Source organism: Malus domestica, chromosome 15 (genome assembly GCF_042453785.1).
Source record: "Malus domestica chromosome 15, GDT2T_hap1".
Classification (NCBI taxonomy): Eukaryota; Viridiplantae; Streptophyta; class Magnoliopsida; order Rosales; family Rosaceae; genus Malus; species Malus domestica.
The window spans coordinates 18,142,227-18,280,152 of NC_091675.1; the positions used below are offsets into that span (position 1 = coordinate 18,142,227).

The window sequence follows — 137,926 nt, forward strand, 5'->3', positions numbered from 1 at the left end:
AAAATTGTATGGCCATTATGCCCAAATGGCTATATGGCTCTGTGCTTGGAGCTAAGCATCCCAAACTCACGGTGAAACAGGGCAGCTAACAACCAGTTCAGATAGTCGTTTCTTATTCAACTCAGAGTTTTCTGAGAGAAACTAAACCAAACTAAACTAGCGTATATCTGTGTACTTTTGTATACTTGGTTGCCTGACATCATAGTGGACATTGGCATTTTGAAGTATTTCGTGATGAGTGAAGTGATCAGAATTCCATAATTTGTTTTGAGATTTCACATCAACTATTTTCATCCTTCATCCTTTCTGCCCTTTTTGGTTGTTTATTCGTCTAACTACTTAATCAGTTCTTTTCTTGGTGTACAGGAAAGATTTCAGTCGTTGGTAATGACTATGATGGAGAGGATAAGTCCTTGAAGCCTGATGTTGGGATTTTGAAGAAGGAAACTAAAAGGGAGATTTTGCCACCACCCCCTCCACCCCCTCCCAGGAAAAATCACATAGATTCAAAAGCACAACAAGGCCCAACTGTTGCCAGAGTAGATGAGGATGACATTTTTGTTGGGGATGGCGTTGACTATGTTGTTCCTGGTAAAGACTTGAGTCAAAGCCCGCTCTCTGAGGACATGGAAGAGTCTCCTCGGAACAAGGAAAGAGTTTCTTATTTTGATGAACCTGCTTATGGTCCCGTCCAACCCGTCCAATCCTATGGGGTGCCTCAGGAATGGCAAGATATGGTACATTTATCCTTTTCATTTTCATTCTGAAAATTGTAGTACAACTGTGTTTCTAAACAAAACTTGACTTGCATTTCACCTTGGATGGGTATTTTATGTTACATTTTGGGTTCAGAACGGATACAATGCGGTGCAAACACAAACAATGGATGGTGCCTACCAGGGAGAGTGGCCAGAATACCAATATGCTGAGCAAATGGCTTATCCTGAACAATACCTCCAGGCAAATATGGAGGGTTATGATGAACAAACAGGCTTAAACATGCAGGATCCACGCTTTATGACTCAAGAGGAGAAGGATCGAGGTTTAGGATCTGTGTTTAAGCGGGATGACCAAAGACTACAACAATTGAGGGAGAAGGATGCCCGAGAAAAGGATCCAAACTTCATCTCGGAGAGTTATTCTGAATGTTACCCTGGTTATCAAGAATATAATCGCGAGGTGGTTGACAGTGACGATGAAGATGACTTGTCAAAAATGGATATGGGTGGACGAGTAAGTTTTTGATAAAACATAACGAAAATATGCTTGATTCGTTCTAAAATTTGTTGCAATCATTGCTTATGTTATTGTCAATATATTTCCCTGACAGGCTAAGGGTCGTCTTCACCGGTGGGACTTCGAGACTGAAGAAGAATGGGCAACATACAATGAGCAAAAGGAAGCTATGCCCAAGGCAGCTTTTCAGTTTGGTGTGAAGATGCAAGATGGTCGTAAGACACGAAAGCAAAACAAGGACCAGAAGATCACTAATGACCTGCACAAGATCAACAAGATACTTGCTAGAAAGAAGATGGAGAAGGATATGGACGGTGACGGTGGTGGCCATTATGACGATGATGAACAGCCTGGCAAGAAGATTCGGGTTTGAAACTAGTTTAGTTAGGTTAACAGATTGTAATATTTAGTGGGAATAATTTGATTGCACCTAAATTTAATAGAAACGAATGTAATTAAAGATTATAAATTAATATCAAGTATTTCAAGCACTTTGTTCAGAGTCCCTTACTCCGACGGCATCTAGGGTTCCTCGAACAATGTGATATCTCACACCGGTAAATCCTTAACCCTTCCCCCTCTTACCAAGACTACAGAATGTTCTCAAAGGGGCGTGGAAACACATAAGAACTCTTGAATGGAAATGGAAAAGAGATGCAGCTCCAATTCCGAAAATAGCCCACTTGTGTATCGAAAAGAGATGGGAAACATGCTCAATATCATTTGATTGAATAGTTGACTTACCTCCTTGTTAATACAACAAGGGGTAGATCTATAGGACATACACAAACGCATACTTCACAAGCAATACATTTATGGATTTGACCGCGGAAAGTTCAAACTAAATATATTAAGCATAACAAACATTTTGTTCTTGAGGATAATTGTATTTTATTTATTTTGATTGAGTTTTTGTGATTTTTATGGTATAAAGAAGGATTTTCATTTCAGTCGATTTTATTCAACAGATTACCGGAGAAGCCAACAAACTTGAACACTAAAAGATGTTTATGTCGTTAACAATATTTGAAATAGTTTTTTCACATTCATCTTATTGTGGAGTTTAAATAGAAAATATTTTAAAAGGAATCAACTTCTTCTCGCCTGTACTGCTCGAATCAACTACCTCTAGCATGTATCGACCAAAATATATAAAAACAAGGGATATAATGCAAGCCAAACTCCCATTCATCTACTTTACAAAACCTTACTCTTTCCATGATGGCCAAACCAAAACTTGGCAACGCAGGTATACATGAATTCGGAGAAGTACCTTTTTGCTACGAGTACAATTGTAACATCTCGTGTCAATAAAATTGGACACTGTTTTTACGTTTTGCAATTATAAACGAAAAAACAAAAACTAGATGAGATTGGATTGGATAAATCTTGGAGATCCATGTCTAAATGCTCATTGGTTTGCTATCAAAAGCAATATATATCTTTATTTTATATTGGAAACAACCAGTGAACCTCAATACCGAAAAGAAAGAAGGGTAAACAAAGAGGATCAAGAACCATCCCCAAACGCAATAATCAACACTGCAATTTTAATAGTTCGAAAAAGAAAACATAAACTAGCATGCAGAGAAACAAACCAGGAAGAGAGTTGCCACAACGAGAGATCACTTTACAAGCGGATTGAGCACGTGACCACTGAACAAAACTGTTTCAGTCATTTCCTCTCTGATAAAAAGCATAAAAGTGGCTGTCTTGGTCTCGAGTTAGCCACTTTAAAGCTATTTTCCAGCCAAATCACGGCAATTTATCCATCTAAAAAGGTAACATTCTATTCGTCTCGTCGAGAAGTATGATTTTAGTTTTTGAATCACTTGATTTCGTTGAGTATTGGAGAAGTTATAAACGTTTAAAGTTTACCTAGTTTCCGGCATGTTTTTCAGTTTTCCCTCGGACCAGTCAACTTTGAGGCTATTTTCCGGCTATCGCTGGCAGTCATTGGGCTTCCAAATAGGTATAATCTTATTCTACACTTTCCTATCTTCATTTTGATATATTACGAGTCAAATTTGGTTAAGAAACGATTGAGTTACGAAACTTTGAAAATTGCCCAAACTTCCGGCCAAGAGCTCCAGGACACTTAACGGAGTTTTTAACGGAAAGACCAAAATGATGGATGGTGAACAATCTCAGGGACCACTTTTATCGATTTGAAATGTTAGGGATCAAAGTGATGAGTTATGCAAATCTCAGGGATCATTTTGGCTATTTAGCCCTTTTAGTCTAAAGATTATCTTATTAGAGTTGTAATCCTATTGGGTAAAGAATTTACCTTCCTAATACTATCTATAAATAAAGGCGCAATGGTGTGGAATAACACGCATCACCATTACACATCTCTCTATTCTCTGTTTGTGTTGTCGTCCCCCTTCTCTGTCCTGTATAATTGTTCAGTAAATTAGGTCTACAACATTTATTTGTTTTTATTTTTAATACATCATAAAGAACAATACTTGGCTACTCATAAATTAGGCCTACAACATTTATTTGTTTTTATTTTTAATACATCATAAAGAACAATAGTTGGCTACTCATAAATTAACTCCTGCTCAAAACTCTTAGTATTTTAATCACAGAGTTTTGTACTTATAATCATAACCGTTCATACTATGAATCACAATGTAAATATCATCTCTGCAAAAAATAAATTAAAACTAATGTCGTTTAGTCCATCTATTGTAGCAAATACATAGATGGTTCGTAATGCTTTTACCAATATCGTTCATTTGTTTTTAAATAGTTTGATTACTAAAACGATCTTAATTTTAATTGATTTTTGGCAGAGATAATCTTTATAGGGTGATTTATAACATGAACGGTTTTGATTATAAACACGAAGTTCTATAAATTGCCAACAAACAATTTTAAGAAATTTTGAGTAGGAGTTTCTACTCATCTTTCAGTAGCCAAGTATTGTTCCATCATAAAAGTCTTGGTAGATAACTATCATCGCCTCTTGAAAATTTTCATGGTGTTAACTATAGCTTAATAATTGTTTTCACTTAGTATTAGGGTCTAGTTGTATTAATTACCACTTATAACTAGGAAGCTTTAGTGAGTAACAAAATCATTATAACTTTTGGTCGACCATTTTCTGGCTTAGATCAAAAGGCCAAAAATCACACTTGATAATAATAAAACCATGTGTAAACACGAAAATCTTGTAGCAAATAACAAGAAAAACACATGTACAAAGAATATTTGTATTAATGTAATTTAGGGTTACAATCTCTTTACAACTTGATTCTCTGATTTAATCTCCTAAATGTGTAGATGTGTGATGTTGGGGTTGTTGATCTAAGGGTCGCGATGACTCGAACTTGAATGAATGATTGACTCAAGGATTTGGCTTGTGACGAGGGAAGAACCAGCATGTGTGGTAGTGCTTGATGATTCTTCAAGGGTTTTGGTGAGAACGTAGAGGGCTTTCTGAATTCTTTAGAGTGTTTGAGAGTGTTTGGGAATTTGGATGCTTGATAGCTTTAGAATTTCAAAACTTCAGCTTCTGGGCATGAAATGATTTTTGAACCGTTTTCTTTGTCTTAGAGCCTCGTATTTATACACTCTTAAAGCCTTGCCTACGGTTGGATTTAAGCTTGATTGTGCGTGGGCTTGATTAATTGACAAAAGAACATGGACTCGATTTGTGGGCCGGTTCGTAATTTGACTCCATCAATTAACATTTGATTTAATTTAATTAAAATCAAATCATTCTTTTCCGTCAGGTGTTGACACGTGTCCTTTTTGATGACTTGTCCGATTTTGATAAGTCACATCTATGTGTACGATTTGTGTGACGCATGGCGCATGCCATGTGTGCCCCGACATGTCTAAACTTTAATGTATTGACGAACATTTACTTCACCAAAGTTTCGATGTCTACACCATGGTTACACAAACGCAATGAGATGCTTTTTTGGCTGACAAAGCACTCTTAGCCGTTTCATAATTAAACAATTGTTATCTACAGAGCACTTCATTTGATGACAATCTAAATGAGATATAGTTACAGGTTGCTTCAAATGTACGCCATAACGCCCATCGTATTAATAGTCTCGGTCTACTGGTCGATTATTTTCTGTAAATTGTCATAACATGTACAGTTAGGATTATCTACCTAGTACTGATGTTGTAGAACCATAAACTCTAGTTAAAGGCTAAGGGTTGAGTTTAAGGAGGCAGATTCTCTGCCCTCCTACTTTCCGTGTCCTTCCATGCTTTTATGTTTTGTGTGGTCACGATTAAGCCACGTCAACATTTGATATTTTTTTTATAGAGATAACAAGACAAAAAAATAGTAATATAAAATATTGACGTGGTTTAACTATGACCACACAAACAGAAAAGCACGGAAGGGCACGAGAAGTGGGAGGGCAGAGAGTCTGCCTCCTGAGTTTAAAGGTCAACATATTTTTATCATACTTTTGTTGCAATCATTGCTTATGTTATTGTCAATTATATATATTTTCGACAGGCTAAGAGTAGTATTCAGCGGTGGGACTTCGAGACAGAAGAATATGGGCAACATACATTGAGCTCAAGGAAGCTTTCCAATTTGGTGTAAAGATGCAAGGTGGTCCTAACTCCTAAGACACAAAAGCAAAACAAAGACCAGAATATCACCGATGCCTGAACAAGATCAACAAGATACTTCAGAGAGAAGATGGAGAAGGATATGGACGGTGAGGATGGCGGCCATTATGACGATGATGAACAGCCTGGCAAGAAGTTTCGAGTTTGAAGCTAGTTTAGTTAGGTTAACAAACTTTAATATGTAGTGGGAAACTTTTGATGTCACTTCAATACTGCGTGGATGGAGGTAAGTGAATGAAAAATATCATTTTCGTTGTTTGGAAGTTCAATAGAAACGAATGTAAAGATTATACACTAACATCAATAATTTGGAGCGCTTTGATCTATTAAATATATACAGAGCTTCTAAATGAAGAGACTTCATTTTCTTCAAAAAAAAACAAATATGGATTAGTTGTGGGGGCCACTTCACATAGAACTTTAACGACGTGCATGTCTATTTTTCAAGTTGCACCTCATATATCATTCTTACAAAATATTAGCCAAACTAAAATTGACGGACATTATATTCTAAAAAATATTAAAATTTTATTGTGACAATTAAATAGACAAATAATTTTGGATTGAATTGAATTTTTGTAAAAATTATCTATAAATTACATACAAAATAAACCATTAAGATTGTTAAAATTTAATATGAAATAAGTTCCACAACTAATCTTCATTTTCTTTTAAAAAATGAATACCATTCCGCAAAGAACCTTTAAACCCATACCATAAAACGATATGTCGTCATTCGGGAAACGACATATCACCGCGTGAACATAAAACAACGGCTTGCCGTTTCCTTTTACGATGAGGAATTTTTTTCTGCAAAAAAACAGTTGTACCGGATTGGATGTTGTTTTTGTGATCACACACGGACGCCAGGTCTTTTCGTGTATTTCAACAACTCCGGCTGTCTTTTCTTCTCCGTCTTCTTCTTCTTCGTTGGTCGCAAAACCCTGGAAAATTAAATCCCTAATCAAACCAGTTTCTGTCTCAATTTTGTTCAATTGACAGCTCGAATTGATCAACAGGTACGTCTGCTGTCGGTTTATCTTTTTTTTTTCCTTAATTTAATTCAATTAAATTACCCTAGAACAAACCAGAAGCAAAATCCCCAATTCCCGAATTCGAATTCGTGTTATTTTTGCAGAAAAGATATTTAATTTACGATTTTTGATTATTTTCCAGCTGCATATTGTTGTCGTGCTCGTTTCCCTTAATTTAATTCTGAATTTTTACCTTGATTTCGCTTTGTATGGACGTCAAAGTTGATTCTCTTTCTGGGATTTATTCATTTTTGAATTTTGTAACATATTCTGGTTTCGAATTCGAACCGAAAAATTGAATTTTGTGTAGTGGTTTGAGGAATTGTATGGAGAGCTTTGAGGGGAGAGTTTCGTATTCGTCCCTTCCAAAGATCGACAAACGCCAACCCCAGTTCCACTATGATGACGAGTATGTCGGTTCCGATTGGCCCCAGCCAGAACACTGCGGGAAAGTTAGTTACCCTGCAGTGGCATCCAAGCCCGATAAGCATGATTATTCGTACCAGTTTCCTCTTGAGTCCGAGGATTTTGTTGATGGCAGCGAGTATGATTCGAGTGAAGAGCCTTGTGATTTACCTCAGACTAATACGCAACCAGAAGTCAATTTGAAGAATGTGCTGACTGGGGTATTTGCCATTCTGACTGGCCGGAACAAGGCACCGGGTCTTCCATCAGACAACCAGCTACCTAATTCAAATGTTTCATTTTTGGGATCAGAAAAAAATGGTGATACATGCTTGCACTCGTCGGTTTATACACCCAGTGCCCCACCCCTGCTTGAGCCAACAACTTTTAATTACAACGCATACAAAGATGTTTTGGAAGCTGAGCCCCCTGAATGGCTTCCTGATAGTTCTACTACAGGTTGCATGCAGTGCACTTTGCCTTTTACTGCACTTACTCGTGGAAGACATCATTGTCGGTTCTGTGGAGGAATTTTCTGCAGAACATGTAGTAAAGGAAGGTGCTTGTTACCTGTCAAGTTTAGGGAGAGGAGTCCGCAGAGGGTCTGCGATGCCTGCTATGATAGGCTAGATCCTTTACAGGGTATTCTAATTAACAGCATCAGCAATGCTGCACAAGCAGCCAAGCATGATGTCATCGATTGGACGTGTACAAGAGGATGGTTAAATCTTCCTGTTGGGTTTTCCATGGAACAGGAGATATACAAAGCATCCAACACATTGAGAAGTTACTCCCAGGTGCAATTCTGAATTCCATCTAAGTTTCGTTAAGTTAGTTTTGTTCCTATGTTTCTGGATTATTAGTTTCGTTAAGTTACTCCCAGGTGCAATTATGAATTTCTTTTCATTTAGTCTGAAGAGTTCCAATATTCCAATTAAGATGATTTCTGACATCTTATGTTATGTTTGACAGGTTGCTAGGTTGAATCCTGAGAGGTCTATACCCGCAGCTATTCTTAAAGGAGCTAAAGGTCTGGCAATCCTAACAGTTGCTAAAGCTGGTGCACTTCTCTCTTACAAACTTGGTACTGGTTTGGTAATTGCTCGAAGGTCTGATGGATCATGGTCTGCCCCGTCATCCATATTTTCTGTTGGCTTAGGATGGGGCGCGCAGGTATATATGCAATATTTTCGTTGTTCTAATGTTATTTCCTTCTATGATTATTTGTACATGCTTAAGTTGGAAGAAAGGAATTTCAGAGGCGTAATAATTCATATACATTATTTACAAAAATAATAATAATAGTTTATATGCATTTGTCACCATCAGTTTCTTTTTAAAATTGATATGTTTAGTCTCTTCCGCTTGAGTAAGTTGAGAAATTCTAAATGTTGGCTGGAAGTTTCTACTTCCTTAGTTCTATTCCAGGCGGTAATCTTTGCATTCCCATTGTTTCTTTTTCCAGATTGGGGGTGAACTTATGGACTTCATCATTGTGCTTCACGATTTAAAAGCTGTGAAAACATTTTGTAGTCGCATGCATTTTTCTCTTGGTGCTGGGTGTAGTGCTGCCGCAGGACCTATTGGTAGAGTGCTGGAAGCAGACATGCGCGCTGGAGACAGAGGTTCTGGAATGTGCTATACATACAGTTGTAGCAAAGGTATGATAACAATTTTAGATTGGTAAAGCTTTCTAGTTAATGACTAGGTTCATCCGCTGTATACCATGGCACGAGGGTCTTTTCATTGGTACAAGTAGCAAAGATTGTAGTGGAGTATTGGTTTGTCATTTTACTTTCAAATTCTTAATATGTATCAGCCACTATTTGTTTAACGCATTTTGAGGGTTCTGTTATTCGGGGTAGTATGGGGGCTTGGAAAAGATCCTACTCCTGACGGTGTGACGTTGCGATGTTTTGACAGGTGCATTTGTTGGAGTATCATTGGAAGGGAACATTGTGGCCACAAGGATGGATACCAATCTACAGTTTTATGGTGACCCTTACTTGACGACTTCTGATATACTACTCGGAACTGTGGACAGACCAAAGGCTGCTGAGCCCCTGTATACGGCCCTGAAAAACCTCTACTCCAGTCTACAGTGCTAGTTCCGCTTGCATCTCCGATGACTACTTGTTTAAGCTTTCCGTTCAGAACAATCGACGGGGTTCAGAATTCTTTTCTTAATATTTCACCTTTGGTCTGAAACTGTACATAGAAGTTAATAGGTGTTGTCTGTATAAAGGAAAAGGAAGATTCATGCCTGACAATTAAGTTTTTTATCCCAATTGTGAAATCACTTGGAACTGCTATTATAAGCAACCCATAGATGTGTATATATCATATTATTTGACAATGTACCACTGCTGAAAGACTACCCCTTTTGTTGGTTCCGAAAGGGCATTTTCGGCATTTCCACATTTCCCAAAAAAAACCCTGTTGAAGAAGGGGAGTCCTATTTCCTAATGTAAAAAGGAAAGTCTTATTCCTTTGCGTATACGTTCCTTTTCGCTGTGAAGTCTGCCCACCCCCCACCAGCGGAAATCGTTTCGGAACACGAACAATCAGAAGCTGCTGAACCCTCCAATTCGACTGTGGAAGATGAAGAAGATGGTGGCGCAACTGCTGACGGCGAGGGCTATAGTTCTAGCGTTATCGACATATCCGGTGAAAGCTTGGATTTCCGATAGAGGGGGAGAATTCTGAAGACGCCATATCGCAAGCTGCAGGCTGATTTTTAACGCCTATTGTTTACTATAAACAGTAAAAATGTGTAGAAAAGAATGTTGTGCATCCGGGAAAGAACGAAAATCCGCCAAGAGTTGGGGCATGCTGGCTTGGGTTTGCTTCTAAAAGAGCTAAAAACGCTTCATGACTACTAAAATCTCTTACAACTGCGTTTTTAAAAAGGGGTGTGCTATCTACGCATCATTTTTTACTTCTCACACACCCTTTGTTAATTTCTGTCCGTTGATCTTTTTCAATTCATCCGATCTGACGGCCGAAAACCAGAAAGGTGTGGAAGAAGTAAAAAGAGGTGTGTGGATATCACACCCCTTTAAAAAACTTTAGATTCTTCAAAAAGCACTTGAACTTGTTTACAATGAAAGAACTTTTAGCACACATGCTCATGAGCAAAAGTGCTTTTTGAAAAATCAATCTCAAACAAATCCTTAACCAAATTGAATTGTAATACAAGGAACCGGGCGGCTATTATCCATGGAAATATTCTTCGGTCTTCCTGCCGGACCTCTCAATCGTTCACCCCTCACAACCAAGGGGCACTCCTCGTATTGGAGTCCCACTTGGTTTGTGAGGAATGAGAACGGCAGACGCAATCTTCTGACGGACTAAAGAATTTCTCTACCCTGAGTTGAAAGGGAATTTTCAACATTTTACAATATTCGACCTGGAACTTTTTATTCATTTGCTAATTTTTTTTTCACCTTAAAAGACTTTACTGATAATATGTTATGTTCCTACTGCATATGCTCGCAGGTTATTTTGACAACTTTATTGAAGGTTTATGTCAGGGGGAGGGGGTTCTTTAAAAAGAAAGGAACTTCTCCGGATATTCTTTGTAAGGATTCCGGGAATCTTTCAATCATGTTCGTTCATTATACATCGTGCGGTCAGAAATCATTGTAAGATTTTTATTTAAAATTGAATATAAACAGTATCTAACAAAAAAAGACCGTTGTACAATGAACAGACGTGATTAGAGAATTCTCGAATCCTCACAAAGAGGATCCGGAGAGTTAGTCCTATGTTTTTCAGTGGCATAATGGTAATTCAAAACTGCCCAAAGGAAACGTTTAGGGAAGATATACTCTCTCCAAAAGGTTGACTTGATTATCGTCAATCTTCTTTTATTTTATTTTTTATAATCCTTAAATCTTATTGACGAAGGAAGTCCTATTCCTTACCGCTTATGGACTCTCTTCTTGTGTATAGATGAAGTTGATGATCCAGAATTCAGCCCTAGAAATTTCATCACATCACTCAGTCTTAACAATCAAACCTCACTATCTGTAATTATCCTCTTATTATTTCTTCACACTGCCACCTTAGTTAGATTCTTAATCTTAACCACTGAAAAGAGAGAGAGAGAGAGAGATGGGCAACAAACTTTGCACAGGAGAAAAGTTGGGCGGCAAAGTTTTCACAGGAAACAAACTGGGGAGCAAAGTTTTCACAGGAAAATACATAAGGGGTAAGCACATCTCCTTCGTGACCAAACATATAGTACTGCATACGAAAACAAAGACGAAGCAACATGAACATGTTGTTGATATTGATATTGATCCAACTTTTGTATGTGACTTGTGTGATGCGAAAAGTCATCTCGAAAACTCATTTAACATCAAGGGTTGTGCCCATTTTTACTGTCGAGAGTGCGTTGTTCAATACGTAGCGTCCAATCTCCAAAACAATGTCACATCCGCTGTTATGTGCCCTGTACAAGGCTGCACTGGCGCTCTAGACCCTGACTACTGTCGTCCAATCCTCCCAGACGACGTCTTTGATGGGTGGGGCAATGCCTTATGCGAATCTGCACTTGCGGATGAGAGTGATGATATCGATTCAACTTTTGTATGTGACTTCTGTGTTGAGCCAGTTGATCTAAAAGACTCCTTTAACATTAAGGGTTGCTCCCACTTTTACTGTCAAGACTGCATTGTTAAATTTGTAGCATCCAAGCTTGATGACAATGTATCTTCCATTACATGCCCTGCACAAGGCTGCACGGGCACATTAGAACTTGACTACTGCCGTCCTATCCTCCCAACCGACCTCTTTGATAGGTGGGGCAAGGCCATATGTGAATCTGTGGTTATCGGGCCTCAGAAGAAGTACTTATACTGTCCCTTCGTCGGGTGCTCTGCGCTGTTAATCCACGAGGGGCCAGAGGATACCAATCAGGCTCCGTGTCCTCATTGCAAAAGAGAGTTTTGCGCCAAGTGTAAGGTTCCTTGGCATACCGAATTCAATTGCTCCATGTTTCAGAAACTGAGAGATAAGGGCGAAGACGAGATGCTGGAAGAGCTTGCCAAGAATAAGAACTGGAGGAGATGTCCACGTTGCAGTTACTATGTTGAAAGAATAGATGGGTGCAGCTACATGAAATGCAGGTCAGTTAACTTCTCTGCTACTTCTAGATTAATTCCCTATCAGTTTTGGAATTAAATAACTTGAGTTATATCATTCAACTTACATAAATTTTAATATTTTATCTATTGGTGTATATATATTTGCCTGCCCTAATCTTCATTGATCATCAAAGTTGGTTACTATTATTGTTGCAGGTGCGGGTTTGCTTTCTGTTACAGTTGTGGAATTCAGGCTGTCGAACATACCCGTTATTGTCAAAGCTGTAAGAAATAGTCCTAATTGTTTGCTCATGAGCCGATCTTACTGCAATATTATGGAGTTTGTTGCAGGTTGGATTCTAGGAATTAGATCATTGTGCTGTTTGTTTATACTCAGATGTGTAATATCTATTTGCATCAATATTACTCAAGTTCGAATCTCCCTCTTTGTAGTTGCTAGTTAATTTGCGGTTGCATCGCCGATGCTACGCGTTTTAAGTTTTCTGTTCAGAACCGTTACTGTTCCACCATAATCTAACCGAGAGAGAGAGAGAGAGAGAGAGAGAGAGAGAGAGAGAGAGAGATGGGCACAGGAGTAAAGTTTGGCAGCAAAACATTTGTATGTGACTTGTGTGATGAGAAAATTCATCTCGAAAACTCATTCAACATCAAGGGTTGCACCCATTTTTACTGTTGAGAGTGCGTACTTCAATATGCAGGGTCCAATCTCCAAAACGATATCACATCCATTATTATGTGCCTTAAATAAGGCTGCACTGGCGTGCTAGAGCTTAACTAATGTCATCCTATCTTCTCAAACGACGTCGTTGATAGGTAAGGTAAGATCTTATGTGAATTTGTGGTTATTATGGATCAAACAATTAATCCCACAACAGACATAAATCGATCCAAGTTCTGTATTTTATAATACAAAAAGAGAAAATTGAAAATTCATTTCTCATTTTGAATGGGTGAAATATAGTTAGTCCAAATATCAAAAGTAGTATTTAAATAATTTCGTTGCGTGCACAGTAAGGAAGAGGAGGAAAGTGAAATAGGAGAGAGAAACAGAGTATCCAAAAGCCTCCCAATCTCTCTCAGTGAAAGCCAATGAGAAGAAGAAACAAAGTTAATATGGAGAACCCACCGTCGTCTCACTCTCACATCCACATCATCGACATGGAAGACGACGCCTTCTGTGCAGGTCAGTTTTTATCTGCTATGTTTCTTCATTTGGTTGTTGGAATTACTACTCGAAGTACAACTTTCATTGTTTGTTTCTGATGTAATCGTATCACTTGGAATTGGATTGCTTTGCCATCCTTGTTTGTTGTGTAAATCTCCTGAGGTTGATTATGCTATCGTGTTCCATTCGCCATTGTTTTAAGTTAAGGTAAGAACCAGAGATGAGGGAAACTGCATTGGATTACAAAACCGAATAGTACCACTTCAGAAGGCATTGGAAACCATCTAAAAACAGCAATTGCTGACTCCCCGAAATTCACATGATTGAAAACCATCTACCTTTTTCGTTGTCATTGGAAACCATCTAATGCCATAACGAATCCCTAGTTGGAGGAATTGCTGGCTTTCTGGCACATCCGTTAAGGTTATATTCTCAAACAACAAATGAGTTTGAGCTAATGCTCCTATGTTTAGAATCCCTTGTCTTTGCTCTTCAAATTGGCCTGCGAAATGAGTAGTTCGGAGTTCTGATCAGGGAGTATGTAGAATAAGGCTGCCATGCCTTGATATGTTTTACTAGACTTGTCAAAAGAGTGAACGCAACTGTGACGTTAGATGGACAGGATACCTGGCATAGTTGCTCTGCTCAGCTTCACTTGAAGCGTTACTGTTTGATTACGTTCAAAAGGACGAGATAGGACGTCAATCCTTTCTTAAACTTCCCAGTTCTTTTAGGTGCAAAATTTAAACTTGAATTTTCTTCGTTTAAATGACCAGTCTATTAACTAAAATTTAAATTTACCGCATATATACAGACAATTATTCCACTTTTTAGAGATTGATATAGGCACACCCCATTGCTTTGCCGACATTTGACCTGTAGTTACAAATTACTCAACTCTATTTCAACTTGTTTCGTTCAGTAAATTCTTGAATGCACTTCGAATTTCTGTTTATTTGTGTTGGTTACAGGTGCAGAACTACTTTCTGCTACAAATTAATGTGGAGACGTCTTAAAGGTAAGTCATAACTGTCCCAGGTGAAAGGAGATTTGACGTGCTCTATAATCTAGATTACGATGGTACTTCAAATATGGTAGTTTATCAATGTATGTCGAAGAAAGTTTTAGAGCGCCAGAAGATGGTTTAAACCAACACTAATCTGGATTGCAGACATTTGACTTGAAAGTTTACATATATGGTTTGGATGTATCTTCGATTCACTTTTAATTTCTAAGCAGTTGTAAAGTTTACTTTCAGGTGTTTCCAAGGGCTCCCCATCACTCTATCCAGTCACGCGAAGGGAAGGTGATGAGTATATATATTTCTCCGGTTACATGTGAGAATCTCCCGTTCACTAGCCCTTTGGTATTTAGCGACGACACCAAGTTGAATGTAGTTAACTCTCAAGGCGACCCTCCATTTGGTCTATCAAAACTCAATCTAGTTTTCAACGACAAATCGTGCCGAAAACATACAAAATGATCAAAGACATTTCTAAGTGACCTCACCAACAAAAAACAGTGGGGCATGGAAGAGGTTTGTTTTGGTCAAAAAGCAGTGGTGAAGGAAGAACCTCCCACTGCAACCTAAGGAACCGAAGCCCCTCCGCTTTAACTGGGCCGGATTGTCACTTGTCACCGCCAAAATTACCAGAATGCCCTATATTTGCTGCACTCTATCTGCATGCATGCATGCATCAGTTGGAGAGATTTTGGAGCCAACTTTGCGGCATTTTTTAAAGCTCATTGAAATATCTGTAACGTTCTACAGTCAACAGGAATTTTTTTTGAAATCATGGTGACATGGACCAATCACTGGTTGACACCAGTGCACAAAAGGGTAATATACTCTTGATTTGTAAAAGCCTACAACAGCCGTTTCTGTTGTAGTTTGCGAGTCTTAAAATTAATTCTCTTCTTTTGGTTGCACATTACTGCTTTTAACTGCTGCTTCTACTCCCGTGGCTTCTTTTCTATATTATTTTTTATACAAGAGATATCGACGAAAGGGGATTTTGAACAAGAGGACTTTGGTTAAGGTAAACTCTCTTCCCATTTGGGCTACAAGTTCCTTGCAACTTCTCTTTTGTGTGCGTTCCGTTGTCGCGCTTCAAAATCAATCCCATCAGTCGGGTTAGATGCAAGATAATGTGATCAATATGTTAATCCGTAAGTTAAGTTTAGCTGCTATTTAGATGACGTTCTTCTAATTTCTTGCTGCAAAGTTTTCATAAATTCAAACCATTCCTATCAGCCGGGTTTGATGCAAGATAATGTGATCAGTACGTAGCAAATGCACCCCAAAGGAAAATTACTCTGATTCCTTACCGATGATGAACTCTCCAATTGTGTGTATAATGAAGTTGATGTTCCACCTAACCTAGAGAGAGAGAGAGAGAGAGAGAGAGAGAGAGAGAGAGATGGGCACAGAAGTAGAGTTTGGCAGCAAAATTTTTACAGGAAAACACATAAATTAAAGGGTAAGCTTAAGCACATCCCCTCCTCTATCACCAAACACGCAGTACTACATACAAAAAAGAAAAAAGAAAAATAAGGAACATGAACATGATGTTGATATTTATATTGATCCAACATTTGTGTGTGACGTGTGATGAAGAAATTCATCTCAAAAACTCATTCAACATTGGGTGTGAATCTATAGGTCTATCTATTATATATATATATATATATATATATATGCATGATCCATAATAAATGATTGCTGATACTTTAGATTTCAAAAAGGGTTCGAAAACATATTAATTCTAATTCAGATGGAGAAGTGCATTGGAGTACGGAGTATACTGTGTGTCGAAATTTACGTATAGTAATGTACATCTTTTACCAAAAACAAGTCACTTGTGGATATTATTAGAGGTTTGTGCAACTCTAGTGCAGTCCATTTTTCACTCCGCAAGGATCAAGATCAAATGAACATTCATTCTCTTTCTGGTGTGCTCATTTTTATTGTCTATAGTATGTGTGGTTATCATTTTTATCTTCTTAAATGACGTCGTTAATAGGTGGGATAAGGCCTTATTTGAATCTATGGTTGATGGATCAAACAATCAATCTTACTAAAGATATAAATCGATCCAAGTTCTGTATTTTATAATGCAAAATAAGAAAATTGAAAGTTCATCTCTCATTTTTGAAGAGCTGAAATATGGTTAGTCCAAATATCAAACGTATCTCGAAATATTTTCCAAAATAGCGTGTACAGTAAGGAAGGGGAGGAAAGTGAAATTGGAGAGAGAGGCGGAGCATCCAAAAGCGTCAGTCTCTGTTAGTGACGCTGACAGCCAATGAGAAGAAGCTACAGATGGAGAACCCACTGTCGTCTCACTCCCACATCCCCAATTTTGACATGGAAGACGACGCTGTCAGCTTCACACCCACTTCGCGGACTCCCTCAACCATCCCCATCAACGTCGACGACGACGACGACGGAGACGGAGACCTCCGATCGATCACGGCTTCTCTGCTCAAATCAGCTCCCAAGCCCACCGAAGCAAGTAACTTTATCGACCTCTCTGAAGAAACCCTAGACTTCTACGACGGCGACGACGAGCTCAGAATTCTTAGGTTTAAACCATCCAACACTCCCTTCGGAAAGCGAAGAAAAAAAACCTTTTCTGATTTTTCCGTGACTGAATCTGGGCAATCTTCAAATTCTAAAAGTGTCCCAGATTTCGTTTGTGAAATCTGCGTCGATCACAAGTCGGGAATCGATTTGTTTCGGATCGAAAACTGCAGCCATGGTTACTGTACTGATTGTATGGTTAAGTACGTGGCCTCAAAGCTTCAAGAGAACATTACCAGCATTAGGTGCCCTGTTCCTGATTGTATAGGGCTGCTGGAACCCGAGTATTGCCGGCCGATTCTGCCTCCGGAGGTGTTTGATCGCTGGGGAACTGCTATGTGTGAGGCTGTGATTCTTGGGTCAGAGAAATTTTACTGCCCATATAAGGATTGCTCTGCAATGTTGATTGATGATGGGTCAGAGGTGGTGAGGCAATCGGAGTGTCCTAATTGCTGGAGAATGTTCTGTGCTCATTGTAAGGTTCCTTGGCACGAGGGGATTGAATGCGAGGAGTTTGTAAAGTTGAATAAGGAGGATATCATGTTGATGAACCTTGCGCAGAAGAAACAATGGCGAAGATGCCCCAACTGTAGGTTCTATGTGGAAAAATCGGTGGGTTGCATGTTCATGATGTGCAGGTTAGTTTTTGTCTGCTATGTTTCTTAAATTGTTTGTTGGAATTACTACTTGGTTATTCATTTGCTGTAAAAATTCCATCGTTTGCTTCTGATATAATCGAATCGCTTGGAATTGGATTGCTTTGCCTTCCTTGTTTGTTGTGTAAATCTCCTGAGGCTGATTATGTTATCGTGTTCTGCTCGTTATTGTTTGAAGTTAGATAAGAACCAGAGATGAGGGAAGCTGCATTGGATAAACCAAACCAATTAGTACACTTCAGGAGGCATATACGCATACCATTTGCACAAAATTTTATATAAAGCACCAACAATGTAAAGTTGATTTCTAACTTATTTCTTTCATTGAACCTCTAAAAACAGCAATTGCTGACACCCCGAAATTTACATGATTGAAAACCATCTACCTTTGTTGTTGTCATTGGAAACCATCTACCCTTGAGTACCTTTACAATACAATAACGAATCCCTAGTTGGAGGAATTGTTGGCATTCTGGCACCTCCGGTAAGGTTACATTCTCAAATAACAAAGGAGTTTGAGCTAATTTCCTATCTGTAGAATCCTTTGTCTTTGCTCTTCAAATTGGCCTGTGAAATGATGAGTAATCTGGAGTTCTGATGAGGGAGTATGTAGATATAAGCTGCCATGACTTGATACATTTTACTAGATTTGTGTATAGAGTGAACACAACTGTGACGGTAGATGGACAGAATAACTGGCATAGTTTCTCTGCTCAGCTTCATTTGAAGCGTTACTGTTTGATTATTCAGATCAGAACTTCCCAGTTCTTTTAGGTGCAAAATTTAAACTTGAATTTTCTTCGTTTAAATGACCAGTCTATTAACTAAAATTTAAATTTACCGCATATATACGGACAAGTATTCCACTTTTTAGAGATTGATATAGGCACACCCCATTGCTCTGCCGACATTTGACCTGTAATTACAAATTACTCAACACTATTTCAACTTGTTTCGTTCGGTAAATTCTTGAATGCACTTTGAATTTCTGCTTATTGGTGTTGATTACAGGTGCAGAACTGCTTTCTGCTACAACTGTGGAGACCTTATGAACAACAATCATACCCACAATTGTCGCAGGAGTAACAGGAATTGACTTGCTCTAAAATGTACTTCAAGTGTTATAATTTATCAATGTATATCGAAGAAGGTTTTAGAGCGCCAGAAGACAGTTTAAACCAACACAAATCTGGATTGCAGACATTTGTTGATAAATAAACAAGTGGCTTGAAACTTTACATATTTGCTTTCTTATTAGAATGCATTTCAACAAAATTTACTTAAAAAGATTTTTGGTTAGACATATTTGCAAATCATCAGATAAGTTCCACTTTGTGTATCTTCGTCTTCTAGGACGGCCAAGGTTTTCCATGGAACAGAGATGGGGTTATAATCGTCCATATCTCCACGCTCTTATACTCCACAGTTTTCGTAGTTCCAGTGAGTTTTCGGTTTGGACATATCTTCAATTCGCTTTTAACTTCTAAGCAGTTGTAAAGTTAACTTTCAGGTGTTTCCAACATCTCCCATCCTCTCCCCATCACCCTATCAAGTCACGCGAAGGGAAGGTGATGAGGATATTTCTCCGGTTGCATACTTGCATGTAAGAATCTCCCGTTCACCAGCCCTTTGTTATTTAGCGACGCCACCAAGTTTAATGTAGTTAACTCCCAAGGCGACCCTCCATTTGGTCCATCAAAACTCAATCTCGTTTTCCACTGCAAATCGTGCAAAAAAACATACAAAACGATCAAAGATCAATATGTCCAAGTGTTGTCTGTTTCAATGCTATGCTATACGTCGTCCACTCATATTGTAACACTCAAAGTTTTCTTCAAATTTTGATTTTGATTGAAGCCGAACTAAATCGACCTCAACAAGCAATGCACATGCATATTTGAGCTAGTAATTGAATGACCAAAGTATCCCTGACCAACAAAAAACAGGGGGCATGGAAAATGTTTGTTTTGGTCAACAAGGACGTGGTGAAGGAAGAACCTCCGACTACAAGTCTACAACCAGAGGAACCGAAACCCCTCCGCTTTAACTGGGGCGGATGGTCACTCGTCACCGCCAAAATTACGAGAATGCCCTACATTTGCTGCACTGCATCTGCATGCATGCATGCGTGCATCGGTTGGAGATATTTTGGAGCTAACTTTGCGGCATTTTTGAAAGCTCATTGAAATATCTGTAACGTTCTACAGTCAACAGGAATTTTTTTTTGATATCATGGTGACATGGACCAATCACTGGTTGACACCAGTGCATAAAAGGGTAATATATTCTCGATTTGTAAAAGCCTATAAGGGCGGTTTCTGTTGTGATTTGTGAGTCTTATTAGTTTTCTTTTTTTGGTTGTACATTACTGCTTCTCTTATCTTGGCTTCTTTTCTATGTTTTTTTGGGTAAAGTACAAAAAACTATGGTCTTACGACACTTTTATACCTCATCTTTCTAAAATGACAATGTCATATACCTTATTTTACGAATTTGTGTCAATGTCATACCTCCGTCAATTTTTCTGTTAGTTTCTATGTTAAGTGCTGACGTGGCTTAAATAAATTAATAAAATATTAAAAAATTAATTAAATATTATAATTAAATATAATATTATAAAATATAAAAAAATTAAGAATAAAAAAAAACAAAAAAAATTTAAAATGGCCTAGGGTGCGGGCCTTTTCCTCCACCCGCACCAAGCTTATTCTTCTCTTCGACATCCACCAAACCCAGAAACCTTCCTCCACCCATCCCCCAAACCTTCCCCAACCCACCTCCATCCTCCACATCTTCCCTTCCCCTACCTCTTCCTATCCTTTTCGAACCCAAACTATAACCCTAATTCCCCATTTTCAAACAGAAGCCCTCGACCCCATCGCTCTGATTCTCTCACAGAACCCTAACCCAGATCAGCATCCAGTCCCCTTGAGGTTCGCCACCGAGAGTTACTGCATGGAGAGATGACCTAGATACAGAGCCTACACGGAACTCAGGGAATCACAACTAAGGAGGAAATACATGAGCCCAGAAGAGTCCAAAGAACCCGAATCGAAACTAACCCCATTGAAGAAACAAGTCAAATTTCAGACCCATCTGATCAATTCGCAAAAAGGGTCTTTCGTTCTCGCTTAATCGATGCTTGATTTCTCAGTCGTGCTGCGGAAAGAGAACCACAAGCCGTCGTCGAGGCTTCCGTCGATGCAGGAGATAACTTCGCCAGCGAAGAGTTGGGCGAAAGAGGTGGACGGGGCTCTGTCGAATTCAAGGGGGAGTAAATCGGCGATCGCGGGAAAGAAGAGGTACAACCCACCCTCTCTTTCTCCTCTCTCGCTAAACACCTGCACCCCCAAAACCCAGAAACCCTTCCCACCCGTCTCCACCACAACCTTCCTCCACCATCATCTCTCTCATCTCTGTCTCCTCAGTGGCCCGAAAATTGACAAAACGTCGACACTTTTTCTCCCCAATGCCAGGAACTCCCTATCCACGAAGCTATTGTGCGTCCTACAGTTGGTAATTCCGAAGCTTGGATTCTCCGCCACCAAAAACCCGTCATCATCATCCTTGAGCTGGAGATGAAGCACATGTTCGTTACTCGCCACATCAGAATCCGACGATGTCCATGCCTGAGTGGTACACACTCATCTGGGAGCAGAATCCGGTGATGTATGACTCACTCATCAGCGACCCAGCGTTCTCGAACGCGTCGAAGATTTTTCGATCGTCGCAGTTCAAAATGAGCAAGGTGCATGAAGAGCTGCAAGTAGCCCAGATAAAGAGATAAGAGAGAAAGGAGAGAGAATGTGGTGGAGGAAGGTTGGGGGGACGGGTGGGCAAGGTTGGGGTTTTCTGTTTGAAAATGGGGAATTAGGGTTTGGGTTTGGGTTCAAAAGGGATGGGAAAAGTTAGGGGAAGGGAAGATGTGGGGGATGGGGGTGGGTTGGGGAAGGTTGGGGGGACGGGGAAGAGTTTAGGGGTTGTCGAAGAGAAGAAGAAGGTTGGTGCGGGTGGAGGAAATGGGAGGCCCGCATCTCCAGGGGAAGGGAAGAGGTGGGGGATGGAGGTAGGTTGGGGAAGGTTTAGGGGATGGGTGGAGGAAGGTTTCAGGGTTTGGTGGTTGTCTAAGAGAAGAAGGTTGGTGCGGGTGGAGGAAAGGGGAGGCCTGCACCCTAGGCTATTTTAATTTTTTTTTGTTTTTTTTATTCTTAATTTTTTTATAATATTTTATTTAATTATAATATTTAATAATTAATAATTAATTAATTTTTTAATATTTTATTAATTTATTTAAGCCACGTCAGCACTTAACAGAGAAACTAACAGAAAAACTGACGGAGGTATAACATTGACACAAATTCGTAAGATGAGGTATGACATTGTCATTTTAAAAAGATGAGGTATGAAAATGTCGTGAGAGCAATAGTTGAGGTAATTTTTTGTACTTTACCCTTCTTTTTTATACAAGTGATATCGAAAAAAGAGGATTTGAACATAGGACTTTGGTTAAGGTAAACGCTCTTCACCATTTTGAACTACGAGATCCTTGCTACTTCTCTTATGCAGTAGTCTCTGTATAGAGTTGAGTGCGAAATCACACTTCTTGTTACTGATTCTCGTGTGTGTGTGTGTGTGTGTGATGCAAAGTTTTACATAAATCTGTATGTTGGTTGCTCGAATCTATGATTGGGGTTACGTTGCTGTTAAATTTAAGTTCTTTTGACACTTTATTACAAAGTTGTTTAATTTTTAAACCATGTGTGACTGTTAAATTCATCTGCAGCAGCCAAGTCTTTAAGCAGATTCATCTCCACTTTTCATGAAGTTTTAGGTGGAGCCAGCATCAAATGACCAGAAGTTCTTCGTAGGCTCAACAAACCAAAAGGAAGAAGAAAAAGAAGAAGAAGAACAAGAAGTAAAGCCGTTCCTGTTGATGATGGACAAGTACATAAATCAAAATTTCAGTTCCCCATCGTGGTCGCATGTCGATGTGAAGGAAATACCATATTGGGCATGTTGCGGATCTGAGCAACCGAATAAAGCGCTTCTTGGTTTCAGTAGTTGCCGTGGATGAACATGAGGACACTAGTTCACCTACGTATCTGACTAATTCATACAACAGTTTGGAGAGCTGGGTTGCTCAAGATGTTTCATCTATTCTTCAAGATTTTGAGCCAGATGCACAAGATGGTGGAAAAAGCTGCGAAGTTCAAAATATGGGCATGCAATATGGTGTGGATGGAAACATGGTGAGAACATCTCTTCCCTCCATTGCACCAGAAAATGTGGGATGCAGTAGCTTTGAACCACCCATCTTCCCGGGATTCAACGGAGATTTTGAAACCCTTTCTCCAATTTCTCAAGTGTGGCCTCTTCAATCTTATGAGGGCGTTCCTTCTGCTATTATTCCTGGTATAGGAGAACACCAAATGGGCAGCTTTGGCATGAACAGAGACTATGGGGATAATGACATTTATTCCATTGCAAGCGATCACAACAACCCGGCTGCTTTAGTCTCCACTGAGGTATCAATCTGCGATCACTGACAAATTTAATGTTTTTAGCTGCAGATGCTAGTTCATTCACTTGTATTTGGGATGTAAGGTATTTATATTTTTGGTGAGTGAAATGCTTTTACAATTGTTTGCTTGTGTAATATAGAAGGGAATGCATGACGTAGGAAATTATCCTTTGCCTTCTTTCTCTTCTGCTCCTCGTATGCCTGGATTGCAGACTTTACCACAGGTACTTATCCTGGATCCACTTTTCTCTTGGATTAGTTAATTGAAGGTTGTGATTCATGTCGAATTTTGAGTCTGGACAGATGACTGTCATTAATTTTCTCAGTTATAAACAGTAGAGCAGGTACTCTATCTAGCAGGCATTACAGAAACTCTACGCCGAGTCTTTAGTATTCTCTTATTTACTACTCGTAAACATTAGGCATAATACTGTCACCCATTATTACTACGAAACTGAAAAAGACCTCATACACCCTAAAAAAGGAACCGCCCCAGATTTTCTTGTGTGCTAAGAAATAAGAACAAACTCGATGATTTTTTGTAACAAGTGAATCTCTGTCAGGTCAAGAATGGTTTGCCGCAGTTGCCATCAATCGGTCAAGCAGCTGACATTTCCTTCGACGAAACTGCTTTAGAACAAGTAGTGAAGCTGATCGAATCGGACGGGAACAAGGCAATGCAGCATCTCCAAAGCAAAGGCTTCTACCTCATGCCAGTTGCTCTTGCTGATGCCATTTCCACAGCAACGGAATCGTCTTCATCGCCGCCAGCTCCCGTTTCTGATGATTGGCAGAAGAAGAAAACCGGTTTTGCCGGTGTTGCTCACAATAACAGCAGCAGTAGCAGTAACAGCAGCAGCTCACCTAATAAGGTCCAACGATAAGTCGACAACAAATTGGATTAGTTACTACTTCATGAATTTTATTTTATTTTTTTCTTTTTCGATGACCTTTGTTTTTAAATTATAAAATAAAATAAAAAAATAAAAACTAATTTCTGAGGTTTTTGTTTTGTTTTGTGGAACATGGTAGATAGAGATTAGTACTTTCATGACATGGAACTACTTGACTTGGAAACATGGTAGCTGGATCAGTTCAATCACGTGCCCTTGCTAAATAAAGTTTTTTCCACAAGATGATATATGTTTTGAACTATTCTAACCAATGAAGGGGTATTCGATCTTAATTGTAAAAACCAAAAGGAACAAGCAGATACACTATCTTAATCAACTGACCTAACTCACATCTGTAAACTAATTCTTAAATCATTTAACTAACTGACATAACTCGCACACGTAAACTAATTCTTATGTCATTTGTCTTCATTTTCATTGCAAGGTCATTAATTCAAATACTTAATCTTTACCATTCCAGTTTTTTTTTTTTTTTTTTTTTTTTTTTTTTTTTGAAAAATCAAACTCAATAATTGAAGTTATCCACACAATTTTGAAAAACTTCCTAAGATTTGATATCTCTTTGTTAAATCTTTATTCATTTCCTTTAGATTTAATTCGACATTATCCTTTTATCTTCACATGCACTCCTACTACTACTAGATAATTTCTATGAATTATCATGTCTCATGATAATTATTTACTACAAAAGAAAAAGGTCAGCACTCAACACTCAGCATGGAGAATAAAGCTAAAAATAAAAAACAATAATATTATTTCATGAATAAAAAAAATTTATATACAAATTGTCAAGGTTAAAATAATCTTAAGCTTAGATATGTTTGTGGTTAAAATAAAATTGACAAATAGAAATTAAAGTAGAATGTAAGTTGAAATTGTCATGAAAAAAGAAATAATCTTGCTCACCAGTCTTCAATGAATCTCTCACCTCTCTTTAATAACTAACCATTCTGTTTATCATCATTTGATGAATTTAAATTTTAAAATATGTGAAAATTTAAATTCATATAACACAAATAAAATCGGGCATTATAAACGGGAAAGTAACTTTACTGCTAAACATTTCAGCAGGAATTCTTGCTTACACCCAATCTCGAATAAACACGTGTCCATCCAAAATTAAATATAAGCAGGAGCTCTACTGAAATTTCAGCAGCGAAGTCTTTGTTCTTATAACGGTACCACCGTACGACCGCGTGGGGGCGGTGATGTAAATACACTCGGTCAGAAATCATTTAATAAATCGGTGATCTTTGTAGTAGGAGGCAAAAATGCGGGAATTACAGTTACAGTTACAGTTACAGGTGGCGGTTGACGTTTCCACCTTTCTGTGTCTTTCCTGCTTTTTAATTTACCTTTTTTGCGTGGCATGGCTTCTATAATATTTATTTTTTTTATAAAATATAATATAATTGTTACAGATAATACAATACAACAGGTTTGCTGTTGTATGAACAATTTTATTCCGAAAATAGAACCCATATAAAATTGCAAATATTCTGCATATAAGACGGCCTTACAGTTTCTGGTGGGGTCTGTCGGAGATTCTGTGCCTTGTGGTCTGATTGTGAATAGGGTTTTGGTTTTTGGGGCAATTTGCACAGAGACGTATTGCAATTGAAGAAGAAAGAAAAGCACTTTTGCTTGTGGAGGATTCAGGTTCTGGGAATTTCTGGTGATCTCTCAGAAACCCAATTGGCAAAATCTCTTAAATTTGCGAATGCACTTAAATCTGGGGACTTTGGCCAAATGGGGTTTTGAATTTGCTGCTTCCAACTTTTAATTTTGGTAAATTTTTGCTGCTTTTCTTGTATACCATGAGAAATGAAGCTTAAAGTTGTGTTTTTTTGCATGCAACCCTGTTGCTAGCTGAAAGATTGATGCTTTCTTGAACTCTCAGCTTGAATTTTGTGTTTTTGAATTGAATTTTGTGATTGTGATTGAATTATGAGTTCGGACGGCATTTTGTATGTGTGCATTTCAGTTTCGATGAGCTTTTGAGTTCCAAATTCGTAGAGCTTTGATGTGGTTTGGCGTCTTTTCAAATTTTTAGCTTATTTGGATTCTATTTGTTAGCAGGTGATTTAGTTGCAATTCTGTTTAGGGAGAGCATACAATTATGACCTGTCATCATGAGAGGGCTCCGGTGGGATAGTTGTGAATGGGCACCCCCGACAACAAACTCTCCGAGTTAGTTGACGTATTCAAGTCTTGGATTCCCAGGAGGTCCGAGCCGCCCAATGTGTCCAGGGACTTTTGGATGCCTGATCAGAGCTGTAGGGTATGTTATGACTGTGACTCTCAGTTCACAATATTTAACCGAAGGCATCATTGTCGACTTTGTGGCCGAGTTTTCTGTGCCAAGTGTACTGCAAACTCTATTCCTGCGGTGTCCGATGAGCCAAGGGTTGGAAGGGAAGATTGGGAGCGGATTAGGGTCTGTAATTATTGCTTCGAGCAATGGGAGCAAGGGGGAGCCGCACCCAATAATGCTGCCACCCCCGCAGCCAGCCCTGGTCTCAGTCCATCACAATCCGTGACAAGTTTGGCAAGCACCAAGTCCAGCTGCACCTGCCACAGCAGCAGCAGCACTATTGGTTCTACCCCTTACTCGACTGGACCTTACCAGCGTGTGCCATATAGTTCTGGTCAGAGCCCTAGTCAATCATCTTCCGAAATTTATTCAGTTCCGGTACAGCAAGACATTGTGACATCGCAGATGAGCATTAGTTCTGATGTAGCCATGGCTGAGCCGTCTCCAAATCTATATGGCTTTTGTATGAACAGGTATCTCCTGCTCTCACTGAATACTTTTTCGGTGTACTTCACAGATTGATAGAGCATTATCTTCTTTAGTTTCATATAAGTTTTGAAGTTTCATTATAAGGTATTTGTGTACGTGTGAATAAAGGATACAAATCTGGATTGGAAGGTGAATAAAGAGTTTGTGTTTACATGAAATATCTTTTCAGACATTCTTTCTTCATTCAATGTTAATGTTGCGTGTGAGTATGCGATACATGTCGGGTCATATAAATGAATTTTGAATTTATGTTTCTATCCATGATTATTCATTCAAGTTCCCATATCTCATATCCTTATATTTGGCTCTTTATAACGTAATCCATTGCTTGTTTTTACTTATCATCTGATACCAGGAGTGATGATGAGGATGATGACTATGGAGTTTATCGTTTAGATTCAGAACCAAGTCATATCTCTCATGGCAATGACTATTATGGTGCAGTCACTATTGAGGAATTTGCTAGCGTCTATGGACCCCAGAATGTGCATCTTGACGGAGATAACACGAGTTCCTTATTATCTGGGAGTTTTGATACACAGGATGTAGTGGGAATTCAGAAAATTGAGGAAGAACAATATGAACACGATATCGGTGATGAATGTGGAACTTCTGCATATGACCTGCAAAGCACGAATACCGAACCTGTGGATTTCGAGAACAATGGGCTACTTTGGCTCCCTCCGGAGCCTGAGGATGAAGAAGATGAGAGAGAAGCTGTCTTATTTGATGACGACGATTATGATGGTGGTGGTGCAGGGGAGTGGGGATATCTGGGTTCTTCAAATGGCATTGGTAATGGGGAGTGTCGTACGAGGGAGAAATCAATTGAGGAGCACAGGAAGGCAATGAAGAATGTGGTGGAAGGTCATTTTAGGGCTTTGGTATCTCAGCTTTTGCAGGTTGAAAACCTACCACGGGGTGATGAAGGCAACAATGAGAGCTGGTTGGACATAATTACTTCGTTGTCTTGGGAAGCTGCCATGCTTCTCAAGCCAGATATGAGCAAGGGTGGAGGAATGGACCCTGGGGGATACGTGAAGGTTAAATGTATAGCTTGCGGGCGTCGAATTGATAGGTAAATCTTTTTTATCTAAAGTTTATTCTTTCACCATTCAGTGCAGTGTGAGGCATATTCCTGTGCAGTATTATTTCAGTAAACCAAATTTAGAATGGTTCCTAAACTTTTATATTATATCTATGTTCTGTTATGTGCAAAAATTATGCAAGCCATTAGTTTTGACAGTTTTTCATTTCATTTTGTTCAGTACGGTGGTAAAAGGAGTTGTTTGTAAGAAAAATGTGGCTCATCGGCGAATGACATCACAAATAGAAAAACCACGCTTTTTAATCCTTGGAGGAGCTTTGGAATATCAGCGTGTTTCAAACCTCTTGTCAAGTTTTGATACTTTGTTGCAGCAGGTTCTTTTTACCTATTCCGTTTAATTGTGTTATAAGTTAAAGCTTTGAATTTGTAGGATTTTGATAAGCGATTAAACCCTGCCTATGTGTTCTATCACACAGTTATCTTTTCTATTGATTTAGCAGTCTTGGATGTTTCTTCTTTTGATGGACTATCCCTTTTTTAGGAAATGGATCATCTGAAAATGGCAGTTGCAAAGATAGACTCACATCACCCTAATGTCCTTTTGGTGGAGAAGTCTGTATCTCGGTATGCTCAAGATTACCTTCTTGCAAAGGACATCTCACTTGTTCTGAATATTAAGAGGCCACTTTTAGAGCGAATAGCCCGCTGCACTGGGGCACAAATAGTCCCTTCAATAGATCATCTCACATCACCAAAACTAGGGTTTTGTGACATGTTCAATGTGAAGAAGTTTCTTGAAGTGCATGGCAGTGCTGGGCAAGGTGGGAAGAAATTGACAAAGACTCTGATGTTCTTCGAAGGTTGCCCGAAGCCCTTGGGTGTTACCGTAAGTCCTGAATATATACACATCAACACAGACTTTGTTGAGCATTAACTGGCACATTTTGGTGTCTTGTCAAATTTGTAGGCTAGGACTTATTGTTATTTGTATTTTCACTTATTAACACGGTGGGAGAACAAAAGAAATAGCAAAGACAATGGAATTGTAATCAGGTTAATGAGGCCGCTGATCAAAGATATCTTCATTCGGAGTTGTTCTTAGCTTGGACTGGTGGATTGGGGACATTTGCATGACTGTTATAACATTTTTTGTATTAACTACTTTAGTAATTCCCTTTACTATGTATTTCGTTTAAACCCAAAAAGTCCAAAAAGTCATGTGTTAAGAAGGATTGGATTTGTTTCAGATAATGCTCCACGGTGCCAATGGGGATGAGTTGAAGAAGGTGAAACATGTTGTCCAATATGGAGTTTTTGCTGCTTATCACTTGGCTCTGGAGACTTCATTTTTAGCTGATGAAGGTGCTTCACTTCCAGAACTTCCTTTGAAGTCTGCGATTAATGTTGCATTACCCGATAAACCATCAAGTGTTGACAGGTCTATTTCCACCATACCTGGTTTTAGTGTCCCACCGGCTGGCATGCCTCAGGGTCCCAATGCTAGCAGTGAGCTACAGAAATCTTTTCAAGGGTTAATTACAGATAGCAATTCATCTACCACTAGTGGCCCCATTTTGAACCTGCAAGGTGCCGATTCAATTTGCTCATCTAAAGCTTGTTCTCAAGCTTTTCTCATAGAACATGCTTCGAGCTCTAAAGAATCTAGATCTCTCTTTACTTCCTTGTCTCCTCCCCAAGAGGATATCACAGAATCCTACCATAAAGAGCTCCCCTCAATATGTGCCTCTGAAAATAAAATTGATGTGGGTTCTAAAGATTCTTGCCTGGACAATTCAGCTCAGGCTGGGGAAGCTTTGGTCAACAATGGTTTAATCTCTAATTCTCTTGCCACCTCAGAGGCATTAGGACATGGTGGCGGTGCTTTAGCTGCAACTCTTGGTGAGACTCCAGAATTGACGTCCATAAAACATCATAGTGATAATCAGAATGAGGAGGTAGGATCTTCAAAGGAAGAGTTTCTGCCCTCACCTTCTGACCACCAAAGCATTTTGGTTTCCCTGTCAACACGTTGTGTGTGGAAGGGAACTGTCTGTGAACGGTCCCATCTGTGTCGAATCAAATATTACGGAAGTTTTGATAAGCCTTTGGGGAGGTTCTTACGAGATCATCTATTTGATCAGGTATTTTTATTTTCAATCATTACCTTTTGTTTTTGCTAATTTTATGTGGACAGATTTCAGCAATCTCATAAGATGAAGTTGTCATACTTCTTTATCAGAATTACCTTTGTCGTTCATGTGGGATGCCATCAGAAGCGCATGTTCATAGTTATACTCATAGACAAGGGAGCCTTACAATATCCGTTAAGAAGCTCCCAGAGATTTTGCTACCGGGGGAAAGGGAAGGAAAAATTTGGATGTGGCACAGGTGCTTGAAATGTCCTCGAACCAATGGCTTCCCTCCTGCAACTCGAAGAGTAGTCATGTCAGATGCTGCTTGGGGTTTGTCATTTGGGAAGTTTTTGGAGTTAAGCTTTTCAAATCATGCAGCTGCAAACAGAGTTGCAACTTGTGGTCATTCCCTTCACAGAGATTGTCTTCGGTTTTATGGGTATGCATTTTCACTTATGAACTGCGAACTTTTGCACCAACCTCAGTTTACCTTCTTTCTTCGTGTTGTTTAATTTCAGAGAAATGCATATGCTGTTTTATCAGTATGTTATTATCTTCTTATGCTATTGTTCTTACATGTACAGTTTCGGAAGAATGGTTGCTTGCTTCAGCTATGCCTCCATTCATGTTCATTCTGTTTATCTTCCACCACAAAAACTCGAATTTCACAATGATAATCAGGAATGGATACAAAAAGAAGCAGAGGAGGTGAGTTTATTATGTTTTATTTTTTATCTCAAAGTAGCAGGTGATTCTAAATTTATCAATGCTTATGAGATTATTGATCTTGTATTACTAGGTGGGTCATCGGGCAGAGCTTCTCTTTACTGAATTGCGCAATGCTCTTAATCATATTCTGGAGAAGAGACCAATTTCAGGGACAGCGGATGGTGGTAAGAAAGCACCTGAATCAAGTCAAATTGTAGAACTTGAAGAGATGCTTCAAAAGGAAAGAGAAGACTTTGAGGTAGTTTACGGGAATCACACCCCCTTTCTACATGCATTGTTTTTTTTTTTTCATCTGTTGGAGAAGGAAGTTTAGCCAACCCCACTTAGTGGGAAAAGGCTTTGTTGTTGTTGGAGAAGGAAGTTATATGTTTGCATTATTTGGTATCTCAATTGCGACATGACATTGTTTAGGAATCATTACGAAAAACGATGCATAAGGAGGTGAAGTTTGGCCAGCCTGCAATTGATATTCTCGAGATCAATAGATTAAGGAGGCAGTTGCTCTTTCACTCTTACATTTGGGATCAACACCTAATTCAGGCTGCCAGTTTAAGTAAAAAAAGTTTCCAGGAAGGTTTGAGCAGTTCCCTTCCAAAACTCAAGGAGAAACCTATCAGTTCTATGGAGAAGCTTGTCAACACAAATATAAATTCCATGCCAGGTAAAGGATTAAGTAGTAGTGATTCCTCTCTTCGGGAAACAAAGCCTGATGTAAGTATTTATCAAGGAGGAGATGTTGGCAGCTTTAGCCAGCCTGGAGGGGAGCAGAACAAAAATGAAATGGTTCAGGACCCGAATCATAGTAATGAGGCAAAAAATTTCACACCTTCCTCTGACAATTCCATTGATAAATCTGATCCATTGGAATCTGGAACAAGTGTACGAAGGACCCTCTCAGAAGGGAACGAGAGTCCAGTAGTGGCGAATTTATCTGATACCCTTGATGCAGCTTGGACTGGTGAAAGTCACCCAACAAGTACCATACCTAAAGAGAATGGCTACTCTCTACCTGATTCAACCTTTGTAAATTCTGCAACTGTGTTGAGAAAAGTTGAATCAAATTCAGATTTGCAAAATTGTGCTGTTGACCAAGCTGGGGTACAGGCAACTGCTCCAACTCATTCTCTTAGCTCTAAATCTCTCAAGGTGTTTGACAAAAATTATTCCTTTAATTCTCAAAAGATCATCATTGGTGAATACAATCCCGTCAATGTTCCAATGTTTCGGGAATTGGAAAGGCAAAGCCGTGCCAGACTGTTACTGCCCATTGGTGTTAATGACACTGTCATCCCTGTTTTTGACGATGAACCCACTAGTGTTATTGCATATGCACTTGTCTCGTCAGATTACCATTTGCAAATTTCCGAGTCTGAGAGACCAAGAGATGCTCTGGATAGTTCAGTCTCATTACCTCTTTTTGATTCCGCAAATCTTCTCTCACTTAGCTCTTTTGATGAGTCGCTTTCTGAGACCTACAGAAATCTTGGTTCTTCTGATGAGGGCATGTTATCTGTGTCACGGTCGCGGAGCTCTCAAGCTTTGGACTCACTTTTGTCAAAGGACATTCATGCTAGAGTTTCTTTTACAGATGGTGGCACCCTTGGGAAGGTGAAGTATACAGTGACATGTTACTACGCAACGCGGTTTGAGGCTTTGAGGAGGACGTGTTGCCCTTCTGAAATAGATTTCGTACGATCTCTTAGCCGTTGTAAGAAGTGGGGCGCCCAGGGTGGCAAGAGCAATGTTTTCTTTGCAAAAACCTTGGATGATCGGTTTATCATTAAACAAGTTACAAAGACAGAGCTGGAATCATTTATCAAGTTTGCACCGTCTTATTTCAAGTATTTGTCCGAGTCAATCAGTACTAGAAGCCCAACTTGCCTGGCAAAGATCCTGGGTATTTATCAGGTATTCTTCGTTTCTCTTGCTCTCACTAAAACGCCATAACTTTTCAGTTGTAAGTCTGACCCAATTTTTCATTTCTCTTTTGTCTTGAAGGTTTCGTCAAAGCATGGTAAAGCAGGGAAAGAGTCCAAGATGGATGTTTTAGTAATGGAGAATTTATTATTTAGACGGAATGTCACGCGGCTTTATGATCTGAAAGGATCTTCTCGATCACGTTATAATCCAGATACAAGTGGGAGCAATAAAGTTCTACTCGACCAGAACCTGATTGAAGCAATGCCAACTTCTCCAATTTTTGTGGGGAGCAAGGCAAAGCGGCTACTAGAGAGGGCTGTCTGGAATGATACTGCGTTCCTTGCTGTAAGTCCGATTTTAACTCCCTGTTTCCGCCTTAATGTTCCTCAGTAACCCTAATGTTTTCCAATCGGAAAATTCTGTGTGCACAAAGATTTTAACAAAAACCATTTTACGAATTGGTGCAATTTCTTGAATGGCATGGCACACATATCATACTACGATACTACCCTGCACCAGCCGATGCAGTGTGAGAAGAATGCATGTATTCTTTTTGTCGACACCTCCCTCCAAAAATCCAGTGTGATTGTTTTCGAGGCGGATTGATTAGATTTTGGTGTTTGATTATCATGGCATCCGTTGTTTACTAACATCTTGTCCTCTATTTTGCCACAGTCGATAGATGTCATGGACTACTCGTTACTGGTCGGCGTGGATGAGGAAAAGGATGAGCTAGTTCTGGGGATCATAGATTTTATGAGGCAATACACATGGGACAAGCACCTTGAAACTTGGGTGAAGACCTCAGGAATTCTCGGCGGAGCCAAGAACACGTCTCCAACCGTGATTTCTCCCCAGCAATACAAGAAACGATTCAGGAAAGCTATGACAACTTATTTCCTCATGGTACCCGATCAGTGGTCTCCCCTAACGATCGTTCCAAGCGGGTCGCAGTCTGACGTTGGTGAAGAAAATGCGCAAGATCCGACCTGAAACTGTGCTCTAGCCTGTGTATGTGTGAAGATTTTAGCTGAATAACTTTTACTTGTATACTTGAAGATGTGAGCTGAATGGAATAATGTCCAATACAAAGCTATAAAGCAGAATGACTCGTTCTTTTTCACATTTTCTCTCTTACATCCACTGTAATCTTTATTCAATAGTCTTTGTTTTTCGTTCTTTATAAGAGGTATAAAGAGGTAAAGAGCGTTTCGATTATTACCCGAGTGAAAATTAAGTTCTAAACTATTAGAAACTATTGATCTCCTTGTTGGATTCAAGGTTATTGCATCTAATCCTCCGTCAATTTAAGCAATGTGACTTGCACATGACGCATTTTAAAGGGGCCTACTGTCACTTTTTTGTCCATAAATCCTTACCATTGCAAATAGGCTTTAAATGTGACGCAGCACGAAGCAATGAAAGGGTTACCAACGTAATCCCTTGTAGAACAAAGTTACTAGAGTCCACCGGTTGATAGAAATCCCAAAGGATAATTTGATTAATTGATTGAAAGATGTCTAGATGATTACAAAGCCATGGCTTAAATAAGCCTTTTACAACCTTTTGGGAGACTCAAAAGACTTAAGGAATTAAAATGAAAATAACTGACATATAATAAAAACCCTTGAAACCCCAAAAGACTCAATTTATTAGTAGGCTACTGTTTTGATGACTTTCTGCAAAAGATGGCTCGAGCCACTTTTGTGGGAAAATTATTTTAACACGTTTTTGCGAAAAGTGGCTCAAGCCACTTTTATGAGAAATTAACATCCCTTTTATGATTGCGCACTTTTGTCTTCCGACGTTCCATCTCCTCCTCGATCCATTCCACCATTTGTTCTACATCAAAATGTAATTGTCAATTTACCCTGTCATTATAAACTGCCAACCTACCTTCAAAAGTATCACATACAAGTCAACTGACTTAAATTAACAGGAAATTGGAAAATATCTTTGAATCTTCATCGAATCTTACGGATGAAGGAAATTGGCAGTTTAATAAATTCAAGGACTAGTTTTCCAAAAATAATATAAAAAAAATATAAATTTAAAGACCTAATTTTCACTCAGTAATAATTTAAGGATTACTTCGGCAAAACCAAATTTGGAGCAACATATATTTCCCAGTTGCAAATAGCATATTCTGATATAGATTATGACCTGTTTTCAAAATACAAATTGTGCTTCACTGAACCAAAAACTAGAAACTGAAATCGAACAAAAACTGCTCATGAGCAATCTATGATTCTATCCTACACAATACCAATAAGACCGCCATTGGCTTATTATCCGTTACAAAAAATGATACATATATTTCCCGTTTCATAAAACTGTTTCGACATCGCAGGATTTCTCTAATCTACGAATAATAACATTTAAATCGCACGGCGAATAAGAACAATGCGTATGGTGCGAGGCAATGGCTTCACAAACACTCTAAAGGAGTTTATCAAGTTGTGCATGTAGTTCTTGTATGGAAGGCATGTTTATGATGCCTTGTACCTCTTCCGCTGAATACTCGTCCTTCAGCAGCGTCTGTACTCGAACATGTGCTTCGACAATATTTGTCCTGCAGAAAAAAAAAAAGGAGAAAAGAGAGAGCTTGTCAGGACCGAGTTATACAAGGAAGGTAAACTGATCCGTCATCAAGTAAAAATATCAACTTAATCTGTCAGAGGTGTATATGTTGAGGACCCTAAATTTTCAACGAGTGAATCCTGTACTCACTTTATAGCTTTGAATAGTATAGTTCGTGTTGACGGGTTCTGCAAATAAAGCTTCATTTTTGTCATTACCATTGGCAACTCTTGCTGAATTGCAGCAGCTACCTGTCCAAGAATACATTATGAGAACCAGCTGTTGTTATCAAATATATAGAGAGCAAAACACGAACCCTAGCAGACAAATATAGAGATGGCCCTCCCTTACACGGCTCTCCACCGCACTCAAGAAAACGAGAAACATGCATACCTTTTGAACAAGTTCAGCCACCTTATCTGGGGTTGCAAAAGCATGATCTTTAATTGGTTTGGCCATAACAGAGTCTACCTTTTGATTCTGGCTACCTTTCACAGCTGTGACCTACAAAAAAGCACAATCAAAACCTTTTAGACATGCCGAACTTTTGAAATACAGATGTAAGAATCCATGAGAAATCACATCCAAATGTGACCAAACTTAGTAAAGGCAGGACCCTTAATGACATTGTGAATTTTAAGCTATAACGAGCACTCAATTATAGATCCATCGATCCATCCTAGGAACCTCAACAAAATGCCATAGGAGTCTACCAATATAGATAGTGTTAGCATTTTTCTAACGATATGGGTTTATGGCAACATAAGGTTCGAAAAGTTTCAAACATATCTAATTTATAAGTATATGAGTAATTCACATGTGACATGTCTAATGTGGATTTCGGCAATTTATTCTAATGTTCTGTTTGATTTTTTTAATTGTGTACTTGTATCTATATGTATGGTTTCTCATTTGCTCCAAAATACATTTCAAAGCCATATTACCAAAGGAGGAAACGACAAACACAAACCTTGGTAATAAATGAAAGCATAGGATCCACAACCAGCTTCGTCACTGACATAATGAACTCCTCACCAGTGGTTTTCAGGCTTTTCTCCAAGTCCTGCAAGTACATTACAAGAACTCGTCACTGACATAATGAACTCCTCATTGATTTTGAATAATACAATTATGCATCCCCAGAAAATGAACCAAAGTGAAAAGTATAATTGAAACAAAAGCAGTAGCGGAAAACAAAATGATTAAAGTTATGCTCTAAAAATAAACCAAGAACACATTAAAAGGGAAAATGACAAACCTTTTTGGCATCTATTTGACTTTCCAAAACTCGGGGAGATAGGGTTCTTGCTAGTGAAGTTGACCTGGACCAATCAGATAGAGAGGCTTGACCTCTAAGAATTCGTCTTAGATGCTCCTGCCAGGAGATTAAAAAATATTAAGATTTCCATTCCATCAAATTTCAGGCATTTAAGTAACTTTTAATGCTTACTGCCTAAACCAAATCAACATTCAAAATATCTTCATCAATGAAATACTGTTCATACTAGAACTGATTTATTTGAAAAATAAAGTTTGTCTTTATTTTTCCACGTATTTTAATCAAAATAATGATAAATTGTTGCATCATTGCAATGAAGACCGAGAGGATATATCAAACAATAATAGAACTTTACTAAACACTAGATAATGCATTTGAATAGGAGAACTTTTGCATTAGAAAACTAACCAGCAAGTGCGAGAAATCAAGTTCCTTATGTGTGACAGAAAACTCAATATCGAAAGGTGCAATCTGGGAAGACGAAATAGATGCATTAACAAGTCATCTTTTAAAGAATAACTACCCATGATATAAACAGCAGATAGGAGGAAAAATCACCTGCTCCCTTAAGATAAGAAGATGCTTTAAGAGGAAAAGCTGACCATCCATTGGAGATGATCTCTTTGTGATGAGTTTGCCAGCTTTCTGGCAGATGAAAGAAACAACAATCAAGATAGCACCAAAAAAGCTTGTCACCATATTAAGCCCATGCTAAACAAATCCTATCAGCTTAATAAACAGGGATAATATGACAGTTGAGGTAACCCCAAAAAGAAAAGTGGAATTATGCACAGAGAATTTCAAAATGTGCTGCATATGACAGTACATATTCAGTGACTCACCTGGATAGATACTGAACAAACTTCAACTACTTCCTGAATACCAAAAAAAAAAAAATGTTTTAACAGAATTTATATGAAGGGAATTTATTCAAGACAAGTTTGACAGCTGAGCAAAGGCTTAAATACCTGTGCTAAACCAGTAAAAACTTCTGGTTCTAAACAGCGATACAACTTTGAAAGGCAAGATATCGTTTTCTCTAGAGGTGGATACCATGTTTTAAAAACTAGGTTTTCATCAGCCTGTGTTTGACAAAGATAAAGAAGGAAAGATGAGAAAATCGATCAAATTATATATAACAATCCGAGGCGAGCACATTAAATCAACCAGAAATGATGCAGAACTCAAGCTAACAATAGTGTAACCACTTGCCACCAACTTCTATAAAAAAGATATTCAATCGTGCATGAGTAATCCGAAATAACCAGCTTGGAAAAGTGTTACAAGGGCAATTGCATACTAGTGTCCCTAGAGGTAGGCTGCAAAATTAAAGGATATATTTAACAAAAGTAGTGATGAATAAGTTCTAGGGTCACTAAATGGCATCTTAGTATGTTCTATTCTCACCTCCCAAATATCGCTTGTATCGAAAACAGGACACAGTTTGTTTCTGTGCTGTGGATATTCCATTAAGTGAACAACTAATCTCACCAGACTATGAATGAATAATTCATCAAGGCCGTGAAAGACTTTACATAATGGAAAATTCAAGTTATTCAACCATGTAGAGATGTCCTATAAACCTATAAGTTTGGGTCTAGCAATGTTGACACCTAAATACACATCGGACAGCATAAACAAATATTTATCTGAGACATCCATAAAAGTTAAAAAAAGGAAATGGGAAAAAAGTTACAGAAGTATTTTCAAGTTGATCTGCTGCAGATCTTTCCAGCTTAGCAGGGTAATCCAAGTCTTCATCCAGAGGAAAATAATTTGCTATCTGGAAAAAAAAAAAAAAAAGAGAGAGATATTAAGAAATTTAAAAAGGAAAAAGGTACTGGTCAAGAAAACAAGATTAACAGGAAAATTAAGAAAAAAGGCAACTACTCAAAAAGCAATGAGGAACTCTTAGGAATAGAGATCACCTCATCACGAATATGTGTTCGAGCACGGAAAGTTAACCGCTCATGAACATCGGCAAGAATTCTCTCTAATGTAGGACGTAGACCAGCTAATGATTCACTCCTCCGACTTAACTGTTCACCTAGGACTTCAACTTTCAATATGTCAACAAGTTCACAAAGAAAATCAACATTTGTTTCATGAATAAGTTTTGGCCGCAGTGTATCATATAAATATGTGGACCTGCATGAATTATCATCAAAAGGAGTTATTATATAGTTTAAAATGCACATAAACCAATCAACCAGTGAACCTCCATCCTACAATGTAACAGCCTAACAAGGAATGAAGTGGAAAGGACCAAACCAATCAAGCTTCAGTCGCTTTTGGCACATTCAATTTAAAACAGATTGCTTAACCCATTATTACATGTCAGCCTCTCGAGAAAGCAGAAAACGAAGAAAACAACTATAAAGAAAAGATAATGGGACCTACAGAGGATCTATCAATGGAGCCAAACTTGAAACGTCCTCTGCAGAAGATGGGAAAAAATGATCAAAAAGTTGGTGCTCTAGCTGGCAGACCTGCAATGAATGGTGGTTTCAATTACCATTGAAACTTTGTGGTCCTACATCATAAATGTTCACAATGTATGCAGCTCAGATTCATACATGAGAATAAGTTGCACATCACATTACTTCTTACATCACAGATACTGCCACTATCATTAAAGAGAACAGGGTCAATCACCCCATCCTCACTTTATACTCTACAATAGACAAATCTTTCACTTGTATTCTTTGTAAGGAGTCTTTCCTCAATGAATGCCCTTGTAACATTTATACCTTACCTGCATTAGATATGCACATCCAGATCTAGTCAATGATGGCAAGGCCTCTTTCTTGGCGAATTCAGATATTCGTTGATGTACTATACCTCTCACCTGAAAAATGCATTAACAAGGTGGTTTACAAGTGATAAAATTAAGGAATAAATTAGTATGGTAAACAACTAATGATCCTTTTCAAAAATAAATAAAAAATTCATCAGCTCACCAAGGAAAGTCTCTGTTCACAATATAGTTTGTGGCATTCTGTAAGGATCTGAGTATATTCTTTCCTTGATGCTCTGCCTTCAATTTCCTCCAGCACTGGCTTAAGCTGCAGAGATTCTATTTGTTAGACATAAACACTTAAACGAGTGTGAAGTTAAAAACTTAAGGCAGAAAATTGCATGCCCGCATTCAAATAATAGGATAGAACTAAAAATGCTTTCCAGACACATCTTGCTTTCAGCTTTTCACACCCTGGCTGGTTAAAATCATCAATGTTACCTCACTCGCTGCTGCCTTGAAACGGACATATATAACGGATGCTTCTACACCCTCAGAAACAGATGCTTTATTGCCACCACTGCCCCGGATAGCTGCCAGTACCTGATGACAGTGGCCATAATTCAAAGCCAGGTAATATACACTAATGCATGTTAAGACTGAAGTCTACTAAGATGTGTTAATGGTAACTCAGTTCAATAAGGTAACATTACCTGAGAAGAAGCACCTTTGAGAACTGAAAGTACATGAGAACGAATCATTCCCAAGGCTCGAGACTGTCCAAAACAAGTAAACTATATATTACTGAAGGTCAAAACTAATCTTACTAGAAGACAATCTCCATTCTATACTAGTCACCTAATCAACGCTCTTGCAAATCATACCTGCAATTGTCGAAATTTGAGCAGGTAAACACTGGATTCTGCATATTGTGGATTGCTTTCAACATACCTAAAGTATGCACAAATTGTTTGAAAACAATAAGTTTTAATCCAATAAATATATCCTTATTAAATTCTCATTGTCTCCTAGTATAAATGACAGACTTCCAAGATTTTTAACTGAATAGTGTCTGAGACATAGAATTGCAGAGATTTACTAACAAAAAAGATACTTACGATATGCACTCATCAAGGCGTTTGAGAAGAGGGAGAAAGTTCTCGTGTAGAACATTCATGTTTGGAGAATAAAAATTGGTCGTAATCTGCACACAGTTGAAGAATTAAACGTGAATACAATATAATTATAGGATGAATATATATATATATATATATATATATGGTTTGTATTTCAAACAGTTTGTGCATCATGATATTTTCTCACATATCAGAACAAACAAAAGAAGGTAAGATCCTTGGAATGAGGCTTCAAAGTATATTAATTTGAACAACACTACAAAGTAATGCCTGATAAGGAGAATTCACACTAGGGAGAAGTTGACTCTTTGGAAAAAGAATCAATTAAATTGTTCGTTCAAAAACAAAAGTTTATCCATGCATTACGACATATATTTAACAAAACCACAATCTCAGCAAACAAAATAATATCTCTAGGTAAGGTAGATTCAAACCTTACATTCTCCAATTCATCAAAGTAGTTGAGCTTACTGCGGAGTGCTTCCGTAAATTCAATCAGCCGTTGCTTCTCTATCAACTGCAAATGAAAAATGAGGAAACATCAAGTTTTAAATAAGTTTCCAGGCCCCCACAACAATGAATTCAACCTGACAACAAGGAAAGTGGGAAGAAACAAAAAGGGTATCAATTGAAAGAAAATCCCACCAATCGGTCGCATGCATCATGAAGAGTTCTAGTCTTTGTTGCTACTGCCTGATGCTGATCTTGTAGTTCATTAAACAACTCCAGGGTGTCATCGACCTGCACAGAACGAAACCAGCTATCTCAAACAAACATAACTTAAAACAAAGATGTCTTCAACACCGATAGATATACATCACCATTACCTGACCGAGTATACCATCACATGTCTGAATGCGTTCTGTCAAAGTGTCTAGATAGTGTCGATACTTCTCCTCTGTCTAAAATGTAAAAAAAAATTATGTACAATGAGAAGAATTTACACTTAATTACATCATAAGGAGCAGTATTTGCTGGAAGAAATCGATAACTAACCTCTGACTTCAAGGCTGCTTCGAGATCTGTAAACCATTTGTAAAACTGCAAGTAGAAAATCTAATTCAGTGAGAAAGCCTTCGAATTGGAATAGATAACGGAATGTGATGGCGACAATGTACCTGATTCGTATTGACAAGAACAGCTTCAATGGCGGCTGAGTGTTCCGAGCCAAAAGAGCTGTCCTTGGTGGAGACAGTCAGGCCAATCTGGTGCCCTGTGGTACGGTCCTGTGCCAAATTGGGAGGGAATGGCCGCTCCGCGACGGAATGCGAGAGCGTTGAAATGGCTGCTTGCTGCTGCTCCGTTAACGGAGTATTCTGCACAGGGAAGAAAGCAATACATCAAAATTCAAATCGAGAGGATCCGATCCGATCCGATCCGATCCGATCTGAAAGCAAGCTAGTTGCAATTAAAGCGAGAAAATTGCAGAAAACTCAGATGTAGAAGAAACGGCATCGTTTCCATGGAGAATTTTGAATCTAGGGCAATGAGGAGGAGGAAGAAGAAGACGCAGCACCTGTTCCCAGTGAGATGCGAAGTTGTAGCCCTTGGAAATGGCTCCAGATTTCGGAACGCTCGGCTTGCTTGCCGCCATTCTCGATCTTCTTCAACTCACAACGACGTCGTTTCAGGCAATGGTTGCAGTAGCCTTCGTCGTCTTCCACAATTCGCCTCCTCTCCTCCGCCCTCTTTTCTGAGTCTTGAGTTTTTTCCCAGCCCTTCGCTTCCTTTTTCAACGATGAAGATTTAAACGCCCAGCTTTTGTGTTGTTCGAACTACCACGACGTCGTTTGGTGGTTAAAAAACAGTTGAATGTTGAAACGGTGCGAACTTTGTTTGCTTCTTATTACCCTTCTGTTTTTTTTTTTTCCCCTTACTTTTGGATTTTTATGTCACTCGGTCAGGTAAATGACTGAAACTGCACTCAAACAGAATCAATTTTTTTTTGGACAATCGATAGGATAAGTTATGTTAAATTCATCTACATAAATATTATTTTTAACATTTATTGGTCGCATTTGAAGTCATGTTTTTTCACTCTTGATAATTAACCCCAAAAAAATAAATAAATAAACTTCAACGAAAAACCACATTTTTACACTATAAAGTCAATGCTAATACTATTCATTTTACCCTTTATTTTATTCTTATCGTTAAAAATCTAAATTTTCAAGGCATTTTCATTAGTTTTCCAAAAAAAACAAAGAAAGGAAAAAAGGTCCTTTAAATTTCCAAGCTCTTGGCAAGTTGTTCAAAAATTGAACAAAAACTGTAGACAAGAAAATACAAAGTTTGTGACATTTTGCTGGGATCCTTGCAGATCTATTACAACAAAGCTACCCCAAAAAAAAAAAAATACACGAGACGTGTATTAGTCCTTGACGTCGGTGACACCTTCCGGGGAGATCTGAAACCGTGCTTCTGCTTCGGCCAAACAAGGAGAACTTATCACTTTACAGATGCGCTCTTCGCCTCTTCCTTTCCTAACAGCAAGCCTGTCGTAAGAAGAGATAAGTCATTAGTAATGTTCGTTGCTAAAGGAAAACGATTTCTTCTAGTACTACAAACCTTGTGGTGGAAGCATGAGCCATGATGTTACCACCAATAGGCTTAATTTGAGGACCGGCAAAGATTGCAGAACCATCCACTTGGGCAACCACTTGATTTGTGATCACAACAGCTACGCCAAACTGCGCTCACAGCATACGGCGGGTGAATCCTGATTAATAATAATGCTAAACTAGGGGGTCCGAGTATATGGTGTCAGTATAAGTGAAGCTGTAAGCATTTTTACCTCATCTGCTAACTTCTGAAGGCTCCGGAGAAACTTTGCAAGATGCATTTGACGGGCTGAAAGTTCACCTCTTCCTGAGAAATCTGTTCTGTACAGGGCTGTAGCACTATCTACTATCATGAGAGCAAACCTATAGAACCAACGTCAATTAGATAATTAGTCTTACCTAAAAATGTGTACACTTGACCAAACTATAAACGAGCATATATGTAGGACTGAGAGGCTCACGACAGACCTTAAGTCATGACTGTCAAAAGTCTACGTACAAGACAAAAGAATGGAAATCATAAATTGTTGTCACACCTTGTTTCTACCATCATGGAGGCTGCTTCGAGCAAGAGCCTTGATTGGTGATCCGTGTTATAAGCTCTAGCATACGCCACATTCTCCAAGACATCAGCACCATTGAGTCCAAACCTGTGGAAACATCATTAATAGTCTCATCTAGCATACACAAACCATAAGAGCAAGTTCACCTCAAGGTATCTATAGCAAACCTCTCTGCAATCTGTAAGAGTCTTTGTGGCCTGAATGTACCCTCAGCATCTATGTACATTGCTTTTCCTTCACCGCCTCCTTGATCCAAGGGAAGCTGAAACATGGAAATGAATTAGAAGTGCACTGTAACAAGTGAAATAAAAGGTTGGAGGTGGGTGGTTCCTCGTACAAATTGATTGATTTCTTTGTCTAGCCTACGAGTAAATTGTGAACCATAGACAAGGAACTCAAGAGCCCATCCACGTGAATAACTTTTGAATTATGGCAGAATTACACATTTTTGGAAAACATGACACTCAGTGTATGTATTATCCCTTCACGCGGTTGAATTGCAACCACATTGTCAAGGCAACGGAACATCTGGGAAGCCAGATCTAGGGTCTAATGGGATTATACTAATTTCTTCTTATGAAGCACCAGAACAACATATTAAACAGAAAAGAAATTCACTTACTTGGCAAGTTACACAAAGCGTGTGACACAACTGGGTCTTTCCAGAACGGAATTCGCCATATATCTCGGTAATAGATCCTGTCTCAATTCCTCCTGTTACAAGAAAACCACGCCATATCAACTTTAAGTTTAAAACATTGCATTTGTATTGGTAAAATAAGGACTCAATTCTAAGAACATTGGAAACTGACCCTCCAATATCTTATCAAGTTCTCTTGATCCAGAAGTAATTTGAATGATTTCAAGTCTCTGTGCGTGGAGCTGGCCAGCGCTAGTAAAACCCAAAGGCACAAGTTTGGAGGCTGCAATGAAATGAAACAAGCCAGGCAGCGGAATATCAAATTATCGCAAATAGTGATTCACATTATAAGAATGGTAGGAAAATGAACAAAATAAATAAATGACATACCTGCTTCGATGATCTTGTCAACTTTAGCGTCGCTGATTCCTTTGATTTGCAGAAGATCCTTCCTGGGAGAGTAAGCGACAGCTTCAACAGTGCAAAGACCCGCATCTTTAAGTTTCTTTACATCAATGGAAGCTATGCCGGACGCCTTGAATCGAAAAAATTAGAACATTTCATCATCAGCTAAACAAAGATTGCTGCTTTCATCGAGATCTACGCAATCCAGATTCTCAATTTCTTCCAAAATATTTATAAAAAGAAAAGACAAACCCATATGAAATTGGAAATAACGCACAGATCGGTTGCTGGCTAGGGTGTCTCATATCATAGTGGGTAAAGAACAAAACCCAAGACCGATAATTCAAAGTACAACGAAAAACCCGTATAAAATGTACAATCTTGAACAACAATTCACAGAAATTCGAACCCAATTTCAAAGAAAATGAGAACCCATTTCTTAAATTTCAAATCTGAGCAAGAAAACCCCATCGGAAGCAAATTGAAGAAGAACCCACATGGGGAAGCCATTCAATTGCTCGAAACGAGTGTGAATTGAAATGGTTTACCTGAAGTTGATCGACGGGGACAGGGCCATGGTGCATTTCTTGGAGCTCGTCTTGTTGCTGGGCAGTCTTCTGATTGCTCTGCTGCTCCATGGCTCCGCCGATTGTAGCTCTAACGACGACGGCGTCGACCGACTGAAAGACACAGAAGAAACAGAAGACGAGCAGAGAGGATGGGGAAGAAGGAGTGGGAATTGGTATTTTCAAAAGCTTTTAAGGGGCGCCAAAGCAGCAACACAGAGCTTGCTACGGAAGCTTTGGAGGTGCTTCCTGACTGCCTAGGTTGGAAGATTGAAGAAAATTACTTGTGGATTGTGGCCCAATTTTATAGATATATTGTCGGGCCTGTAGCCAAGCCCGTTTGTGGTGGTTAAGTTGAGCCCAATCGAAATCCTATTGTGAAGAATACAGCGTCAGATCGTTCATAGAGCGCTCAAATGTCTATGATTGAGACATGCCACAAAAAAATATTTTTAAATGAACAATGCAGCCATGCTTATATACCATTTCTAATCGAATGGGCTAAACATAGCCCTCTCAATAATTTACTAGTTTTAAGTATATACTTTAAATTTATTAGTAAATTTAATTAAACTACCGTTGGATGTTTTTAAATATAGTCATTGAATTTGAATCAATTATTGCAACTAAAGAGCTAAGTTCCAAAAAATGGCTAAGAGTAGGGTTACATTTGGCCAGTCTGATGCCTTTTGGACAAATAATGGTCTGGTAAGCTTCACAAAATTATAGCTCAATCATTGGTTGGAAATAAGGGCGGATCCATATAGGGACCAAGGTGGTCCTAGGACCACCCAAATGCCAGAAAAACACATATGAAGATCCTTCGGGGACCCTCTAAATATTACAATAGGGAGGACAGATTCACGCCTAGGACTATATGGGCTACGCCTAGGAAATTTATTTTGTTAAATGACATAGTTATGGATGGATCGTGGTACAATCAAAATTCTAGTGTAGTGCATCCATGGAGGAAGTCGAGGAGTTGCAGCTTTCATTGAGCGCTCAAATGAATATGATTAAGACATGCCACAAAAAAATATTTTTAAATGAACAATGCAGGCCATGCTTATATACAATTTCTAATCGAATGGGCTAAACATAGCTCTTTCAATAATTTACTAGTTTTAAGTATATACTTTAAATTTATTAGTAAATTTAATTAAATTACCATTGGATGTTTTTAAATATAGTCATTGAATTTGAATCAATTATTGCAACTAAGGAGCTAGGTTCTAAAAAATGGCTAAGAGTAGGGTTACATTTGGCCAGTCTGATGCCTTTTGGACAAATAATGGTCTGGTAAGCTTCACAGAATTATAGCTTAGTCATTGGTTGGAAACAAGGGTGGATCCATATAGGGACCAAGGTGGTCCTAGGACCACTCGAATGCTAGAAAAACGCATATGAAGATCCTTTGGGGACCCTCCAAATATTACAATAGGAAGGATAGATTCACGCCTAGGACTATATGGGCTACGCCTAGGAAATTTATTTTGTTAAATGACATAGTTATGGATGGATCATGGGACAATCAAAATTATGGTGCAGTGCATCCATGGAGGAGGTCGAGGAGTTGCAGCTTTCCTGCAAGGAAGAAGGTTGAAACTCCTTTTTCTTCTTCTTTTATGTGCTACATGGGCCTACCATTGCTACTAAAATATTGCTTTTAAAAAGCACTTTCTCATCTACGGTTCTATTTCTTTTTTTCTTTTTTTTTTTATAATTTCTATTTGGTTTTTTTTTTTTTTGGTTAAATTTCTATTGGGGTGAAATGGTGAAGGGCGCAGTTTTTATTGTGAATCCTATTTTACGTGCTAAGAATCCAATATTTTATAAATCACATCTAAATCTTTTTTTTCTTCATAGAAATAAGATTTACTTGAATTGTATACTCTATCTCTGCTAATACAATAATACTACATGATCTTAATAGGAACCATTGCCTTTATTTCTATTTAACAAAAGAAAAACTTTTTTTTCTTTTTCCGTAAAATTGTGAAAAGTTATCAAAGTATTTACATTTTTTTTTAACAATCGATATTATCTATACTAAAGGGGATGGGATGGGCTTAGCCTCACTGTTGTAGCCCGTCCCGAAATTTCATTTATCGTTGATGTGAATTGACGGAATTGCCCTTAAAGGTTGCTAAGGTATGTGTGACATGTTTATTTGAATAATGCATACCTTCCTAAGTTTTTGGAAAGTTAAGTTGGATTAAATTGTATGCAATTGTGTGGTTAGGAACTTAGAAGGACACACACACCAATCAGTTCATTCTCTTTCTTCCGCACGTTCTCTCTCCTTTCTCTCAGTCCATTCTCTCTCTCCCTTCGAACTAGTACGGACCACAGCCAAAGACCATCAAAACTTCACGGATCGTCGTGTTTGAGACCACTATCGTGCTCCTGGAAACCACACGAACTCTCTGGTATCCATTTCAAGTAAGAAACCTTTCGAATTCATGTTGAAAACCCAAGCTCCGATTTGAGCACTGTTCACAAACTTTGTGATGATTGGTTTTTAGGACAATCCAAGCTCACAGTGAGCTCTAGGAGGTTCCCATGAAGCTCGAGGACGTTCGTTTGGAAGTTTTGAACGTCGGGAAGCCCTAGTTAGAAGGTGGCAGGTTTTGGTGAAATTATCCCGACGAGTTTTCGAAGGATTTGGAAGTTTTAAAAGGTATAGCCTTCTTCCTCTCGTGATTTGTGACATTTTGGTGAAAATTTTGTGGAAAATGGTCCAAAATCGAGCGAGAAAATAGCATTTACAGGTCTACCCGGTTTTCTGGCGCCGGCGAGATTTTCTGGCGTCTGGAGGTAGGGGATGATGCGCGTGGGGGCGCGTAGCACCGTGCCTATCTCGGCGCGTGGGGGCGCGTGCGGTGTTGAAAAATTATTCTAAAAATACCTCGACGTCCGTGACGTCGAGTAGGTCACTGTGGTATATTCATATACCCAAATTGAGCATCGTATGAGAAGTTATTATGTATTGTTGGTTATGTGCTTTAAAATAACGTTTTTATAGTTGTTTCGCATATAGGTGACACCTATCCCGAGGACGAGCGCATTCAAGGGCGTCATGGGGGTTATGACCCTTCGACATACCAGTGAGTGGGCAGTTATTTTCTGTATATACCTATATACTACTGACTTTTCCCAGAAATCAAATTGAAATGATAGTATGTTTTAAAATGCCATGCATGTATGAAATATATGAACTAGTATTTGATGCATATATGTTAAATGGTGTTGTGGACGCACATGTGAGTATCAGGTGAGTTTTATGTTATTCATGTGATTTATTGATGATGTGAATTGTGTTGAGAGCTCATAATCTACACCCCTTGTGTTAGTGCTTATATTATTCCACCCCGCACCACACGTTCACCTTAGATCCAAGTAGGTGCATGTCGTACAGACCACTAGAGGTGGTTCCGACATGTCGTACAGACCATTAGAGGTGGTTCCGACTTGTAGGTGACTTTAGATTATTATACAGTTGTTGATGAGAGAAGCACTAGAGTGTATTCTTACACCATTCTTGACGTACAGACTACTTCAGATAGTTCCGATTTATGTGCAGAGTAAGGCCGTACATGTCACAATTGGTGACTCCGGCTAGATTGGATATTGAGCTATAGAATTAGCCGTACAGGACAACTGCAGGGTCTCCGGTTGATTCCTTATTTCACTTGTTATATTGATGCATCCTTATTATGTTTTGAAGCATAGCATGTCATATTTTTCCTGAAAAGTGTTAAAGACTTGTGATTTGAGTTATTTACTGTTATATATGGTTATATATACTATTTTTTCTGGGGAAGTATATAGGTTTTACAGCGAGGGGTTAGAAGTATTATTAAATGAGATATTTTCGAAAAGCTTTGTTTTACTGACCCACTCAATCTTGTTTTGCGCCCCTCCAGGTTCTAGTTAGCAGTGTTGGTGGCTCATGAGGATTTCCACGGCGTTCTGACAGACTACTTAAATGTATGACTCACCTTCGGGTGTTGTAATTTAGTAATGGTTCTACTTGACTGTACCTAGTACTTATGCTCTGATTATGTATGTTTCATACTTAAATTCACTCTAGCATGCTAGTTGGATATTATTGCTAGTAGTTGGTTTTTATTCCTTCGTATTTCTTTTACCTTTTGCTTCCACGTCACACTCTTGGTTACGTCACGCCTACGTGACGGCCAGCACGCCCTGATTTTAGGGTCGGGGTGTGTCACTCACAATAGGCTAGCAATAATGTGGTTCAAATTTACCTTTGGCGAGAATCAAACCTAAAACCTCTCACTTACAATTGAAGAAGAATATCACTAGACCGTAGTATTAAGTGGCAAGTATTTACAAATTAGAAGAAGGGATTTTATTCATGATGACCTAGCTTTGTTTTTACCATGATTTATGAATGAAAAATATTATTATTTAGTTTTTGTAAGTTTATCGTTTATTTCTTTTTTTAGACGTTTTACATTGGGTGGTTAGGACCACCCAATGTGAGAATCTTGGATCCATCACTTGTTGGAGATGAGTTTTTAGACAAATCAGGTTAATTTTTAGCTTTTGAATCTTTAGTCCTCCCCATTAAAAATAACATCACAGCCTGCAAATTGCACGACTAAGGCATTTGCTCATCATTTTAGTTCAATCAGTAACATCGGTATCTTACTAGCATTAAGTATTGTTATCAACTTATTAACAGACCGATGGCATAAAAATTAGCGAACAAAAAAGTAGATTGGATGTAGTAGTACCACTCGACATGTCAATAGTTTACGCGTCACATAATACCGCTTTGTGTACCTTATAGCTAATGCATAATGATACATAAATAAACATATGTTGATGTATATCTATCATTTGGTTTTTTGTTTTAGTGGACCACTTATCATATCATGATTTAATTATATTTAATTGGATTCTAAGAATTGATTGGAGCAACTAGTAATACGGTGCACTGGTGCAGTGATATTTCTTTTTATTTGTAAGTAAGAGATTTCAAGTTCGATTCACATGAACGATGAAAATGTACACTAAAACATCCATATAGTCATGAAAGGTTATGGTCTCAACTTGAGATAGTTATATATAAGAATAAACTTCATTTTGTTATAAGTTACAATATTTTTTAGATTTCGTCTTAAGAAATTTGGCTGCACATAATGATAAACAAGTCTTAATATGCAATGTAATATTAGAAATGAAAGGTATTCACTTAAATTGGTTGAAGACGTTGTTTTGTATGTATTTATAAAATTGTACTTACAAAGAGAAGCATTCACGAGGGCACTGTATACGCATATGCACTAACTTTAGAGGCTATGCTTTGCTAATGTAGTTCTTTGTATTCATGGAAGTTTCATTAAGGATAAGTAAGTTTTTTTTTACTACATCTCGATAATGTAGAAAAAGAATATGTGGTTGAAAGTATATTTCATTGATACGTGAATAAGAAAATATATACACTTACATTCCTTGCACAACAAGGTATTATCCCTACAAGATAGGAATACACCTATAATTAGGATTACAATCATATCTAGACTCCAACTAGGATTCTATTGTCTAACACTCCCCCTCAAGTTGGAGAGTGGATGTCAAGAACTCCCAACTTGCACAACATAGTCGAAAACTTGTCCTTCCCGAGAGGCTTGGTGAATAAATCTGCCAACTGGTGTGCTGTACCAACATACTTGGTTGTTACAGTGCCATCCGCAATCTAATCTCGTATAAAGTGACAATCGATCTCAATGTGACGAGTCCGCTCATGGAAAACAGGATTAGCGGCTATATGTAACGCTGCTTGATTATCATAAAATAATGCAGAAGGACCATCCAAAGGAATGTTCAAATCCTTTAGCAAATACCGAAGCCAAACTAACTCACAACAAGCACTGGCCATATCCCTATATTCTGCCTCAGCTGAAGAAAGTGAAACAGTTTTCTGTCGCTTCGTTCGCCACGAAATTAAAGAATGGCCTAAGAACACACAATACCCAGAAGTCGAACGACGAGTGATAGGACAACCTGCCCAGTCAGAGTCACAAAATGCAACTAACTTGGTTTGGTTGTCAGAACGGAATAATAAACCTTGGCCTGGAGTAGACTTCAAATAACGAACAACACGAAGCGCAGCATCCATATGAGGTACACGTGGCTCGTGCATAAACCGACTCAAAACATGCACAGAATATGTGATATCCGGCCGAGTGATGGTGAGGTAGATTAACAGTCCTATTAACCACCAATACTTTTCAGGATTCTTGAGAAGTTCTCCTTTATCAGATAATTTTGTATCATCCATAGGGAAAGCAATCGGCCGTGCGCCCAGAAAACCATAATCCTTGAGGATCTCTAATGCATACTTGCGTTGTGAAATATAAATCCCACATTGAGATCGAGAAACCTTAATACCCAAAAAATATTTTAAATCACCAAGGTCTTTTATTCGAAAGTGATCTTGAAGAAAAGACTTTAGAGAATTAATGGCACGGACATCATTGCCTGTAATCACAATATCATCTACATAAATGAGCAAGGCTGTGAAAGAAGTACCAGACTTTCTGGTGAACAATGAGTAATCAGCTTTGGATTGTTGAAAACCGACAGAAATGATGGCACTAGTGAACTTGGCAAACCATTGACGAGAAGCCTGCTTGAGACCATAGAGAGACTTGTGAAGGCGACACACAAGATTCTCCCCCTGTCGCCGAAGACCAGGAGGAGGAGACATATAAATTTCCTCATCCAAATCACCATGCAAGAAAGCATTATTAACATCAAGCTGATGGAGAGACCAAGACTGACTTGCAGCAAGGGCAAGAAGACAACGCACTGTAATCATCTTAGCAGTAAGAGAAAAAGTGTCATGATAATCAATACCTGCGGCTTGAGTGAAACCCTTAGCAACCAAGCGAGCTTTGTAACGCTCAATAGAACCATCAGAATTATGCTTGAGTTTGTACACCCACTTACAATCAATAGGAACTTTGCCAGGAGGCAGGGGAGTCAATGTCCAAGTACCGTTGGCATGTAAAGCCTCAAGTTCCTCGTTCATGGCACGACGCCAATTGGGATCACTAGCAGCCTCTGCAAAAGAAGACGGCTCCAAACTCTGACTGACAGCATAAATATATGAAAGATGATTGAGAGAGAAACGGTGGTAAGAAATAAAATTACAAAGTGGATATCGCGTACCTTTGACAGAACTGGGCGGCGAAGACGATGGATGTGGAGGCAGAAGCACCTGCGAGCAAACGTAGTCTTTTAAATAGGACAGAGGGTTGTGAGTGCTGGATGAAGTGCGGGTGGCTGGTAAAGGAGGTGGATGTGCCGTGGGTAATGATGTACTAAGAGGGGCCGTGGGTAGGGTAAGAGGAGTGGTAGGAGTGTCGGTGGAAGAATGGACATGGGGGACCAGGACTGAAATGTAAGGAGTGGGTGGCAAAGAAGTGGAGGTGGGAATGGGTGATGTGGGGTCAGGGACAGGAGGCAGGGGAATGAGTAATGTGGCAGGAGGTGAAGAGGACGTAAGGTCAGGAGGGGAGGGATAGGAAACGTCCAGGGAAGGTGGGATTGGCAGAAAATGTGTGGGGGTTTGGGTAGGTGGGGACGGGGCAGCAAAAAGGAATGAATTTTCATGGAAAATAACATCTCTACTGGTGAAGGTGCGATGAGTTTCTAAGTCATATAATTTGTATGCTTTTTGGCCATGAGGGTAACCAATGAAAGCGCAACGTTGGGCCCTAGGGGAAAATTTAGTGGTATGATGGATAGAGGTGGCATAAGCTAGACAACCGAAGACGCGAAAATGGTCATAGGATGGAGTTTTAGTATGGAGGACCTCAAAAGGAGATTTATTATGTAAAAGGCAGGTAGGGAGACGATTGATGGTATAAGCAGCGGTAAGAACACATTCACCCCAAAATTGGAACCCACACCAATCATCGCCTTCGAAACCAAGTCATGCAAAACACACCAAGAAGGAAAAAATGTTACGGAACACGATAATCCATCTGTAAGCTTACCAACCGATAAAAGGTCCACTTTAAAATTAGGGACACATAAAACATCTTCCAAATCAATCAAGGAATTTAAACGAAGAGTGCCAGTTAAAGAAATTGAAGTGGTGGCCCCGCTAGGCAAAGAAACAGGTGGGAGGTGCGAAACAGAAGTATTAACCAAACATGAAGCGGAAGAAGTGATATGATTCATGGCGCCACTGTCAATGATCCATTGACCATGACGAGAAGCCACAGGTAACAAACCTTTGGCGAAATTATCATGGGAAACGGCATGAGCCTGAGAAGTAGGTGCCGTGTTGTCAATGAGGGCAGCAATGAGGCGATGATGCTGCTCTGCAGAAAGATGGGGCATGGCAACCTGCAGGTCATGCAAAGTGGGTTGCGGCATGTGATGGGCTGGTAGGCCAGGATCCAAAATAGGTTGTTGCACGTGGTTTGCAGATGGGCCAGGGCGTGCGGGGCCTGCGGAGCTTGTGATGGACCGAGAGACAGCATTATTGCTGCGAGCAGAAGGAGCAGCAACGCTGCTGCGGGCAGAACCAGCGGAAGTGGAGGATCGGCGAAGAGGTCTCCATGGCTGACCATGAAGAGGATGGCCAACGGGATACCCATGAAGCTTATGGCAAGTATCTCGGGTGTGGAAGTCATAACCGCAATAGGTGCAATGTAGAGGAGGCCGATCAGACGAAGACCGAGGAGAGCTACGCACCACCATGGCAGCATGAGGCTCGGCAGGACGTGAAAAACCAAGGGCACGTTGTTTTTCAGCTTGAGAAACAAAGGAATAGGCCTGGCGTACTGTGGGCAAAGGATTCATCAGAAGAATTTGGTCCCGAACGGCGGCAAACGATTCATTAAGACCCATAAGGAACTGCATGAGTTGTTGACGATCATGTTTAGTGCCACAAGAACAAGAGCATACATCACTATAGGAGGCGAGCTCGTCCCAAAGCCCTTTTAGGCGAGTGAAGTATGCTGAGACCAAGGAGGACCCTTGGGAGATGGTGGCAATTTCACGATTAAGGTGGAAGATACGGGGAACGTTACTCTGGGAAAAACGTTCACGAAGATCGTCCCAAACAGCTTGAGCGATGGTGGAAAAAAGAACTGATTCGGCAAGGTCGGGCTCCAGGGAATGAAGGATCCATGAAAGGATCATATCATTGCAGCGCCTTCAAGAGGCGTGAGCATCAGGGTCCTCGGAAGATGAGGGTTCTTCAATATCACCTGTGATAAAACCAAGTTTATTCTTGGCGCTTAAGGAGATGTGCATCCCGCGTGCCAGGTCGTGTAATTGTCTCCGTTTAACTTCTTGGAGACAAGAACAAGATTGGGATGGTCGGAATGGTGAAGATAAAAAGGGTTGGTGCTACCATCGGAAGAAGAGTCTCCCATTGTAAAAAAAAAAAGGAGAAACAACAGGGATGACTGCCGAAAAATATGTTGAGAAAAAAGGAGCTAGGGTTTGAAACTTGCTCTGTATACCATGTAGAAAAAGAATATGTGGCTGAAAGTATATTTCATTGATACGTGAATAAGAAAATATATACACTTACATTCCTTGCACAACAAGGTATTATCCCTACAAGATAGGAATACACCTATAATTAGGATTACAATCATATCTAGACTCCAACTAGGATTCTATTGTCTAACAGATAAATACACTCTTGTAACAATTAAGTATCAACAAAATGTAGTCTTCTGGTAATTTAGCTTTAAACACACGCAATTACAATGGTAAAGCGGGAACGATGAAAAGCCTGCTTTCATAAGACTGAAGCTGTGGCATAGAAAATGCCCAAATGCCTGAAGTTGTTCAAGTTTTCAGATACATGGCGGCTCCAGGCTCACCATTGGCCTAAGTGGTTGAACTGTAAGCGTCCTGTAATCACCATATTGTCTTCATTTGGATGAAATTAATTTAATTGTTGCTAGCAAAATCCATGTACTGTTATCAATTTTAATGTGAGGAAAATGTGAAAGTTATTTTCACGTTAAAAGCCTCTGTCGTCTCTCGATTAAGAATTATATCCATCTTCCTCCATCAATCATGAACTTTTTTTGTTCTAATTCCCGTCTTTTGCATCTCAAATCATCACCTTTTAATGTTAATATCGAAATCCTATCAATTTAAGCAGACCTAATGATTACTGAATATGGATTTTAATTAAGTAACATGTTCAAAGTTCCAAAACAACAAATGTGGTTAGGTCACTTAATCAAAGGCAGTGTGTCCGTCCTCATGCAAGTTCAAGATCTGCCCTCCACGTAAATTAGAATAAAGGTTAGACTATAATTTGTATTAAGAAAAAGAACGAATACAATAATTTAACCCCATCTTTTGCTTGATGTAATCCTCCAATGTTTGTCCTTTTATTGTCGAAATTTTGCATGTTTGAGTTTTACTGTTATGCCTTTACTTAACATCATATAAAGGAGAGAAGTGAAAGAACTTTTGTATTTGGAGCAAAATGTCAAAACAACACCATAAACAAGTAGACAGTCCATTTCCAAGTACATCACACTCTTTTTGGAACAATGTTTCGGATCAAGGAGCTAACATTTGGAAAACATGGAAACCTGAGCATTCAATCTGGTACAACCTAGAACTCAATTCAATGAATTTCGCTACACGATGAACCGTGTGTTTTTCGTATGTAATTCAATTTTTATCTTCGTTTAAGGCTAATATATTTAGTGTGTTGCAAATACAAAACGATGTCCATTTCACTCCCCTGATGATCAATGTTAAAACAAAGAAACTGACAACATTACCATTTCACTCCAGACACAGATGTTCCACTCTTCTTGATCAGATACCTCAACACCATCATCGTCATCTCCGTGTCCCAAACCAACTCCGTTTAACTTTCAAATAGGCCGAAGCGAGCAGGAACACCCACACCCATAAGCCAAGCGTGCCCCTTCAAGAAAGGCCCTACAGTATAATGCATTGCCTCTTGCTTGTCAATTTTCTTGTATCCATCCCACTTCACTCTGTTGTCAGTTTTCGCGCCCGGTCCCTTGTTGTTATATTCTGCATAATACAATGTTTTTAGTGCGAAATCTCCTTCCCACTGTGTCCATCCATCGGGGTGAATCAGGTCCTCAATTGTCGAATCCATCACTATGGTTCTCGAGAATTCCTTCGATGGCCTTCCGAGGTAGGTCTTGAATTGGGACTTTACTGGCTCAAGATCTTTGTCCGGCATGATTTTGCAATTCTGCAACACTATTCCTGTGGTTTCCTGTTTGTCAGTCCTTCCCTGGGCTGTGACAGTGTTTTGTTGGTTTTCCAAAGGCTTGCGGACGTAGATCAAGCAGTTCTGGAAGATGGCAGCAGCGTCGCCAAAGATGAAATCAACGGTGCCTGAAATGACACAGCTCTTATAGAACTGCCGATGAGTTTGTGCGTATAATGTGCTTTGGTACCCTTCAAACCGGCAGTTCAGAAAAATAGCGCGGTCTGCTTGGACTCTTGCTGCCACTGCCTGATGCTTCTCAGGTCCAGCCGTGTTTCTGAATCCCATCGACTTTGCCATAAAACCTTCCCCTAAGACCGCTGCAATAGAATCAAAAGGAAAAAAAACAAGAGTAAGTAACATTGACACTAGCCTGAAATGGTGAGGTAGGCCGTACACATGCTCTATATCTTATATTGCTACAAGACATATACATCACTTGTCTAATTTGAGCAGATGTATTGCGATGCAAAAGGGAGTGATTTCCACACGTTCATTTTCTCGCCTTACACACCCATGTTTATTTATGGCTCCGGCCTTTGGGTTTATCAAAAGAAAATCAAGGGACACAATTAAACACGAGTGTGCAGAAGGATGAGAAGGATGTGCTGAAATCGTTTCTTGGTGCAAATTTGTTGAGCCCGTACCGAAAGGTGCAGTTTGGAATATCCTAACTTTATCGGCAAAGTTTTTATTTCCAGTGACGACGCTCTTCTGTGACCCATCGCCGTACATTGTAACGTTCGGCATCTTCTTTGTCACAGTCACGGTCTCATCATAAACTCCTTCTTTAACATAGATGACATACCTGAATTTTCATAAGGGTAAAAGCAAACTGATAAATAAAGATAACAAGATTATGAAAATCATTGTTTTTTAACACAATACATACCGGCCTTCGTATTTTTCGGGTATTTTTTCCAAGGCTTCACTAATGGTTTTGTAGTTTCCACTACCATCTTTTGCCACCGTCACGTTGGGGGTGAGCTTTTCATCGTTTTTCTTCAACATCCTTCGGTCCTCGTGACTCATCCAGGTAGGGAATCCGCTCTTGTCCTGCGATAGAAGGCGGCGATTGGATCCTGTAGCTGCTTCTGCACCCGGTAGCTGCAACTGGTTAAAGAGTGAAAGCATGGCCAGGGAGTTGCTAGTGAATTCCTTAGAGGCCTGCAACATCTTCTCCAAGTCGGACTTCAATTTTCCATCAGGAAACCCGTCGACGCATGTCTGCTGGTAAGATATCACCGCACTCAACCAGCTGTTCAAGACGCCTGTGCGAACCTTCCCCGACTCAATGCTGTTGCCAAGCTGAGAAACGGCGTCCCCTAATTCCCCCTTGGCATCGTCGAACAACACTTTGCAATCCTCAAACGCTCCCTTCTCTTCCGGACTGTTGAAAGTCAGCTCGGCAGTTTTGCTGTAGGCACTCTTGGCCTCGTCCGAGGCGGCTGAGATAGCGGTCTTGATGAATGCCTTGGGTTTTGTTTCGTCCCTTGCCTTTTCAATGATGCCCTCGCATTTTTCCTTGTAATCTGCAGCGCTGCACATCTCCTTCAGGATCTTCTGACCATTCGAAGGCGTTTTGCTCTTCGGTGGTCCATTTTTCGGTTGAGGAGCCTTCGGTGCAGGTTTCCCTGCGGCTTTGCCTTGTTTAGCATTGCCCTCCTTTGCATTGCCCTTCTTAGTACCTTTATTATTAAGTTTGTTGACAATGAAATAGGCTCCGACGGCAATCAGAACAAGGAGGAGAATGACGACGACCGCAATGATAATTCTCTTCTTGAACTTACGTGCATTCTCGGTCTTTCGGCGTTCGGTAAGCTGGTCGAAATCCTGAAATGCCATTGCGAGAGGTGGCTATAAGGCAGAGGGACCTCTGCCTTAATAATTCAGGGCCAAGCGCAGGGGGAGAGCACCGATTCGAGCAAAAGACAGTAAAGAGATTGAAATACAATAGCGTTTCGGCTTTAATCGTTTTCGCTTTTCGCCTCCTCGTCCACTCCCTATCTCGTTGTTGTTCGCTTCCGGAATTTCGAGTGTCCATTATTATTTTGGCAATTGACAGAGGAGGTCTGGTCGGGAGAGTTTTCAGGTATTCTATTTTTTTCAAAAGTTAGTTGGAGACGACAAGAAGGGGTCCTTTCCTTTCTTCCCTTCCAACCGCATTTCCCTCGCGGATCCTTCCGAAATTACATTCATACCCCTTACTGCCAAACAACGTATGAACATATGTTGTTCAAAATTGTCAACGAATTCATGGTTGTGTGTGTTCTTTTGTGAGGTTAGGATTGAAGTCATAACAAACTCATGACTCCAATCAATGGACTAAGCCAGTCAAGCATTATATATATTATATATATTTGGCTATTCTCAACATTCTTCAACTAATTAAAGAACAAATCATGCTAGAAGGGTAACATTTTGACTAGATTTGTTATTATTTAGTGCTAATCGACATATCAATTTTATCACGTCACGAGCAGGGTCTTAACCAAGAAGATCAGACTTGCAGAAAGAAAAAGAAAGAAACAATACAGAGAATATAGAAGAAAACTTAGAAAGAATATGAAAGGTTTTGTATTGATAGAATGATATTTTTCTTACAAACAATAAGCTGCAATCAGCTTTTTATATCCCTATAGTAGCCTAACTACCTTGCTTACTGTGTAAGCTACACAGCACCATCCTAACTAACTTTCAACAGAAATATGAATGACATGGCAGATGATGTGGCAGATGATGTGGCATTCACTTGAGTCAATTATTATCAGTCAACATCCCCCCTCAATCTCAACGAGGGAAACCAAGTTTGAGATTGAAACAATGACGAGTGAATGGCGGACTATGTAATCCTTTAGTAAGAATATCAGCGGTCTGTTCATTAGTAGGGAGATACTCAACCAACAGATCACCATGATGCACCCTTTCACGGACAAAATGATAATCCGTATCAAGGTGTTTGATTCTCGAATGATACACCGGATTAGCACTGAGTGCTATTGCGGATTTATTATCACAGAATATAGTGGGTTGAACAGGTAATGCAACTCCCAAATCTTTCAAAAGGAGCCGAATCCATGCCACATCTGCTGCAGTATGAGCAAGTGCCTTGTATTCCGCCTCTGTAGAACTGCGAGAGACAGAGGATTGCTTCTTTGACTGCCAAGAGATTGGATTCCCACCAAGATAAACCACATAACCAGTCACAGATTGTCTTGTGTTCAAATCAGCAGCCCAATCAGCATCAGAAAACGCTGTCAAATGTATGTCAGTATCAGCTGCATATGTAAGACCACATTCGGCAGTGCCTTGAAGATATCGAATAATTCGTTTGACAGAAGTAAGATGTATATCTGTCGGAGCAGTCATAAATTGACACACGGAATTCACAGCATAAGCTATATCTGGACGTGTAAAAGTGAGATATTGCAGGGAACCAACCAAACTTCGGTACAATGTGGAGTCCTGCAATGGTATGCCCTCATTCAATAGCATCTGATTGTGAGGTTTGCATGGTGTATTCGCAGGTTTACAAGACTCCATTCCAGCTTTATGAATAAGATCTTTAACATACTTGGATTGATTCACAAATATGTCTCCATTCTCCTTGTATTGAATCTGAAGTCCCAGGAAGTAAGTAAGTCTGCCCATATCCTTTAAGTCAAAAACACCTGCCAAATCATCGATAACTTGCTGAACTTTGTTAGCATTTGATCCTGTCAAAATGATGTCATCGACATATAGTAAAAGAACCACCACATCCTTGTCATCATTCTTCACAAACAAACTGGTATCCGATGAAGAGGGTATAAATCCCAAAGCTGGTAAATAGGTTGTGAACTTTGAATTCCATGCCCGAGGGGCTTGCTTCAACCCATACAACGATTTAATCAACTTGCAGACATAATGGGGTTTAGTTTGATCAACAAACCCTTGAGGCTGTTTCATATACACCTCTTCTTGTAAGTCACCATGCAGAAATGCATTTTTGATATCTAACTGCCTCAATTCCCATTTATTTATAGCTGCTAAGGATAAAATGAGTCGTACAGTAGTGTGGCGTACTACTGGACTAAAAGTTTCTGAGTAGTCAATGCCTTGTTCTTGGGAAAAACCTTGAGCCACAAGTCTGGCTTTATACCTCGATACACTTCCATCAGGATTCTTCTTAACTTTATATACCCACTTACTGCCAATAATGGTTCTGTTTGGTGGAGAAGGAACCAACTGCCAAGTTCCTTGAGTTTTGAGGGCATTAAACTCCTCTTGCATTGCAGTTTGCCAATGTGGGCTTGTAGAAGCTTTTCGGAATGTTGATGGTTCCTCCAAATCTTTTATTGCAGCAACAAATGAAAAACCCCCAGTAAAATCACATTCATTATCCAACTGTAGAGTTTGTAATTCTGGAAATGAACCAATATAACCTGTGTAAGATCTTCTTGAAATGGCACCGGACTTCAACCTGGTGACCATATGGTGAGCTGATTCTTCATTAGTGTCAACCACAGAAGAAGAGATTGGTGGTAGTACCTCTAACTGAGAAGGACTATGGACAGGCAACAATGATATTGTACTTGGAGTTGATGTTGAGAGAGTAGGAGAGCTATGAGTATGAGCAGGGAGATTCGGAGAATCTTGACTTGATGAGCTTGGAACGTGTAAGTTATCCATTGATTGGTCTTCCACAATTTCTGGATTGGCATATGACTCGACATGGGTTGGAGAAGCTGGGGAATCAGAACCAAAACATGGTATTGGAACAATGATTAGAGACATTGTTGTACTCTGGACTGTATTGAACTTCCCATAAGACACCTGCAAGCTTGTTTTAAATGGAAATGTAGTCTCATCATGCACCACATGTCTGGACAATACTAGTTTAGTACTACTCAAATCATAGCAGACTACCCCTTTATATCCAGCTACAAAACCAAGAAAAACACACTGCTTAGACCGAGGTTGCAATTTATGTTTAGTATATGGCCTTAAGAATGGATAAACTGCAGATCCAAATATCTTCAAAGTATGCAACACAGGGTCTTGTTTAAACAGAATCTGATATGGAGACTTCATCCCCAAAACCTTACACGGCATTCGGTTGATCAGAAAAGCAGCATGATTACAAGCATAATTCCAGAACTGTAATGGAACTTCAGCCTCTGTTAAAAGTGTGATTGCAGTCTTTACGATGTGCCTATGTTTCCTCTCAGCAAGACCATTCTGCTGAGGTGTGTAAGGGCATGATATGGAATGTGCAGTGCCTTTGAATGCCAAAAAGGACTGAAACCTGTTACTCATATATTCAGAACCACCATCTGTCTGTAAACACTTAATTACAGAATTAAACTGAGTTGTAACAAATGCAAAAAACTTGACAAATACTTGGAAAACATCAGATTTATTGATAATAGGGAAGATCCATACAAATCTTGAGAACTCATCCACAAAACTTACATAGTATCTAAACCCTTCTCGAGACTTAACTGGAGCAGGCCCCCAAATATCAGAATGTACTTTTTCAAACATAAAACTAGCCCTAGTTTCTTTGACAGGAAAGGGTTGTCTACACATTTTTCCAGAAAGACATGAAGAACAAACAGAAGGTGAGGAATCTGCACTAACAGGCTGTCCAACAGTTCTAAGCATAACATCAAGCACTTCTGCAGATGGATGCCCAAGCCTCTTATGCCAAATAGAAGTCTTTACAGCTTTCCCAAGTAATGCAACAGCTTTATTCGGACCAGCAACCAATCTTCTCGAAAACACAGTCACAGGAATCTCATATAGCTCTCCCCTACTATGGCCGTGGTACAACATCATTCCTGTTGCCTTGTCCTGTATAAAAAATATACTCTCATCACATATGAACCAGCAATGATTATCTTCACATAATTTCTTAACAGATAAGAGATTAACAGTAATGGTTGGAACATGTAAAACATTCTTGAGAAACAATAAATGTTGTGGAGTTGAAAGTGTTGTAGAACCAATATGATGAACAGTCAAACCTTCCCCATTACCAATAGTGATTTTCTCATCACCATTGTACTGCACAGGTTGATTTAGATTCCCAAGATTTGATGTCATATGGTGTGAAGCACCTGTATCCAAAACCCATGTATCAGCAGCAGAGAAATGTTGAACATTCTGACCATATTCTGCAGCAGTCATGTGAGACGGAGCTTGAGCAGAAAATGCAGTAAGAGAAGGAGGTGGAGGTGCCCCCTGATAGGAATAGTTATTCCGATGTCTACATTCCAGAGCATTATGACCTTTCTTTCCACAAATTTGACAGATTATAACCTGATAACCATCACTCCTATTCGAACAGTTTGCAGCAGTATGACCTCTGCGAGAACAAATCTGACATTCAACTATAGGACCTGTTTTGAAGGTAGTATTACCATTCCAAGAAGACCGATTCCCAGTAGAAGAACTATTATAGTTGTTTCCCCATCTCTGTCTATTCCCATTATAATAAGGCCTTGAATTATTGAAAGACCCATAACCATTTCTGTTGTAGTTCTGAGAAGTATTAGACCCCTGAGAAGTATTATACCCATTTCTGTTTTGAAACCTGTTGTTCCCTTGATAGCCTTGAATATCACCAATTCGGGATCCTGCATTTGAACTCTCTCCTTGTGAATACCCGGAATTCTGATTACCACCTGTGACCTTATCTCCTTGAACATACATTGCAGCCATGCCACTTGCCAGCGTAGAGACCCTTGCTTCCATAGCAGATTCAACACCAATCAACTGCGCTCTGAAATCTTTCAGCGGAATAGAAGTCTCCCTTGCTAAAACTACAGCCTTGACAATATCAAACTCCGGTGGTAATCCAGATAAAGCAGTAATAACAACATCATTATCAGTAATCCTCTCCCCTGCAGACACAAGCTGATCCTGAATGGCTTTCAACCGAAGCAAATACTTGTCAATAGAATCACTGCCTTTTTGAATTGTATGAAACTCAATTTTGAGTTGATTAATCCTAGCCCTGGACACAGACGCATAACGGTCTTGTAAATTTATCCAAGCTTCATGAGACGTTTTACACCCTATTACATATTCCATAGCATCATCCGACAAAGTAGCAATTAACAGACTCAATAGGGCCATATCTTTCTGAACCCAAGATTTATAAGCTGCTGTGATTTCTGTAGTCACTCCATTCTCAGTGTTAACCACAAACTTTGGTGGACAAGGAGACTCACCAGTAAAGAATTCAAAGAAATCATACCCTCGTAAAACCGACTGAAACTGATAATTCCACTTAACAAAATTGTCATCTTGCAACTTCACAGTCAACATACCAAGCAAACTTTCAATGCGTACTGATTTATCAGACATCTTTATCACAAAGTACTGACAAGAAATCAATCTCAATCACAAATATGTTTAACTCCAAACTTCAACAATGATCACCTCTTCAATATATTCTCACTACTTCTTGGCATCGGCCTTCTATATGTATATACTTCAAACGCTGAAATTCCAGCAATTTCGCAAATGAACAACTGTAATCATATCACACCACAACTATAATTCGTCTATCTTCAACAAATCTTGGCATCAGCCTTAATCAAATCCAACACATAACCCATATATGAAAAACCAAAGAAAACATTCCAATTCACCATATATCTTCACTGAAGCAAAAACGCAAACACTTGATGTGCAAAGAATAAGGAAAGAAACCAACAACCTGATTGAATGACCCTCAACCCAAAATTCATCAGCAAGCGTTCAAGCACTTCACCAATCCTCCAAGAACTCCACCACAGCCTTCAACGATCGATCCCAAAGAATTTCTCAGCGGAAGAAAATACCCAGAAAAAAAAAAATCAACCTTGGCTCGATACCATCTTAACCAAGAAGATCAGACTTGCAGAAAGAAAAAGAAAGAAACAATACAGAGAATATAGAAGAAAACTTAGAAAGAATATGAAAGGTTTTGTATTGATAGAATGATATTTTTCTTACAAACAATAAGCTGCAATCAGCTTTTTATATCCCTATAGTAGCCTAACTACCTTGCTTACTGTGTAAGCTACACAGCACCATCCTAACTAACTTTCAACAGAAATATGAATGACATGGCAGATGATGTGGCAGATGATGTGGCATTCACTTGAGTCAATTATTATCAGTCAACACAGGGGCCGATTCAAAATTTTAAGGTCGAGAGGTTCCAATGTAAAAGGTTTAAAAATAGGGGTGTGATATATACACACGTCTTTTTACTTCTCACACATTTTTCTAATTTTCAACCGTTAAATCATATGTATTGAAGAAAATCAAAGAACATAAGTTAACAGGCACACACCCCTAAAAATAATATTACAAGTTACGAAATCTAAACTGTAAGCGTCTTTTTTAGCAAGGTCATTTATATAAAAAAAAAAAAAAAAGTATGTTCCCTTAAAAAAATCGTACCGTTTGGGTCTTCTTCCGAATGAGTGTTCTGCAAGCCTGCAACCCATTCACCCTTCTTGAAAGAAATTGCTTAGATTATAAGGCTTATAACTTTATGGCATTTAACAATACAAATAAAACTGCTTAAACTGTAGAAACTTATAACAGCTAGGAATGGAATGGTCCTCCCAGCCCAAACATTTGGAGGGTCCTCGAAGGACCTCCATAGACGTTTTTCCCAGATGTCAAGTGGTTTGGGACCACCCCGGTCCCTCTATGAATCCACCCATGGTCACAGGGTAGGTTAATATGGTCATTACTGGCCGATTACGAATACAGTGATGACATGGAGAGTACATTTGTGTACCACATTTTAATCATATTACTTGACAAGTTATGTGCACAAGCACAACATACATTGAAAGAGTTAAAGTCATTGATGGATTAGAAAATCACATGAATTTTTTAAAAATAGCATTTCTTTTTCTTTAGAGTTTTAACTAGCACACATGGATTTGGACAATTAGTTAGGGCAATCTGTCAATTTTCTTGTACTAAAGTTTGGATTTCTTTTCTTACAGATTATAGTAATTTAGAATGTCGTATTGCCAAAAAAAAAAATTCACCGATAAACTACTCAAGGGTTCTTGTGAGAGCTCAAAATTATGGAGCGGCGTCGAGTGCCTATATTTGTTTAACTTACCAAATTTCCTTTAGAATCATGAGGCCAGTGGTCAAATTGTTAGCTTTTTATTTGGGGTTCATGGTTTGAACTTTGAACTGTCCAAAGTGTAGAACATCCAATCAGAAAATACCCCCTCCCCCTATATCCCTAAAAAATAAGAAAATATTTCACCACATCCATGCAACTTCACCTTTGATGCACATATTTTTAAATTGTTGTAAAAAACTATTTCAAACAAAAGTATTCATACAGAGATCAGATGCCATCATCATAAGGAAATGAAGTGTACTGCAGCCATTCATCACCAGCAATAAACTCTTGCACAGTGAAATTGGATGCATCATAATAGTCCATAACATGATGTCCTTTCCAGTTCACTCTATTTTCCGTCCCAGCGCCAGGACCATAATTCCCATACTCTCCATAGTACAAAGTGTTCAACCCTAGGTCCCCGGACCAATTTTTCCACCCAGTCGGGTCAATAAAGTCGTCAATGTAGGACTCCAGGACAACAGTCGTAGAGTAATTCTTCCACGGCCGGCCTAAGTAGCTTTTGACAATGCTGGAATTGGAGTACAACTCATCAGTGGCAATAATGGAGCAGTTCTGCACGGAGATTCCTGTGTTCTGATCTGGTGTCTCCCTGGACTGTGCTGTGACGACTGTGAATTGTCCCGGCATTGGCATTTTCGACACGATGTTGCATGCTTGAAATACAACTGCGGCGTTACCAAATATGTAGTCTATGGTTCCGAATATGTCGCACTCTCTATAGAATTGTCTAAAAGAGTGTACGTATAATGTGTCTTGGTAGCCATCGATGGTGCATTTGTAAATTGCAGCCAAGTCTGCATTAATTCTCAGAGCAACTGCTTGGTGCTTTATTGGCCCTGCCGTGTTCCGAATTGTTATGTCTCTTGCTAGAAAGCCCTCTGCGGACACAGCTGGAAAAATTGAGAATGTTGGTTGGGTTAAACAAACTGGGAATGAATTCATGAAAGGTTATCAAATGTAAACATGATTTTTTAAAAATTGCACTAATATCCCCTACGATTAAGCATGTTATCGATCTCAGTCCAAATTAAGATTTTTATCATAACCTTGTCTAACTTTTATCATGTGTGCATCTCGTGACGGGTGAAACAATTTTAAGACATTGAATCTTGTACGTTGACTGTTGATAAGACTTGAAATGACCTTTTGACCCTCTCACACGAAACACGTAAATAAGTGGAATAGATAAAATACAGATAGGAAGTTTGATTTGGACTAATAACAAGTTTAACCACAATAGTACCATTGAGGATTTTCTTATATTGCACTAATCCTCATTGTGGTGGGGTTGGAAATGTCAGTAATATCCAAATCAAACTTTTTATCTTGATTTTGACCAAAATTTGCTCATATGTTAGATTGAAAAGGTCAGTTAAAAACATTGAGCTTGTTCAATTCTTAAATAAGAATTTTAGATGACTTTGTCACCCTTTCACACAAACGCGTATGAACAAAATTAAACAAAATCAGATGAAAAGTTCGATTTGGACTGAGAGTGAGACTGATAGCATGTTTGACCACAAAAGTATCGTCAAGCATCTTCTCACCACAAGACTGACATTGACATATGACTCCAGTATAGGGGAAGAAGAAGACAGTAAATTGAAGATAGCAAGGAATGCATTTAGAAATATTAATTACCGACGGTTGCAGATCTGAATGTAGTCCATCCATCAACAACACTCCGGTTACCAGTGATGAAAGTGATGTCACTTCCATCTCCAAGAAGAACAATGTTGGTCTTGTAGCTCGGAATCTCCACATTTTCTTCATAAACCCCTTCTTTAACATATATAATCGTCCTATCATAACTATTATTTGGAGCAAAAATAATAGCATCACTAATTGTGGTGAAGTTCCCTGATCCATCCGCGGCAACCGTTAGGACTTCCCTGGGGTCATATTCGTCACCGGAACTCTCCAATATCCGCCGGTCTCTCCTCGACAACCACCTCGGAATGCTCATGAGACGGCGATTTGTGCGCCCTTTATTGGTCCCTTGTTTTGAGATAGCTGAGAGAGAATTGCTTACATATTTGTATGTGCTAGTCAAGGAGTTAACTAGGGTTGGCTTCATAGGGCCAGAAGCAGAATCCAACCCTTCCATGCAAGTGTTCTTGTTTGTGAGAGCGGCGCTGAGGTAAGCCCTAGCATCGTTGAGTTTCTTGGCGTTTCCCGCTTGGACTTGAGACACAGATCTTTGTAAGGAAGAGAGAGTGATTTGGTGGAGCTCCTTGCAGTCCTGGACAGCTCCCTTTTGCTTCTCGACGATGTTTGGGTACTGTCCAGCCTTGTAGAAGAGATCGGTGAGCTTTCCGGCTTCGGAGATCGCGACTTGGAGGGAATGGAGGAGGTAGGAGATGATGTTGGGGGTGATGTTTATTGAGATTGAGAGCTTCAACGAGTCGAAGCAGATGTCTGGGTAGGGTGCGGACTTGCAGAATGATCTTAGGGACGCCAAATGGGGATTAAAAGTAGTTGTGTTTGACGATGACGAAGAAGAAGAAATGTGGAGAAATAAGATTATGCAGAGGAGCTGCAGCAATTTTGGAGTGGAGGAAGCCATGAGAGGTCTCAGAGGAGGAGTTGGGAGAAAAAGAAACTTGATGTAAACACGTAAGACTCGACAGATTTTGCAGTGTGATTGGTATACAGATAGTTCATTATATATTATTATATAAATTATAAGATATATATATATATTAAAAAGTTAATAATTTAAAAAATAATTACCACTATTTATATAAAAATATATAATATATTATTTGTGTTTGGATCACAATAAAAAATTTCTCATAAAAAACGGAGAATATATAAGAGCATAAAAGTGCACAACTTGTCTGTCTGGCCTGTCATTCTATATAATAAATCGAGAAGGGCAGTGAACAGTGAAAGCAGTGTGATGAACAGTGAAATTTGGTGTCACCAGATGCCGACAAAAGTTTTGATGTCACCCCCTACCGCAAAAATATTTGGACCAAACTGCCGCCCAGTAAAAAAAATTCAAAACCTACTTAAAATAATATATCAAATTATGCAAGTATAAGTTGGTAATTTGATTGTCATAAAATTTAATATAAATGGGAAGAGAAAAGAATAAAAAAATGAAAAAGAAAAGAGAAAATAATAAACAAATGATAATGTTGATGGTGCCCAGGTGATGGGATAAAAAAATATAATAAAAAATAAGAAAAATCATGAATATTGTATTCAAAATATTTTAAGAGGCATATAGCATCGGTGATAAAAAAAAAATAATGCAATAAAAAATTGTTGAGAAGCAATTCACGAATATAAATATATTTAAAATATCTAAGTCGCGCATAGCATGCTATGATTAAAAATGTTTTTTGCACGCGGTTGTTTATTAAATATTATTTCTTAATTTTTAAACACTTCATAGGTGTGTAGTGCCAGTTACAAAAAAGTCTCTCGCACGCGTATAATAATGTGATTCAATTAGTTGTCAAATGATTTTTTTTAACAAACGATGTTATCTACACTAAGGGGGAGGGGATGGGCTTAACCTCACAATGGGCTACCAATAATGTGATTCAATCAATTGTTTATTAAATATTATTTTCTTTATTCTTAATGTAAATTCTATAAAAATCGATTTTAATATGTGAATTTAGCTGCTTTAATTGGTTTATGAGGGTTTTCTTCTAGCATAATTTAAAATTATTCATTTACTTCAAATATTAACTTTCCTTTTGTCAATTTATGCATATAAATACATTTAAAGCATGTAAATCGCGCGTAGCATACCATGATTAAAAAAATATCTTCTGTACGCGCGTGAGCATATGCACGAAGGCTAGTGTATATCTAAGAGCATAAAAGTGCACAACTTGTCGGTGTGACCTGTTAATATATCTTTGGGAACATATATGGATATTTCTTAGCTTATGTACGACACGGATTTTGATAAGGTCCTATGTTAAAAAAATAATAATAATGATAACTAGACGACAATGACAATGCTAATTAAACATACACATACAAGTACCATATAGAAGTATTATTTGTTACATGATCAAAGAAACAAATACATAAAATATACAATCGATTACAAAGTAGATTCCGAACTCTTCAACTCTTTTTTTTTTGTTTGATTCATGTTTCACGGAAAATATACTGTGCATTTTGGTTTGTTGTCCTATTGGAAAGTTCCAAAACAGATTAAGGAAATGGGGACTGCATTCAGAAAATCTATTTATCTCTACAATTTATTATTAATTTCAAGTTTTGTTGTTTTGCCTATTGATTTTTTTTTTTAATTTAATATCTCTGTTTTGGTTGGTATTTCATGGTATGTGGTTTTTTGAGAGGGATGGGAGGAGGAAGGACCTCCCCATTCTGCAAGATATTCTCTGGCTTTGTAGACTCGGAGAAAATATGGACATGGGCCATTTGATGCCTTGGCCTTGTGAGTGGACAATGGAGTCGTCATCTTTTGGAAGTTTCTGAGTAGACTGCTGCTTCTGCTTTCAACAACAACCGACAACAAAATTTTATCTTATTGGAATGAATTTTAAAGCACGAGTACACTCAATTTTGTGCCAAGTTTTTATTTAGTTTTATATACTAAATGTCTTTTTTTTTTTAAGTCTTTTTCAATGTCTTCATAGGTCTATTTTTTTTACCTTAAGTCTATGTCTCATTATCGTATTTTCTAACCAGAGCATTTGTAGGTTTTCGGTTTACATGTTCAAATCACCTTAACCGATTATTTATCATCTTAATCTTCAATTGTGGCCGAGCCGACTTTACCTCGTATACCCTTATTCTTAATTATATCATTTTTCGTGTGTCCATACATCCAACAAAACATTCTCATATTGACTACACCTATCTTTTGCACGTATTGATGCTTGATTTCATGTTTTTATACAACGTTTTTTGTGCAAGACATCTATTATTATTATTATTAATATCGTCAGTTCATCAATAATATGTCAATATGATTTATTCACAATAAATAATATTGACGTAACATTCGTATATCAGTATTACCCTATTGAAGAATGGATCATGTGCTTTCCGTAACCGGGCCATGTTTATGTAAAAATGGAACTTCCGTGAGTGAAAACAAAACACACTCATAAGGCAACACAAGTTGAAGGAATTTGCATTTGCATGCCAACCAATTTGCAACTCGACCTTTGGTCTGGTGAAAAATCACGGGAGACAGAGAAAAATATGTGCGCCTTATTTCTGTCCTAATGTCTACCAATATCTCACATGCCCAGATTCGTTTTTATCAATTTTGTTTTTAGTCTTCTTAATCTGCATATGGGACCTCTGTCACATTGTTTATCCCACTTGCATAACTTATGAGCATTGCCAATAATTACAAAGATAGGGTTGTCCATACGTCTATTTTTACCATCATATATTTTTGTTAATTTTTTATTGTTGATTTTTTTTTAAATTTATTTAATCTGACGATTGAAAATTAAGAATAATATGTCAGAAGTAAAAATAAGTGTGTGAATAACATTAATCTAATTACAATTGCTAATTTTTTGATACAAAAAAATGCCACTCAAGGGAGAATTTTCAAGTTGCTCAATTCAATTAAAACATTACGGTAGTGGTATTTCGAGTCCATCGCACACTATTATGTAAAAAGTTAAAATATATAATAACACATGAAAAAATTAGAATATCATCGACGTGGCATCTGAGGTGTAGGCAAATTTCTCGCCATAACAAACTTATACGCATGACTTTTTTCTTGTTCTGTTTTTTCCATTCCTTGTTTTGCAGAATGCCCAAGCTGGTACCCAAAACCTATTTCAGTATTTTAATTGTACGGTAGAAAACTGACTGGTCCTAGGTTCAAACCCTACGGAGATTGGATTCATTACGAGTTCTGACTCAAAAGAACTCGGAATGAAAGGGTTCACTTTGACTGTTAAGAGTAGATTACTGGTTCGTTTATGGTACTTAGTACTGGTTTGGTACTGAGGTGCTTTTATAAAAAGTGGGTATAAAAAAACTAAGCTTAAAAAAATGTTTGGTAAACACTCAAAAACAGCTTATTTTCACAGTTTTGAATGAGAAAAAAAAAACTGAAAACGTGAAACAGCAAAAATGAGCTTATTCTCACAGCACATCAAAAACAATTTTTTTTCAAAACACAACAATACCAAACCAACTCTTAAATTACTTATTGCTGTTCTAAATTTTCTTAACAAAAAAAACAAAATTGATCGAAGAAGATATAATTAGGTACAAGATTGAAATTACACAGAACTGCTTGAATCCTCAAGCCCCAAGTCCTGCTATATATTTGACACCAGTAGGGGGCAACCACAGGTCTCCTTCAATAAATTGGGCTACAGTATAGTTCTGGACTTGAGTAGACTCATTAAACACTCGGTAGCCGGGCCATTTGACCCGGCTTTCGAGCCCCGCTCCAGGCCCATAATTCATGTACTCCCCATAAGACAATGTGCTCAAAGCAAAATCCGCATTCCACTCGAGCCACCCCTCAGGCCTTATGGCATTGCTCAAGAAGGACTGCATTATTACAGTTCTTGAATACAGCTTCCAAGGCCTACCAAGGTAAGTAGAAGTTGAGTTGACAAGGGGTAACAAGTCTGCATCTGCAGTTATGTTGCAGAACTGGATTGAGATTCCGGTCGGCTCATTCGGGTCCTTCCGGCCTTGGGCCGTGACGCTGTTCTTCTGATTTGGTAGGCCTTTTTTGGCTAGGATCTGGCAGTTTTGGAACACAACAGTTGCATCACCAAAAATGAAATCAACTGTGCCACTTATTTTGCAATCTCTGTAAAACTGGCGCATTGCGTGTGCGTAGAGTGTGTCTTGGTAGCCTCTTATTTGGCATCTGTAGAACACCGATAGGTCGGAATCCGATCTTAGGGCAACTGCCTGGTGCTTCTCTGGCCCTGCCGTGTTCTCGAACGTTAGGTCTCTTGCTATGAACCCTCTACCACTCACAGCTGAATACATAGTTCCATGAAAACAAGATCAGTTTTCATAACATGAATGGTTGAATACAAATTCCTAATAACAAAAGGAGTAAATCACAACAATGGTCCTAAACTTATGCTCATGTTACACTTTTGCCGTTCAATTCAATTTTTAAATTTTGTAGTTCGTCAGTTGCGTCATCTATCACTTAAGTCATGCCAGACTTAAATATAAAAGGTAAGTGAGACACATAACACAATTGTAAAACTGTAGAATTGAATCACATAAGCTTAACAATTATAACATCAACATTACCAGCAGAGATGCATCGGTTGTATATAACCTATTTGCCGTGGCGATATTATTAAAGAAAGACTTGCATTCAACCACACACAAAATATGATTGCAAAATAATGAATTGTTATGGTCTTGATGTAAGACCATTCAAGGTGATGCTCTGCTAGGTGAGGTCAAGAAATTAAGTATGCTAACATGTATTGGGACCATGTACTTTCCTCTCATACCTCCCACCTACCATTTTATTAAGGTGAACAGTATTGAATTGGTTGGGATCTCATTTAAGATTCCAGTAGTCTTAGAATAGGATACCAAATCTTGTTCTCCATGGCCCCCAAATCCAAAGTTGATAGGATAAAGCAAAAAATAATAATAATAAAAATAAAAAAAATCTAAGATACTTTACGTAAAAGAAAAAAGTTTAGGGTGAAAAATCTGGAAAAAAAATACCTACGCACTTTACATACAAATAACACTTTTACTTGTCTACATATTTTCATGTGTTAGGTTGTGATTTGCAAGTAAAAAGAAACGAGCAGCGTAGAGAAAATTATTGAACAGATGCTTACCAAATGTTGCGGATCGAAATGTGGTCCAACCATCGACAAAATTTCGATTTCCAGAGATTATAGTAGCATCCATACCATCTCCAATCATCATTAGGTTCCATTTCTTCTTCTTGATCTCCACGTTCTCTTTGTATGTGCCTTTCTTGATGTATATAACATAGCGGGTCATCCTTTCATCCGGCGCTGCTAACACGGCATCCATGACATTTGTGAAATTCCCGGTACCATCTTGGGCTACAACTGCATCCACATTGACACCACCGGCTTGTAGAAGTTTTCGATCTTCGGTTTTAACCCACGAAGGGATTTCTCCATTAGGCCCGTGGTGATCGGTATTAGGGTGCACTTGGGTGAGGAGGCCTTGGACTAAAGAGGTAACTTGGTTGAGGCCAGTTGAGACCAACCCTTTGACAATGCTGTTGGTGCCTTCGAACCCATCACTGCATGTGTCCTGGTTAACCAGTGCAGCGCTCAACCATGTCCTCAGATCAGAACTTAGTTTCCCTGTGCTGTTGTCCTTGCCTAAAAAAAGTACAAATTTGTGGCTTTTTGTAAATTGGTTGACATAATGCAGCTGAAAATTCAATCATATAAAATGAAATTGGATTACAAATTGCCAATCTGCAGCCCAATTTTATGTCTATTGGAATGAGTCATAAAGTAACTCTATGATCAAAGGCTACTGATTTTTTTAATTCAGAAATATTCTAATCAATCTAATCTAAATGCTCGGGAGAGAGGTTCGAACTTCGAGTGCGGAGAGAAAGTACGATGCTCTAGTTAATATGCCAATATGTGATTAAGGCTGTGGATGCAACTAAAATCATAATCTATTCAATTTGAAGTGCAGATGGCTAAACGACGAGTGTCAATCTAATCTAAATTATTGAGATTTGAGAGAGAGCTTTGAACTTTGAGTGTGGAGAGAAAGTACTAAGCTCTAGTCAACATGCCAATATTGATTAAGGCCGTGGATACAACTAAAATCATAATATATTCAGTTTGAAGTGCAAATGGCTAAACGACTAGTGCCAAATTAGTGTCAGTGAATGTGTCTTGCATGCCAAGCTTGTTGGAAATTGCAGAGGAAATATTTTTATTTTTTATTTAGCTTAGATTTCAATCCACCCCTTGACTTCATGAACCAGAATCTAAACTACCCAAAACATGTCAACGGCTAAGGAAAAACAAAAAGATCCGAAATTAATAACAGACTTAAGCACTTAATTTAAGGGATTAAGGGGGATATTTTTATTTTTTATTTAAGAGGGAATTTTTTCTGTTAAGTAGTAGTTACCTTCCGGGTTCTGGGAAGCAGAGAGAGACCAGTTCAGCTCATCAGCAGAGAAGTCAAGCAAATCGAGGCAGTCGGAAATGGCGTTGGAAAGGCGAAAATCGCCGAAAGCATTTGCAAACTGAGAGAGTATGGAGGCCACTTGCTGCACAGCACCAATGGTGTCCCTTAAGGAGCCTGCAAATTCGGATGCAGGCACTTTCAAGCACTCTGACGGTATATCATTTGTGATGCTGCAGCTAGCAAAAGGGATTCTGCTTTTGGAGCAGGCACACAATAAGACTAGCAAAAAAAGCAGCTTCCCAGAAGCCATTTACCAAACAAAGTGCTTAATGACGAAGCCTACTAAATTGTGTGGGACTAACACATAAATATGAGAGTGGAGGAGGAGACTATTTATGGCAAAGAGTGGATGGGGTTGACTGAGCAGAGGTTGGATAGGCAGGTGAGGGAATTTAAGAGAGCTGGTGGATCATGGTTGATGCGGCATACGACTCAGTAGTTGTGCCAATTGCAGGTTGGGGAAGCAGGCTTCAAGACCATATTATATACAGATAGAAAGCAATATCTTTTAGAGTTGTTCGCGGCCCTCATGTCAAATACAAGCTGTTAGATAGAAACAGAGCACACAGAGAGCAAAAAAAAGGTTATTCACAAGCATTTCGTCGAACATTGATGGGTTTGTTGTTGTCAACCAAACTAATTTCTATACATGTCAACATATATCGACATATACCAAAGCAATCTAATAAGTGATATAGAAAGAATTTGTCGACTACTGTTGACATAATTTGTCAAGATATGTCTAGCAGGTATTATATCAAACACTTGGTGATACAAAAATGACATGTACCAATGGACTGTCCTTGAAAGATCTTCTCATGTATATTTTTTGGACTCTAAGATGGTCATGAGACAACCTTGGTCCCTAAATCCATCCACCCCTGATAAATCTACATAACAATGTTTGAAACTTCTAACTAAACAATGGTATGAATTAAAACAATTATCTTTTTACTGGGTTGTGTTGTTTTCAAACCCATGTAATGTTACGTGACAGAAACAATCACCCGCAAATTAATTTTGTTTGTCATATCAAATTTTTGCTTAGCAAATTATATGACAGTGTTTCGTTTGTTCAACGGTAGAAACAGCCCATGTGTCGGCAGGCCCTACGGTGCCGTTAGGATTTCATTCTCTAATTCAAAAAAGGATGTGCTATCCACACACCTCAAATTACTTCTTACACACCTCTTATTAATTTTGTCCGTTGATCTTCTTTAATTCATCCGATCCGACGGCCGAATATTAAAAAGGTGCGTAAGAAGTAAAATGGGATGTGTGGATACCACACTCCTTCGAAAAAACCCACATGCAAAAGAAAAGAGAGTACAAATCTAAGTAATAATTCGCTATGATTTAATATTTAGCAGTGGTCACTTGGAGGACTAATTAATCACGTCCCATCCGAATGTCACATAAATTCATTTGCGTGGTACTGGATTTTTAGTATGCATGCATGTTATTCAGTAGTTGTGTTCTTAGCCTAGGAAATAAGCATGATAAGAGAAAAATGAAATGTGTTTGAAATAGATATATTGCTAGGATAACGACTCGGGTTAATAATGTAATAATATTTAAAAAAAATGGTATTTCGTTGCAGTAAGTCTCATGTTAATAATGTAATAATATTTAAAGGAATATTTTAGAAAACTTATATATACTTTTACATTTTTGGTAAGAACGCCATTAAAGCAGCGTACTCATATCATATAAGTAGTGTTTGAAATTTCTTCGATAAAATTAGAGAAAGATATGGAAATGAGAGGTGAAATATAAACTTCACTCTATGTTGGAGAAACTCTTAAACTTCGACTAAAATCGACAGATTTTATCGATATTTCCGACATATCGATGGGGTAAATTATGCAAAACTACTTCAGCTATGAGTTAAACCACAATCTCATACCTCAGTTTTAAACATTACAATGGCATATCTCAATTTATGAATTCGTTGCAATGATAAACATCCATTAAGTTTTTTGTCAATTTAACTGTTAAATGATGATGTGGCATGAGTGGGACGCACTCCTTCCCTAATTCAAAAAAAAAATTAATAAAATTTTAATTTAACTATTAAATTTAATTTTAAAAAAGCCTCACGCTCACGAGAAATTTTCCGGTTCCGGCTCCACTACCATTCTCCCTCTCCCTCATCGCCACAACCAGACAGACCGATAGCCTCCTTCCGGTGGAATCGAAACCATCGTCAAAGTCAAGCCCTCAAAAATGTATTTTTTTTCTTTCCTTTCTAATTGTCATCTTCAATTGAATGAATTCACGTTTTGAAGCTTAAACTCATCAGTTTTCTCTATAATTTTCTTAGGGTTTTCATCTTTCTTTTTCGATTTGTTTCGTCAAAATTGAAATGGAATTTGAGGGCTTGATTTTTCTTTTTCAAAAGTCAGTGATCTCTTGAAGTTCATCTTCCTTCTTCTCTCTAATTCTGTTTCTGCTAGTTCAATTTGTAGGATTTAATTTAGGGTTTTAAGTTGGAGAATTTAATTTAAGGTTAAATTTGATTGCTGGTCCACTTCATGATTCCCACATGGGATTGGGACTCGATCGAACACAGAGCTGCGAAGGTTTTGTGGAAGCGATTGAGGAACAAGGACGATGCTGGGTTTAATTGAGCAGTCGTTCATCAGCTCCGGGTGCACGAAGATTTGATCAAATTGCCCGAAAGCTTCACAATCACTGACGATTCGATTTTCCCGGGAGGTTGATTCATTTCGTGGGAGTTTAGGTTCCGATTTCAGGAAGATTTGTTTTTTAATTAATTTTAAATGTTAAATAAAAAAATTATTAATAATTAATTAAGTTTTTATTTGAATTGGGAAAGTAATGGGTCCCACTTCTATCACATCATCATTTAACAACCAAGTTGACAGAAAACTTAACGGAGGTCTGACATTACAACAAATTCATAAATTGAGGTATGACATTGAAATGTTTAAAACATGAGGCATGAGATTATGATTCGACTCATAATTAAATCACTGCATATAAATTCATCGATATTTACACAAATAACAATATATTCATCGATATTTACACAAATGCAACCAATAACAATATATTCGACTCATTAAATGCAACCAATAACAATATATTTGACTCCTTAAATGCAACCAATAACAATATATTCATCGATATTTACACAAATTTAGATATCGATATTTAAATCACTGCATATAAGTCATTCTCGTTACTTGGAGGCCACCACATGCAAATTACTTGTCTTTCTACACTTTCACCCTCTCCTTTTCCAAGACAAATTTTGGATCAATTGTGATAATTAACACTAGCAAAGTGTGTGTGTGAACAATTTATCTTAATAAGTGCATATTTTGTTGGGAGCTTTAATGAAAAGGGCTTGGGCCAACAAATATTTAACCAAAAATCACCCCAAAATGTTATTTAACTAAAAGGGCTTAAAGTTTAATAAAAAATCAACCAAAACTATTGTCCACGAATCAAACTTATAAGCCCAACTCGCTACAAATATACACTTCCGTAAATACCCCAAAATGATTCGATATTGTCTTAACTCTTCACCAACCTTAACCTAGCACGAAACCGTCATAATAACTCTTTGTCTTCTTATCAAATCAAATCCCCCCCATTTTAAAAACAACCAAATCAAAGTTGAAAAATGAAGCATTCATCGGAATAAAGCCGCCGAAACAAGTTCAAAGAAGTTTAATGGCAGAAACCGGCGAAAAAGTGTCTGGAAACAAAAAAAAAACCTAAACATAAAACTGTTTCTAGAGAACCCAAAACATAACACTGTTTCTGGAAAAAAAAATCAGATACAGTGTTTGTTTTGTCTGTCCACAAACAAACACTGTATTTGGAAAGAAAAGAATCAAAATCCAGAAACAGTGACCTAAATTCCAAAAACAGTAACTTAGATTCTAGAAACAATCAATGTTTTAACCTTTAACTATTTCTGTTGATGCAAAAAACTGGAGGTCTTGGAACAACGTAAATCCGACTGTGAATCTGCAAGAAATGTAAATAACACAAGATGTATCGTGGTTCACCCCAATGTTTGGGCTACGTCCACACTGATATTGTATTTCTGAGAGGATTGTAAGAGAGAGAGTGTGAGGATCTCAGGCCTAAGAATTGGCCTCCTCCAATTGTGAGGTTGAGAAGTCCTTTTATAGAATAAGGGATCCTCACTTATTACATATTTGCCCATTCCTTTATTACATAATTACTTTTAAGTCCCCCGAGTATTTGTACGAGATTTAAATACGGAGACCCTAAGTATGGTATAAACAGTAGTTCCCCAAATCTTCAGTCAAGAGAGTCTTTGGCTGGAAACTTAAAATTCAGTCCATGTGTGGGCCGAAGTAATTAGATGTTGTCTTGAACTGATGCTCAATATGAGGCGGTGCTCAATCTGAAATGGTGCTCAACTAGAAGTAGCACATGCTGCGAGGCTGCGAGGCTCGTGGCTTATGTTGCCTTGGTTGGCTCAGCTTGTGGCGTTGAAGGTGAGGGAGTCCCTTTTATAGAAGGGGTGTGATATCCACACACCCCATTTTACTTCTCACACACCCTTTTAATTTTCGACCGTCGGATCAGATGAATTGAAGAAGATCAACGGACAGAAATTAACAAGGGGTGTGTGGGAAGTAATTTGGGGTGTGTGGATAGCACACCCCTTATAGAATAAGGGCTCGCTCCTCAATACATGAATGATGGGCTAGAGTTGATGCTCTCTAATGATGGTGAAGGAGTCACTTTTATAAAATATGGGCTCGCTCCTCATTACATGAATAATGGGCTAGAGTTGATGTTCTCTAATGATGGTGAATGAGTCCTTTTTATAAAATAAGGGTTCGCTCCTCAATACATGAATAATGGGCTAGAGTCCCCTAAGTATTTTTTATGAGGCCCAGTTGAGGCCCAATGTATGGTACATAATGTAGTCCCCCAAGTCTTCGGTCAATAGAGTCTGTTGGCTGGAGACTTCAAATTGAATCCATGTATGGGCCGAAATGACGGTTGTTCGGAGGCGGTATTTGTATACCCTGCACTGAAGATTTGTAGGTGAAGCTTTGCAAGTGAAGCTTTGAGGCTGGAGCTCTGTAAATGAAGCTTTTGAAGCTAGAGCTTTTGTAAATGAAGCTTTTGAAGTTAGAGCTCTGTAAATGAAGCTTTTGAAGTTAGAGCTTTTGTAAATGAAGCTTTTGAAGCTAGAGCTCTGTAAATGAAGCTTTTGAAGCTAGAGTTTTTGTAAATGAAGCTTTTGAAGCTGGAGCTCCGTAAACGAAGTTTTTGAAACTAGAGCTTTTGTAAATGAAGCTTTTGAAGCTGATTGACATGAGTGATGCTCATGAATGTTTATGTTGACTGACATGAGTGATGCTCATAGATGTTGACATGAGTGATGCTCATGAATATTGACATGAGTGATGCTCATGAATGTTTATGTATGATTGAATGAGTGATGCCCATGAATGTTTATGTATGATTGACATGAGTAATGCTCATGTATGATTTGAAGTACTGGGCGTACTTTTGATCACCTGGTTGGTGGTGATAGCGGCAAGTTGCCGAATAATTTTGGAGTACTGGGCGTACTTTTGATCACCTGGTTGGTGGTAATAGCGGCTGGTTGCCGAATAATTTTGGAGTATTGGGCGTACTTTTGATCACCTGGTTGGTGCTATTTTGGGCTTATGGGCCTTTGCCCTCCACACAACATTCCGGCCCATTTATTTTGGGCTTTGCCGTTTTTTTTTAATTTCTTTTTTATTACCCTCTGATGGGGTTTATACAGATATCTCCGAAAGATACAAAAAATAAATTACATCATTCAAAAATAAGGAAAGTAAACCACATCACTCTGGTGGGGTGTTTATTCCTTGCTTTTGCTTGTGTTTTTCTGCTGCACTCTCTCTGTCTCTTCATCTGGCAGACAGAAGGAATCATAATAATACGAAGATCTTTTGCTTTTCTTTTTTTCTCTCCACTGCGTCTCTGTCTTTTGCTTTTGTGCCGCAGCTCACTTGATTGTTTTTCTTTATGCTTTCTTCTTTTGATTTTCTTTCTCTTTTTCATTTCCTGCATGTTCTCCTGTAAAACGTAACAGGACAGCTTTCATCCCACCTATTTGCTTTCTTTTGCTTTTCTCTAAAGTGACAACTGCTTGGACACTGATATTTCTGTGGTAATAATTGCAGCCAAAGTGACAGCTGCTTTCTGCTTTTGATCATTCTAGATCTGCAACCCTTGAAATCTCTGAAAAACCTCCTTGACTGTTCGAGGATTGTAGAGCGCGGCATCATCTCCCTTCATTGTTATCATCTCTCCTCCTGAGCAGTGGCGGATCCACAGTGGGGTCGTCGGGGTCGCACGACCCCTTGGAAACCATGGAAACAACCTTGAAGCTCCCATATGCGACCTCTTGGAGCTGGGGTCGTCGGGGTCGGAGGCACGCCAACTGTTCGACAAAAGCCCTGAACGAAAACTGGGCAGGAAGAGGAAGAAGAAGCAGCGCTCGCGCGCGCTTCTTTTTTTTCAAAACAGATGGGCAAAACGGCGTCGTTTTGGCCCAGGAAATTTTTTTAAATGACCTGGCCAAAACGGCGTCGTTTTGGTCCAGGCCGAACAAAAAAAAAAAAAAAAAAATTCCCACCGTGTCCTCCCCAGTCCCAGCCTTCCTACCCGACTCCTATACAATCAAAAGCCCCAATTCATATTTATTTTGTGAGTTTTTATTGTGAGTTTTTATTGATGGTTTGTTTATATTGTGAGTTTTTATTGGTTTGTTTTTATTGATGGTTTGTTTATATTGATGGTTGTTTATATTGAAATCCAATTCATATTTATTTTGATTATGTTGATGGTTTGTTTATATTGTGAGTATTTATTTTGAATATTTTGTATATGTAGAATATATTTAATTTAATTGAAATTCAATTCATATTTATTTTGATTATATTGATGATTTGTTTATATTGTGAGTTTTTTCATTTTAACACCAATTATTTTGTTAAAAATTATTAAAAAAATTTATTATTGTTCCATGCACAGATTAATTCGACACTGCACCAAACGCCCGACTAATGGAGTTAGTACTATCCGACGACTATTTATCTTATCCAACTGAAATAGTCAATACAGTCCGAAGTACCAAACGAGGCTAAAAAAAAATTTCGCGCTGCGCGCGCTATGACCCCATAAACATTATTTCCTGGATCCGCCATTGCTCCTGAGTCCTTCATCCGCAAACTCACGGTCATCCCAGTCAGCATAAGCCTTACATTGCGATATGTAGCTTTTCCAACTCCAACGTAGGCAGCCGGGAAGCGGGAGCATCGAGCAGGTCCCGTGGAAGCTCCTTGAAAATCGGTAAAAGATCACCGCGAAACAGTTCATTTTTTACTTCATCTATGCACAAGGAGAGCAGCGATGGAATTTCACCTTCACTCATGCTTCAGAATAACCAATCTGAATCAGGCAGCTTCTAGAAGCTGAGCGCGGGAAGTAGAAGACGAAGATGAAGGCTGGGGTTGGTCGGACGTCCAAGGCTGGTATTGAGGAAGCAATGGGGTGGCCTGATGCTGTGTGTAAAACACCTGTTCATGTTGAGGATTGGCATATTCGTAAGCGTAATTAGCAGTTACAGACGGAGGTATGGTGATGGACTAAGAATGATGGTGATGCATCTGAGAGAACCCCACGTATTGCTGCTGCTCGTATAAACCCATGAATGATGCACCGACCCAAAAATCTGTTGCTCAACCGTTTCGAAAGAATGACCCGGATCTGGATCCACGAATTCGCCGTCGTCGGAAGAGTTTCCTAGATCTACTGCAGAGGCGAATTGAGCAGAAAGGATAACCATTTGGAAAGCTTGGTTCGATAATTAGGCAAAGTGGGCGGGGGGCAATTGGACCATGAAGCCCATGGAAACAACTGATTGAACTGCGGATGGTGGTCTTTGATGGACTCGGCGAAGTCGACGTAGCCAGTAAGGTGAGGGCCTTTGTTCCACTCCCCAAGCAAACGTTCGAGGATGATAGTGGTTTTGCCGACGCCTCTGGGGCTGTGGAGGATCAGAGGCTGAGGGACGCGGTGGTGCTGGGCTTGGTTGTTGAGCACAATTTCTAGCAAAGGCCAGGGGATGATCTTCCATGGTTTGTTCACCATTTTCTGAGATTTATGAAGCTCACTCACTGTGTGTTGATCGTGGTGCGCTGGGAGATTTGCGAAGTTTTTCTGGGTTTTTGTGATTTTGCAGAGTCACGGTGGAGGTGAAAAAAATGAAAGAGAACCGACACAACTTTTAGTATCGATTCCCACAGACGACGCTAAATGTTGATGCACAAAACCGGAGGTCTTGGAACAACGTAAATCCGACCGTGAATCTGCAAGAAATGTAAATAACACAAGATGTATCGTGGTTCATCCCAATGTTTGGGCTACGTCCACACTGATATTGTATTTCTGAAAGGATTGTGAGAGAGAGAGTGTGAGGATCTCAGGCCTAAGAATTGACCTCCTTCAATTGTGAGGGTGATGAATCATTTTATAGAATAAGGGCTCCTCACTTATTACATATTTGCCCATTCCTTTATTACATAATTACGTTTAAGTCCCCCAAGTATTTGTACGAGATCTAAATACGGAAGCCCTAAGTATGGTATAAACAGTTTCTTTTCTTTCATGCATCAGTTAATTATATTTAAGAAATAAGGTGCTTATTTTGCTTTGAATCCAAATACAGTGAATTTCACTATTTCTTTTCTAGCTTACATTTAAGAAGCAATGTGTCTATTTCATTTGGATCTAGAAACAGTAACTTAGATTCCAGAAAAAGTAACTTAGATTCCAAAAACAATGACTTAGATTCTAGAAACAGTTTATTTTTACAATCCAAAAACAGTGACCTGTCGTTATTATTGAATAGCATGCATATCTCAATTTTATTTTTTGGAGAAACAAACGATGAACTCCACTGACGAAGAAGAATTGAAAAACAGTACCTCGAATAAACTATGAATAATAACGATGATCACATTTCAACGAAATAATACAAAGTATAAATTAAAGAGCATGAGGGTCTATATTTTTGTTTCAAAGAAAAAGAAGCATGTCTGCAAAACAACAATGAACTACATTAACGACGAAAATCTGGAACTCAACTTAAAAAAGTTTGGGGTAAAATCAACAAATCATAATTTATTATAGTTGGACCATTTTTAGTTGTACTTTAATATAGGTCTTGTACTAATCATTAAACAAAACTTATAACATGGTTTTTTTATTAAAACTAAAACTTTTCAAGCCATTTTCGTTAGTTTTTTTTTCTATACCTATTATTAAGAGAAGCCTCCTTGTCAACTTTTTTTCCTATTTTGTCCTCCTTATGTAAATATTGTGTATCAAAAGTGTTATTAAGAGAATCATTCTCGTCAATTTTTTTCCCCTTCTCTTAATAAGTGCATATTTTTTTCTATACTATTATTAACAGAAGCCTCCTTGTCAACTTTTTCTCTTTTTTTTTTCATATTTTGTCCTTCTTATGTAAATATTGTGTATCAAAAGTGAATATTTTTTTCTATACTATTATCTTTATTAATTAATGAAACATTCTTTGTCAACCAAAAGATGGTGAAAAAATTACTTTGTCTTCTATCACAAAAAAAAAAATGATGGGCAATAATGTAATTTTACAGGTCCAAATTTTACTTTTTTATTGAAACCTCACCTACAGGTCATGTTAAAATACTTCTAATATTTATAAAAATAAATAATAAAAATATAAATATAAAAAATAAAAACCTCTCACTCCCCCCATGTTCTCTCTCTCTCTCCTTCTCATTTTCTAAAAAAATGTGTTCATACACACAAATTCATACACATAAAGTGTGTAGGCAAACGTTAGTTAATATTAAGAGAAGCCTCATTGTCAACTTTTTTCCTTTTTTTTCTTCCTATTTTGTCCTCCTTATGTAAATATTGTGTATCAAAAGTGTTATTAAGAGAAGTCTCATCGTCAACTTTTTTCCCCTTTCTCTCCTTGTCAACTTTTTCCCATTTTTTGTCCTATTTTATCCTCCTTATGTAAATATTGTGTATCAAAACTGTTATTAAGAGAAGTCTCCTTGTCAACTTTTTCCCATTTTTTTTCTATTTTGTCCTCCTTATGTAAATATTGTGTATCAAAAGTGAGGGTAAAATTGAAAAAATAAGTATATGATTGTCATTTTCTCAAAAAAAAAAAACAGAAAAAAAAGAGGATAACATAGGAAAAATAGGAATATGATTGTCATTTTGTCAAAAGGTGAAAATTACTATTTTTCCCTCATTTTGTCAATAGTGTGTATCAAAAGTGAGAGCAAAATAAGAAAAAAAAAGAAAAAAGTTGACAAGGAGGATTATCTCAATAATATAGAATAGAATAGATACTGCAGTGTTGGTGTGCCACGTGTACACATATCTCATTTCCAGATTTCTGCACCTTCTAAAGTCAATTTGTTATATTAGCTTACCCCCAGAATATATTATTTTCTAATGTTTTATAAGGGAAAGAAGAGTTCTTTACTTCTTTATTTTTTTATCGACAGAGTTCGTTTCTTTTTTAATTATAATATTCTGTCCACCATATGCAAGTGTACACACATCATTTATAATATGTAATGTTTGATAGACGTATATCGACAGGTTGTCTACAAATTTTCTAAATATCACTCTTTAGATGTTTTGGCATATGTCTATATCTGTTGATATATGTACATAATTTGACTGATGAAAACAAGCCTATTAAGTGTTTGATGAAATACCTCGATGAAGAAACTAATTTTTTTTTTTGCACATTTCGCACTATGTTTCTCTCTAAAAACTTAACCTTTAACATTAATATCTCCCAAAGTTCGAATCCTAAATCCGTCATTGCATATCATAATCGTAATTAAAAAAAGAAAAGAAAAGAAACATCAAGAGCATTGTAAAGTATGTGTATGGTGATGGAAATAATAGCAGGGTTATTGAATGAGCTAATGAAGAAGCCATATGAATTATGAAGGCACATACATCTATGAAATTATGAATTAGACAATTCTAAAGCTAGAGAGGAACATTTTTTCTCTCTCTTTCTCTCTTCTATCTTTTTCCTTTTCCTCTTGATAAGTACTACTAACCTAACAACTCAGATCGCAAATTCAAAATTCAAAGTTTGGAAAATTTGAAAGTTATCATCAATTCCACTTTGGTAGAACAGGTGATCAAATTTAATGAAATTCAAGAACACAATTAATACAAAGTATAATATATATATATATATATATTTTGTGTGTGTGTGTGTATGCAATGGCTAAAGAAGTGTGCATCTTGACATACAGATTTGTCTCACTTTCTTGTTTGTTTTCTAAATTTTGTGATGTTGCTCGATTTGTTTTGCAATTATACTTTTAGGTTCAGCTTTAGAGAGGTAAAGTTTCATGTCCCCCCTCCCCTCTTTTTCTTGTATCTTTATTGTTTTTGTTTTTAGAGGGGTAAAGTTTATGTCCCCTTTCTTTTTCATGTAATTTTTTATCATTTTTCTTGTATTATGAGGGGTTAGGTTTGTGTTCTCCATGACTAGGTGTAACATTTTTTCCGTTATCAATAAAGTTTCATTGAGGTTTTCTATAATAAAAAAGTGTGGATCCAATTTACTCATCATAATACATACTAATGTGACAATCACATCATCACGTAATTACACTAATTTACGTGTTATAATATAGATGGACTAAAGAGTTGAAATGTAATGTACTTAAGGCCTAATATTATAAACATATCACTGTTACAAATTATGATACAAGTGAATTTGTAATACTATATGGCGAAGCGACAGTTACACTGAAATTTTTACCTTGTTTGGCATGAACTCCAATTTCACTGTTGAAAACGAAAAATAAATGTTTTTTCTTGGGCAGTCAAGTCGCATTCTGAATTAAAGGAAATGGAATCTAATACTTGCAGCAATTCAGTTCAACTCTAGAGGGAAAGTCCTTTTCCAAAAAGCAATAAAGGTTGGAAGAAGAATGGCTCATGAATGAGCTTTAAAGAAGAAAGGGGAGATACGCAAAAATAAAACGCGTTTTACAGCTTGCGTTTGATTGGACTTTGCTCAAACTTGCTTTTGCGTTTGGAGAAGCATCCATGTCAGAAAACGCGCTTCTCAGCTTAGGAATTGGATCCCCTCCGAGGCAAAGCCTCAGGATCCTCTTGACCGAACAACAAGGGTCGTTGAATTTTGATACAACGGTTTCAATTATTATAACTTTATAGGAACCCCTTATTTGTAGCCGTTAGATCAAAATCTAACCGTCTGTGTTGTTCGGTCAGAAAAATCCCTAGGCTTTGCCTTGGAGAGGATCCAATTCCCTCAGCTTATTGGATTGGCTGACTTTTATTACATAATATGGCTACATTATGGATCTATTAATTATACCGTAGCATGCACGTTGGATCTATTTGCATGTCATTATCTCTTAAGTTTCTTTTTGACAATAAATTTTTCAGTCTGTCTAAACACAGTACACTATACGTCGTTATAAGATTGAAAGGAATTTTTTTTCTTTCAAGTTTCTTTCTAATTGTATAATAAATGTGGCGTACCTCTCTGTGTCCCGATCATATTGAAAAATCTCTCATTTCTGATGCACCTTAGAGCAACTCCAGTGTAGGAGCCCTCCCCCCAGGCTATTCACTATTTAATCCACCCAGTCAACAGTAACTGCCCTTAATGAACAGTAATTACCGTGGCAATTGCCTTTTGCATCTCCACCCCTGCAGTGAATAGTCCTGGCAATTGATAATAAAATATTATTATTATTTTATTTATAATTAATATTATATTATTTACTTTGTATAAATTAATATTATATTATTAATTATATTAATATTATATATTCCTCCTTCCTTTTCTCTACAGATTTCCTTTTTCTTCTCTGCGATGACTCTCGGTTCCACAGCAAAAGAAATGCACCAACACCCAAAGCTTCACAGATCCAGGGCCAATAGTCCAAAACTCATCCATCTGCAGGTAAAAACTCAGTCTCCTCCAAAAGCTAGCTCTGATTATAATATCTAAACTCCATTTTTCACCAATGGTCATAAACAAAAGTTGAAGAAAAATAAAGTAAAACCCATCTATGTTCCCACTTATGCACAGGATCGGACTCCGATGTCGTGGATGACTCCCATTGCTTCTTCCAAATCTTCATCTTCTTCTTCGTCTTCTGCAACTTCCCAGAAATACAGAGGATCCATACCGTCCGCCTAAAAAAAGCGGGTGACGTCGCCCTGACGTCACACCCACTCGGGCTCTCGGGCTGGCACAAGTTGCCAGGCCTGTCCCTCGGGCTGGGCCTGTCCCTCTGGCTGCCACACGCTGGACCTCTCCCGTCGGGCTCTATGGCACTGTTCAACCCACTGTCCCCCGAGTTATAGCTCCCGCTGGAGCTGCTCTTAGTAATTAAGTTTAAGGACCGATGTGATCAATGCCTTTGTATCATATTTTTCAATTCAGTGTCATACATATAATTGTTTTTAGGGTTTGAAACTAGTATAATAATTTAAGAAAGAGAAGAGTTTCGAACTCGAAACGCATCAATAAAAACTTAATACCATATAAAAACTAGTATATTGGACCACATGCTTGTTAGTCCTAAAATTGACTTGGGTTATGAATAAAAGTAGCTATTAGAGATCCAAGTTTCGAAACTTTCGTGCTAAGAATTGTATGTATTAGGATGGTAGCTTTATCATGTCCCCATCATTGAATTTGAAAACAAAAAGACGGTGTAGGGCTTGTCATGCCGACCGGGCAATAGACTTGATGCACAATGTAGGTTACCATGTTCCGTATTCCCTACAACTTTCATGTGCAATAAACTGTTGGCTAATAAAGTTATCAAGGAAGAACAACTATATATGATATGGAGGTGGGGGTGGGGGCTGCGTCACAGGTTCACTAGAGATTTTTTAGTGTGACGGGAACACGTCATGTACATTAAGTATAATAATACAATCGGTTGAAAATTAAAAAAAAAAATCAACCAATTATATTATGATATTTGATGTATAAAATTGATTTCTGGCATACTGAAAATTTCTCCTGCTAAATCAATCGACTTTGGGATTGTTGGTTGAATGCTTTTGGAGAGAATCTTTGCTTTATCTTTTATGCAATTTGTCGGATCATCTTTGGAATTGTAATATTGCCCTTTCGTGTTTTGAAGCCAACAAGCTGAAATTTATGCGCATTCTAGTACTATTCCTTTCCAGTCCACCAACATCTCTTTAATAATGTAGTTGAATAGCGAACTGATCAAATTATTAGATGGATTTAGATGATCCCAATAGGTTTTGTGACTGAAAATATATTGTTTTTCTTTTCTATTTTGTTATCGAGAGAGACGAGATTTAAACTACGAACTCATTAGTGAAGAGAAGTAGCGTTATACTACAAGCTCATTAGTAAAGAAAATTATTACTTGATGTACCAACCCATCTCCAAATATTACGGTTTTTATATTTTAATATGTAAATTTACGAAAATGCCCTTCGAGGCAAAAGTGTTGACTTTGGTTGACCGCATTGTCGTGTCACGTAAGATTTGTTTTCTTGTCGTATCCATGTAGTACTCGTCATTGTGAACGTGTAGGCGCAAACATAATCAAAATTGGAGCTAAATTGAAGGTTTTACGGGACTAAGAACAATAAGGGTATTTTGGTAATTTTACCATGTGAAGATATTTTCACTTTGGACTAATCCTGGAATGACATGTGACATGCTCCCCCATTTTTGGGGTGTTTCCTTTCTCTCCCATGAGATACCTTTCTCTCTCTTTCTCTCTAGAACTCTCATTCTCTTTTTCCCTCCCTTTCTCTTTGTCTTTCCCCGGGAAGCATTCTCTCCTTCTCCTTTCTTTCCCGTGAGCTTCTCTTTCTCCCTTCACTCTCTCAAAACCTCTCCCTCATCACTCTTTCTCCGTGGCTTTCTTCCCTCAGCTCCCTCTCACCTTTTTCTCACCTCTCTCTGTCACTCCCTCTCACTCTCCGATCACACATAAACCAACGGCAACAGCACCACCTTCATCGCCACCGTGGCTCTCACTCCAGCAACCCCACCACCACCATCTTACCTTCCCATTCTTGAACCCATGCCAAGATCATGGAACCTGACAGCGGCTAGGCCACTGTTCATTGCATTCCCCGTACGACAAGTTCTTGCCATCCCCAATGTGGGTAAATGTCTATAATCCTTTAGGTAGTGTTTTAAGGTTAGATTAGGGTAGTTTTTCTAAGTATACTTGCATGTTGGACGCAGAAATGGCACGGGGGAAATTCCCCAGTCTTCAGGCGAATATCTGGTTGCTTCAAGCCCTTTTCCGACCAATTCCAACCACGATCAAGGTAACCAAAGGTATGGTTCGATTCCTTGTCTCCCGGGCTTCAATTTGATATATGGGATGACTATGTTTGGTTGAGTTTCGAGGATGATCGGAGCTTGGGAAGCTCAGGCTTTCTTTTTCGTAGAGTTCGGCCAACCCACGATCTGAAATCGGGTCGACTCGACTCGCAACCCAAACCGACCCAACCTAGTCCAATAATCCAGGCCCAAACACAACTCTAAACTCAGCCCAAAACATTGGGCCTATGTAATCCTAGCCCAAACCCAAATCCATTAACCCAATAACCCAATATCTAGGCTCAATTCAATGACCATGCCCAAGCCTAATTCGAATTCCAGGCCCAAATTCATTAACCTAATAACCTAGGCCTAAAACCCTTTGCCCTTTAACCGTAACCAGATTCGACCCAAGCCTAGACCCGTTGACCCGACCCGTTGACTTTCTGTTGACCGTTAACCGGTCAACATTGACTTTTGGGTTGACTTTTCAGATTTCAACCGGGACCCCTCCTAGCCTAATTTTGATGTCCTAATTCCAGATCCGCCGTTCGTTTTCTGAAATAAGATTTTATTAATTGAGTTTTACTAAGTGGCCTCTATATGTGGTTAGGTGCATCGGTGGAAAGTGACATCATCCTCGCTAGTTCGAATAGCTTTCAGGTAATTGAATATTATGAGTGAACCTCTTCTAAACTTACATATTTTTATAAAATATTAACCTAGCATGCATTTCATATTTCATGATTTGAGCATGTTTTATAATATGTTTTACGAAGAATTTATGATTTCTTTAAATTGCTTTTACAGAATATTTATGATTTATCGAATTTACGTTTTCTAAAGGTTATAAATTATTGGATTTGCGTATATGAATTTCTATGGATTATGATTTATTTTGCAGGTTTACGAATATGAGATTCCATGGATTTACGGATATGACTTACTATGGATTTATGAGACGAGGTTTGAATTTTTGAGCTCCGGTGATTTGAAATGAGATTTTTAAGGTATGTTTTTGGTACTTATCTAACGGTTATCATAAACACATCCACATAACATGGGTATGTAGATGTCTATGGTCATAGGACACAGTTGAGGATATATATATATATATATATGTATATATATGTATATATATGTATATATATTTATTCTCCGACGTAACTCGGAGTCGTACAGCTTCACCTTCGGGTGATGGTGCCTACCATGTTTCTTCACTGGCGTAACCCAGTGTCGTACAGCTTCACCTTTGGTGATGGACATGTACTGCCTTCGAGTGACTATGATACCCCTAGAGAGAGTACAATATCAAGGAGATTCATGGATTTGCCTTCAGGCGATGTTAGCACCGTTATTGAGCATGGTTTTACTCATACTTGTTTTACGAATGATTTCATGGCATGCTAGGGTTTTCAGAAAAACCTATTATGTAGTATTATATGTGTTTTCAAAACAGGGGGTTAGTATGTTCATAAAGAAAATGGTTTTCTTACTATTAGTAATATTATTACAAACTTTGGTCCACTCACATTTTCGGTTTTGTACCCCCTCAGGAGTTAGAGTCGAGGCATACAATTCTGGCATCAAGACATTTCTGCTCAGACATCTTTAAGTCTCCTCTATTTAGGACACATTCCTCGGTTCGTACCTTTCTATAATAATAATTTCATATTATTTTTAATTAGTTATATGCTCTGAACACGTTCCTACACTAGTATTTCTCTTTCTAATTACATATTTTATTCGTATGCATGTTTTTAATGGCTTTGTCACCCACAGGTGTTAGCCTGTACGTGCCTACCCTAATATTTGGGGATATCGGGGTTTGGGACGTGTCACTTGAAGATTTTAAGTCGTCTTTTATCCACTTCATTCATCTCATATCACTTAAATTGAGACTTGCAGTCTTCTTTTGAGCTTAAAATATAAAATAAGACTAGTATGACACACTGAACCTAGGAAGGTCGAAGCATGCTGGCCATCATCGTGAGGTGACATAACCATAAGGGTAAGTGATGTGAAAAAGTGGATAAATTTAAAACTAATTAGAACTAATTATACTAAATAGTGAAAGAGTGCGCATTTGTGGGAATAATCCACTATAATTATTCAGAGCATAATAGACAGTACGACTACCGAAGAGTAGTTCAAAGCAGCTAAAGTACACTTATTACACAACAATGGATAAGTTTATACTTCTAAACCAAAGAGAATGTCAGAACTGCCGAGATTCCTCGAATGCCATAAAGAGTAGCTATCTAGGTCCTGGAAGGGCGACAAACAAACTTGAGTGGGTCAGTAAAACAATGCTTATATGAAAACCTTTATTTTCGAATATAGTAATCCCTCGTCGTAAAACAAGTATAGTTTCCTTAAAACATACTACGTAGGTATGTAAACAACAATAACAACAATATAACCAGAAAATATGCCAAGTCATGATGTATCAATGCCACAGTAATAAAAATCATGTGATAATCAAGTATAGTTAAGTGCTCATCCATCTAAGCTGACACACGAGTTCGAACGGATAATTTCTGACACGAACATGACTGGATGTAATCAATACGCTCTAGTATTACGATCATGTGAAGGCTGGTGCAGAAGCACGGTCACATACAAGTCAGATTGCCTAATGCAATCTACTCGACATGACTGACACCTAACTTGGATCCAAGGCGAGCGAACGGTGCAATGTGAACATACACGTGAAGGACTGGCCCTGGCCCTGGCCCTAGGGCGATTACTAACACATGTGCAGCAAGATAAGCATGTACACATATGTTTAAATGTTATGACAGTAATATCCCAACCATATAGCAACATTTATAACAATTAATATCACAATAAATAATACTTGGTAATATAAGAGTAAAAGTGAAGTAACTACGCATTTAGGGAAACTATAAATATGTATAGGTATAAAATAAACTGCCCACTCACAAGTCCGTTGCAGGGTCGTAGCCCCCGAGTCTATCCTAGCCCCGTACGTCTTCGGAATATGTTTCCGCTTTATGTGAAATAACTATAATAGAATTAATTAAAGTACATATACGAAAACTTAAATAAAACCCCCATAGTTTGCTCAAACCAAGGGTTTAAATACATGAAATCGATCTACTCGACGTCACGAACCTGCACAAATTTTTATATAAATTTTTGGACCCTGCACATGCCCTCACGCGCCTGCCAAGGCACGGCCAGATGCATCCCCACGTGCTGTTAATGTGACTGACACCGTTAGGAATATTCCGTTAAAACCTTAACAGAGATTAACGGTGTTACCTAACGCCGTTAGAATATTCCGTCAACTTTGACGGAATATTCCCTGTCTTCTCCGGCAAGTTCCGTTGTCCACCGCTATCCTCCGCCTCCGGCACCGCCATTTGTAACTCGAATCTCGCCGGTTTCTGGAAAAATTTCAAACTTGCATAACTTCTTCATTTCTCAACCATTTTCAACCTATTGTATATGGATTTGAAGCTTATGAAGAGTAGAATTGCGTTATACCTTTTTGGAGTCCAAAAAGTGGACGGAGGTGGTCAGTAATCACCTCAAAAGTTCCAACCAAAAGTGAACTCCTCGAAACTCGGTTGTTTCAACGTTGTTTCTTCACCTAAACTTCACTAAGGACCTCGGGGAGTTGAATAGAGGCCTTCAAAGTTCCTAAAAACTTGTAACTCGCTCATAACTTGTTGGACAAAAATCAAACCGAGTCGGACCTCATGAGTTCGACGTACAAAACTCGTCCAAACTGAGTTTTAAAGGTATGGTTGTGCTCGTGGAGGTGACATTAGCACAAGGAAGTGGTTTTTAGGTTCGATCTGCAAGCTTTGAGGTCTGTTTATGGTAAGAGAGTATACGGGAGAGAGAGAGCTTTTTCTTTTGCTTTTTCTGATCGGGTGCCGTGATGAGGGAATGGATGGGATTGTTGAGAGATTTGAGGGAGTTGATTGGTGAGGGAGTGAAATAATGGGGAGTGCACGGGTTGGCTTTAAAGAAAACCAAGGATAGGGTTTAGATTTTGTACAGAAAAGAGAATCGAAAATCTATCCGAAATAGTGTTTTCACACTGATAAAAATTCTCGTACTCATCCAACAACGTGTACAATTTAAAAGCGATAGTGAGGAATAAAATAAAAGCAATATAAGCACGTCCACGTCACTTGCCTCTAAGGGCATAATAGTCAATTCACATACACAGGGAGGAATTACATAGAAAATTAGGGACGGGTCGTCACAAATATATGTGTAAAATATTTACGTTTTTTTTTAATTGAAGGAGAGAGGAAGAGAATGAGAGAGAACGTAAGAGTGATTAGAGAGGGAGAAAGGGTTTATTTTTTATTTTTCAAATTAGAGATGATAAAATCACCTGTAGATGAGACTTAAACAAAAAACAGCAAAATTTGGTTTTGTGAAATTACGTTATGGTCCTTAACTTTTTTGTTGTGGTAGAAAACAATAATGTTTTTTACCCTCTTTTGGTTGACAAAGAAAGTTTCATTAATACGTAGTTTAGATACGTAATGGCTGTCCCTAACCCAAAATTTTATTTGGGTCTTTCTTTCTTTGCAGTCTCGACGTAAACTGTTTAGGTTTTAGGATTTACACTTCCTCACTTACTCTTTTCCCTATGCACTTTTTTATTCTAACCGTTGTATTGAATAAATCAAAGAATAAAATAAAAAAAGAGTCCAGAGAGAAAAAACGAGATTGCAAACAAAAATCATTTCCCCATAATATGTGATTGGGTATTTGGGTGGGTTGAGAGGTGGTGGGTTCTAGGTTCAAGCCCATATCTCCAACATCTCCGTCGCTCTACCATTAACGGCAGCAGCAGTAATGGCAAATACAAAACAACTAGCAAACCTAAAGAATAATGCAAGGTCACAAATAAATAATGGAAAATTTTGGATTATTCGAGAATTTTCGACATCATCCGTATTTACAACTTGGGAACCAAGCCCTATCCAGAAGTGGGGGTAATGATATTATCACTTCTCACAATTGTCCTACTAAAACTTTCACCGGACAACCCTATTTGGTCCGGTAACCAAACCAAAGAATAGAGATCATCAACGATATTTTCTGTAGCATCCTTCTGATGCACTCCATGTTATCAACATACCTTGACAAATTGGCAGCCAATCTTGTAATGGGTTGTAAGAAAAACTAAGAATTTATGCTATTTATTGTCATCAGCTGCTTCTCGACTGCTTCCCAGTTATGAACCCTGGTGACCAGGGGGTGTTGATCAATAGCCTCGGTCTTGCACCAAGGATATGAGTTCTCATAATCAAAAAGTAGAACTCTGATCCCCACCTCGGCACATTCAAGTGCATATCTTGGATTGTCATCAATTAGAACCTTTGCTCCCAGGGACCTGACAAGTACATGTCATCAGAACAGAGATCCGCTATCCTATGTATAGTAGGAGAATGATTGAGTCCTATGAGGAAGATAGTAGTCAACAAAACCAACAAGCAGGTAAACATGAATCATTACCGGAACAGGAAACTTGAAAAGCAGATTTGTAGGTTCTAAAAACCGAAGGAAAAAAAGCTTTGAAAGTTGCATACTGAACGTTTCAAATACATAACATCTTCAAAACTAGCTGAAGTAGTTCATGGGCAAACCTGCATATTTCTGACTTAGATCTGGACTCTCCATTTAAAGCAAAGTGGTTGCCAAAGTGAATCTCCTGAAAGAGCCCTGGAAAATGTTGTTCGATCCATTGAATGGTGTGGTCCTTAATTGCATTCTGCCGAGACCTGATAATGCACATAGATGCCAAAATATCAAGTTACTGAATGCTCTGGTAAAAATAATAACAAATGAGCTCAGCTAATTGTACATACGTCACAACTGACAGGTCACAGAAATCTGACAACTTATGAATAGTCTCCTGAGCACCTGGGAGTGGGTGGATCCCGGTCTTGAAATATGATGTTTTAAAGAACTCATGAACACGAATATCGGCTGTCAAAACAAAGTAATTATTACCAATCATGACTGCTTTAAAGAAAGGAAAAAGGTATGGCAGGGAAAGAAGTGCAGGTAAAATTTAAGCAAAAATCTCAAAACGTATATCAATTGGAGCATACGTTTCTCATAAATGCTATCTTACATCCAACGAATGACATAAAAATTAAAAAATAATCAAATTGTTAGCAAAACTGAGACAAATTAATAAGGGTCGGTTGTTCAGTTCAAATGTCTGAATTAATAGAGGTGCAATAATAAATTTGACCACGAAACCAAACAAATCTGGTGATTTAGTGCAGAGATAGACACATTTGTAGTACCTTCATCACGTGAACAGTTCCATATCTGCAACAAAAAAATATGATAAGTCAGAATATGTCCAAGAAAAATGTAAATATTTTCCAAAGAAAGCATATCAATGGAAAGGGCAACAGAAAATGTATATAATATATTTGTAAAGCCTGCTACCAAACAGAATTGGCACCTTAAACTGTAAGAACTTGGATTTCTGGAGTAACAACTCAACTCAAATCAACTCAATCAAACAGGGCAGGAGGAACGAGGCAAGCTATATTACAACACAATATCTGAAGTATAAATCAAAGATCATGACGTATTATAGGCTCCGCATTGAAAATACAAAGTAAACAGCCAACTACCACTAGCATACTAAACCATACAATGCCAGCCAAGTCAGTTTGCAACATAGCATACTCAATCCTCAAAACAACTCATAGGTTTGCTATTCCGAGATATGGCACACAAGGATGCAAACCAACAACCACACTGCATGATCATAAGAAGTCCAAAATCATTGACTCAACTAGTTGGCACTTGGCAGACAATACCTTGAAGAACTCATACACATGGTACTCTGAAACTGAATGGTGGGAGGAGTAACGATCGGCAATAAACCGGTTGAGAGCCGAGACAAAGTTTCCCAATACTGCTCACCAAAAACAGCATTCAAACAAAAACAACCATATATCAGTTAATACACAACTCCCAAACTCTCTTATATTGTAAAATCAAGACAAACCCAAGTTGGCAAATATGGAAGACAACACAAAGATCATAACAGAAAATGACACTCAATGCATATAAATTTATACCCTCGTCCACATCGACTGCGACAATGATTTTACCACCGGGCAGAGGATGGTGTGGGATTCTGGACCGGCCTCCGTGCTCCTGGCAACCATTTGAGGAGGCCAATCCAACAGCATCCGGGCTGCGGAGCTCCAGTTCATGATCACGAACCAACTGAGCATTGGGATGACGCTTAATGCTGCCATGAGACTGATGGTGGGGATGATGCTGAGATTGCAAGCACCCCTTCACAGCAAAATTGCACCCAATGCTTGTATTCCTCAGATTCCCAGGTAAAGTACCAGCTTTCCCGGGAAAATTGGCAAACTTGCAAGAATGGTCCGCGGAAAAATGGGACGGCGGCCATTGAGCTTGGGAATGAAACCCACTGCATCCACTATGGCTACCCATAAAAGCAGCCGCCATGGCCCCTGTAAAGTGCTGGCAGCGATGGAGGAGCAAAGGTCGGTGCTTTGAGCTTGCGAAGAGGAAGCGATCGACGCCTTGCCTTCTCAACAACAACATAACGATCCCCAAATGCCCCTCACACCCAAGACCCCAACATTCACAGTTGCAGCATAAACCCTAGAAATTGCCGATTTGGGAAATTCCCAACTCCCAAAACGTAGGGGGAAGATTCCTGTGCAAAATTCTGAGTCGCCCACGAGATCCACGAGGTTGGGAAGGTGATATCCAAAGAATATTCACGTAATTTCATATAAAGCATGGAAATTGGAAGCTATCTCCGCCTTGTTTGCTTCACAGGAGCTGCGATCCAATCCTATAAATTTGGCAAATAATCTAATTTTTCTTTGTTTAGTTTTATAGTAATTTTCAATTTAAGAAGATTAATTATTGGTTAAAGCGGAAACTCGGCCTTGATTTCCGATTTTCTTTTTTATAATTCAATTTTTTTTTTTTTTTTGGAAAGGTTTTATAATTCAATTTGTGGAAATAGAAATAGATTCCTTCCCTCCCCCTTGTAACTTTCTTTGTTCATATCTGTGTTTATCGAGCATGGGACCCACACGAATGTGATCTGACGGTTCTGATTGTGTCTCCTTGTTTTCTGCTGGTGGTGGGCCATCTCTATCTTTTCTTTTCGTTTCCTTTTGTTGCTTAATTTTGTGTTTTCTTGGCCACTGAAAGGAAAAAGTTGTCTTAATTTCTCCTTATTTTGGCTTTTGCTTCGGATATGAAAATTGATGTTATTTTGTGTTTATTTAGAGTAACCCTACCCAGCTACTAGATTAGTAACTTCGTAATTTTCATTACCTCTCTATTTACACACCATCGCAAGAATCTTGTTGGCTTGATGTCGTTTTAAATTTGTTCATTTGTTAAAGTAATGTAATAACTAGCATATATTTTTTTAGAGAATAAGCTTTGTAATCAGGTGAATCACCTTATATCTACAGTCGGGAGAAAGTCTTGGGTCTAGACGTTTGTACAGTGCAACAAACACAACAGAGTTAGCAAGTGTTTAACGTGTGTGGTCAGACGGTCACGTTATCCAGACACATAGGCAAAATATAAGAATTTCTCATCTAACTAAAGATGGTTAAGATTTTCTCGTACTTGTTGGATCAGCAAGTCAACTTTTAGTTGAACATCATATAATGTAATTAGCTAATCTGATTTATAAAGCAACATCAATTCAATAGAAAGGGGATTTATATTGGCAAGAACACAAATCAAGGAAAAAAAATCAACATTGATGTAATGCAAAGCAACCCTAAAAATATACAAGTGGTGGGGAAAAATTAGATGATCAATGTGGACACAAGAACAAGTACGAGTAAACCCATCATAACTTTGTAGGAGCTCTGCTCTCTCAACCCAGCAGCCGGCAAAGCAGGAGACCGTCGAGCCGGTTCGTGCTTCCGGAGATCAATCATGATCTCGAACCGGCACGAACTCCTCTGACCATTCTGAGTCGGAGTTGGATCCATATTTGTAGTGACCGAAAGACCAGAGAAGTTGCAAGCACCTTTGCGCTGGTCCATGGTTTGAAAGTACATATTGAAAGCATAAGAGGCATTGCTTTTAGCATCAAGCATTCCACATGAAGATCCATATCCAAGACTTGTGCAATCTGCGTAAGTGCAAGCGTAGTTGACACTTTGAGCTAAATTTGGATCGGAAGTGCTCGCGTCCGGCGACATTACGCACCATTGTCTCGCCAAATATCGCACCCCTTTCGCAGGAACCAAAGATTTTCCGCTACCAGTGTCCAGCGGGTATTTGATTGATCCGTCGTAATTGAACATCCCCCAATGCCTCTCGAAATTCCCGGGCAGAACGCTCTTGGCATCTTCATCTATGAGTGCAAATATGTAAATTTCAGGCGCGGTTGACCTCTTTGGGGTGCCTTGTCCCGCAAGAATTCGGTTTACAAGGCCTTGATTGAACCGCCGGGCGTCTTGTATGTTGGCGTTAGGGTCACCATCCGTTGGCCATCCGACTTCTCCGACAATGACAGGCAATGAGGAGAAGCCGTTCTTTTCAAGGGCGGCAATGCAGGTGTCAAAGTTGGCATCAAGCACGTTGGTGTAGGAGATCGAGCCATCGACAACGGGCTTCGCAGTGTTGTTGAAGAAGGCGAATTCTTTTGGGAAGTCGGGGTCGGCTTGGAGGCTGAGGAAAGGGTAGATGTTGATGGTGAGCACACCATTGTTGTCCCTTAGAAACTTCATGATGTCCATCATGAGGGTGTGGATATCAGCCCGGAAGTCGCCTCCAGAGGGAAGGCCGCTGTCAGTCTGGTAAACGTCGGCGTTTAGGGGAATCGTCACCTTCACTTGTCTCCCTAGCCCTGCTTTTATGAGGGCTGCTTGAATGTTTTGGAGTGCTGGAAACGTGGTATGCAAGAAAGTGTCTTTGTAGTTTTGGAGGAAAGGTTCATTACCTACAGCTACATACCTGCATAGATTCACATGTGAAAAATAATTCAATTTCAAATTAGAGAGGATGTTCCTTTTAGTGGTTAGGTGTGAGTATTTTCTTTTGCAGTCATTCCGTATATTACATAGGAGAAATTCTTGTGTCCGGCAGGTGGACCACACTCGCAAAAAATGCAACTCTATGATATTAGGTGGGCCATCATAGAATCGTGTGGAACCCTTGTACAAGAGCATTTAACCTCACACTCATGATAAGAGTTCGGAATTTCAATTACGAAAAAACGAGCATGAATATTTTACCTTATATCGACGCCGTTTTTGGATATGTAGGAAGATACATTTTGAGACACCCATTTCTCAGCAACAGTAACACTACTAGCGAGTGGTGCCAAGAACTCATTAGGTATCCCCACCATAACCTGGATGCCAGACCTTCCTAGAGCTTGCAATGCCCCGACATCCGCTTCGAACAGCTTCACCTTGCTGAAGCCATTGTCCTTCAAAAGCTTGACGACAATGCTAGGCGGCAACTGATGTGTCGAACGGGTTCCCCAGTTGCATGCCAAGCCGCCAGCACCCTGCACCGCTCTCGCCAACCCTTCGCCGGTTAAGCAGAGCAACAAAATCCACAAGCACTGGAAATGGAAACCCATGTTTTCTTACGCCCCCTTACCCTCAATCTTCGGGTTTTCGAGCGTATTTCTACCGGCTCAAAAATGTCCTTTTATGAGAGGAAAGGGAAGGAATCAGATGAATGTTTAACTGGAAAACTGGATTCTGGGAGGGAAAGGAATAGAGTGAACTTGTTGTAAACCTACGTTTTTTGTGCCAAGTACTTCCTGGAAGGGAATCGAAAAACCCATATGGAAGGAATGCCTTTTTCTCAACTGGCATGTCTTTCCAATGCATTTTTCCCAACTCCGTGGGGAAAAGTCCCTTTCGTATTATTCTCGCTTTGTGAAAACTGAAAAGATATAAAAAAAAAATGTGTTTTTTTTGTTGTAGGGCCGTCTTAAAATGTTTCTGTAAAAAACACTTATGCTCATAAGCGATTTAGTTGTAAATGCTTTTGTTAGAAGCATGTCAAACAAATTTAAAATTTAAATGATTTTTGAAAAAGTGCTTTTAGGTGCTTCTCCAAAAAGCAATTCAAAGTGCTTTTATACCCAAAAGCACTTCAAACAAAGTAAAGTTGTAAACAAATGATGATTGTAATTAATCTACTAATCATTTGTTACTTTAAATTACACCACAACAGAAAAAGGATATGATTTGGAACAATAAGAGGCCGAAGCAAAACATATTTGTCTACTCTTTTTTTTTACTTTCATTTAACTCTACATTATACCGTTATGACAAAATTTACCGGGCAAAATGAAAATTATATAGACACAGGAGAAAGAATATCAGCTGAACAAAATTAGACCTTCAGCGTGTGGAGCAGTGATGTCGAAAATCATTTCTACTGGGTCTCTCGTGAAAGTGGCAACACGGGGAAAGTAGCTTATGGCAGAAGTGCTTTCAATTGTGCCCTGAAGAGATCACCAAGAGCTCCGCGAACATCCATCTGAACGAATCAAGCAAATATAAGTTTTCCCGTAACATATCATAATCTCTGATTAGTAATTAACTGATGTAAGAACATGGAACGTCAAATTTAGTTACCTGGTCACAGCATACGAGTTTTGTAAGCAACGGATAGAAGTCTCTAAGATGCCGTCTGAAAATCTGTTGGTTCATAAAGCACATGCCCTTAATCACCTGAAACCAAAACAGCGAGGAAATATTCACCTGTTAATACTGCAAATATTCAAAACTCACGGGGCACCTGATTCCGTAAAATATTGTCCATTAAACAAGCACAATGCGGTGAATTCACTAAAAATTTTGTGGCTTCTAGATTTTAACAATATGTTTAAATAGTTCAAATGGCTCTTTATACCTTGATAATTATTGGAGATCGTAATTCCAGAACCCGATGAATATCCATATTAGTAGTCTCCCCAGGACTGGACTGCAAATCAGATGCCTCCCTGAGTACCTGTTCACAGAAAGACACCAGTTTCTCTTCGGCTAATCCTTCGACTTTCTCTTCACCATTAGTTTCTCCCTCTTTGTCAGCACTAAACCCGGAGGTTGCTTTCTGTAAGATCTCCAGATATATACAAGTTCCTGCTAATTCTTGGCGAAGAAGATTCAGAGGTGGCCTGTCCAAAAGATGAAATCGTCACAAACTATGTTCTTTTGTCCAACAAACTATCGTCCTCAAGAAGAAAATTCCACAGAAAAAGAAAATAATTTGCCTACAAGATTTCATCCTACCTCTCATCATGAACTTGGTGCATGCGTGTTCTGAGATTGGTATATGAATTGTACGAAGCTGCGAACTCTAATGCAGACAGCAAAATATCCATAATAGCAATCTTTTGTGGTGTTTTCAAGTTGCTCCAGTATTTCTTCTGCAAATTGCAAGCGATTTTATTAGGCAAACAATTCTCGAAGATTTTCTTTACAGAAACCAATGATAAAAATGTGGCCCAAAAAAAAAAAAATTTCCAAAATGCAAACCTGAATGCTATCAATGGCACCAAGAAGTAAAAGTTGAGTGATGCATTTGCCCCGACAAGTTCCCAACAGTGAACTTTCCTCCTTATCTCTGATATCAGGTTCGACAGCCTCAGGCACCTAATGCAGCAGAAGAATCAAACACATCATAAAGGCATGGAAATCCGGAAGCATATATACGCGTCAAATAGCCACTAAATCTGGATGCTCTGTGGCCTAACAGCATGAACAATAAATCCTGCAGAAATTAATATCATGCTACATCATACCCTAATCGGAGAAGATGGTACTGAAGCCTCCGATGGAATAGCCTTAGGCTTAGAAGTAAGATTTCTAAGAAAGAGATTGTCCATAATCCTTTGACCTATTGTTTGACTCCGTTGGAGGCTTCGACCTTCAGCAGATTTTGAAGCACTTCCTGATGGTGATGGAAGCCCTACAGTAAAACTTATCTCCATCAATCATAGTTTTAGTACAAATATTGACTCTCTAGATTCTATTAATAGAGGAAATAAATTGTGGTAATCAGTAATTAGAGAGTTCTGTGAAGCTTTTTTTTTTTAAATGCAAACTACCGTAAACACATCTTAAAAACCTGACCTTCAGATCCATCCGTGTTCATTTGCACCCCCGAGTTTTGTTTAACCAATACTGGATTTCTTCCATTATCGACTTCAAAATGACGGCTATCCACTCCCTCATAATCAGACTTTATGGAAGGGCTATCACCTGAATTGACCCCTAAATCTCCGGTTAGCACCCTATTATTGTTCTTCAGATTCTCAAATCCCAAAGCGTTTAGCAGTTCAAGTGGTTGTGTTGTGTACAAAGCATCTCTGATTGTCATAATAATATGAATAGTATTAGAAGTTAGAACAACCACGAAATATACAAGATAATAAGAGATTCGGACCTTAGGCTTTTCAACAATGTATCCCAGTCGCTCTCACTAAATTGATGTCCTCCAACTTCAATGAGATGCACAAGTGCACCCAGAGATAATGAAACAACTGCTTGATCAGTCTTTTTGGCACAATCCAAAAGTAGACTGAGTAGGGGTGGCAACATGAAACATACTTCCTGCACAAATGAAATATTTCCACATTTACACGATAAATCTTTGGAACACCAACTTCAAAATGCACTAAAGATTTTTAATATTTTTTAACACCAGAACCGAGATATGATAATACAGTCTGCATTATTATTATTTTTTACCAATGGTCTAATACACCTTATACATCTAGTATTTAGCTCAAACTACCTTATAAAACGTGTTGAAAAGGTTGCAAAGCAACTGCAGCGAGTGAATGCTTGTTTCACGGAACCATACATCGTCAGAGGAAACCGAGCTTTCCTTTCCAACATGTCTCACGTGATCAAATATGGGAAACAAGACCCGATGAAAAATGCTCTCCCAAAATGCTGATGAGAATTTGCTACCTCTCTCATTCAGTAGATCAAACAAAACTTCAAGCGCACAGCTTCTGACCTCTGGTCTTGGATCTGATGTCAGATCAGACAGACCAGCCAGCATTGGGAACCAGTAATGTTCAGTCACATCAAAAGTTGTATCCACATTTACGTCAATAGGCCTCAAAGCACCACCAGGTATAAGACCCTGAAATAAATCGACCAGCGTTAAACGCAGAGATCTCAATAGCAACATGACAAGCTATCAATACAAGCAAGTTGGAAGACACCATCGAACCACAGATATCAACCCAACCCACAACCACCACCACCACCCACAGAAAAGAAACCCAAGAACAGTGCTGGGTGTTTTTTTCTTCTTTTTGCTAAATAGCCAGTCACCAGACTATCAATAAAGTAAATTAAAAAGCTAAGTAACCCTTTTTCTTTCTTTTTTTCTTAACCACCTGTTGTGTCATGTCATACTGACAACCTCACAAAGCTAATTGGAATATTCTATAAGATAAATTATCAATCCCAATCATTTCAATTTATAAATTTCACCTGAACTTTTATGGATTCAATTTGCTACTAACATAGTTCAGGAATTATTTACGGTATCTGGCAAACACAAATACTGAAGGTCATATGTGAAAGCAACATGCAACGAATGAAAAGACATTCACACAGAGGAAATGTTACTATGTTAATATGTTGGGTTTTTGGCTCAAAATTAGGATGATGCAATAAATTAGGTTTGTGTTACCTATTTGGGTTTGGTTTTGGTGTCCTATTTGGGTTTGGTTTTGACTTCTTAGTTAGTTTCCTTGGTGGAGAGATTTTGTTAATTACCAATTTGATTAGGATTTGGATTTATTTCCTATTAGGATTCTTATTGTAACCTAAGTCATATGCACTATAAATAGGTCCTTAGGGTTAGTGTATTTAATGTGCCTCATCATGGTTTAGAGAGCTTTTCTCTATTTTGGTTTTGGGTGGAGGTCACTGTTTGGAGTCATGAGTGTGTGGCAAATTCGTGGCTCATTCGTTTGGCAAATTTGGTGAGAGTCAATTTGTGAGTTTGTGAGTTAGAGAGCAATTTGGAAGAATCTTCTCCGTTTGTTTGGGATCTCTACTCATTTGGTTTAGGGTTTGTAATTTGTGGGATTTGGGTTGTGAGAGTTTAAACACTCTTTTGTAATCTCCATTTGTTTAGTGAAATTCCTCGCCGTGCTTTGCTCGTGGACGTAGGCTTTACGCCGAACCACATAAATCTCTTGTGTTAGTTTGAGATTGTTTTAGTTTTCACCTACAACGTTGATATTGGTATTTTGTTAGAATTCGCTTCCGTTTACGCATAAAAATTAACATAATATACAAATGATAGGTTCAACATGCAGTAAACCAAAAAAAACTAACAAACCTCTGCCAGACGATCCTCGCATATGCGCAATAGTGCAATAGCCTTCAAACTTATACGGTGTGAAGTTCTATTATTAGCAAACCTGATAAGACAGTTGACACAGTCCATGAAACAATCTCCAACTACTTGATCGAAGTGTTCCAAGATAACTGCAAATTTCACCGTATCAGATATACCACAATTGTGAAGATGAGTAAAAACATCAAATATGCAATGAAAAATATCAGATATACCACAATTGTGAAGATGAGTAAAAACATCAAATATGCAATGAAAAGTATCAGATATACCACAATTGTGAAGATGAGTAAAAACATCAAATATGCAATGAAAAAATGTAAGAGAAATTGTTACCCTGTTCTACATTTTCAAATGCACTCTCAACAATTGATTCCAATTCATCATCTGCAGCAGCTGTAAAAATCATGAAAACGTTACGCCATCCAGACTTGATGCTCCCTACTTTGGATTTTATCATCTGAAAAAGGCAACAGAATCAATTTTGTTTGTAGCAGTCTAGCAGGATAGTTGTATACTGAAAAGGTTAATAAGAAGAAAGGAGTGCAATCGGGAAAGTAAATTATGTACACATACTTGAACGATGCAGTCAACTATTAAGCTCCTTATGGTTTCACTTTGACTATTGCGCATAAGAACAACAAAAGGTTTAAGAATGTCATTTTGGAATGTGAAATTGGCAAGTTCCGCCCGCTCCAGATACTTCATACCAAGCTGCCTCAGGGAATCTATTGCATACATAGCAATTTTTTCATCATGCTGACTCCCAGCTGAAATAAAGTGGTTTGCCAAAACAGACCATATTCTAGCCCAGACCTGTAAGGCATTAATAGACATTCAAAATATGGAGAAATTAAAAATAACCAAAGCACAAAACAAAATAACACTTCATGACATGCGGTTAATGATGGTCATCTTCATGCTAACAAACACCTTATGCTAAGTCACACTTCACACGTCATGAATCAATCTCCTTAGCGAACAACTTCAACTATGAACTGAACTATTCATGCCTACATAGAAATGCCTGAAGTGGTCAAATCAAGGAATGAGGCTTAGTCTATGGACCAATCAAATAAAACAAAACCCAATCAAAGGGTAAATTAGGGTTATCCAACAAAAAGAACCAATCAAATATTGACCCCACTGGCTCCAAGATAGTAGGCTGGGGTTCATATATTGATGTGAAACTAAACTAAATGAAATAAAGGACAACGAATATCCTGATTTTCCTTAAGCTTGCCATAGTAGCTGATAAGTTTTAGAATTTTAATAAGCATGTGGCCCACAGTTAACATTTAAAAACATTGACCCATGGTGCCAGCTTGTTCTGTTGAAAAAAGAAACTGATTATACAAGAAACAAAGGATATTATCCAACCCCCAAGAGGAATGGGGGATTTCATGAGATGAGACAGGGCTACCTTCTATTGTTTAAACCAAAGGTGCAAAGGGCATCCAACGGTCAATAAAGGACATTAGCCAATTTACCATAGATCATCACATGACTACCAGCAACAGACTTCACAAGATTCACCATCTAACTTACAAACAAAATAGAGGTTTCGATAGATAAAAACATACCATGCGTATACGAGCCATGTTGTAGTAGCTGATCTCAACAAGTTTTTGCAAGCTAAACACACGAGCTGGAGTTTGTTTTAGTTCTTCAGCTGATACACCACAGAGTGCAGTGAAGAACTCCACTACAGAATCACTAGGAAGCTGAACGCTATTCACAAATACTTGTTCAGAAGGTTTTCCAGCCAACTCCCTTAAAGATTGAAGAAGAGCGTCTTTGGAGATTTGGTTTGATCCTTGCATGACTGTTGCTGCTATAGAGGGATTTGAAGTAATGAACTCAAGCCGAGAAACACATTCTAAAACTGCATTCCATGTATCTCGAAGGGAGCCAGTCCCTGAGTCACAAAGAGATAGTAGAGTTCGCAGTGCTTCCACATTTTTACTACGCATTTCCTTCGGAGCATGCAAGAAAGTAAATCTGAGATCCAAAATCCAAAGCTCAATTAGCATTATGATGAAGTTTGCTTCAACTTCAAAAGTGTGATACACAACACAATTTTTTCCACGTTAAATACATATTTTTCACGCATAAATATAATATATATACACACGCACTCTTAGATTGGCAACAGAAACAAACAACAAAATAAATAGATGCAAATATGCGGAAACATTTGGCAGAAGAAAATGCAAGACTGTTTTACCTGACCAGAGATGTTAAAAAGGCATATCGCATGGTATTCATTCCGAGAACATGTGTAATGTGTATTCCAGCTTTAAATCCCTCCATACAGAGAACAACCCTCGACTTATTCTCACCCTCCTCCATTGTAACAGAAAAAGTAGCGAGCAAAGGCCAACCTACAGCTTCAACCATAGGCCTTACTAGCTCTAACTGCTGTGTAGTATAGAAGACCCCTCTTTTTGCTCCTTGGTTCCGAAATATAGCTTGTGTTTTCTTAATGATGGCTTCACTTTCAGACTTAGTATCAACGGACAGCGCACTTGTGGGAAGAGCCAGATTAAGGATACTGACAAGGCGGCCTCTCTCTTCACCTTCTGGCTTATATTTTCCACTTTTCTCAAGACTAGCAGTCTCATCTTTCATCCTTATCTCTTCTTTAACAATTGAATCATAGATTTCTTCCAGAAGTTCAGTTGGGGCACACTCTTCTGCATCATCCACAGCATTCATGCGTATAAAATCCAACTTGGACATTTTTGGCCACACCATTGGATTATGCGCATCAGTATTCAACAATATAACCGCATATGCTAAAATGTATGCAGTGTCTGCATTTTTGAAAAGACCTGGATTATCTGCACAATATCTGCACGTGCAACACATTAAACATGGCCAGCAATAAAAATGGCACATAATCTCAGTACAATGTGGATGCCTGAATCACATTCAGTCAGAAATTGGATTTTACACATTTACAAGGGATACATGAATTACATATGTTAGAATCATATACATGGGCATGCAAGCATACTCAGTATCCATTTATACACAAAATTAAGGAAACAGACAGCAACAAAACATTCAGACACCCCCAATACCTTTCTGCAAATTTCTCCATGATGCGATCTATCTTTTGAGCTTCCCCTGGAAGTCTGAATCCTTTAAGAAGTTCACGAATTGCAGTGTCAAACTTCATTCCTGAAAACTTCATGGAATCTACATAAGCATGCATTACAGCAAGGGGAAATTCTTCATGGTGACCCAAATATTCCCCAATCATAGCCTGAAACAAAAAATCATTCAAGTACTAAGAAGTCTGTATCTTTGTAGAAAAAGCAACATGTATAAGAACAGAGCTTCCACCTTGTCCAGACAGGGAGTACTTCTCAAAAATTGGGCAACTGAACTGGGTGTATTTTCCACCAATTTATTTGATTTCAGATACTCTACACCCTTTACTGGTTGCCTATTGAACTGCATTATTATTAATATTCTAAATCAGTTCCAGAGTAGCAACAAATCAGTTCTCAGAAAAAACATAATAATTATATGAAAATATATATTATCCAGGTTAATCAAGTTAAGAAATTTGATACAGATTAATTACCTCAGAGATGGCAGCTTCCAATGTAGATTTATGAGCTTTAGCCTTCTCAAAGTTACTGGTTACATCAACAGACTCTTTAGCTTCACCATCTAGAGACCGAGTATTATTACTCTGGTTTTCTGATTCTCCACGCGACTTTTCCCAATCAACTAGTGATTTAAGCACATTCACGAGACACTGGCAAGGTCAAGGAAAAAGGGGTCATCCAGCAACCTCTGGTACCATCAATGAATATCTAGCAGGAATAAACTTATGATAAATCTGGGAAGAGAGTAAATTGCTAAACTTACCTGAAGAGATGAACCTTTAATTGAGGTTGCCGGTGATACAGCAACCACATTTGGATCTGCGTTTTGAGTCCCTTGAGAAATTCTGGATAGAGTTGTAACCTATAGTAACAGTCAGAAAACATTGCAGATGTATTAGATGAACAAGAAAAAAAATGGATGGAAAAAAGATTGTGAAACAGTATGTAAAATTGTACCATACGCTCAAACAGGTTTGGTGCCTCAAGATCACAATCATAGTTCACAAATATGTCAACAAGCATCTGAGGATCCTTGCAAACTTTTTCAACCATCCTGCAAAACAAAACCTCGTTAGAAGACCAGATAAAGAATAAGGAAATCATGAAGTTCTCCTAAGACGTGTTGAAAGTGAATGCCATTGCCACCAAATATAAATGAGAATAACATGCACACAATACTACAAATGTAACAACCAGAAAAAACAATATACCTAAGAACGCTTAATTTCTGGTTAATTGGAAAATCCAAGCCATCCAGTGATCGTAGAACTATCAAGGGAAAGAAGATGCCTATTTCACCCTGAACAAAATTTGTTGGTGTTAGGAACTGAAGATTTCAAGGTAAGCTTTGCATCTAATTGTCAAAATCATACACCCACCTTGAGGCTTTCTCTGAAGCGCAACAAAAGCACTAAAAAAATTCCAGTTGCATACTGCAGGAAGGAAACGCATAATCAGAAGCACTAATCTCATAGCATACTCCACTAAAATTGCTTGAAAGAAAGATATTATGTAAACCTGAAATATGACAGGAGACTGTGAAACTGAAGCCCGCAACAAAGCATATGATAGGTATGCTTTCACCGAGTCAATAAAATGGAAGTTCCTAGTAAATGGATGGCCAACCCCTTCCAATAAACCCTGAAATACCATATAATTAATTACATTATTTATAAAACACTGCACATAAATATCAAGAATGCTCCTTAAGCATATAAAAAATTATATTCGACATTCCCAAATCACTCTTTTTCCTTCCATTGTCTTTTAAATACTACTCTCGGTTACTTAACAATATCGCCTGTTTTTTCATGTTAAGCATCCATCTATAAAGCATGCATGTACAAGCACAAATTAAATCACTAATATAACCTGCAAGAGCTCAAGAGACAAAATCCTCGTCTTCAAAGTAACTTCATTGTTGTCTTCCTTCATCCCCATCTGAAAACAATAAATTTAAGATTCATGAAGGAGGCTAGGAATTTCTGTCAACAGCTAGAAAACATTGCTCAAAATGCCAACCTTGCAAAGAGTGCGGAAAACCAGTAAAGCATCATGTTGAACAATGGTCATGCTCTCGAGGTCAATCCCTCTACAAGAAATTACAATAAGTTATGAGCAATCTAATGTAAAAAGTATTTGGTGTATATTGAATCTAAGAAAGAGATATCTTAAAGTATAAAATCATATCCAAACCTGGTTATCTTTTTACCATCCTCATGATGCACAGCTTTGTCCAGGACAGCCTCTAAGCCCTAAACAAAATAGCAGTGACAATCTTAGTAAAAAGAAAACTTGGGCTACACAAAATAGCCAGAATGGGGATACATAGTAAATTGTGGAAAACACAGCTTCTTAAAGTGCTAAATTCTTGAGAACATAGATAAATAAAGAAAAACATGTACCTTGATGTCAGCACCGCCAGCTAGATTATGAAGTTCCTCAACAGATGCAATGGGTGTATCTTTGACCTGGTTAGGTTGATCTCCTAAAGTCATTTCTTTCTCACTTTGTCCTTCTGAGGAAGTTTCTTCGGCTTCTGTATTTGAATTTTGTCCTGAAATGGCTTCTATATGTCCAACAGAACCAGTTGATGCAACCTCAAGTCCCTGCAAGTATATACAAACTTTCTAGAATAAAGGGTAAAACAACTAAAATGTATGCCTCTCCTGTACAGCTGCACGAGAGACTACAGATAAAGGCATTCAGAACTGAAGATTCAAATCCATACCGGATCAGTCTCCATTCTCCTGAATATGATGCTGATCATCTGCGTAAGCATTGCCTTTGACGTTGCTTGGTTTATGGAACTCTTGCTACAAGCCCAAACTTACATTAGCACTTCTTGAACTTGATAATGGGATCCTTTATATAAACTCAAAATTACCTGTGCAGAGCAATATTGTAGCACACTCTGATAAGTCCCAGCAAAGGTTCCCCGTGTACTGCATTTGAACAGGTTTTAAATAAAAAGAAAAATTTCTCTCACTAAAATTGCCGCAAAGAAAAAGGCACAATGAACCATTACCAAAAATGCATATGCAGCAATTGACAAAATATAAGCTGACTGTATATCCATGACTGTGCAAAGCAAGAAACCATATCCACGTAATAATGATGAATAAAACATAGAAAGGACCCAGTACCATAGTACACATGAGTACATTTACTTGGATAAAAGGCCCAACTAAGAGCAGACTATAGAAGTCATATATTAAACTAGAAAATTTATTCTTGATACCCAAACATCCCCGATAACGTACCTCTGAACTTCGTGGATGCCACGGCAGTAAGAAGAACCTTCAACACTTGCAGAACGGTACTGCACATCATTTCTCAAAATAAGTAAGAATAACAAGCCACATATACTGAGGGAAAACAACCAATGCACATGGCACATACCTATCAGGTGATGAGTTGTCAACGCAACTGCAAACCATGTTCAGAAGGTCTGTGAACAGTGGTACACTTTTACCATCATCTAGACCAGGATCTCCCTCTAAATGATCATATGCAATGAGTTTCTGTGCTTGTGAAATTTGAAGTACTAGTTAGCTATTACGAGGTAGGTGCACGAATTATAAAATCAACAACTATATGTAATGATAGCACGAACAAATGACTAATCATTTAAGAATGCAGACACTGTGACAGAACAATGAATTTCTTGATGCCTTGTGTAAGGGTTCTGCAAAGTATCAATTTCTTGAAAGCACATAATGTTAAATATACAAATCATAAAATCAAGAAATGAAAATGCCTACATGAATGCAATCCAGAGCAGGTTCTAGGACTTTCAAGTTCTTTGTCTCAAATGCAAGTCGAAGGGGATTCAAAACAAGCTCTGCCTGAGCTCCTTCTAAGGTGTTCCCGGCCTTTGCTAGGACAGTTGAAATAGTTGTGGTTGTGATCACTGGCTTGGCAACGGACTCTGCCTCCTCAGTTTGAGACTGACCTGGCTCTGTATCAGTTTTTGCAGCTCCATCTTCTGTTTCAGGAGAACTACAAAATAGCAGTAATACCAAATGTAAAAAATAGTGGACCTAAACGTCTGATCATGTCATTAATCCCATAAAAACATAATTAAAAAAATTCTGCAAGTCCGCTTATTAAAAGCAGGAACAGAGTAAGGGGGAGAAAAAAGAATTAATGGTTGAACGACAAATACAGACCTTCCATTGCCAGCTGAAGTTGTAGCTTGATTCTTCTCACTTGGTTCGGTTTGTTGAGTCTGGTTGACCTCTTTCGTACTATCTAAAGAGAAGAGACCCAGAAACATAAGTGAGGGAGAGAGAAATAACTGAAATTGATTACCGATCCTTAATGGAAGAAAGATCATTCATAAACAGAAGTAAAATACATCAACAAGACATACTAACTAAAGGCTTTGGTTTCCCAATCCGACAAGCTTTAGCAAAATTAGCAAGCAAACGCATTGACGCTACAAAAGCTTAAATAGACATTTGAGTATTCAACCATTCCCAAAATGCCAGAATTTGTTGAAATCAAACACATATAGGCATTACAGAACCAACAAAAACTCATTCCTAAGCTCACACTTTCCCCACATTATCGTGCATTATACTATCATACGGTAATGCCAGCCCGCAAAGCAATCATCAACAAAATTTGACTTCATCCAACTCTAAATACTGCATTTCACAGTAAAAATACAAAAAACAAACAATTCAACAATCTCGAAACCAATCTGAACACCGAATCATTCAAAGTCCAAAAAATGCATGCGAATACGCAATGTGTATGTATAGGTGTATTCACAAGGGAAACAGACTGAAACCTAAATAAGCCTGAATAGCCTTCTGAAGATCTGCATGCTTTTTAGGAGAGCACTCCTTGAGCATAGACTCGAATGCTCTCGTCACAAAACCGCCAGCTGCGCCGCCCGCCATCTCTGAAAATTATCCGAAACGTACGTCTGCAATTCGGATCATACCAAGATCCATTAAACATCAATTGCAACGGTAATCGAAGATTGAATGAGAGAGAGTGAGAGAGAGAGAGAGAGAGAGAGAGAGAATTGTACGTTACCTTGTTCGAATTGACCGTTGAAGTCTTGAAGATGATCACAAATGCGAAGACGTCGTCGTTTAGACTGGCGAGGCGAGAGCGCAGAAACAGAGATCTGGGAATTGGGATAAAGGCGGAGCTAGTCGAGCACAATGCGACTGTATACTCGAGATCTAATGCGTCGTCGTTCTGGACTACCGCTGCTGGTATTGGTTTGGTTTATGGTCTTGTGCTACCGGAGCATTGCGACGACGGGGTTTGGGTCTTCTGAGACTTTTGCGCCAGTAGAACTGTAGAAATGGAAGCTGCTGATTCAGATTTCGGTCCAGGCCATATTTCGATTTTGACCCTTGGAATTTGGTAAATTGTTTCTTCAGGTCGTTCCTCCTCCTTTTCGGTTTAAAGCCGGGTCAATTGTGAAATGGGTACTGTACTGTTAACAAAGTGCGTAAGAGGTAAAAATAAGTGCATGATGTTATAAATACACAAAATTTAGAGAAATAATCTTTGTTAAGAGCGAGAGAGAAGCAAATGTAATATATCATACTGTTTTGTTTATTAACTACAACATAATGATTGCATGTAAAAGAGAAATAGGATAATGAAGAAAATATTCTAACTTATCTTTCTTTTCTTATTGTTTTTGTATCCGTGTGTTTTGAACACTCATAGTGCTTTATTTATAGAGCAACTATCTTGAAAACTTATAAAAACTTCACTATTTAGCATATGAATCTTTACTGTATACATGTGGGCAAACATACCCACTATTTACAACACTCCTCCTTGGATGCCCACATATCAACATCAGATGCCTGTTAAAACCTTGCTTGGAAAAACCCAGTGGGAAAAAACCATAGTGAAGGAAAAAGAGTACAACTTTACCCGGATTGTTGATATGGTGTTAAGCATGCTTATGTTGCCTCATTAAAACCTTGATAGAAAAACCCAGTAGGAAAAATCCTAATTGAAGGAAAAAGAGTACAACATGCATATATCATGGATGCTCCCCCTAAATTGTATCTTCCCCTGATTCTGCATTCTTCAAATTTGTAAGCCGACGTAATCCGATTCCCTGCAACTTCTGAAATGTGCATTTTGGTAGAGATTTGGTGAACAAGTCTGCCAAATTTTCATGGGAACGGATTTGTCTGACTTCAATAACTTTAGTCTTCTGAATCTTATGTGCACTGAAAAACCTTAGAGATATGTGTTTAGTCTTATCACCTTTGATGGATCATTGATCTTAACCAATAACATTCACGACTTGCTTCATGTCAAGCAATTATTTCCGAATGATTGGAAGATGTAGCAACTAATGTTTGCTTCGTTGAGTGCCATGAAATGGTTGTATCTCCATTAATGAACACATATCCAGTTTGTGAGCGGGCTTTATGCGAATCGGAGAGAAAACCAGCATATGCGTATCCAATAAGGATCTGGTCATTTGTAGACTTGTCTGAGTAGAAGAGACCCATGTCTATTGTCACGCGAAGGTATTGTAAAACATCTTTAACTTCCTTCCAATGAGGAATTGTTGGAGCAGAGTTATACCTAACTAACAAGTTTACTGAAAAAGCTATATCTGGTCTAGTACATTGTGCTAAATACAATAAAACACCTATTGCACTCAATTATGGTACTTATGGACCAATGACTAGTTCATCATCTTCTTTTGGACGAAATGGATCTTTCTTAATGTCCAAAAAACAAACAACCATTGAGGTGCTAAGTGGATAAGCCTTGTCCATGCCAAATCGCTTCAGTATTTTTTCAATGTAAGTTGATTGATGGACCAAAATTCCATTAGCACAATGCTCGATCTGCAGGCCAAAACAATATTTTGTTTCCCTAAGGTTTTTCATTTCAAATTCGCTTTTCAAATACTCAGCAGTTTTATTGAGTTCCAACTATCATCAACATATACTGCCACTATAGCGAAACCAGTATTTGATTTCTTAATTAATACACAAGGGCAGATGACATTGTTGGCACATCATTCTTTGATCAAATACTCACTGAGACGATTATACCACATTCGCCCAGATTGTTTTAGCCCATATAATGATCACCTTAATTTGATTGAGAACATACCTCGTGGTTTGTTAGTCGTTTCATGCAACTTAAGTCCTTTTGGGACTTTCATATATATGTCAATATCTAATTCTCCATATAGATACGCAATAATGACATCCATAAGTCGCATATCAAGTTTTTGTGAAATCAATAAACTTATTAAGTAACGAAACGTAATTGCGTAAATTACAGGAGAGTATGTCTCTTCATTATCAATTCTAGGTCTTTGTGAAAAACCTTGTACAACGAGTCTTGCTTTATATCTTGCAATCTCATTTTTCTCGTTGCGTTTCCTTGTGAATACCCATTTGTAACCTACGGGGTTCACACTAGGTGGGGTTTGGACTACTAGTCCAAAAACAATTCGCCTTTCCAAGGAATTTAATTCTGTCTGGATTGCATCTTTCCACTTAGACCAATCATGTCTCTGTTTGCATTCATCAACAGAGCGGGGCTCAATGTCATCGCTTAATATGATTTCAGTGGCTACTGCGAAAGCGAACATATCATCGATGATTAATTCATTTCGATCCCACAATTCATTAGTACATGCATAATTTATAGAGATTTCTTTGCTTTCATGTACTTCAGTCTCTTCAGGGACATGTATCTCATTAAGGACATTTTCTTTTTCAGAAAATTTAGAATCATGAATTGTGGATTTATCATTCACTTTCTTTTCATGAACGATTTCATTTGGATTCAGCTATGCCCTCATCTTTCTCTTTTGAGGGGCTGAATCTTTTGAACCTAGTGGTCTACCACGCTTCAGGCGTGCACCAGATGAATCATTTGCTATCACTTTATTTTGTCCACGGGGACATTAATTCTTACAGGTGCATTTGTAGCTGGTATATGTGACTTTGTCACTTTTGAAGCATCATTAAATGCATCTGGCATTTGATTAGCAATACTTTAAAGATGAACGATCTTTTTCACTTCATCTTCACATTGAGTGCTTCGTGGATCAAAATGAGATAAAGTGGGAACAATCCATGTCAGTTCTTGCCGTTATTCTGGAACGGTATTTTCTCCCTCTAATGACGGGAAGACTGTCTCATCAAATTGACAATCAGCAAAACGAGCTGTAAACATATCACCTGTTAAGGGTTCCAAATATCTAATAATAGATGGTGAATCAAAACCCACATAAATTCTTAGTTTGCGCTGAGGTCCCATTTTAGTGCATTATGGCGGTGCAATAGGATCATAAACAGCACAACCAAAAACTCGTAAATGTGAAATGTTCGGCTGATGCTCAAATACGAGTTGTATTAATGAGTATTGGTGGTTAGCTAAGGATCTCAACCGAACCAATGATGCAACATGTAAGATGACATGTCCCCATGCAGAGACTGGCAATTTTGTTTTCATGAGTAGAGTGCGAGCTATTAATTGAAGCCACTTGATAAATGCCTCTGCTAAGCCATTTTGAGTATGGACATGAAGAACAGAGTGTTCAACATCAATGCCCAGTGTCATGCAGTAATCATCAAAGGTTTGAGACGTAAATTCACCAACGTTATCAAGTCGGATTGACTTAATGGGATAATCTGGGAAATGTGCTCGCAACTTAATTATCTAAGCAAGAAATCTTGCAAACGCTACATTTTGAGTAGATAAGAGGCAAATATGTGACCATCGGGTAGATGCATCAACCAAAACCATAAAATATCGAAATGGCCCACAAGGTGGTTGAATAGGCCCACAAATATCCCCTTGAATTCGTTGCAAAAATGATGGGGATTCATCATCAACCTTTAGTTGTGATGGTCTAATTACCAACTTCTCTTGGGAACAATCCTTGCAAGGGTTATCATTTGAGACATCAATGTGTCTGCTCAATAATGGATGTCCATTAGAGTTGGTAATGACTCTACGCATCATGGTAGATCCTGGATGACCCAAACGGTCATGCCAAAGCATATAAACTTTTGAATCAATGAATTTCTGGTTCATGACAGTATGTGCCTCAATTGTCTTTATGTATGTATAATACAATCCACTCGATAAAACATGCAACTTCTCCAATATATGTTTCTGGGTATCTGGAGGTAATGCATAGATATTCCACATTTTCTGCACTTTTTGTTTCAATGTGGTATCCATTTAGACGTATGTCTTTAAAACTCAACAAATTTCGAGTGGATCGAGTATCGTACAACGTATTTTGTATGAACAATATTGTTCCATTTGGTAACATGATCTGGGCTTTTCTTGAGCCTTCAATTACATTTGATTGCCCTGATATTGTTGTTACCTTTACTTTTGCAAGTATCAAGTTCGAGAAATACTTTTGATCTCGAAATATTGTATGCGTGCTTGCGCTGTCTGCAAGACAAAAATCTCCACCATTACTCTTGTTTTGAGAATAACCATAATTTTTATACATGCTCTCTGAGTAATGGAAATTATAGTTAAAAGCAGTTTATTCATACTGGAATACTACTTTGAAAATGCAAGCATTAAATCACAAGTACAAATAACAAGAGTACATCAAACATAATTGATTTAATTGGACCCAAACACTTCATTTCCTCTTTCCATAATGAAGTCTGAAACATCCAGGTGGGTTGTGTTCAATTGTCCTGATAAATCGAACACTGGATCAAGTATATCTATCTGTATAGCCTGGTCGAGGAAATTGGTCTCGACACCCTTCTCATTGAGGGAAGCTTGATACAGATCCACCAGATGTTTTAGGGTACGACAGGTACGTGCCCAGTGCCCATTGCCACTACACCTATGGCAAACTCCTTCAGGATTTCTAAGAGTGTTCATATGAGCTTTGCCTTTTTGGCGATTTGCATTTTTAAAGCTCGGACATGTATTATGCCTTAGAACCTGGTTGTGAAATTGGACACCATGGTTCTTGCCTTTTTGGCCTCGTTTATGGCCACGTCCTCGTTTGTGATTATTGTCATGAGAGGATGTGGTATTCCCTTCAAAGGAAACAACATTCACTTTTGGGAATGGTGCTGATCTAGTAGGTTGGGACTGATGATTCTTCATCAGAAACTCATTGTTTTGCTCAGCTACAAGGAGCACAGGTATCAACTGGTTGTACTGAGTAAAGCCTCGCTCTCTATACTGTTGCTGCAGGTGCACGTTAGAGGTATGAAAAGTGTTGAAAGTCTTTTCCAGCATGTTTTCCTCAATAATGGTTTCTCCACAGAACTTCAACTACGAGGTAATTATGAACATAGCAGAATTGTACTTAGCCACCATCTTAAAGGCATGGATCCTTGGGTGAGTCCACTCATAACGAGCCCTCAGAAGAATCATCGTTTTCTGGTGATTGTATCTGTTTTTCAGTGCCTTCCAGAGGATTAGTGGATCTTCAGCCGTGAGGTACTCGCTCTTCAGTCCCTCATTAAGGTGGGACGGATAAAGATCATGGCCTTTGCCCAATCTTGAGAAGATGCACTGTTATTCTCCTTAATAGTTTCTCCAAGATTCGCTGCCTCCAGATGAATCTTGGCATCCATTACCCACGTAAGGTAATTCTTCCCAGTAATATCTAGGTTAACAAAATCAAGTTTTGCCAAGTTCGTCATTTTCTTTTCTTAAAGAAAAATGAGGTGTGTAAGAACTTGCAATATTCTGTATTCTGGAGGAATATATTGTTAGAACTTCTGGTTATTACAAATTTTTCATTATGATCTTCATGCCAAAATGATAAGCACTCGAAACTTCAGGCTTGAGATTTACATGATGAATGAGGAGGGCGATTGTACTGCACCATTCTCATTGAATAGCATATGATGGACAATTATTCCGCACCACTCAAGCAGTAGAAATTTAAATATGCAGAGCAGGGTGGGTGATTATACCACACCACCTAAAATTGCAATAAAATTAAATAGCAGGCAAATTTAAATATGCAGGGTAGGATGAGCGATTATACCACTCCATCTAAAATTTGCAGTAAAATTAAATCTGCAGTCCAAGATGGGAGATGATACCACACCATCTTTGATTGCAGCAAAGATAAATAAACATTGGGTTAGAAATTAAGAACTGCAACAAACAAGAAATCAAAGATATAAGTAATTGTTATGTTGAGAAGTAAAAGTAGGCATGGTGCAAACAATTCTTCACGAGGGTATATCCAACAAGTGAGGCAGAGAAAGAAGAAGAACTGACACAGCTCGACCTGGAAAGGTCGAAGCATGCTGGGCATCACCGTGAGATGATGTAACCATAAGGGTAAGTGATGCAAAAAGTGAATAAAATTGAAACTAATTAGAACTAAACAATGAAAGAGTGCGCAATCGTGGGGTGAACCCACTACAATTATTCAGAGCGTAATAGACAGTGAGACAACAGAAGAGTAGTCAAAATAACTAAAGTACACTTATTACATAACAGTGATAAGTTTGTATGTCTAAAACAGAAGGAAATGTTAGAACTGCCAAGATTCCTCGAACGCCACAAATAGTACAATTATCTATGTCCTAGAGGGGCGAAAAACAAAGTTGAGTGGGCCAACAAAACAATGCTTATAAGAAAACCTTTAACTTTGAAAATACTAACCCCTCGCCGTAAAACAAGTATAGTTTCCTTAAAACATACTACTCAGGTATATAAATGATAATTCGATAATATTATAGCAGTATAATAACCAGGAATATGCCAAGTAATGATGTATCAAATGCCATAATAATAATCATGTGATAATCAAGTATAGCTAAGTGTTCATCCATCTAAGCTGACACACAAGTTCAAACATATAATTTATGACACGAACAAGATTGGGTGTAATCAATATGCTCTAGTACTACGATCACGTGAAGGCTGGCGCAGAAGCACGGTCACATACAAGTGGGATTGCCTATTGCAATTTACCCGACATGACTGACACTTAACTTGGATCCAAGGCGAGCGAACGGTGCGATGTGAACATACACGTGAAGGACTAGCCCTAGCCCTGGGGTGAGTACTAACACCGGGGAGCAGTAAGATGAGCATGTACAATTATATATATATAAATGTCATGACAGTAATATCTCAACCATATAGCAGCATTTATCACAATTAATATCACTATAACAATACTTGGCAAAATAAGCGTAAAAGTGAAGTAAATACGCATTTATGAAAACTATAAATATGTATAGGTATAAAAACAAACTGCCCACTCACAAATACGTTGTTGGGTCAAAGCCCCCGAGACTAGCTTGGCCTCGTAAATCCTCTAGATAAGTTTCCCCTATATGTGAAATAATATAAATAAAACCCCCATAGTTTGCTCAAACCTAGGGTTTAAATATATACTCGACGACACGGACACACACGTGTCGACCACACGCCGGCCGGAGGCCAGACGAGCCATCACGGGCCGCCTAAAGGGGTTGCACAAACTGATCACGCGCCCCCACGCTTCTGCGAGTATAGACGTACTCGCCTTCCTCGCGATTTTCTGTAGTTTTGCAGATTTTTGGGCCAACTTTCAAAGCTCCTAACGAGCTCGTTCTCAACCAGAAACACTTCTACAAAAGCCAAATTAAAGCTAGGAATGTGATGTATCGATCCCATTTCACAGAAATTTCGAAAACGGTCCGTGTTATTCAGGAATTTGGCCTGAAAGTGGCCAAATGACCACGGTTGCAGATTTCCAGAAAACAAGAAATTTCTTCCTAACTTCTAGAGTTGATTTCTAACTCGTTACTTAACCAAACTCAGTGATTCAAAAGCCATTTTGAAGTTAGGAATGTAGAGAACAAGTTTGTACCTAATAGGAGTCCAGCTGTGGTCGAGGTTGACAGGAAAAATGGGTTGAAAGTGACCAAATGATCACGGTCCTTGACTTAAAAATGTGCAGATTATTCTTCTCGAGTTTTCTAGGTAAAATCATACGTTCAAAACACAAACAAGAGATCAATATCAACCCATAGAATTGAAATGAAGGCTCTAAGGGTTTCTCGAGGCTTACCTAAGCCGTGAATGGTCTGAAAATCATAGAATCGAGACTCATCGAGTCGGACCTTCCGAGTTGGTGAGTCAAAACTCGTCTAAACCAGATTTCAAGGACATGGTTGTGATCATGAGGCTGAGATGAGCACAATGGTGTAGTTTGTGAGTTCAATCTACGAGCTTTGAAGCTCGTTCATGGCATTGCAGAGAAGATGGAGTATACGGGAGGGAGAGAGAGTTTCATTTTTTTTTCTTTCTCTTGGATTCTGATTGGTGGACAGAAACGAGGGAGAAGATGGGATGTGATTGGTTGCTAGAGTGTATGGGATTGGTTGGATGAATAATGGAGGGGATGCACGAGTAGGATAAAAAAAGGAATCCAAAGGATAGGATTTTAGATTCCCTACAGTAAAAGGAAATCGAAATATATCCAAAGTAGATATTTTTACATTTTAAAAGTCTATGCCGACTCATACTAGCGTGTACAATTTAAATGTGATAGCGAGAAATAAAATGAAAGTAATAAGAATACATCCACGTCACTTGCCAATAAGGGCATAATCGTCAAATTACAGACTTGGGGAGAAATTATATATGAAAATTAGGGACAGGTCGTCACAAGAACAGTAAAATCCTTGAAGGAAACATTTTTTTCTTTCGGCGAAGAGAAATGAGAAATGTTTTAGGGTTAGAGAGTCGTGCTGATAACGTATTATAAATAGGCAAAAGTTAGAGAAATAACATTTGCTAAGAGCGAGAGCAAAACGGATGTAATGTATCACACTGTTTTGTTTATTAACTATAACAGAATGATTGCAGGTAAAAGAGAAATAGGAGAATGCAGAAAATATTCTAACTTATCTTTCTTCTTTTATTGCTTTTGTATCCGTATGTTTTGAACACTTGTAGTGCTCTATTTATATACCAACTACCTTGAAAACTTACAAAAACTTCACTATTTAGCATATAAATCTTTACTGTATACATGTGGGAAAACATACCTACTGTTTACAACACATGAATAGTATTTCAATTATAAAAAAAATAATAGGTTCGTTTGGAATGATTTTGAATGACTAAAATCACACTATCACTCGTCAATGCACTCATTATAAAAATAAGTGCGTGAATAACACTTTTTTGGATGAATCCATTGCATTCTCCACACGTAGACGATGACTAATCCCTTGAGCCAGGTCGGATCCCATTCAGGGGGCAAGCTCTCCCAACGTCAAACGAGCCCAATGTTTTCCCTTGCCAAATTGAAATACTAGTTTATAATAATTTTGCCAATGTGCTAGACTTTAGTTATTTTTTAATTGTAAAAGGTTAGTTTTTTAAATAGGAGAACTAATGAAAATGACTTGAAAACTTTGAGTTTTAACGATAAGAACAAAATAAAAGGTAAAGTGAATAGTATCATGATTGACTTTTTAGTGTAAAAATGTGGTTTTTCGTTAAAATGAACAGTACTGAGAGCTTTTTGTTAAATTCCCTTTTTAAATACAATGATATAATTATATAGGAGAGTTGGCTAAACCAAATGGTTTGATTCTTGTTTTTTTTTTTTTTTTGTCAATTTGATTCACATGAACAAACTCGCAAAGATCAGTATGATTTTAATTTTTAAAAATCATCGACTAATCAAACCAAACCGCATACATATAATGTTATATTTACTAAAAAAATTGTTACATGCTCTACGAGCCTTATGATTTTTTTTTTCTTTTCTTTTAGCGTGACTTTAGGGAGTAGCATTGAATTCATGAATTTAAAAATCAAGTACTTTGAGTTAAAGAGAATAAAGTTTGAGACTTTGAGTTGTGCGATTAAGTATTTTGAAGTTATGAGATTAACAATTTACTAATGAACATTTTATAAATTGACATGTTTATAAATTTGATTAATACTCTTCCAATATAGCTATGTAACTTCAACAAATATGTTCTCCTAGTCACCAAATAATCAAGAAATACATGTTAACCCACTATTGATTCCGTATTAGTATTTTTTATTCCATATTAGTATTTTTGACTCGATCAACTGACTTAACTCATAATATAATTCACAAATATCTATTTATTTATTAATTTGGACTAATCAAGAATCACAATTTACACAGTAACACCTCGCTCAACCAAAATGGCTCTATAATGTAAAATTATACTTTTACAAATCAAAACTCCAGATCATCCCCAAAAAGGTAGAGCAGTCTCTCAACGGCCCAGCTGGGCTGCGATCTGCTGTGATCCCAGCTCAGGCTCTGTATCTGCGATGGCGTCAGCAATGGAGTCCTGCAGAGCGGGCAAGTCTTGTGATTATCCTCATCATGATTATCATGATGGTGGTGCTGATGATGATCATCATTGTACTCGAGCCACCTGTCAATGCACTCGGTGTGGAACACGTGGCAGCAGTTCCGCATCTCCCTCACCTCGTCCCCCGTCTCCAGCTGGCTCAAGCACACCGCGCACGTGTCGCAGTCGCCGCCGCCGTTGCTTCCGTAATTCCCTCTCCGGTCTGCGATTTCTCCGAAGGTGGTCTGAATCAGACAGTCCCTGATCAGTTGGGTAGAAGCGGAGGAAGAAGAGGAGCAAGATTCTTTATCGGACTCGGCCTGTAGGAAATCAAAACCCTCCTCGGCGGTGGAGGAAGCGGAGGAGGAGGAGAGTGTTTGTCTGAATCTGAGCGCCCAGAACACAACCCATCTCATCAAAGCAATTACAAATGCCGCTTTGTACAGTACGTGGCTAAGTATCAAGCCCGACGAGGACGAGTCGTCGAAGACGAAGAAACCCATCGGATCAAATCCGAGCAGCGAAGAAACCATAGGAAGGAAGAAAAATGCAGAGCAAGCAGAGGAAGAAGAGAAGAAAAGCAGAGGAGGAGGAGGGAGGAGGAGGAAGGAGGAGGAAAAGGGGAAGTGCTCAATGGCATCCAGCTGCTTTATAAAGAGGTGGGTTTGTGTGTTGTGAAGTGGAAGGATGATGCGTGTGGGGTCCCGTTTGCTTTTATGCTTTGTGACCGACTGGCTGACTGGTCACCGTTGTCGTTTGATTCGTTATTGGGGGATTGATTTGTGCGTTTCTGAGTCAGTTGGAAAGGTCGGTGGCTCATTGGTTTTAAATAGGTTGGATTATGTTTGGTTTTGTTGATTAATTAGAAGATTAGGTAGGTGGAATTAAAATATAGGTTTTGTAATGCATCATCATTAAAGGTAAAGCATGTGGATCTGATCATAAGATTACAACTAACTTTTTTCCCTTTTTTTTTTTCTTTTAATTTCGCCCCTTGTTTATATACCTGCTTTGATGACCAATTGTGTTATAAGATGGGTAGGCAAGTGTCAACTCATTGATCTGTTGTGAAATTCACTTATATCAGAACCTTTATTAAAAGGGAATTTTACTTTTAATTCACTTATATCAATGTCTTAATTCGAAAGGATTTCTATGTTTTAAAAATTGGGAACCGGATTCTCTCCGGATCCAAATAAATTGAACTCTATCATCAAATGATCCGAGTCATTGAAATTTGATCCAACGGATACAAACAGGGTTGCCCTCTAAAAGTTATAAAAATTGTAGCAGTTTGATTGAATTTCAATGGTTCAGATCATTTGATTATTGGACTCAATTCCTTTGGGTCCGAAGGGGATCCCGTTCCTAAAAATTGGAAACAAGTTGTGGGACTCATTATACAATGAACTTGAATGATTCGAACCGTTTATTTTGTAAGTCCTCATTTGATTGTCATAATGAAATTTTAATGTTTGTTAAAACATAGTGCTCTTCGATTTCTTTGAATTCATTCAGATGCCTCAAATATTTTCAATTTGACTAATATTTTGCAAGAATGATTTGTAAAGTGCAACTTAAAAAATAGATAGATCAGATTATTGAAGTTCGATGTGGAATGGTCCCATAATTGGTTCCCATTTTGACCTAAAATGGGAATACCTTTGGATAAAGGGCCTGCACTTATATTAACGACTGACAATCACTCAAACTTTAGTATTTGACATCTACATGGTTGTCTGTTAGCCATTGATGCATTGTAAAATCAACTTACATCAATAGTTGACAATTATTAATAGTCACTGACATGTACGTCCATGATCACTAGTGGTTGATAGATTATGAGACCCAAATCTATCAACCCAATTAGATTGACCATTGGCAACCATACAAGTGCTTGTGTGTGCAATTGTCATTGATGACACATATGACAGTCGTGTATCGATGCATTTTAATACTCACTTACGTCAACGACATGAACTATCAATCACACATCTGTTAATGCGTAATGAGATTCACGTACATCGTAGCTAACAATCGCTTTGTCATATCGATTTCTTGTGTCATTTACAGTCTACTATTGAAATTCAAGAATACACAAGTGGATACATTTTTTCTTATGATAAATAGCTTTTTCATGATACGTGAGCATGACTCTTTGCAATGTGCATGTTTGATTACCACCTTTGATGCACCATATCCTAGTCGCATTCCACCAAGGTACAACAGTTCTTCCAAATTCCCCTTTACTTTTCACTGCAATTAGCGATAAGAATGCACCCCACATATGATCGTTGCTTTATTGCTTCCATCCTCACTAGTCACAATAAAAGTTGACTAAAGCCATTTACCAAAGAAAAAGTTGAGCAAAGTTTATGATGCCATATGATTCAGCAAATACCAAATACCATAGCCACAAAAGCAAAAACTTTATTGCATAATTCGCATCAATACCCAGGTTAGTGTGATCCCCCCTTTCCCCTATCACAAACAGAAGTTGATATTTCCGATGCCATCGGAGAGATCTCTTGACACTCCAAAAATGTAGCATTGTGCCCTTTGCCAGGCGTATCATATATAACAATATATAACAGAAACCCATCAGGTAGTTTGTCAAAAAAACTTCTCGAGCGGAAACAAATGACTTGCACACGTATCTTAAAAATGGTTATACATCGCTCAATACAGTCCTCACGGTCTTCTATTTTCTTCCATCTTCTGTCGCATTTTGTATTGGAGAGTGGCGGGAGCACAGTCCAATGGTGTTTCCCCTGTATGTAAGAAGGAACCAGTCAAGTGGTGACCAAATGATGCAGTATGTGAGCAAAAGTTGCCTACTAGCTACTAAAGTGTTATCGGCTATAATCCAAATGTGAGCGAAAGAAAAAGTTCATCTATGACTCAACAGAACAACATTGATACTTATATTACTTTTCTTTCATCTATGACTCCACAAAACAACATTGATATTTATGTTACTTCATCTAAACAGGTACCCGCTGCATGCACCCACTTCCACGGGGGTACGCTCCACGCTGGTAAGACATGCACCTTTATGCAAGGGGTAAGACAACTCATGATGGTGTCTTGTATTCGGGAAGCAAAGTGCACTTATTATCACCACCTCTCATATCCCAGCTTTTGGGCAGATGATAGGAGAGATTCACCAAAAGAACAACCACATAGATACAAACTAGGCTAAATGAAGCACAATTCGACCATTCAAACACAAAAATTTATGTCGACAGGACATTCCCCATTCATGCCTTGTTAATCTTTATTAGCTACCTTACAAAATAAAGTTCAACAACAAATTAAAATCTAAGAAAACTGGGGAAAAAAATTACCCTGTGCATTCTTGTAGTCCAGGCTTGCTCCACCATCCATGAGGGCAAAAACAATCTCAGTTTGATTAAAGACTGCTGCCTGACATTAGTGTCACAAAAAGAAATATAAGCCCTGGAACCATTGATACATGCACAGACACAACAGAGAGAGAGAGAGCATACTAAATGTAGCAAAGAAAGTCCTTGCTTGTCATGGTAATTCACATCAACACCCTGCCAAAATGAGAGTGTTACATAAAACCCACTTTTTAGATATTAATTTTACTCTAGCTGTTACCTCACTCAGAAGCTTCTTGACGGCAGCAACGTCACTATTCTTTATAGCTTCTCTCATACCCTAAAAATGCACATAAAGAAGTCATAATCTAGAGCAACTAAATTTCTTCTGCATGACTGTACCTTTGGTGACTAAATAGAAAACTTAAAAGTTATACCTCCCCATTGGCTTCATAATCTGTCTGGGTTTTATCAGAAATTCCGTTGTTCGCTTGACCAAGATTGAAGACAGAACTGCAAAGTTTATAAAAATAATTACAGACCATACACAGTGTACTTTGGCACCAACATCCCACATTGCCAGTCTACAGTTAAGCATAATGCAAAAAAAATGTTGTTTACCAACATCAATGAATTAAAGTTTACAGAAACAAGTGGATGGAATGGCCATTATAGAATGGCTACAATTTCTGAATAGAACTGCACGTCTACATTGTGAACTTATCACACAGAAATCACATAGTAAATCAAGATTCAACTATCAATATTATCCATTACGTCAGGCCAGGAGTTTCAGATATGGCAAACAAAAACCTAGAGGCAACCAACCTCTGCTTGCTGTTAGACGTGGAAGCTTTGGGTTTTAAAGCAGTTTCTGTCTTCTTCGGTTTTGGAGTCGGTCGAGGAGCAGAGGTGGACATGGTTTTGCTCTGCCACGAACAAAAATATGACCTTGAGACAAATACAAGGTGCAGAACAAACGTCCAAAGAAATGGAAAATTTATACCTGCAAGGGAGCTGCATCCACGGATGGTGCTGGCGCTTCACAAATACATAAGGGCATTCCACACTTGCAGTCTGAAATGGCTGACACAGGCTGACACTGTACAGTTGGTTCAGCCTTTGGATCTACATCTGCATCAATGTCCAATCTAGAAACTGAAGCTGTTACATCATCAATTCCATCTGAAGAAGCTTGTCCGTCACCTTTGGTAGTTCTGTGCAAAAACAAAATCCAAAATCACCTAATGGTAGAAAAGATTTTTCTTTTTTTTTTTTTCAAAGAAAATAAAAGGAAAAATAACTGAGAGAAGAAGAGCAAAGGAGAAGATGACTCCCAACCATAGCAGTTTGGCGTGGGGTAGCATATGTAGGCATTATTACGAAAGTTAACAATATCAGAATGGAACACGGAATAGGGTGGAAGCTTGTAAAGTGCTCAGCATTCTTCACGAAGCATACTTTTTGAGCAGTAGGGCAAAAGGAAAGAGTAAGAAGTACAAGTGTACATGAACAACTACACACACTAGAGGAAGGCATGGCATGAATCTCCATATGTAAATATGATATACAAATGAGTACACCAGCATGATCCTTTTCAGGTTCGTTAGCCAATTATTGCCACTAAAGCACCATCACCCCTGGAGAAACCCAAACACTGAAAGGGGATTTCCTTTCCATGATTCCATTACAGCTAACTCTGAAGGCTTAGTAATATTTTATTACCAACTACTTAACAGACCAGTAGCCCTTGAATGTTTAATGAAAGAAATAAATGCCACCTTTAGAACCAAAGGAATGAGATGTAACCCAAACTGTAGCTTTCTACCGGGAGTTGCCATCTGTGGCAACTTCTCTTGAGTTTCTATTTCTAGTCGTCGACTGCTTAAATTGGTTGTTTGCAAGCTTAGCTCAACAAGATCAATTAAGTTTTCAAAAAATAGGATTTCAAGAGTCTTCAGGCTGCAACCAGTGAGTCATTTCCATCATCAATCAACTCTAGCAGTGACAGCAAGAACTCACAAACATCACAGACAGACAATATATATTTAGAATAATGCTAGGTAGACCAATTTTTTTGACCAAATTTGCAAACCATGTGATGTCACCAATAGGAAATAAGCACGTTAATCAACACTTGAGTAATAATCCAATTATCAACAACCACGTCATTTAATTTATAAAATTTTGTTCAAATAGATAGTCTCCCTAGCATTACCCTTAGATTTATAATGGATAGGATGAATGAAAAACGCCAAAACAGATATAATATACAATTGAACAAGCATGTATAGAAGTATGTGCATTGTAAAAAGTTCAATGAGGAGTAATTTACCGAGAGGAGTCATTGAAACATTCACTGCAAACTCTAACGGGTGAATAAATGCCAAACTGTGGTAAAGCCTGAGATTGCAAAAACACGATCACTCATTAAAAGTTCATCAATTGGAAGCTTTGCTGCAAAGATAAACAAAGCTTTAAGGAAAACAAACTCACCATTTGGTTTGCCGAGTGTTCGTGGCACAACGTCCGCCCACAAGACCGGCAATGATGCTGCATAAATCATAAGCTAAAGCGCATCAACTGCGCTGAATAAACTACTCCAAAAATAGTAACTTTAGTTATAACTTATTAGCATTTGGGTTCATTAACTCTAAAGTTGCTTGTGACAATCACAAACAAGAAATGCTGAATGCTTAAGTTGGATTCGAAGGTTGTATCTTGCAGCAAGATGATCAATCAATAATACCAATTGGAAAAAAAAAATCCCAGTTTTAGATCATCAGAAAAGAAGCATCATGGGCATAAATATCAAATTTTCAGCTCTGATCTTACCCAATTGGGAAAATTTTAACTAAAACTCTAAACTTTGAGATCCCAATAAAGCATGGGAAGCCATGGCAGTGGAAATTATGTAAAGGGATCCTTCTGGATTCGATATGAAAGAGAAATGAAATAAAAGGGTACTCCTAAATTAATCAAATTCCATTACTTTCTAAAAGAAAAGAAAAAATCGTCGAGAGAGAGATGGGTACCCGTCGCCTGAAAGCGTTAAAGCTGCATTTGCAGACGTCGCAGCGCGGAGCTTCTTGGAACGACGGAGGCTCCATTCACTCGCGTGCAAATTGTGGATCGATTTTTTATACAGACCGAGTCAATCTTCAATTTTCATGACTTCCTCCACCATCGAGCTCCGAGCACCTCCATTTTTCTTTTCACTCGGATTTTTCTTTACCCGGCAGATTTCGGGTTACCCGCCGAGTTTGGCTTCCGGGTTTTTTTCTTTTCCTTTCTTTTACTTTAGTTTCAAAGGATTAAATTTGAGAGATAAATGTTAAATAATCACAACCGTCCAGAACAGTCAACGTGTTGGACGGTGCAGATCATCTGCAGATTCATTATTAATTTTCAAATGATAATTGATCTTTTGCAAATTATAACATGTGATTAAAATTGTTTTGTTCTTGTTAGGTGATAGAGATTAATGAGATCGACTAAAAGCGTCACGCTTACTATAATTTTTTTTAGAGAGCTCTTAAAATAATTTTTAATTTTTTCAGTTAAAATTCAACTTTTAAATAAAGAACGTGATTTGACTGCAAATAGTTCTAATCAAATCATTAAAAGTACATTATGATGTTATTGGCACTAGGTAAAAAACACATTTACACTCTTAAAGAGGATATTTTTTCTTTAATTTTTTTAGTGAATAAGAAGCTACGGATTAGACTGGTTTAAATGAGTTTTTTAAATTCCGTCTGTAATTTGCATTTACTATTTCTTACTCTAGCCGTTTTTTTTCTTAACAAGATGGATAAGGTAACGCAAGTCAAATTAGCTTTAAAATAACTTTTTTTAAGTGTCAATTTCAAAATCTAAGATGGTTTATAATAAAGTGAATGTTCAAGTTAAAAGAAGTAAGAAAAAACAAAGTAAATAAATGCTAAAGAGACTCTCAAAAGTATGAGACTCTTTATGAACTTTTTGTCACTTCATGTTTTTTGCATATTTTTCGTGTTAATATTATAAAATATTATGCAAAAAACATGAAATGTCGAAAATTCTATAAAAAGTTTTACTTTTAAAAGATATCTCGTAGCATATCTCAAGTAAATAACATTTTATACATCGGTAAGATTTTTCCCCAAGAAAGCAATAACCCAATATATTCAAGCATTTCATTAGATCTGTAAATAGGTCGGGTTTATTGGGTTTGGGTTGAGTTCAATCCGACTCGTTAAGTTAATGGGTCATCCGAACCTAACCTGTTAAACTAACTGGTCACTCGAACCCGACCTGTTAAGCTAACGAGTCACCCGTTAACAATTATTATTATTAAAACATCCTCAACTAACGGGTCTAATGGGTTGACTCAAAGTGACCCGTTATTAACGACCCAACTCGTTAAACATTCACCCAAATACTAATATTAACATATCGGATCGAATCGGATTAACGGATCAGGTCCACATTTAACCTCACTGGGAACATTTCCCATCAATACACATCATTAGAAAGTAGAAACATATTTGTGACCACACGATCGTATGTGGTCACGATAACATCAACGGCGACGTATAGCACACTCCAATCGCCAGGGCATTGTCGTTAACGTTTTGAATTGTGGGAAAGCATCTGGACTTTAAACACGTGGGGAAATTAAAAAAAACATGGTGAAAATTAATTAATAATTGAGAGAGAGGTTGAGTCGGCCACCGGAAGACGCGGCCTTTTTTATGATTTGTTTTGTGCTTCTCTATAGTTTCTGTGAAAGTTGTGAAGCAAGCAACAAACTGTGAGGAAAAAGAAATGGAGGAAAAAGCAGAAGTTGGTTGTGATCTGAAGCTTTCAGAGATGGAGAAAGAAATGGTTGCCCAAAACAAGCCAAACCAGACAGAGGATGATCTGCAGAACATCAGGTGATCTCAAATTTATGAATAAATTGCAAATTTAGAAACTTATTTTTGTTGGGTTTTTTTTTTCTTCCCTTTTTTGATTCGAGCGATATTCTAATTAATTTAAACTACGAGAAGGGTGACTTCGAATTTGGGTTCGCTACGAATTATGGGTATGAAAGGGTTTGGAAAGAAAGGGTCAATCTTTGACTGAAATTTGGGTTTAGGAGGATTTTGTTTCTGTGGTTTGGAACAAGATATTTATTTTGTGAATTATTGGGGGTTTTATTGCAAAAGACAAGAAATTTCAGCTGCACTAGTTGTAATTATCTGGTTTTAGATAAGGTCAATTTGGATTTGTGTGCCCCCGCGGTTGCAATTTTCAGAGTAGTACTGTTCATGTTTGTTTTCCATCGGATTTTCCAACGTTGTTTAGTTTGTTGGGTAGCAGTTTGGAAAAATTAATGTGATTTAGTTTTTGATCTGGCTTGTTAGTTTTATGATGCTGGTAGATTGTGTTTATGCTTCATAATTTTATTTTATTTTTTGTCAAACGATAGATTTTGTTAGATTAGGTATTAGAATAGCCATCGATGGGTTTGAATTCATGCTGTCATGCAAGGCTCAACTTCTTTCCACCACTGTGCTTCATAATTTTGGGTTGGCAGGAAATTGGATCTTTGTGGTGCTTTCTGTTTTGGAAACAAGAAATTAAGGCAGAATATATAGCAGATTTGGTTATTATGTAATTCTGTTTCTTTTAACTGCAACTCTAGATTTGGGGCTTGTTTGCTTCTGTCAAAAGCGCATCTGCTAGAAGTGCTTTTATGAACTTGGCTGCTTTTGGAAGAGTTAAATGCGCGTCCGACTTGGTTTGGCAACTTGGCAGTTCTTCCCCAAAAAAACATCAATTTTTTTATAAAATTCAAGTGTTCGTTAAAATGAGCTTCAATGACCTAGAGACAATTTTAAGTTTTTTTTGACAAAAGTAGTCAAAAGTGCTTCTACTTGTCAAAAGTTCTTTTAGCCTTGCCTTGCACTTTCTTAGGCTCACATGAAATTTGGTTTGTCGTTGTTCTTTATGTTTGAGTGCCAGGAAAGGACCATCTGCACTAAACATTACCAGTCCTGCTCCGGCTCAGCTTACCATCTTCTATGCAGGGAGCGTTAGTGTGTTTGACGCAATTACTGCAGAAAAGGTAGGTTCTTTTCTGTCCTTAAAATAACGTAAGCATTAAGCAATATGCATCTCACTCTGTCATTTACATACTTGAGTATTTCTGTACTGATGCACTTAAATGCGTAATAGGTTCGTGAACTTATGCTTATTGCTGCTGCTGCTGCTGATAAGAAGACCAGTGATGTGAAGAATACTGCGACAAGCGGTCCTCCAAGTCCACTGGTTCGTACAGGGTCGTCCTCGCTGCAAAACTCTTCTGCTCCTGGTTCACCAGTTGTCCAGCCCTACCCTGATCAGAAGAGTTCCACCAGCAAATTGGAAGCTGGTAAGAATTCAATACTTCACCCAAGACGTAGTAACGTGGATGCAATAATTGTAAATTCCTTAACGAGATTATTAATGATGGCTTCATGGTTCCCACTTCATTGTTTCTGTTGGTTCAGGGTTTCCCATTGCAAGGAGACACTCTCTTCAGCGCTTCCTGGAGAAGCGACGTGACAGGTACCCCTTTCCAAATCCTGTGATGGGTTTTCATTTTGTCACCGTGGCCATCTCAGTTTACACATCGATTACTGTGTTTTTATTGTTCTTTGTTCATTCTTGCAGGTTGGTCAGCAACAGTCCATATCCTACTTCGCCAGCAACACCGATGGACGACAGCTCAAAAACTAATCCGAGCAATAACGCTTCTCCGGGTGTGGGTTGCTTCAAACAATCTGCCATGGTTCAGGAAGAAACTCAACCAAGTTCGGTTGCCTAGCCAGCTTGAACTTCTATGATTCTATCCTATTTTATGTCTCAGCATATGTGTAGTAATTTCGCAAAGACGACATTTAACGAGTGACTGTTGTGTTTAAATTGCCCGTTCGTGCAATCGGGTCCGCGCGTGTATAAATCATCCGTCGATTGAAACAGAAAACCAACCCTGAATGACAGATTGGTGGTCAACGATGAATTCCGTGTTTGATTGGTGACGAAGAATTTGTGAACTTGTTACCCCTGTTTATGCCGAGGCGGTTCGATTGTATTCGTTATATTACATTGTAGACTTGACTATAACAAATGACAAACTATTTGTGTTCCCTTGGTCGTGTGATGAACATGAAGCTGCTTGTTATAATAAATCCCAGTTTGAACACCGCTGTCTTGGCTTTGCATTCTATGGCACCCGAAATGTATATCAATCGACCTCGATTCGGCAGTTAGTGTTGGAACCAAATTTGCAGAGTTAGGCACGGTGGCTGAACCTCAAACTAAAGTTCCGGTGGGAACTTGTACTGTATGAGTCCCCACTCGAGCGGTTCAGCCACGATCTAAACAAGAAATTCTTATCCACGAGGTTAGGCAATGTAGAATTCAACCACAAGCAATTTTCACAGCCAACAAACTGCCTCTTTTCCTCTGGAATAATAGGAAATACTGGAAGGAAACACATGCACAAGCAGATGAGGGAAGCATATAAAATTAACAGCGAGTAATCGTCGATAAAACATATGAAGTTTCAAGCACCACATATTACAACACAAAGAAAGATCCAAAATACCATACGGTAAACTCACATTTATTACCGTCTAACTTACATTCTGCGTTTTCAGTGTGCGCTACGCAGAATTCCATGTAAGTAGCCACCGGTCATTACAAGCGACACAAGTGATACAACGCCGGCTGGAAAGACCTTCCCTGACTTCTTGAAACGAGAACCCATCACTGCTAGGAGGGCAGCAGACAACCCTGGAGGTAGGAGAAAATGAAATTTGGTAAATTAGTTAAGGTTGAACAAAATCAAGAAATTCAACTGCACTTGCAAAGAGCAAAAAGGGATAATCCAAGAATTGTCCGTACTCTGCGGCATCAGACAATTGAAATATGTCAAGCAAACATAATCTACCAATCAACTACTGCAGCAACTATCAACATAAGTACATGAGATGATTGCGACGATCACTTACCAAGCCCGATAGATGATGCAAACACTGGTCTTACGGGAAGCTCAGTAGAAACATAAAAGAGTAAGGCCGCTGATATTCCCCCTGCCAACAGTGACTTCTGGCTGCCACTCTTCAAAAAGCCCATAAGGCCACCCACTGTCAAAAAAGCAACGGGACATCAATAAACTGATATGTTCCTAGGGATAATTGCTATCCATGAGATAATTATTTGATTCCCAGGATTGTTGTCTTGGGACACAAGAAGCTAACTGGAAGTTTAAAACTAAGCAGGTACCTCGAGTACGAAAGACTTAGTGACATTTGGAAGATACTGGACTGTAAAGCTTCTCGAACTAAAAGAAAAAATTGTAGACCAGTTAAAAAAACTTCGAACTTGCAAACACAAAAAGTCTTCCTATGGGAACCAACCATATCTATAACCCGACCTATATTGCAACGCTACTAAAAATCACCTATAAACTTGCAAATACACATTACAACCAGAATCCATAACTCCGTAGCCGGATCAGAGATCACCAATAAATCGGAAACCAACCGTTATACTATTCGACATCAAACACGAAATGCTTTACTCCCTTTGACATTACAAGCACAACTCAAGGCCTAGACACAAAATTTAGCAACAATCGCAACAACCCCACAGGAAAAATCTAACTATTATCTACCTTCCTAATCAATTTTACAAGATAATCAAGGATGTTAACTTTAAATTTTACAAGCTAACCAAAGATGTTAACTTTACATTTTACAAGATAATCAAAGATGTTAACTTTATATTTTACAAGCTAATCAAAGACGTTAACTTTATTATTTACAAGCTAATCAAAGACGTTAACGATTCGAAAGCAAAGGAATTTGATTGATTACCTCCAACAAGGGCAGCATATCCTAGGGTTAGTTTCTGAGACATCGACATCCCTTTCTTCTTGATCTCTTCAGGTCCCTCCTCGCCCTCCCCTTTACCCTCACTATTATCACCTCCACCTCCACCCCCTCCGCCGCCGCCGCCTCCCCTACCGCCAAAATCACCCCCACCGTCTCCGCCGCCGGCAACCGGTTCGATACCGATATCCTTGATTCCCGAATCAACAGTGAATATGGTGGTAGTTTTGGTGTCGGAAACCACTCCAAGCCTTTGAATCGACGTGGTGTAGCTCAAACCGCGAGATGCTCCGAATCCGTGAAAGGTGAGATTGCTGTTGTGCTGCAGGCTCCTAGCTCCGCCGCCAGCGAGGGGAAGAGAAATGGCGGTGTTGTGGAAAGCTCCGATTTTGGGGCGTAGGAGGAAAAGGGAGGACTGGGAAATGCACAAGTCTGCCATATGCGTGTGAGCTTTTTTATTTGGTTTCTGGATTCTTCGCGTGGCTTTAGGTTTATTTCTTCCTTTTTTTACCTTATTGACAATAAATCGTGGGCACTACATGCTACTCCACGTTGCACGTCCAAAGAAGGAAGAAAATATTTGAACTTTTATTGCAATCAAATGGATGAAAAGGGGGAATATTTTGCATATCTTTAACAAAAAATTAAAAAAAAAATCCATTAGGAGAACGCTAATGACTCGTTTATTTTCTATATAATTGAATTGAAGATGAATCAAAATTAAGTTTATGTTAAAAATTGTTTACTAAATCATCTAGAATCGAGTCATTTAGTACTACGGTCTAATTACATACAAACCCTTGAAATTTTTGTGTTTTCACAAAATTCCTTCATGTTTTGCACGTATCACAAACACTCCCTACCATTTTAAAATCATTTCACAAAGCTTTTTCTGTTAGGACTCCGTTAGTTTTACCTGACATTAGCATAAAGTAATTTAAAATGACAAATCAACCTCCTGTAGCTATTCCAGTTAGAAATATAGCATCACACTTGTAGCCCAACACTCCAATTCGGCATTCCCCTACATTAAACAGACCATCTTTTTTCGCTCGGTGCTCTCCTTATCCTTCAATTTTCTCTCGTTTGCTCTCACTTGCTTTCACTGTCTTGCCAGCCAAACATACACCACAGAATCAAATTCGAATTCAACTCACAAAACGAATGAAATCCATTGAAGTTGAATGAAGCCCTGAAGCTGATTTCGTTAATGATATTTGCAAAATATTGCAGAGGTGGAGTCTACCAATTGCAATTGCAATTCGAAATTAGTTAAACTTCTCCATTTTCTAGGAACACAAGCTGATCTTCTACGTAAAGGCCCAATCAATAAAATTAGGAGAGGCCCATTAGGCCCAAGATGAAGCTTCCTCACCAGTTCCACTAGAACAAACCTCACACGCCCACAGCAAATCACAAACGAAATCAACACATCCTGCTCCCCTTTCCGCCAAATCTAATCAACTATGCAGCGTT

General features: G+C 38.4%; 20 protein-coding genes and 1 long non-coding RNA gene across 26 annotated transcripts in view; 9 read left to right on the top strand and 12 right to left on the bottom strand.

Annotated features, from left to right (window-relative positions):
- Positions 1-1,727, top strand: part of LOC103400894 (suppressor of mec-8 and unc-52 protein homolog 2-like) — a 4,032-nt gene extending 2,305 nt beyond the window's left edge. Inside the window, exons 9-11 of the mRNA XM_008339578.4 lie at positions 367-737; positions 853-1,233; positions 1,331-1,727. Of these exons, the coding sequence (XP_008337800.3) occupies positions 367-737; positions 853-1,233; positions 1,331-1,609 (1,031 nt within the window). The 3' untranslated portion in view covers positions 1,610-1,727. The remainder of the gene's footprint in view (positions 1-366; positions 738-852; positions 1,234-1,330) is intronic.
- A 4,854-nt stretch (positions 1,728-6,581) lies between these two features.
- Positions 6,582-9,663, top strand: LOC103400895 (uncharacterized). The gene is made up of 5 exons (XM_008339579.4): positions 6,582-6,866; positions 7,192-8,083; positions 8,259-8,459; positions 8,752-8,947; positions 9,210-9,663. The coding sequence occupies exons 2-5, from the start codon at positions 7,208-7,210 to the stop codon at positions 9,392-9,394; spliced, it is 1,458 nt and encodes a 485-aa protein (XP_008337801.1). The 5' UTR covers positions 6,582-6,866; positions 7,192-7,207; the 3' UTR covers positions 9,395-9,663.
- A 1,531-nt stretch (positions 9,664-11,194) lies between these two features.
- LOC103400896 (E3 ubiquitin-protein ligase RSL1-like) lies at positions 11,195-12,818 on the top strand. The gene is made up of 2 exons (XM_029093592.2): positions 11,195-12,418; positions 12,593-12,818. The coding sequence occupies exons 1-2, from the start codon at positions 11,403-11,405 to the stop codon at positions 12,669-12,671; spliced, it is 1,095 nt and encodes a 364-aa protein (XP_028949425.1). The 5' UTR covers positions 11,195-11,402; the 3' UTR covers positions 12,672-12,818.
- A 3,862-nt stretch (positions 12,819-16,680) lies between these two features.
- LOC103400897 (E3 ubiquitin-protein ligase RSL1-like) lies at positions 16,681-19,039 on the top strand. Its single transcript, XM_008339581.4, has 2 exons — positions 16,681-17,783; positions 18,813-19,039. The coding sequence occupies exons 1-2, from the start codon at positions 16,885-16,887 to the stop codon at positions 18,895-18,897; spliced, it is 984 nt and encodes a 327-aa protein (XP_008337803.1). The 5' UTR covers positions 16,681-16,884; the 3' UTR covers positions 18,898-19,039.
- Positions 19,040-25,614: 6,575 nt separating this feature from the next.
- On the top strand, positions 25,615-34,086 carry LOC103400892 (1-phosphatidylinositol-3-phosphate 5-kinase FAB1A-like). 4 transcript variants are annotated; one of them, XM_070813399.1, is made up of 12 exons: positions 25,615-26,024; positions 26,313-27,023; positions 27,395-28,117; positions 28,308-28,461; positions 28,629-28,973; positions 29,335-30,228; positions 30,327-30,658; positions 30,804-30,927; positions 31,019-31,186; positions 31,360-32,856; positions 32,947-33,213; positions 33,544-34,086. In XM_070813399.1, exons 2-12 carry the CDS (start codon positions 26,398-26,400, stop codon positions 33,859-33,861), a joined length of 5,448 nt encoding a protein of 1,815 aa, XP_070669500.1. In that variant the 5' UTR covers positions 25,615-26,024; positions 26,313-26,397; the 3' UTR covers positions 33,862-34,086. The 4 variants fall into 4 exon arrangements, with proteins under 4 accessions (XP_070669500.1, XP_070669499.1, XP_070669502.1 ...); XM_070813398.1 differs by having other exon boundaries at positions 25,645-26,024; positions 26,316-27,023; XM_070813401.1 differs by having other exon boundaries at positions 25,673-25,911.
- Positions 34,087-34,990: 904 nt separating this feature from the next.
- On the bottom strand, positions 34,991-42,498 carry LOC103400891 (conserved oligomeric Golgi complex subunit 3). Its single transcript, XM_008339572.4, has 24 exons — positions 42,117-42,498; positions 41,719-41,916; positions 41,597-41,641; positions 41,428-41,502; positions 41,246-41,341; positions 41,040-41,117; positions 40,583-40,668; positions 40,349-40,415; positions 40,178-40,240; positions 39,966-40,067; positions 39,688-39,792; positions 39,483-39,575; positions 39,128-39,216; positions 38,656-38,875; positions 38,424-38,510; positions 37,696-37,809; positions 37,570-37,602; positions 37,286-37,372; positions 37,136-37,198; positions 36,707-36,823; positions 36,419-36,511; positions 35,842-35,952; positions 35,599-35,699; positions 34,991-35,440 (listed from the first exon to the last, which is right to left on the bottom strand). Exons 1-24 carry the CDS (start codon positions 42,192-42,194, stop codon positions 35,308-35,310), a joined length of 2,334 nt encoding a protein of 777 aa, XP_008337794.1. The 5' UTR covers positions 42,195-42,498; the 3' UTR covers positions 34,991-35,307.
- A 311-nt stretch (positions 42,499-42,809) lies between these two features.
- LOC103400890 (DNA repair protein RAD51 homolog) lies at positions 42,810-45,615 on the bottom strand. The gene is made up of 9 exons (XM_008339571.4): positions 45,318-45,615; positions 44,755-44,899; positions 44,537-44,647; positions 44,347-44,438; positions 43,892-43,986; positions 43,698-43,811; positions 43,395-43,524; positions 43,169-43,290; positions 42,810-43,095 (listed from the first exon to the last, which is right to left on the bottom strand). Exons 1-9 carry the CDS (start codon positions 45,405-45,407, stop codon positions 42,972-42,974), a joined length of 1,023 nt encoding a protein of 340 aa, XP_008337793.1. The 5' UTR covers positions 45,408-45,615; the 3' UTR covers positions 42,810-42,971.
- A 10,196-nt stretch (positions 45,616-55,811) lies between these two features.
- LOC103400889 (probable pectinesterase/pectinesterase inhibitor 13) lies at positions 55,812-58,637 on the bottom strand. Its single transcript, XM_008339570.3, has 3 exons — positions 57,506-58,637; positions 57,261-57,421; positions 55,812-56,933 (listed from the first exon to the last, which is right to left on the bottom strand). Exons 1-3 carry the CDS (start codon positions 58,456-58,458, stop codon positions 56,236-56,238), a joined length of 1,812 nt encoding a protein of 603 aa, XP_008337792.1. The 5' UTR covers positions 58,459-58,637; the 3' UTR covers positions 55,812-56,235.
- A 7,254-nt stretch (positions 58,638-65,891) lies between these two features.
- On the bottom strand, positions 65,892-68,601 carry LOC103400888 (probable pectinesterase/pectinesterase inhibitor 12). The gene is made up of 2 exons (XM_008339569.4): positions 67,412-68,601; positions 65,892-66,660 (listed from the first exon to the last, which is right to left on the bottom strand). Exons 1-2 carry the CDS (start codon positions 68,334-68,336, stop codon positions 65,972-65,974), a joined length of 1,614 nt encoding a protein of 537 aa, XP_008337791.1. The 5' UTR covers positions 68,337-68,601; the 3' UTR covers positions 65,892-65,971.
- Positions 68,602-71,922: 3,321 nt separating this feature from the next.
- On the bottom strand, positions 71,923-75,550 carry LOC103400887 (pectinesterase/pectinesterase inhibitor PPE8B). Its single transcript, XM_008339568.4, has 3 exons — positions 74,876-75,550; positions 73,579-74,100; positions 71,923-72,741 (listed from the first exon to the last, which is right to left on the bottom strand). Exons 1-3 carry the CDS (start codon positions 75,183-75,185, stop codon positions 72,044-72,046), a joined length of 1,530 nt encoding a protein of 509 aa, XP_008337790.1. The 5' UTR covers positions 75,186-75,550; the 3' UTR covers positions 71,923-72,043.
- A 12,294-nt stretch (positions 75,551-87,844) lies between these two features.
- LOC108174128 (uncharacterized) lies at positions 87,845-88,660 on the top strand. Its single transcript, XR_001790895.3, has 2 exons — positions 87,845-87,989; positions 88,119-88,660. It is a non-coding gene; the product is annotated as an uncharacterized lncRNA (long non-coding RNA).
- Positions 88,661-89,894: 1,234 nt separating this feature from the next.
- Positions 89,895-92,114, top strand: LOC103442650 (uncharacterized). 2 transcript variants are annotated; one of them, XM_008381456.4, is made up of 5 exons: positions 89,895-90,196; positions 90,279-90,374; positions 90,973-91,022; positions 91,264-91,369; positions 91,916-92,114. In XM_008381456.4, exons 1-4 carry the CDS (start codon positions 90,112-90,114, stop codon positions 91,357-91,359), a joined length of 327 nt encoding a protein of 108 aa, XP_008379678.1. In that variant the 5' UTR covers positions 89,895-90,111; the 3' UTR covers positions 91,360-91,369; positions 91,916-92,114. The 2 variants fall into 2 exon arrangements, with proteins under 2 accessions (XP_008379678.1, XP_070669899.1); XM_070813798.1 differs by having other exon boundaries at positions 91,264-91,325.
- A 3,145-nt stretch (positions 92,115-95,259) lies between these two features.
- LOC103442652 (uncharacterized) lies at positions 95,260-98,417 on the bottom strand. 2 transcript variants are annotated; one of them, XM_008381457.4, is made up of 6 exons: positions 97,463-98,417; positions 97,199-97,296; positions 96,671-96,695; positions 96,224-96,344; positions 96,002-96,136; positions 95,260-95,748 (listed from the first exon to the last, which is right to left on the bottom strand). In XM_008381457.4, the coding sequence occupies exons 1-6, from the start codon at positions 97,962-97,964 to the stop codon at positions 95,538-95,540; spliced, it is 1,092 nt and encodes a 363-aa protein (XP_008379679.1). In that variant the 5' UTR covers positions 97,965-98,417; the 3' UTR covers positions 95,260-95,537. The 2 variants fall into 2 exon arrangements, with proteins under 2 accessions (XP_008379679.1, XP_008379680.1); XM_008381458.4 differs by having other exon boundaries at positions 95,260-95,814; positions 97,463-98,413.
- A 678-nt stretch (positions 98,418-99,095) lies between these two features.
- On the bottom strand, positions 99,096-101,051 carry LOC103442653 (glucan endo-1,3-beta-glucosidase 5-like). Its single transcript, XM_008381459.4, has 2 exons — positions 100,643-101,051; positions 99,096-100,361 (listed from the first exon to the last, which is right to left on the bottom strand). Exons 1-2 carry the CDS (start codon positions 100,993-100,995, stop codon positions 99,203-99,205), a joined length of 1,512 nt encoding a protein of 503 aa, XP_008379681.1. The 5' UTR covers positions 100,996-101,051; the 3' UTR covers positions 99,096-99,202.
- Positions 101,052-101,534: 483 nt separating this feature from the next.
- Positions 101,535-114,361, bottom strand: LOC103442654 (brefeldin A-inhibited guanine nucleotide-exchange protein 5-like). The gene is made up of 34 exons (XM_008381460.4): positions 113,933-114,361; positions 113,682-113,819; positions 113,056-113,137; positions 112,648-112,885; positions 112,286-112,407; positions 112,147-112,205; positions 111,771-111,828; positions 111,615-111,699; positions 111,289-111,492; positions 111,080-111,138; positions 110,906-110,975; positions 110,756-110,824; positions 110,402-110,524; positions 110,263-110,316; positions 110,095-110,183; positions 109,841-109,937; positions 109,647-109,745; positions 109,357-109,533; positions 109,113-109,223; positions 108,848-109,032; positions 107,989-108,615; positions 107,345-107,762; positions 106,338-106,577; positions 106,098-106,221; positions 105,744-105,892; positions 104,172-104,528; positions 103,821-103,987; positions 103,508-103,743; positions 103,177-103,343; positions 102,911-103,027; positions 102,665-102,801; positions 102,285-102,549; positions 102,008-102,103; positions 101,535-101,909 (listed from the first exon to the last, which is right to left on the bottom strand). The coding sequence occupies exons 2-34, from the start codon at positions 113,791-113,793 to the stop codon at positions 101,847-101,849; spliced, it is 5,256 nt and encodes a 1,751-aa protein (XP_008379682.1). The 5' UTR covers positions 113,794-113,819; positions 113,933-114,361; the 3' UTR covers positions 101,535-101,846.
- A 4,137-nt stretch (positions 114,362-118,498) lies between these two features.
- Positions 118,499-119,134, bottom strand: LOC103442934 (uncharacterized). Its single transcript, XM_008381718.1, has one exon. It carries the CDS (start codon positions 119,132-119,134, stop codon positions 118,499-118,501), a length of 636 nt encoding a protein of 211 aa, XP_008379940.1.
- A 4,830-nt stretch (positions 119,135-123,964) lies between these two features.
- LOC103442655 (RING-H2 finger protein ATL65-like) lies at positions 123,965-125,136 on the bottom strand. Its single transcript, XM_008381461.4, has one exon. The coding sequence runs from the start codon at positions 124,731-124,733 to the stop codon at positions 124,080-124,082; it is 654 nt and encodes a 217-aa protein (XP_008379683.1). The 5' UTR covers positions 124,734-125,136; the 3' UTR covers positions 123,965-124,079.
- Positions 125,137-126,610: 1,474 nt separating this feature from the next.
- Positions 126,611-130,852, bottom strand: LOC103442656 (vacuolar protein sorting-associated protein 27-like). Its single transcript, XM_008381462.4, has 10 exons — positions 130,580-130,852; positions 130,041-130,097; positions 129,880-129,947; positions 128,551-128,761; positions 128,373-128,473; positions 127,982-128,057; positions 127,825-127,884; positions 127,710-127,760; positions 127,548-127,626; positions 126,611-126,971 (listed from the first exon to the last, which is right to left on the bottom strand). Exons 1-10 carry the CDS (start codon positions 130,652-130,654, stop codon positions 126,892-126,894), a joined length of 858 nt encoding a protein of 285 aa, XP_008379684.1. The 5' UTR covers positions 130,655-130,852; the 3' UTR covers positions 126,611-126,891.
- Positions 130,853-132,121: 1,269 nt separating this feature from the next.
- On the top strand, positions 132,122-134,757 carry LOC103442657 (protein TIFY 3B-like). The gene is made up of 5 exons (XM_008381463.4): positions 132,122-132,463; positions 133,536-133,638; positions 133,749-133,944; positions 134,063-134,120; positions 134,226-134,757. The coding sequence occupies exons 1-5, from the start codon at positions 132,354-132,356 to the stop codon at positions 134,377-134,379; spliced, it is 621 nt and encodes a 206-aa protein (XP_008379685.1). The 5' UTR covers positions 132,122-132,353; the 3' UTR covers positions 134,380-134,757.
- Positions 134,758-135,065: 308 nt separating this feature from the next.
- On the bottom strand, positions 135,066-137,052 carry LOC103442658 (protein FATTY ACID EXPORT 2, chloroplastic-like). The gene is made up of 3 exons (XM_008381464.2): positions 136,436-137,052; positions 135,569-135,703; positions 135,066-135,350 (listed from the first exon to the last, which is right to left on the bottom strand). The coding sequence occupies exons 1-3, from the start codon at positions 136,887-136,889 to the stop codon at positions 135,211-135,213; spliced, it is 729 nt and encodes a 242-aa protein (XP_008379686.1). The 5' UTR covers positions 136,890-137,052; the 3' UTR covers positions 135,066-135,210.
- Positions 137,053-137,630: 578 nt separating this feature from the next.
- Positions 137,631-137,926, top strand: part of LOC103442659 (N-acylphosphatidylethanolamine synthase-like) — a 2,922-nt gene continuing 2,626 nt past the window's right edge. Inside the window, exon 1 of the mRNA XM_008381465.4 lies at positions 137,631-137,926. This exon is cut by the window's right edge and continues 385 nt beyond it. The gene's annotated coding sequence lies outside the window, so the exon portion shown is untranslated.

Bases quoted from the DNA above. Each gene is read 5' to 3' on its own strand.
- LOC103400895 (XM_008339579.4), top strand. From the start codon at position 7,208: ATGGAGAGCTTTGAGGGGAGAGTTTCGTATTCGTCCCTTCCAAAGATC. The intron at 8,460-8,751 runs GTATATATGCAA...TTCTTTTTCCAG, and splicing joins GCTTAGGATGGGGCGCGCAG to ATTGGGGGTGAACTTATGGA. The intron at 8,948-9,209 runs GTATGATAACAA...ATGTTTTGACAG, and splicing joins TACATACAGTTGTAGCAAAG to GTGCATTTGTTGGAGTATCA.
- LOC103400896 (XM_029093592.2), top strand. From the start codon at position 11,403: ATGGGCAACAAACTTTGCACAGGAGAAAAGTTGGGCGGCAAAGTTTTC. The intron at 12,419-12,592 runs GTCAGTTAACTT...TTATTGTTGCAG, and splicing joins TGCAGCTACATGAAATGCAG to GTGCGGGTTTGCTTTCTGTT.
- LOC103400897 (XM_008339581.4), top strand. From the start codon at position 16,885: ATGGAGAACCCACTGTCGTCTCACTCCCACATCCCCAATTTTGACATG. The intron at 17,784-18,812 runs GTTAGTTTTTGT...TGTTGATTACAG, and splicing joins TGCATGTTCATGATGTGCAG to GTGCAGAACTGCTTTCTGCT.
- LOC103400892 (XM_070813399.1), top strand. From the start codon at position 26,398: ATGGGCACCCCCGACAACAAACTCTCCGAGTTAGTTGACGTATTCAAG. The intron at 28,118-28,307 runs GTAAATCTTTTT...CATTTTGTTCAG, and splicing joins TGCGGGCGTCGAATTGATAG to TACGGTGGTAAAAGGAGTTG. The intron at 32,857-32,946 runs GTATTCTTCGTT...TTTGTCTTGAAG, and splicing joins AGATCCTGGGTATTTATCAG to GTTTCGTCAAAGCATGGTAA.
- LOC103400891 (XM_008339572.4), bottom strand. From the start codon at position 42,194: ATGGCGGCAAGCAAGCCGAGCGTTCCGAAATCTGGAGCCATTTCCAAG. The intron at 41,642-41,718 runs GTACATTGTCGC...TTCTACTTGCAG, and splicing joins TTCTTGTCAATACGAATCAG to TTTTACAAATGGTTTACAGA. The intron at 39,217-39,482 runs GTAAGGTATAAA...CATTCATTGCAG, and splicing joins GATGTGCATATCTAATGCAG to GTCTGCCAGCTAGAGCACCA.
- LOC103400890 (XM_008339571.4), bottom strand. From the start codon at position 45,407: ATGGAGCAGCAGAGCAATCAGAAGACTGCCCAGCAACAAGACGAGCTC. The intron at 44,648-44,754 runs GTATGTCATTTA...ATTTCATTGCAG, and splicing joins TGACAAGATCATCGAAGCAG to CCTCCAAACTTGTGCCTTTG. The intron at 43,987-44,346 runs GTAAGTGAATTT...TCCATGTTTCAG, and splicing joins CGCTTTGTGTAACTTGCCAA to CTTCCCTTGGATCAAGGAGG.
- LOC103400889 (XM_008339570.3), bottom strand. From the start codon at position 58,458: ATGGCATTTCAGGATTTCGACCAGCTTACCGAACGCCGAAAGACCGAG. The intron at 57,422-57,505 runs GTATGTATTGTG...ATGAAAATTCAG, and splicing joins CCCGAAAAATACGAAGGCCG to GTATGTCATCTATGTTAAAG. The intron at 56,934-57,260 runs GTACGGGCTCAA...ATTCTATTGCAG, and splicing joins ATTCCAAACTGCACCTTTCG to CGGTCTTAGGGGAAGGTTTT.
- LOC103400888 (XM_008339569.4), bottom strand. From the start codon at position 68,336: ATGGCTTCCTCCACTCCAAAATTGCTGCAGCTCCTCTGCATAATCTTA. The intron at 66,661-67,411 runs GTAATTAATATT...CAATTTTTCCAG, and splicing joins ATTCAGATCTGCAACCGTCG to CTGTGTCCGCAGAGGGCTTT.
- LOC103400887 (XM_008339568.4), bottom strand. From the start codon at position 75,185: ATGGCTTCTGGGAAGCTGCTTTTTTTGCTAGTCTTATTGTGTGCCTGC. The intron at 74,101-74,875 runs GTAACTACTACT...TACTTTTTTTAG, and splicing joins TGCTTCCCAGAACCCGGAAG to GCAAGGACAACAGCACAGGG. The intron at 72,742-73,578 runs GTAAGCATCTGT...CTATGTATTCAG, and splicing joins ATTTCGATCCGCAACATTTG to CTGTGAGTGGTAGAGGGTTC.
- LOC103442650 (XM_008381456.4), top strand. From the start codon at position 90,112: ATGCCAAGATCATGGAACCTGACAGCGGCTAGGCCACTGTTCATTGCA. The intron at 90,197-90,278 runs GTAAATGTCTAT...TGTTGGACGCAG, and splicing joins TCTTGCCATCCCCAATGTGG to AAATGGCACGGGGGAAATTC. The intron at 91,023-91,263 runs GTAATTGAATAT...TTTATTTTGCAG, and splicing joins CTAGTTCGAATAGCTTTCAG to GTTTACGAATATGAGATTCC.
- LOC103442652 (XM_008381457.4), bottom strand. From the start codon at position 97,964: ATGTTGTTGTTGAGAAGGCAAGGCGTCGATCGCTTCCTCTTCGCAAGC. The intron at 97,297-97,462 runs GTATAAATTTAT...TTTGGTGAGCAG, and splicing joins CGCAGTCGATGTGGACGAGG to TATTGGGAAACTTTGTCTCG. The intron at 96,345-96,670 runs GTACTACAAATG...TTGTTTTGACAG, and splicing joins GAACTGTTCACGTGATGAAG to CCGATATTCGTGTTCATGAG.
- LOC103442653 (XM_008381459.4), bottom strand. From the start codon at position 100,995: ATGGGTTTCCATTTCCAGTGCTTGTGGATTTTGTTGCTCTGCTTAACC. The intron at 100,362-100,642 runs GTAAAATATTCA...GAATCTATGCAG, and splicing joins AAAAACGGCGTCGATATAAG to GTATGTAGCTGTAGGTAATG.
- LOC103442654 (XM_008381460.4), bottom strand. From the start codon at position 113,793: ATGGCGGGCGGCGCAGCTGGCGGTTTTGTGACGAGAGCATTCGAGTCT. The intron at 109,534-109,646 runs GTAAGTTTAGCA...TGACCTTGCCAG, and splicing joins TTAAAGGTTCATCTCTTCAG to TGTCTCGTGAATGTGCTTAA. The intron at 108,616-108,847 runs GTATTGGGGGTG...TTGCACGTGCAG, and splicing joins ATGGAGAAATTTGCAGAAAG to ATATTGTGCAGATAATCCAG.
- LOC103442934 (XM_008381718.1), bottom strand. From the start codon at position 119,134: ATGCTGGAAAAGACTTTCAACACTTTTCATACCTCTAACGTGCACCTG.
- LOC103442655 (XM_008381461.4), bottom strand. From the start codon at position 124,733: ATGGTTTCTTCGCTGCTCGGATTTGATCCGATGGGTTTCTTCGTCTTC.
- LOC103442656 (XM_008381462.4), bottom strand. From the start codon at position 130,654: ATGGAGCCTCCGTCGTTCCAAGAAGCTCCGCGCTGCGACGTCTGCAAA. The intron at 129,948-130,040 runs GTGAGTTTGTTT...TTGCAATCTCAG, and splicing joins AACACTCGGCAAACCAAATG to GCTTTACCACAGTTTGGCAT. The intron at 128,474-128,550 runs GTATAAATTTTC...TGTTCGTGGCAG, and splicing joins TGGATGCAGCTCCCTTGCAG to AGCAAAACCATGTCCACCTC.
- LOC103442657 (XM_008381463.4), top strand. From the start codon at position 132,354: ATGGAGGAAAAAGCAGAAGTTGGTTGTGATCTGAAGCTTTCAGAGATG. The intron at 132,464-133,535 runs GTGATCTCAAAT...TTTGAGTGCCAG, and splicing joins GATGATCTGCAGAACATCAG to GAAAGGACCATCTGCACTAA. The intron at 133,639-133,748 runs GTAGGTTCTTTT...AATGCGTAATAG, and splicing joins ACGCAATTACTGCAGAAAAG to GTTCGTGAACTTATGCTTAT.
- LOC103442658 (XM_008381464.2), bottom strand. From the start codon at position 136,889: ATGGCAGACTTGTGCATTTCCCAGTCCTCCCTTTTCCTCCTACGCCCC. The intron at 135,704-136,435 runs GTAATCAATCAA...CTTTTTTGACAG, and splicing joins ATATGCTGCCCTTGTTGGAG to TGGGTGGCCTTATGGGCTTT. The intron at 135,351-135,568 runs GTAAGTGATCGT...TCCTACCTCCAG, and splicing joins TGCATCATCTATCGGGCTTG to GGTTGTCTGCTGCCCTCCTA.